The sequence below is a fragment of the Peromyscus maniculatus genome, chromosome 4, assembly GCF_049852395.1.
Source record: "Peromyscus maniculatus bairdii isolate BWxNUB_F1_BW_parent chromosome 4, HU_Pman_BW_mat_3.1, whole genome shotgun sequence".
NCBI lineage: Eukaryota > Metazoa > Chordata > Mammalia > Rodentia > Cricetidae > Peromyscus > Peromyscus maniculatus.
In genome coordinates, this window is record NC_134855.1 from 79,453,806 (window position 1) to 79,578,418 (window position 124,613).

Below are 124,613 nucleotides of genomic sequence, written 5' to 3' on the forward strand. Positions count from 1 at the left end.
GTACATTCTGGATTTTCCAGCTTGATGCAGTTTGGTTTTGCTTTGAAATGCTTTGTCCAAATGAGACTTTCCAAATAGAAAAGCAGCTGAGGTGGAAGCATGCTATTGATAATGAAGGGCAGCACAGAGACCTCGCATGCACATCGTCTCTTCACTCCACAGGGTGACCATGCAGTTAGAGACTGAAGGACCATGTCACCCATGTTCAGTCGGAAGCAATGTGTGTGATGGAAAGTGCAGGGGCTTTGAAACCCACACACCCTAGATTTAGATCTCACCTCCGCTTATGAAGTATGAGCTCTGAGGAGGAACGAAAGTGGGCTGTGATAGGAACTTGAGGAGGGAACAAATGCAATAGATTTGTATAGCTTCCAATAGTACGTGCCTCACAGAAGATTGAAACACACACACACACACACACACACACACACACACACACACGTTGTTAGATATTCAGTCTGAGGGTTCTTTGGTGATTTGTCCTTTTCATGGCATGAAGAAGTGACTATTTTAGTGTTACAATGAATAAGAAAAGTTTGTCTTTGGCATATAGTCCCAGAAACTGGAAGATACACAACCTTCCCATATTTCTGTGTGTCCAGAAATGCATGGTGCTGAATGGAAGAAGAAATGTGACGTAGGGGATGGAGAGATGGTTCAGTGAGTAAAGCACTTACTGCTCACGTGTGAGTCCAGATTGCCTGAACCCACATCAAGTCGGATGCAGTACTGTAGAACTGTCAATCCCAGAATTCCCACGGCAAGATGGAAGGCAGAGAAAGGGAGAATCTGCTGAGGTCCCTCTGCCTGCTAAGCCTGGTGTACACAGCAGTGAACAGTGAGAGACCCTGTCTCAAACAAGGAGGGAGGAGGACTGACTCCCAAGGTTGACCTCTGACCTACACACACACTGTAGCACATGCATAGCTGCACTTGCCCATATGAACATGAACACACACACACACACACACACACACACACACACACACACACACACGGTAGAAAAAAAATGTGGTTTAGTACCTACTTGGTGTCAAGTGCACATGACCCCACACACAGTCCTGAGCTCAAATACACACAGTCCTGAGCTCTTCCCAGTGTGAGCAGTCCTGACTCGGTTTTGATCACAGCAAAAATGAACCTACCAGCTTCTCAGAGGGCCAGGCTTTGCCTAAAGCCTTACACTCTGAATCTCCAAGACCTGGCTTGACCTTGGAATCATTATCAGTCTTTGCCTTGATAGTCTCAGTTCGTGCCCTAACAAGACTGGAGGAGAGCTCACCTGCTGTAGCATGAGTGCCCCACACCCTGAACCTAATCTCCAGGGAGAAATGTGAAGACAACAATAGAATGATTTTGAAGTGACACTTCTCCTCGGGGGCTCAGGTGGAAGCTTTCTTAGCTGGTGTGTCACAATGTGTAGATAAAATGGGCCCAATGGGGAAACAAATGTCCCGTGACTTCTCGATATGCAATAGGGCCAGGATTATCATCTCTGAAGGAAGAAAGGCCCAGTCATGGCTGCTACAGAAGGGCCAACCCTAGTCTAAGAACCCAGGGGCTAACCTCCTTGTGTCATCTGGCTGATGGCAGAATATAAGGAGAATGGACCTGGGAGGCATCACAACCAAGAATGCTCAAATAATATTCTCAAAGACCAAATATGCAAAGTAACAAATACTTAGTTTTCTAACAGTTCAGATATGTGAGAATTATTTATTGGAATGAGTCTTGCTCAGGGCCTCCCATAAAATTATACTCATTGTTAGCTAATGATACAACTATCCGACAAACTGGTTGAGGCTAGGCTATCCCAGTTCACTGACATAGCCATTATTGGGAGATCCCAGTTTCTCCCTTTGTGGAAACCATCATTAGGTTAATATGGCATGGCAGCAAGTCTCCCTCAGAGTATCTCATCTGAGGGAGGAAGAAGGGGAATATTTAAGGCGGAAGTCCTTCTAAGCCTAGCATCTATGTCCCACAATACCGCCTCATTATGCAGGTCCTACAGACAGAAGCTAGCACATTGCAGGAGGGAGCTGGGAGAAAGAGACTGCCATAAAGCAGGGACCACTGAGAGGTGCTCTTAGAGGCAGGACTGGAGGGAACACAATCTTCTGTCCTGAAACAGTGGCACCCACAGCAGCCCTTTCAACATAGATAGCTCAGAATTCGGAGACTTCACATTCTACCTTCTGAGGAGACAGCTCAGTCAAGTACTGGCCTGTCAAGCATGGGTTTGATACCCACGTTTAAAAAGAAAACAATCAACTGGACATGATAACACATACCTGTGTCTCAGTTCTGGGGAGGAAGAGGAAGGTGGTCCCTGGGGCTCACTTGCCAGCCAGCCTAGCCTACATGGTAAGTAGTAAGAGACCTTATCTAAAACAATATGCATTACATTCAAGGTTGTCCTCCGGCCTCCACATGCATGCACCACCTGTGCACACTTGAGTACACACATCCGCATGTACACACACACACACAAAGAAGAGGAAGCAGTCTGTTTTCCTTTTAAATGAAGTCTAGTGAAAGTCTGGATGTCACTTCCTGACTGGGTGCTCCCCTTACATCAGGTCATGTTTACATAGCATATCCCTTGGGCTCTAGGCATCTTGAGAGCAGCAGGTTCTGTTTACTGCTTCATTATCACAGTCCCAACACCTAGAACAGTGGATATAGGGACTCTGAAAATAGAGATTCTCCACAGACAGTCACTGATGAAACTTTCTAATCAAATCTTCAAAGTAATTGTGCAAAGTAAGTGCTGTCACCACTAAAGAGGAGGATCATGAGACTGCAGTGGCTTACCCAAATACATAGTGACAATGGGTGGGCTAGCCAGATTTGAGATGCAGCTCTCTGTAGTTTCAAAGCCTGTGCTGTTCTCGTCCTTCAGTATCCTAGCTGATGCAAAATACACAAGAGAAACTGAAGTTTTCTCCAAAGTCTAGCACTTCATAAATACATAAAAATATGCCATAGTCCTGTAACTTGTTTTTGGAGTATCTAAAAATGAGATAATAAAGACAATGATAATAATAAATAATATTAGAATAAATAGCTAAAGATGAGCAGCACAGCCAGGGAGAGAGGTCATATATCCCCAAGCACATGCAAGCACACATGCCCACACATATTTTCAGAATGCTTACTCTGCATGAGAGATTTATGTGGACAGATAACTTGGTTAATATTAAACAGTTTCAAGTTTTTCCCAGTCCTCTGCCTGCGAATGATTGCTTTGATTTGGGTCACTGAACTGTTTCTCAGGACTGATATTTGGAGAAGAATTCTTCCATCACCAGAGGAATCCAATGACAGAGATAAGAATCAAAAGAAATGAGAGTAAAAAAGGACAAGCAAAGGCTAGTGGGATGAATTTTAGGAGAGAAAGGAAGGTTGTAACAGTTTAAAAGCAACAGCCACAATTGTGAGGGAAATGCACAGAAAACCAAACTTTTTTAAGTTGCTGTGGATGCCGACCCTTTGAGGTGAGGCGTGAGAAACACAACTTGAAAACTTTTTGTGGAGTTGAGGAGGTTGGATGCTTGCTGTACAAGCCTGAGGACCCAAGTTTGAATCCTAAGCACCTACAGAAAAAGCAAGTCATGGCTGCAAGTTCTGTAAGCCCAGCACTGGGGTGAGTGGGGGTAATAGAGACAGAAGGATTCTGAGAGTTCAGGGGACCCCCATCCTAGCTGAAATGGCAGCTTCTTGTTCAGCGAGAGACCGTCTCAAGGGAGTAAGACAGATGCTGTGCGATATCTTTCCATACGGTGTGAATATGTGTTGCTCTGATTGGTTAATAAACAAAGCCCTTTGGCCTATGGCAAGTCAGGTTATAGCGAGGCAGAAAATCCAAGGAGAGACAGGAAAGAAAAAGGCGGAATCAGAAGAGGTGCCAGCCACCACCAAAGGAGCAGTGAGTTGCCAGCAGACTGGTAATGCCAGAGCCATGTGGCAACTTATAGATTAATAGAAATGGGTTAAGTTATAAGAGCTAGCCAGCAAGAAGCCTCCCATAGGCCATACAATTGATAATTAATATTATGCCTCTGAATGATTATTTTATAAGCAGCTGAGGAACCAGGGGGCTAGGGGGACCAGAGAAATGTGGGACCTTGGGGCAGGCCGAGACTGGAGAAACCTTCCAACTACATTTGTCTGCCCAACGTGTTGGCTCTACTTTCCACCTAAAACTTGAGAAAACTTAAAAAGAAATTCTAAAATTGAGCTAAGAACAACTTTCTACTTCATGTCTCATGCGGACCGAAATATAGAGACACCAAGGTACAGAGGTGGCCGTGGTGAGCGGACTCGAGCTCCAGTATGGCAGGTTCACAGCGTGTGGGCTCGAGTGCAGCATGGCGGATTCCTGCCACAGTACACAGAGGTGTCTCCAAGCCCTGCAGAACACCGCATGGTAGATTTAGCTTTTACTCATACAGACAAAAAAGGTTTATGGGCCAGCTGCACGCTCCCTAATGGCAGCGTGGACCCCAGAGCTGATGGGGTAAGTGTGACTCTCCTGGGTACCACTGCCATGTTGAAAAGCTGAGGTAGGCGGAATCAGAGCCAAGGCTGCTGGTCCTAGCTGTGCAGCTTAACAGTTTAAAATCTCTCCTGGTCAGGGAAGGATTATAGATTCACAATGAGACAGATTCAGATGGAATAAAACTCTGAACTGTTTACAATGTGTGTAAAAATGTACGTAGGCTTGGAAGAGAGAGAAAAAGAAATATAGACAGTTATATAAAGAAATACATAATTTTAAAAAATAAAGTCTTTAAAGAGATAGTAAAAATAATGTAAAAAAAATAAGCCACATAAAGATGGAAATCACACAGAGAATCTGGGTTATATTGTCTTTGGGATTTTTAACTACAGAAAGACATTTGACTGTAAAGGCTACTAAGTTAAATCAATATATACATATATACAATTTTTTAAAGGTATCTTGATTTCAAAATTTGTGTCTAAGGATATGTTGCTTTGGAAAAGAGGTTCTGCTTTTGTTTCCACAGAAGATGAGAAATTCTTAATTTTCTCAGGATCCCCATAAGATTGCCAATGCCCCCATCCAGCAAATAGTAATATGAAAAGCTACACCTAAATTCCCAAAATATTGTTTATTAATGTTTATTTTTATTTAAATCATGTTGATTATAAATACAATCTCTTTATAAAGAAAAAAGGGATGATATTATAGATATGGTAGGATAAAAGGATAGATTATTCAATCTATTTTTAAAGAACAACAATTTGTTTAAAATGTTTTACAATGTTATGGATTTTAGTTTATTGATACAAATTTAAAGTTAATTTTGCTATACTATATGTATATTTCTACTCTTGTTTAAGGTATGTTCACACAGCTCATTTAAAATTGTAATATATAATTAAAATACAGATTAATAATTAGTCATCTAGGATCATCAAACTTATAGTCATGTTAATTAAATTTTTTAGATATACAAAGATATATTTCAATTAGGTAGATAATCTTTAAACACTTCAAAGACCTACAGACTATGGCATTCAAAATGTTTTAAAAACTTAGACTTTCTGGACAATGAGACACGTCTGCTGCTGGCAGCACTGATTTACTTCAGAGAGAAGGATGGGCATCCAAGACATTCTGTATGGAGTTTATCTTCTTCTTGACAAAAATAGCCATTTGGGCAAGAGGCTGCTCTTGCCTGGACTGCTTGACAAACTGTTATATTGACTGGATATGCAGGACCCGTGAAAAAATGATGACTAAATTTGCCCAAAAAAGGCAAAATGGTTTTCAGGTTCCCACTTCAAAGAGGAGACTGCCACGACATAGGAAAAAGCAACTAAAAAACTCTAGACCTATTGGCTAAAGATGGATGCCCCAATGTTACAGAGAAATTTTAGATGACTGTCTAGGCAGGCAGCTGTCTCTGTCATTTCCAAAATTTTAAAAGTTGCTTACAATACATTTCCTTTTTACTTAGGTAATATTATATCCTTCTGGGGTCTTTAAAGGAGTTAAAGACTAAGTAATTATAATTATAATTTTCCTTCATTATGATAAAAGATAAATTAGATATAAAACTTTAGACTCACATAAGATAGATAAAAATATCTTCTTTAATTTTGCCAAATACAAATAGACTAGATATTATAACTCTAATTCTTGCTTGATAACTGTTCTATTATATGTAATTTTACTTTGTTAAAATTAAAACATTCCTTTTTGATTAGACAAAAAAGGGGAAGTGCTATGGGATGTCTTTCTGTACATTGTGAATATGTGTTGCTCCAATTGGTTGATAAATAAAGCCATTTGGCCTATGGCAAGTCACGTTATAGCTAGGCAGGGAATTGAAGAGAGAGATAGGAAGAAGAAAGGAGAGGGAAGAGAGACACCAGCAGCCACCAAGAGAAGATGTTAAAATACCAGTAAGCCACAGCCATGTGGCAACTTATAGATTAATAGAAATGGGTCAAGTTATAAGAGCGAGCTAGCAAGAAGCCTGCTATAGGCCATGCAATTGGTAATTCATATTTATCCTCTGAATGATTATTTTATAAGCAGCCATGGGACCATGGGGCCTGGGCAGGACCAGAGAAACCTTCTGACTACAGACACCATTTACTAAAAAGGCTTTCTTTCTGTCAATGTATATTTTTGATGCCTTTCTCAAAAGTCCATTGAGTGACATGTGAAATAGCTCCCTGTGAATTGCTGGTCAGGGAAGCCCCTGAAGCACCAAACAACACAAGCTATTGCCTTTGCTCTTGGTTGCCAACCATATCTAGATGGTGAGACTCTATTGCTGAAGACATTGTGGTGACAGGACATTGAGAAATCAAGCTGGAACTGACCTGAAATTTTCTTCCCTGCTAGCTAGACTTCATAGTGCCAGAAAGAGCTCTGTGGGCCCTGGGGAAGAAAAGGTATCAACAGTCTTACCCAGTAAAGAATCCTGAATGCTACAATACTGGACTGCAAGCAAGATGTGCAATAATGGCATGAAGGTTATGATGCAACCAACCACTTTCTGATTGCATTTGTAGCTCACTCCAGAGTAGAAAGCACATATCTGGTACTATAAACTTGGTCAAAAGCCCACAGCCAGGGGAGGGGGTGGGTAGGTGGTCATATGCCCAACTCCAGGGCCTAGAGGGAACTTACTACTATTGTTCTGCTAAACAGACATTTTGTCAGATTGCTTTCTAAATATTTGCAATTATACTCATAGGTTGGTGCTGCTGTTAGCTGTGGCTAGAGAAGCTTCTTAAGTGCTGGGCAGCAGTTAGGATAGCAATTCACAACTGTCAAAGTGCTGAGAATAAATGACTAAATGGGACAGCTATGTCAACACTACCCCTACCCCAGGTTCAGCGAATATCAAAGAGGGGATGAAAAGAACATAAGAGCTGGAATATATAGTTATGTGCACAAGATCAAACCAACAACATCAGTCAACATTTCAGCAGGCAGCACTAATTGAATCCAGTGATCTACCAAAAACAAAACAAACAACAACAAAAAAGAGAAGATAGCATTAAGGTGGGGAAGGGATGTATTGGGAGCAGGCATACCCAAGGGGAATAGGAAGGAGGAGTTAGGAGATGATGAGATCAAGGTGCATCATACACACGTATGAAAATATCAAAGAGTAAACAAGGCATTTTTAAATGATTGTAAATAAATGGATTTATTTCTGGGTTTTGTATTCTGTTCCATACATAATGCATATGGCAGTGCCATGCTACTGTTGTTTCTATAGGTTCACAGACAGTGCTGAAATGAAGGTAATGGGGTGCTCCCTGCTTTACCCTTCATCTTGAGTATCAGTTTGGCTATTTGGGGCCCTTCGTGGTTCTATATGGATCTTAAAATTGTTTTCCTTTGCAGACTATTATCAAAAATATTGAAAAGGGAGGAAATCTGTCAAACTCTTTCTTATCCTACTACTAAAACAGAAAAAAACAAACAACAAACAAACAAAAAAACAAACATCAGTTTCCCTCACAAACATATTTGGGAAACTTAACAAAATACAGTTAGTCGTGGTAGCTTATGCCTTTAATCCCAGGGCTCGAGAGGCAGAGATGGGTGGAGCTCGGTGAGTTCAAGGCCAGCCTGGTCCACATAGCAAATTTGAGGAAAGCCTTAAAAATCCAAAATAAACAAGTAAATAAAAAAAAAAACACAAAGTGAACCTAATCCAGCAACATATCAAAATGTTTATACACCATGATCAAGTGAGATTTATTCCTGATATTCAAGGATGGTTCAACATATGTAAGTCAAGAAACTTAATTTATTACATCAAAATAATACAGAACAAAAATTATATGCTCATCATAAGAGAGGAAAAAAAGTGCTCTGGTTTCTCTCCATATCATGTAAATATTTCACCTCTTTCCAATAGAAACAGAAAATGCTCTCCATAAGATTCAGCATTTGTTCATAATAAAACCTACAATTTAGATATGGAAGAACCACATTTTGCCACAATCAAGTCTACATATAGCATCCAGTAATCATTCTAAATCTAGAAAAGCTTAAAGCGTTTCCTCTAAGATCTCATACAGGAAAAATGCTCATTTGGCCACTTATTCAACGCAGAATTAGAAGTCCTAAACAGAGCAGTTAGACAAGAAAATAGATAAAAGGACTCCAAACACAACAAGAAGATGTAAAATTATCCCTGTGTGCAGATGGCATGATTTTATATACAGGAAATCTAAAGACTGCACAAAAAATGGTGAGAACTGATAAAGTCAATAGAATTATAGTGTACAAAATCAATGTGCAAAAATCGGTGACAGCATTTTATTTTTAAATAGCATGCCAATTATTAGGTTTCCTAATGGAGTTTTCAAACAAAATTGGGTTTTTGTGCTTCATGCACCCTTTTCTCCCCATTTCTCTGGCCCCTCTTGTACCATTCCTCTCTCTGTAGCCTCCTTTCTACTTTATGTCACGTGTTCCTGCTGCCTCTTCCCTTTCCTCAACACCTCTTCTCACCGTCTTTTGGCTTCCTTTCTAGTTTCTTGGCCAAGCTCCACACTCACATCCACTTATAGACATGCATAAAAGCATTTTCTATACCAATAATGAATTTAGTGGAAAAGACATCCAGAAAGCAATTCCATTCACAACCACTCCAAAAAAAATCTAGGAAGAAATTTAATAAATGGGATGGAAGATATCTACAATTTAAAAATATAAAACACTGATTTAAAATTTAGGAAGACACACCAAAAAATGGCATATATGTTTATGAATTGAAAGGACTAAATTATTAAAATATACATGAGGTCCAAAATGATCTATAGATTGAATGTAATCCCCATCAAAATATTAATGGCGTTCTTCACAGAAACAGAAAACTCCAAAATTTAAAAATACCCTGAGACAAAACGTTATTTAAAAGGTTATTTTTCTTCCTTTATGATGATCATTTTCTGAGGGGTTTGTCATCTGGAGTTCTGCTCTTAATGCTCTCAAACTTCTCTAGTTGTGTCAATAAGGGACATTGCATCATAACTGGGAGTGCAAATCTTAGTGTTGCTTAAAATCTAAGGAGTCTTGATTTCATAGGAACCCACAATTTATTTTATTTATTTTTATGAAAGGTAAGAATAGAAAGTACAACTAAAGAGTTTGATTTTCAGGTGATGGGAATCTTTTGAAGACCTCATTGCCCAGAGCTGTATGTTACAAAGCTTTTGTTGGCAGAATTGCCAGGCATGAAATAGATATGGGGATGGGGGGGATGACAGCAATTTTTTCCTTATCTCTTCTCTTTGTTTGAGATAGTACCCCACCCTCAGGTCCCTAGAAATAGAACCTCAGGAAAAAAAATCAGAAAAAAGTATTCCCCCTACAACTGTGTGTTTAAAGGCAGCTCCTCCTAAAAGAAGTGGTAATAGAAAGGCTTCAAAGACAGCTCGACCTTAGTGTGTTTCTTGTCCCAGACCCTTGACATTCATTGTATGAATTTGGTAAGGTAGGAGACCATAACTTTCCTGAACTTCTTATCATTTTTTCCTAGCATTTTCAAAATGAGCACACTCACACCATAGCCTTACACATGTCAAAAGTGATGTTATTACCATAGCTGAGCCCAAATTCAAACACAGACAATCTGGCCCCAGAGCCTAGTGTTTAAATATTGCAGTATATTTTGGACTCTGAGAATCAAGATGTTGGTGAAAGTCCCCAAATCAAACACATCACAAGAGATGACTAGAAGGCACCCCACACAGAGCACCCTGTGATCTTTTCCGTGTCATCCCACCATGCAATTGGCCCGTGGCTCCTCTCAGATAAGAGGCGGTGCACTGGACTCAGGATTGGCCGGGACTGGACTGGAACTGGACTCCCAGGAGGCTGCAGGAGAGAGGGATTTGTCCTACAGACAGACTACTGCAGTCAAAATTCTGACAAAAGCTGTCAATCACCTTCATTAATACGATGCCAGGTTTCTCTCACTTTGGATTCTGTCTCCATTTGACCTAGGATTGCACAGTACCCAGCGCTTTAAACTACCCTACCAGAGAATCAAATGAGCTCCATTCATTTTCCAGGACAATCCCTCTCCCCCACTCCCTGCTCTCCCCACAACCCCAGGCTCCTCGATACTTCTGCATACTCTTAGCTGCCAGCAAATGCTTCCAGTGATAGCCCATGATAGACTAGCCACTATCTCAATGTCCCATGCCTCTTTTACGTTGAGAAAACTATACTTTCAAAGATCAGACCACATGCCTTCAGCTTCTGGCCTCTGAAGTATGTTCCTATCATGTGCTTTAGAGACTATGTTTACCATAAGCCCCCGTCATCATCTACTTTTATGATAATGTTAACTAGTACTATTCATTTTGCAATCAACAGAGACCATCTAAAATAAAAATTAATAAATTGTATTAATTCCGTTCTAAAAGGGCAGCCTCCCCTGGAAGTAGTTACAGACACCCAGGGACCCGGCATTGGCAGCATTTGCTTTCAGTCCCCTCCCACCTCTACAAGCCACACCACCACGAGAGATAACTCAGTGGTCACTTCAGCTCCACAGTTCATTCTAGGGCAATGAACAAAAGCCATTGCCAAGCTGTTTGGCTGAATTATACACATTTAAATGAATATTGGACTGAAATCAAACTTTCACAAATTCTAGCAATTTTTTACTTGAGACAACTTCAGAGATGCTCAGGTCCAACCTGTCGATTGGCAGATGGAGAATTTCAGAAACTTCCTCATGTTAGCAGTAGAGCCGTGACAAGAACCCAGGACCAGTGTTCTGTCTCTCCACAGTTACCTATCACTGATCACAGTGTGGCTGCCGCCCCTCCCACCCACACACACACACAGTACTCACTACAACTCAGAACTTCTGCTCATTCGTGAGGAACCAGAGGTTGAATGACATAAAGTCATTTGTCCAGTCACCAAGATCACGACTGAAGATGAAAACCAGAGCTGGAATTCTTCCAACTCAAAGGCCTGTGTGTACTGAGCTGTGAGCCTGTTTTCCCAGCCTGCTCGTTGGCCATTATTCTCTTTCTTAAAGAAAAAATGGCCATCAATAGCAGCAGGGTGGTAGAGTAGCATTGATCTTGTTTTTAGTGCGTGGTGCACTGTGGCAGCCCCCAGCAGTAACTGGCTCAGGATTGTCAGCAATACCTAGATGGAAGTTGCTGAATGAGTGAGATGCTTTTTTTTCTTATACCATGAAGATGTGTTGTTCAGTTCTTCCTGATTTCCCTGCCCAAGAAACCTCAGTGAAGAGTCCTGAGTCCTGTAAATGCCCGCTCAGGTGAGCCGTGTCCTCAGATCCAGCTTGAGAGATCACCTCTGTTTTCACAGCTCCAGCAGGGATCACTGCCTCTATCTAGTGTGAATGCCCTGTTTGTTTTCCTTCTTCTCTTTCTGTTTGCTATTGGAAAAGTCCATTAGTGTTGAATGACATGACTAAACAGTAGAGTGGAGAACAGTTGATGTGCTAATAACCCTTAAGTAAATACCATGTGTTAGCGTCACCTCCGAGCCTTCCAGAGAGGTGGCACCATCCCTGGTCCTGGACCTACTCCTCTTTGGCTCTGTCTTTCATCAACCTGGAAAGGCAGGTTTGGAGAGAGAAACAATCTTGAAAGGATCCGTGAGCAAGAGGAAGGAAGAATATGGTAAAGAAACAGGGTCACCGAAAGAGTCGTTGCAGAGAGCAAGCGAGAGAAGGGCAGGGACGTGTGTGCCTGCTCACGTACACACAGAGTGGAGCAGAGAAGAAACAAGAGCTGGTGATTAAGGGGAGCATTCCCCAGGGTTCACCTCTGAGGCCTCTTCCTCAGAAGCACTGGAACTCTGCAGGCATTATGCCCTGGTGGCTCTAATGCGTACCTTCTGTCTCCACGTCTGCTCTGTTCACTATTTAAGATGTGTGACCCTCCTGACTCGAGGTGAGGTAGAGGAGAAGATGAGTTGGCTGTGACATAGGGAGGTTTTATGAAGTCAACATTAAAGTGGAGCATCCTTATGATGCTCTCTTTTGGGGATGGAAGGAATGTGACATGATCAAGAAGATTCACATTTGACTGGAGGATTTATGGCTAGTAAAAGAAAGGGCAGATGGGCTCCTCTCCTAGCTAACAGCAAAGACCAGACAGTCCTATCAAAATAAGGTCCTTCACTCACGTGTTCAACAGACACTGAAGTGTCTGGGGCATATCCTAGGTGCATATCTAGGTGCATATCTAGGTGCATATCCCAGGTGCATATCCTAGGTGCATATCCTAGGTGCATATCTAGGTGCATATCTAGGTGCATATCTTAGGTACATATCCTAGCTCTGGGAATGTGCTGGTGTCAGGTCTCTTCTCGCTAATGACTCATGACCTAGCAATTAAAGTAAATATTTTAAATATAAAATAATGAACTGAAAATAGACTGAGCAGGTTTTACTTATGTAATTAGAAACACACACACACACACACACACACACACACACACACGTATTCTATGGTTTCTATTTCTATTACAGATTCACAACGTACATCAACATAATGACTCTGAGCAGTTCTATAGTATACAGCTCTGGAAAACATTATTTAACTTAGAAATTCTAACATATTTAATAAAAGGGTCGTGTGTGTGTGTGTGTGTGTGTGTGTGTGTGTGTGTGTGTGTGTAACATTAGCATCTTGAGAAACTAGAGAAGCAGGGTAAGGGCTTGGACTTTGATAGCAAACAATGCCAGATTCATTACTAGCTCATGACGTTAAGAAAGTCAGTTAAGCATTCTCGCCATTTAATTAAGTTTCTTGCCAAAACTTATTAATATATCACCAGGTTGCATATATATATATATATATATATATATATATATATATATATATATATATATATATATATTTGAGGGAGGGAGAGCAAAGTGAGTGCATGGGAGAGGGTGGAGGGAGGGAAGGGATATGGGGGAAATAATTATAATTTTAAAAAGTAAAAATTATTATAAAAAAGAAAATGGAATGGCAAATATTATAGTTTCTGAAAACATAAAACATGGACAACCTAATGGAAGGTGATGTGGGGTAGGCAGGCAGCTGCAGCAGGCGTATCCGGAAAGGTGACTCTGCCGTGAGACCTCCAAGGAGCCAGTTACATCAAGGCTGACAGAAAAGAGCATTGCGGGTGGAAGGAACCGTGGACAGTGAGGCCTTCAGGCAAAACGGAGCTGGCTGTGACTTTCAGCAGAGCATTGCCACTGCCTTGATATGAACAGAGAGAACCGGCTGTGACCAGCACAGATGAGACTTACTTCTGAGAAGGGACGGAGCTAGATAGGCGGCTACAAGTCAGTGTTCTCTGAAGGAAGGAAGACAATGGCTTTGGTGCCATGTTTAGTGCACAGTGTGTGTGGCAGCCATTCACATTTGGGGACCTTTTATTCCTGTTCCTGGAACAACCATCTCCCCTCATTGTCAGCATTTAGAACCAGAAAGCCACAGATTCAAGCTATCCCTATTAATAACTGTAGGGTACTTGTGGGGTTTGTAAACAATGGAATCCTCCCACTCCATACCCCCACTGGCAGCATCAAACTTGTTTGTTCTTGAGGACACTGTCATCGTTCCAGCAAAAGCAAGGACGTTTAACCAGTCTCTACTTTGTTGTTCTCTACATTTCAAAGTCACCTCTGGTTCCTAAGGTTATTATGGGATCTTGTTTCTTGGTGGTTACCTTGGCTCGCTGCTCGTTCCATCTCAGATCTAACGTGGTAAATAGACCCTTCTCTGACGATGGCTGTGTCTACATCCTGTCTGGCCAATGCAGGAGCCACTAGCCATCTGTGGCCATTCAGCACATAAAAGGTGGACAATGTAAAAAACTAAATGCTTAAGTTATCGAATTTAGCTAGTGTAAATAGTTTTAGTTAATCCAGAGAGTTAAATGTTTTTGGTTTTGGTTTTTGGTTTCTGATTACTGAAAAAGTACTGAAACGCATTCACACAAATAAGCAATACGCAAGGCAGTTAGTGAGAAATTTCTTCTGAAAAGAATGGGACATTCTCAAAGTTGGCCAAATTGGCATGCAGAAATGTATCAGCATAGTTATTTGGCCAGATCATAAAAAGGCCACCTCATCCATATCTTGGAAGTCATCTCTAAAAATCATTATATCCTTAGATGTTCAAAAGCAAATGATGAGGTCTTCTTGGATGGAAATGCTCCATTCCAAATAAGCTTGGGAAATGGCCATGCTTTCTGTTTCTCTTGTAGATCCAGTATACATCAATATAACAAAAATTCCAAGAAGTCCTACCATATACAGCTCTGGAAAACACGATTCAACTTACAAATCCCAACATGCTAAAGAAAGGGTCCTGTGTGCACATGAGTGTGTGGTGTGTGTGTGTGTGTGTGTGTGTATGTGTGTGTGTGTGTGTGTGTGTGTGTGTGTGTGTGTGTTGTGTTGTGTTGTGTTTGCTCACAAAACCTTAGCATCTCTAGAAACTAGAGAAACAGGGTGAGGGCTTAAACTTTGATAGCAAACAATGCCAGACCTGTACTAGCTCATGACTTTAAGAAAGTCAGTTAACTTTCCTCACTATTTTGTTCAGTAAAACAAATTAATATATCACCAGCTTGCATGAGGATTAAATACAGTGAGTAAGAGCCTATCACAGTTCTTCACACCTTGTGAATTGTCCCCCAAGCAATTAGCTATTATTTTCATTACACCTGTGTGGGGTTAGGTGACTGAGTGACAGACAGTGGGTCCATGGAGAAAGGTACCATAACCAGAGCTCAGTTACTGAAAACATTTATGAGCATTGTATTAGAAACCAGAATGAGAAAGGGATCTGTGCTGGATCCCACTACTGTGAATGTACACTGGGCACCAAATGCTTTTCTACAGAAGTTCACTCTGGGCACAACCACCATTTGAGCCAGGAGTTGAAGCATGCTCTCCTTTGAATGCCCCACCCCCATGCAAAGCAAAGAGCAGACCCTCCCTGTGTGCCTGTGCTTTGCTCTGGTCTGCCCTGCCCATGCTTCTCTTTCATCATGGCCGACCACTGTAAGTCTGTTTCTGCAAACGGACTTCTTCGCTGTTCATTAGGTACAACAGTAACGCGGCCACCTCCGGGTCTTTGCATTTGGCGGCTGTTTGGCACAGCACACTCTGCCAGTTATTCGAGGCTCCTCCTCTTAGAACTGTCAGAACTTTACTGAGGTGCTTGCTTTCTCAGCTCTCCCTAAACCAGCGGCACCCCCTCACCTGCTCTCATCCCCTCCAGCCTTTCTCCTGGCTCCACACATGGGATGTGCTATGTTTGATTTTTCTTTGTCTGTTTCCACATGACAGAGCTACAGTAGAGCTGAGCAGCTTTGTCTCTATCATCCTCCACAACATCTGGCACAGGAGAGAGAAATGCCAACAGCTGGGAACTGGAAAGATGGCTCAGCACTTAAGAATGCTTGATGTGTCTGTAGAGTACCTGGGTTTGGTTCCCAGCACTCAAATCCAACTGCTCACAACCACCTGCAATTACAGTCCCATGAGACCTGACACCTTTTCACACACATGGTGTACAGACAAGCAGGTACACACACACATATGCACAAAATAAATAAGTCCTTTTTTAAAAAAAAAAAAAAAAAGGCACTGATGTAACCAGAAGCCATGTTCTGTTCCTGCATTTAGTTTGCAGGACAGCTTATCCCAAAGAAGGAAACACATCTCCAGCATGGCCTCTGTGGTTTTTATTAGTGTTTTCTGGGACCCATCAAACAAACAAATAAAAACATATTTCTGAAAAATAGAATTCTTTCATTGAACAGAAACCGTTTGGATTTAACAGTTTAAGGGGGAAAGGTTCTGATTTAAAAACAAAACAAAAACAAAAACCAGTGGCAGTAGGGTTGCTGTCCACCAATTACCAACCCAGAAGCCGATGGCAAGAATAAAATTTATAGCTACAGAACGATTAACCCCAATTCAACTAAACTTGGAAGCCCACATGTTTCAGAAAGTTTATGAGACACTGTTCCAAGAAATTGGGTTTTCTTAATGGTCTCCTTACGCTAGACTCTGCATCTTGAGCCTCACAGCTGAGGATCACTCACCTGTGACACGAAGATCGCCATGATGGCGGTTCATTCTCATAGTCCGTGTTCCTCCATAGGTCCAGATCATGTGCCTTGTACAACCTATATTCTCACATACACTCCTCACATATTTGATGCTCCACTACGCACAGGACACCTGCTAGGTGCTTTATTTAAACTACAGAAGAATAATGTAGTTGCTTCTCCCTCTCACTGCTCTCCCTTTTCTTACATTTTATACACTAAAAAAAGGACACACTTGCAAAACTAACATCTAACATGCATGGCTAACCTTTTCAAAATATCCCTCAGCATTTTTCAAGAAAGAAAAAATAAAAACCAACCCCTAAATACTAAAACTGAAAACGGTTTTATGCTTAAATATCAATTAACATCATATAAACACATTTATAATCTTCATTGATTAAATAGGTCAGGGGTTCATTGCTGGTATCTTGTAACCAGGTTAAGTCTCACAGTTCTGGGTAAGGCAATAGAATTCTCCTCCAGCAGACACTGATGTGTGGAACCAAGCAGCCTGTTTGAATTTCTTTTCAGCACAGGTAGAGGCAAAGGAGAGTTGTCACAGTAAAATGTTCATCAAAGAGGATATGTCCTTGAAGGTTCGGTTATTGTGCTCTGTTCTGGAGAAGTGATTCACATCCCAGTTATGAATATGACTGGTGTCTGTCCAGTCAGAGGAGTCTCCCAGAAGATAGTCATCATTCATTCAGTGAATAGTTATCCTGTTGCACCCCAGGTATGAGGATAACAAAAGGGATCAGACTTGGTCCCTGCCCTCAGAGAGCTTACAATCTAATCAGACAGGAATTTGAAGGAAGGCTCTGTGCATGAAACTCATGGCCTGGGTCTGCCTTGCTCAGGCAGCACACTGAAGAAGTTGTGGACCTATCCCTGGGATCCAGGGCCTTGCTTAATTTTATCAAGTCATATAGGAGCCTCAGATGATCTCAGACTTGTGAAGTATTAATGTTCCATTACTTGACTTAGGTTCCCATGGAAACCACTAATATGTCACTTTGGAATATTCAAGGAGACTGTTTTTGGTGAGCCATTAGCCGATTAATCACAGATGAACTTATCAATTAAGTGATGATTCCCTAGAGAAAGAGGGCTTCTCTGTAGGGTTTTCCTTTCGAACTGTGGTGGGACACGCTCTGCTACTCCCCAAGCTGGCATAGCTTCGTTACCTGGAGTTCTCCAAGTCATGAAAACAGCAAATTCAAGCCAAGAAAATAGATATGCAGAACACTTAATACTGCAGCCTATTGAAATAGGCACCAGGTGCCAAGAAACTGTCACTCTCAGAGAACAGCACAATCTATTTGTCCACAGAACTGTTCCCACCAGTCCTCTGTAGACTCTCCTACTCCTTGACAAGGATAGCTCTGTGACGGAGAAGCTGTAAAAAGAGCCAAAGCCAGTTACAGCAATCAGAGAAACTCACAGGCTTGAGGGAAGGGAACCCCCGAGAAAGACCTTGCCACCCTAGACCAAAGCCAGGGAAAGCCATGCAAAGAACAGCAGAGAGAAGACTGCCAAATGCCCCTAGTACCATCACACACACACACACACACACACACACACACACACACACACACACGCACGCACATACACAGATTCTTTCCTCAGTAGATCCTTCTGCAGTGTAAACTTCTCTCTGCATTCCCAGGGCAAACATTTCCTCCTGAATTTCCCGCTATGTCACTGCATTTATCTGACCTTGGCTTTCATGTGGCAGCCTGAAAAGAATGTCTTCCATCTATTGCATCCTGTTGTCACTGATATTAAAACACACACACACACACACACACATACACACACACACACACACACACACACACACACACACAAACTAAAAATACATTGACTTCGAGGTCTTGCTTTTTCTTTACTCTAGGGACTAAAAGATTCTACAAATCTCTTTGTTCTAAGACTGAATGGCTACCTTTATATTGACTAGTTCAATTGATGTTCTTACTCAAGGGTATTTTCGTCCCCCTAGAGACACTTGACAACTTCTACGAGCACTTCAGTTTGTGACAGGTACAAAGTACTGGTGGAGGTCATAGATATTGCTACACATTTTACAATGCACAGTACAACCCCCGCCACAAAGAATGAACCAACCCCAAATGTCAACTGTACCCAGCAAGAATCTTTAAAGTACAGATACAAGAGCATGCTCATCAGCCATCCCCATGCCACCACCTCCTTTTCCCACCTTTTTTTCAATAGTTGGGCTGAATTCTACATAGCTAGAAGTGACCACATGAAGCAAATGACATTTTTAACCATCCAAGTGTAAAGGGGGTACAGGAGAGTCATCCCTGAATGAGGGTAAGTCCTTCCCCCACCATCATTCTCATTTATTTAAACATTCCCAGTCATGTAATCATGCAGTGATTATAGGCCACTCTGGATTATGGAAGTTGCCATTCTCTATTCCCTATCTCCTAAGTCAAGTCAATTTTCCCAGCATCCTTTGGGTTGATCCCATCAATCTGAGACCCTGAACTTTTGTCCTACCAATGAATCCCATTTCTCTTGAGGAGGTCACATGGATGCTTATGTGCAGAGAACACATCGCCTTTTCTCTGAATCATCTTGTCTATGAAAATATTTAATGCCCTCTTATTTCTTTTCCCTTCCTCTTGACAAGAAGCGCAAGGCTACAGGCCCTGTTGTTCTCGGGGTAGGAAAAAAACAAAACAAAACATCACAACAGAGGCAACAGCACATCACAACCACATACAGCTTCATAGTTCACAGAAAACTGTGTACGTTTGCTCCCCACATAGGACATACTTCAAAGTAACAAAATAATTTTTTCATCAACTGTAGTGTTCATTCTTCCCATCAGAAGTAGATTTTTTTTTGTCCCTTCATAGTACATAAATATCACTGAAAAGTAGTCTTTGAAATATTTACGTCCAGTTCTTCATTGATCATAATCCATTTGCTGTGTGTTTTTGGTTTGTGTCCCAAGTGTTGGCAGCCTCAGTTCTCATTTTCTCTCCATCCACGAGCATTCTTCCCAAATTTATAGACCAGCCGTCGTCCGTCCACACGTTCCAGGATTTCCCGTTTGTAGTAATATCTGTAAGAAGGAGATGAGTAAGGTAGTCATTCAGTCTGAACACTGAGGGAGCACCTGCTCTGTGGCCTTGCCATTGGAAGAACATGAAGTTGCTCACCTCATGGCCCGGCTGAGCTTCTCATAGGTCATACTACTGTTGTTTTTCTTTTTCCCCCACAGCTGAGCCACAGCCTCTGACTTCAGGAACCTGAAGATGCCTTCTGAACGGTCTTCCCATTTGATCAGCCCTGGGTTCTTATCTGGACTCAGGAGAATGTCTCGAATGAACTCCCATAAGTGAGTCCCTCTTGGGTCTGATGAAAAGCAAGACACGATGACTTATTAACAGCTCAAATCAGAGAGCAGGAGGGAGAGACAATGTGGAGTTACAGCTTCTTCCTTGAGATACAGAATCACCAAATAGTCATTTTAGAATGAACAACTAGTATAGTCAAGGCATGGGAAATTTCAGTGGTTTAACCAATGTGGCACAACCAACCACTGGCAAAGCCAGGACTAAAGAATTGATGTTAACCATGTAATCCAGGCTGAGTTTCTCCTAGTTATTGTTCACAAATAGACTGGGCTTCATTTCAGACATCGATCCTCAGCCATTTATCTAATACCTCCCTTGGTTACCCCAACCCTACAGCTGTGCTTCAACCATGGCGACAGCAGAGCATAGAGTCTTAACACCAAGAGCATGTTGGGTAGAGGGAATTTTCAAAAAGGGATCAAGGGAACCAACTTAAAAGCTAGGCAGCTCCTGGAATTTGATTTTACTTCCAGGAGATGCATGTCAGAGCCCCTTCCCCATGGGACTTGGGGAACAGTATGAGTTTACCTTTATAGGATAAGCTGGTGGAGCAGAGTGAAGACACCCCAGGTTTCTGGCAATTCTTGATTGTACAATCTTGACAGTTCTCTGTGCCCCCTCTAGTCTATGTCTCTGATAGTCCATATTCGTTCATAAGGACTTTGTTTTTTGGTTTCTGGTTTTTTGGGGTTTTGTTGTTGTTGTTGTTTTGTTTTGTTTTTTGTTTTTTTTGTTGTTGTTGTTGTTTTGTTTTGTTTTTGAGACAGGGCTCTGGAACTCGCTCTGTAGACCAGGCTGGCCTCGAACTCACAGAGATACCATCTGCCTCTGCCTCCCAAATGCTGGGATTAAAGGCATGTGCCACCTCTGCCTGGCTGTTCATAAAGTTTTAGCCCTGGGGAAATCCAACTCCCAGAGAGCAAAGTTGAGTCTTCAGAACAAACAGTCATTTCTTGGGACAAGACCTCCCCCAAAGAAAAAGTGATGCATCTCAGACACTCTTTCCCATCTCTCTCCTTGCCCTACCCTGTTTTCTCCTAGACAAAGGGAAGTCTAACCTTCTGTCCACAAGTTCTTATCCACTCAGTGTCCTAGTTTTAGAGAAATTAAGATGAGGAAGAAATCCCCAGGAGGTCCCACTTTCAGAAACAGTCACATAAGGAGTCCCTTTGACAGAAAACAAGCCACCTATAGAAGCAAAGGAATGGAGACGGAGGAAATAGTGCCAGGCAACTTACTGTGCTTTTTGGTGTGGGACTTTACAGGGTGGTCTTGTTCCTTTTTCATATCAGGTGACTCGGCTAAGGAGAAAAGTGAGAGCACCTCAGTTCACACACCTCACGTAAGTATTGTTCTCGTCACACACTTCATCAGTGTTCACTGACCACCCACTGCATGTCAGTACTGTCTGGCTGTGCGGCAGTCATAAAACAGAGGATGCATGCCATGGAGAAAAATAATGCAGGGTAGAAATGGCGGTCGAAGTAGAGAAGTGGAACTCGTTTACAACTTAATACAGCAGAGTCACGGAAGAATTCTGCGACACAGGGACCCATGGGATGTGGGGGAGGTGGCCACTCAGAGACTCTGGGGACAAACGTTCTATAAATGAAGACAGTAAGTGCAAAGGGCCTCAGGTCACTGTGCATTAAATGTTTACACAGCACAGAAAGAAGCCAGTGCGGATGTAGACAAGGGGCAGAGAGATGGGCAGAGATCATTAATGCCTTACAGAAATTTTTGAAAGGACTTTGTTCTGCTTCATTCTGAGAGAGATGGTAAACCATGGGAAGATTTAGGTCATCCAAAGGATGTTTTTATAACATAATACAAAAATGTAAACACTCAAAACAAAGGAGGATAACGTTTAAGCTAGAGGAGTGCCGGTTTTTGGCATGCAAAGTTACATTTTAATCACCTTGACAAAGGGGCCATTGAGTGGCCTGAGCCTAGCACAGAGGGCCACAGTGGACTATGGAAACACAGATTAGTTTAACAAATGACTCTTTATGGTAACCCTTTCACTGTCTCCATAGAGGAGAAGACAGAGGCAGATCTATGATGTGATAATTCTCCTAAAAAAAAAAAAAAACCTAAAACACTGATGTTCTCAGGTATATATGACAGGTTGAAAAGTTTAATCCCAGCAAAACAACAAGCTGAACGATGAAGGCTAGGGATGAAGGGGGGATGAGAGGAACAGCGGGAGACTCAATGACATGCCACAAGCGCAGTTTCCCTGCAGGAACAAGGTCAATTGTCCACCAGGCAGTAGGATGAACACATAATGCCTGGTGATTTATTACATAGATTTACAAAGAACTAGAACCAAGAAGTCCCAAGGCTCCCAGCACTGAGACGATGAACACTGAAGAGGCGGGGATGCTAGCTAGCTACCAAGTCTGATTTGATTATCACATATTATATGCAAGTATCAAACTGTCACAGCATGGCTCATAAATGTATCATTATTACAGATTAATTTTTTTAAGATGAAGAAGGGATCGAAGCGATGGTTCAGCAGTTAAAAGCACATGTTGCTCTTGCGGAGGATTTGAATTGGTTCTCAGCACCTACATGGTTCACAACTATCTGTAGGTCTAGTACCAGGGGATCTGATGTCCTCTTCTGATTACCACGGTCACCAGGCAAGCCCATGGGACACATATATATGTACAGGCAAAACACTCATGTGCATCAATTAAAATAAATGCATCATTAAAAGAACTGTTAAAGGAAAGGAAAGTAACAACCTAGGGGCCCTCCCCCAGGTGTGTGGGTCTGTCTGTCTGTGTCTGTGTGTGTCTGTGTTTGTATATTTCCAAGGTTGCCTCAGGTATTGTGTGGACCATTGGCGATCTCATCCCAAGTCCCGTAATCAATAGCTAGCCAGTTTTGATTCAACATAGTCTCTAAACACAAGTCAATCCTTCAAAGAAATTAAGCAAAACATGTCCCTTCTTGTGACATTATAGAAGAACTTCCTAACCTAAGGATCCCTGTTAAGGCCTTTGAGAGCATTCTAGATTCATCAACACAGGGAGGGGGTCCAGGCAAGCATCTGATAGAGCAGGCCACTATTCAAAAGAGAGTTTATGAGCCACCAAAGTTAAAGTGACTAAACAGGCTGGGGACATGGGGGGACATGGCCCAGGGTTAGAGCACTCGTACAAAGAAGGCCCTAGGCTTGATCCCCAGCACCACCAAAGTAAAATGATAAGATAAAATAGTTAAGAAAAAATAACTCCTATTTATTAAGTTCTTGCCATGGACCAGACACAATACAAAACATTTTCCATATGTCATTCATAAAATAATGATATGAGGTAGATGCTATTATATAATTCATACAAAAACCCTGTAAGGTTGGGTCTGCTCCTATGGAGGATCCAAGAAAGAGCCTAAAAGTAGAGCCAGGCTGTAAATACCAGTAGTTGGATCTCAGAAGAAGCCTCCTAAGGGGGAGGGTCTTTGGTCACATAACACACTTCTCAAATGTCCTTCCAAGAGCCAATCCACTTCCATAGTGTCTACACACACACACACACACACACACACACACACACACACACACACACACACAATTCCTATGCACTGTTTTTATACTTCCCAGTGTGTGGGTATACCTATCCATCCATCCATCCATCCATCCATCCATCCATCCATCCATCCATCCCTGAGCTTCTCACGCTTCCACATTCCTAGCAGGTTTTCCAAAAGTCACTGAGATGAGAAGAGGGATTAAATAAAAGAGAAACTCCTCATTCTGAGTAAGAATTGCTCTCCTGGCATTGGTGCCAGCAGGGCCTGGCCTTATGTGGTTTTCTCTGAAATCCAAAAGGACCAATACACAGAACTGGAAAGGACGCCTCTCTCGGCCCCCTGCAGTTCACAGGCCAAGGTTGCAACACCCCACCAGGACATGATGACATTGAGACAGGTCTGGCACCCACCCCGGTTTCCCAGTGATACATCACCCTGACAGGGCCACGTTGTTCTGGAGACAAAGAATGGCATTTACCCAGTAGGCCATAAGCAAAGCTCATTTTCCAATGAGATCCAGGAGGGAACAGGGCCATGATTTCAGAGCCAGGGATGACTTCAGAAAAACACAAGAGTTTCTTGGCCCACTGGCCTTACTCAGTACACGGGGGCTCCAATCTGACGCAGAATTCATCACTTTGGGGTTATGGTATCTTTGAGAATTGGATGAACACCTAAATGTTCTCCACTAGAAAATGCAAGTGTGTCACACTAATGAAATTTCGTCAGTCATTTTGGGAATCCCTGGCTCACTTAGGGGGTTCATAGACTCTAGATTAAAAGACTGAATTGATTCTCTTTGAGATGTCAGCCCTTTCGTCAAGCTAGACCATACACACACACACACACACACACACACACACACACACACACACACACGAGGCCAGATGTCCCCATCCTCACATAGGAGAAAAAGTAATCCAAGACAAAAAGATGGATGTTTCTTCTAGACATTCTCCTCCTGCCAACATGCAGAGGAAGCCACAAAAACCCTACCAGCCTTAACTCTAAGGCCTTTTGATCTAGGAGCTCATTTAATACAACTGCCTCTCTCTGCCCCCTTGTACTCCCCACTGCCACAAAACAAAAGCCAGACTTTTGAAGTGGGCCATATGGTCAAGTGATTCATTTTCATAAAATAATGGCTAGCTCGACAGAGGTTGTCCAGCCTGGCTTTCTCTTGTTTCTCTCTCAGACACTTGGGGTCAAGGTGTCTGTGGGGTCCAGGCAGAAGCAGTCCCAAGCCCTGAGTTTACAGTCTAAGTGGGAGCCTATGCTTTTCAGCCTAGCTGCTTCTCAAGAAAGCAGAGATTAGATGTATTTGCATATGAGTCAGCTGTGAGCCATTTCTTTACGGGATATACAAATCTTAGTGTTCTAATAGACCGTGCCACCCTAGCTTGAGGCTCAACAAGTCAGTAGATAAACACATCAAGCCCGAGTTGGCAGGACTGGCTTCTGCTTCTATCGAGCAGATCAGAACACTGGTGGCAGCCATTTTATGGAATGGGCAGATGAAAAAAAAAAAATCAAAACAAAGCCGGCTTCCCCACCTGCACTATCGAGGAGACCATCAGTTGACACAGAGCCTCTCCTTAGCTCAGCTTGAACTTGCATGAAAACATAGATAGATGTTTAACTGCACCCTATTTTATAGGAACTTGACATAGCAAGACTAGGACAGATGGCAAAGGTCTTTGGGGGCATTCTGGCCCCATCCAGTAGAGACTAAACTATTCTGGAAGAAATTGACTCATATATGGTTGCTATTACTGTCCTACCAGACCTAAAATACAAAGAATTCACCAACTGCAGACACCATGGTGTTGTTTTACTTTGCCTTTTGTTTTTAAGATAGAAGGATTGAATTACTCATCTTGTTTTCCAGCTGTTCCAGCGTAAGGATGATAATGGAGAACAGGAGAATGGAGATGGGGTGGAGGTGAGGGGACAGATTCCTACAGCTCATTTTAAGGAAGGGCCATCTAAAACCACCACAAATAGGTGGATGCAGGGGACAGCAGCTCCTGCTGTTAGAGCATGCAGGTATAAGCTGCTGCCTTGACACCCTGCTGTTCTGAGATGCTAGAAGATCTAAGGCACAAGAGTGGAAGGCAGACAGACCAGGATGTGAGGTAACAGGGCTGTGACTTCCTGGGAGTTTGTGAGAAGCAGTTGGTTCCATTTTATCCTTAGCTGAAATCTTTTGCCGAATTAAAGACCTAACCGGAAAGTCGTGGCAGGTGACGCCACAGGAAGTTGGGGTGGAAACTAGTGGGTGACTTGGGTGCTTTATTCAGCCCTGAAGCTGGGAGTCTTCTCTAGGTGGCAACAATTGCCACGGAAAATTACTCAGATGGACTGATCCTCCATAGTGGCAATACACTACCTCCTTTCTGACATTGGCCTTGCTTCCTGATCACTTCACAAATCACTTCAAGGGACACGCACTAAAGGCTTGGGCGACAGGGCCGCCTTCAGATCTCAACTACAATTCCAAAAGTGCTTAAACTAGCTCCCAGCCCTCTCATTCAAGGGGCTTGACGGAAACAAAACTTCAAACTAAAAGCTCTCAATAGTTCAGTTCACACAACCATACATTCAACCAAAGCAAAAGAAGAGCAGGCAGTATTGTTCAAGCCCATGCTGTTGTTCACACAGACCCTGTTCATTTCCAGTTCTGTCACTGCCCCCAAGGTCAGTTCCTGAAGAACATTTCTCTTGCAGATGATGTCTCAGCTTCACAGACCCAGAAATAACCAGGTCAAGGAACAACACAAACTCTTTCTTTTAGCTAATTCTTATAGGACACATATAAATGTACCTGGTGTCTGAAAGCCCCTTCCCAGACCTAGCCCCCTATGTGCCAACATTGCTATAACCTTTGACAAAGCATTGTGGATAGTCCCAAGTTGTATCGAACCATGACCAATGCAACTGATGAGAACATCACTGACACAGGACAGAAGCTCTGATTGCAGAGTGCTGATGAGCCATCAAGGTTAGACCTCAAAATGGGCTGGGTTCAGGGGAGGGGGGCATTGGGGAGTAGGAATGTAAGTGCAGGGCTGCTGTTCAAACTTCCAAATCACTCTGTCTGTAGACCATGCCCTCCGGTCCACAGGTGTTTAGAGTTCATTGTTCTCTAAGGCCAAACATAGTTCAAAATGTATGTTTGGGATGCAACTGAAAATGAAATCTAGTCTTCTCTCCAATAAATACAAATGCTATTACCAAGTTTATTCCCAAAGCAAGTTTGTGTTAAAAACAGGGGGAAATGCAAGGAACTTTCATTGTCTTAAGAGAGTGACTAGTTACACAGAGTGGCGCAGAAGAATACTTGTGGAGGGATGTGCGCTGACAATCTTTGGTGTATACATACTGGCTGGGAAGTATAGCTACTCATCCAGATGACAATTCAGTTCATTCCCTAGCTTTTTAATGAGAAAGACTCCAGCCAGGTAGAAATGTAGGGTGGTGGTAGGTTTTATTGATCATTAGTAAGCACAGCCAAGAGGCAAACCCAGTCCATGTCTGGACAACTTACCAACTGGAAGGTGACTGGAGGTTGTCATGGAAATCTGGGCCCGGCAGAAAGTTTTGCTGTCCAAAAAATCTGCAGGGAGCAAAAACAAGAGAAAGGACATTGAGAGACCCTGCTGACAACACGACACTGGAGCAGAGCAAGCATGCGAAAGGGCCTTCAGAGTCAGGGAGTTAGTTACCTACTGTGCTACCATAGCTGGGGTCATAGAGATAGTTTTCTTCTTTCCATGTGTTCATAATGGAAGGATCTGCAAGGAACAGAGAATGGGGAACGTCAACAATTGTTATCTCTGGGCTGAAGATTTCCCATTCTAAGTGTCTGCTCATCCAAGAGCGTGAGGGAAGGAGGAGGCAGCCAAGCGGAGTAAGACTCCACTTCAGCACGGTGCGACTTTCTAACCATGTCAGCCCATCTTTCTCCCAACATCATATGAATCACTTTGCAATGCTTCTAACCTTGTGATATACACTCATTACATTTTCAGGATACACAATCCTGTCCTAGACCAACACTCCATTCTTCTAGAAATGCTCTAGCCTTGCTTGACCTCACTCCTGCCACATAATTACCAGGATAATTTTACTCTGAAGTGGAGGGAAAGCTTTGTTGGGGATGAATAAATGTATAATAAGGGGTTAAAGAGAATTCTTCTTTCTGGCGGTGGTAGGGAACTGATGGTGTTTCTTTCAGGAAAAAAAAAAAAAACTGGCCAGCTTTCTCACAATATCTTCATTGTTGAAATTCAAAGGGTAGCTAACCCTTAAGATGAGTGACAGCCACTGTTGTATAATTTTTCTCCAAGTAGCTTAAGAGGTGATATAAAATTCTCAAAACTCAGGAGAAGGGGAAAAAATGTTACCAAATCACCCAAAAAGCTTTTTATGAGTGGGCCTTTGCATCTCTGGGAGAAGCAGAAATGCCCCCCCCCCTTTTCTTATCGTGTATGCTATGTCTCAAGAGTTAGTTGGAGTGAGACACTCTTCAGATTGCAGATTAAGAGGAAACTCCCTTCCACCTGCCCCCAAGGAAGCCCAACTCCCACACGATCGCCAGATCCAGGCCAGCTTCCAACACAAGAATTCTCTCTGCAGGCTGGCCAAGAGCATGATGCTCTCACCTTGTCCCTGGCATCGAGCTCTTGGTCCCCAATCTGGGCTACACTGGCTTCGCCGATACCCAGGTTCCACATGTGAAGGTCAGGACGGCAAACCACTGGCTGAGCTGTTTTGTTTTTATAGCATAAATGGTATAAGGCCTGACTCACTGGTTAAATCCTTCTGTTTACAACATGGGGATTTAGCTGGTATTTGAACTCACAGCTACGTGTTTGGACACCCTAAGCCCAATCTCTTGGGGTTACACCCTTTGTCCTTGTTGGGTCACCTTGTACATCTGTTGTTGTCTCTAAAAACAATCTCCAAAGAGGTTTGGGGGTGGCCCCTCTGTGAGCCTCCTCTCCCCTCTTCCTAGGGTGGACCTTCTCCACCCTTGAGCTCAGCTTTTCTGAACCAGCAACACAAGAATGTCCGGATGGTCAAGGAGGATTATCATCTTCTTTGGAGCCTCTCCAATATCACCCTGGCCCTTGCAGTGGGGCTATATGTAAGGCCAAGGCCATTCTCTAAGCCAAATCCTGATCTGTCTACAGAGCTTGGGCAGGTCTACAAAACACAGACCATCCAAACTACAGGACAGGCCTAGGAAGGTTTAATTAACATGTTCAGCAGCTGGGTTTTTTTTTTTTTTCTTTAATAATGGTAGACCAGGGCCCTTATAAAAGATTAAATAACTGCATGGGCTAATTTTGGTGCCAAGTGACTCAAAAACCACCCCCAGGTCAAATTCTGTCCTTGGTGACTAGCACGCAACCCTCTGGGAGATCTCAGGCAAACGTTGTCAGCCCACATGGCCTATAATCTACCGGATGTGGACATACGGAGTGACTCAGGACCAGTGGCACCTGTGTCGTTTTTTGTGCCCATGAAGTTTGGGGGACAGAGGAGAGAGAACAAAAATGAATGTAGACATTATGAAACCACAGACTTTGTTCAGAGCCCGGGATAGGTTCTTTCAAGTGGAAATATCCTCGTGAGGATTGTGCTCCACAACCACCTTCAACATCCCCGTGGGTGCTCAGGAGGGCCCAGAGACTATGCCCCCTGCAGCATCAAGACAGCAGCTCCCTCCGTGTGAAGCTTACTCCCGCGGAAGGTGGAGAACAAAGACTTCTACCTTCCCCTTGCTTTTCTGAACCCAGCCTCACTCTTCCTGAGAAGAAAGCCCACCTTAGAGTCTGTATTTACCCAGCAACTGGCCTTGCATCTGGATGGTGCTGTGACCGGCGAAGGATGGCTCACCACCCATCTACACATTAGACACAATTGGTGGTCATTGGTGCCAAGAGCAAGGAAGAGGCTTATGGCAGGGTGGGGCTTGGAGACTGGGGAATGACCGCCATGGGTTCCCTGCCAGCTTTTCTCCCGTGGTCTTCTGTTCTCCCTCCTCTTTTTCTCCCCAGGGCTTGGCCTGGCCAATGTGGCTCCCTCTGCCTCTCCCCACGCACCTGTTTGCTCAGTCTTGACAATGACATTGTGTGTGGACTGGAAAAGGTCACTGCTGCACTGGCCTGTGAAGGACAGATGGAAAAGTCAGAGATCCTAGACGGAGTCAAAACCTGACATTTCAGTAAGAATACAGGCTCCGTTGAAGAGCATCTGCCATCCTGTTGTCTTTCCTGGTTGGCCGGCAGGAGTCTCCCTAGCCAGCCTCTGCAAACGCAAGTCTGGGACCATCTCTGGCCCCAGAGAACTAGTAGTCCAAGGCATCTGTACAAGTGGGATTAGTTGGTGTTAGAAGTAAGGAATGTAATAAACCAGAAGGCTACCTTCTCCAATACTAGGGGCTGCAAGACATTTGCTATTCTAGTCTTGGTCTCCTCCTGTGTAAATTCAGGGGACTAAACTGGATAGAGTTACTTACATGACTTCTATGATACCCTCTCACACTAAGATATCATATGAAATGGAAGTGAAAATGCACAGAAAGACATTTTAACTTCACTAGCACTTAAGGCTTTGATCTAAACTCTATCAACCCCACCTTTACTAGATTCATCTATGAGTCACATCTGGATAAAATACCATGAGCTTCCTATGCCTTCAGCACTCACACATGTAGTGTATCCCATATAGCCTCCTCTTAACTATAATGTATAAAAGCACACATGTGAATGAGTATACAGTGATTTTCCTCCCTGCAGAGATTATCAGTAGTTCATATTTCTGACCTTCAGTTTTCCCATCTTTAAAATGGGTACAATATTTTACCGTAAGTTTATTTGATAAATCAATTCACAGTATAAAATATTCATAACAAATGTAACCTAATAGAATATGTATAGAAATTGAAACAACAAGCCCACAGTGGAAACTCCTACCATGTGGCACTTTGAGGCAAGAATAGTAAGGCCAAACAATTCATGGAAGGTCAAAGATGGTTGCCATACCTCCCAAGCCTCCCTGCCTTAGGCATCAGTCAGAGCAAAGCTTTACAGGAGTGGACATAATTAGAGGTGGTATTTTTAATTCTTCAACTATAAGTCTCCTCTTTGCAAAGATTCCTGAGGGTTATTTAAATGATAGAGCCTTGTTTTGTTTGATTCTACTAAGAAAAAAATGAGTAACCACCGCCATGAGATGAGTGGAGGGAAGGGAATGCCAGGGTGCCAGATGAGGACATCCAAAATGACACCATGGCTGCCAGCATCATTGCCACACCCGCTGCTGATGGCAGCTGTCCACATGGCTCTAGAGCTCACATTTACTGTGTTTGACTTACTTGTCAAACACAGGCTTTGCTGAGATATAAATGCACTTTCTAATGGGTCAGTGCGCCTCTCTCTCTCTCTCTCTCTCTCTCTCTCTCTCTCTCTCTCTCTCTCTCTCTCTCTCGTAAACTCTCACCATGGACAGTTTGCAAGGTGGCCTCCTGTATGTGAGATGAGAGACCTGAGGGAAGAATCTTGAGGTTTTAGGAACTATTCCAGAAATCACTGTAGAAATAGCCCATATGTTTTCAGGCCATTCGTTCTGTTTTCAGAAGTATTTTAATTATTGATCTATTTTTAAATATCTATTTTTTTATTATTTTTAATTGTGTGTGCCCTCATGTGTGTGCCTCTATATGTAGGTATGTGCACGTGAGCACAGGTGTTGCATGGATTGTCATGGGTGTTGGATCCCCTATGTAACAGGGGTTACAGGGAGTTGTAAGTGCCTGATGTGGGTGCTAGGAACCAACACAAGCCCTCTGTAAGAGCAGTGCATGCTGAGCCACCTTCCCAGCCCTGGTTACATACTTTTCAGAAAAGTGAGAAGGGGGAGGGTTAGCCTTGTTCCCTCCAGACACATGGATGAGTTTCGCTTGCCTACTTAAATACACTGGACTCTCATTTTAAGGACTTGGGTCTGGTTGGGTGTACTGGTGCATTCCTGTAATCTTAGAACATGGATGGCTAAGTAAAGAGGATTTTGAGTTCAGGGTCAACCTCAGTGACCTAGAAGAGTTCAGGGCCAGCTATGTAACCACATAGTCCAACCTAATCTCAAGATAACCAGACCAAATTTTTAAAAATTAAAATTAAAAAATACTGCATCAGTAAGTTTTTTCTAAAAACTATTGATCTTTAACAAGCAAATTAATGACTAAGAATTAAGTTACTACATTGTTTAAAAAATGTAAAGGAGGGCTGGAGAGATGGCTCTGCACCTAAGGGCACTTACTACTTTTGCAGAGAACCCAGGTTCAGTCCCCAGCATCCACATGGTGGCTCATAACCATCCATAACTCCAGTTACAGAGGATTCAGCACCCTCTTCTGACCTCTCCATGGGCACCAGGCATGCATGTGGTACAGATACATACACACCCACAGGCAAAACACTCAAATAAATAATCAAATAAAATAAAAAACATAGGAATTTTTTTTTAATGTGAAGGAAAATCCTGTCTTATTATGACAAGTATTCTGTGACTATTTGGCCAGCTCTGTCTCTCTGGAAATTAAGGCAGCCACAAGAAGATTTCATCAATGTTTCTAAGGGATTAGACACATCATACCTTAGAATGTGCCTCTACCCTTTCCACTCTCTGCTACCTCCCTGTCCTGGGAAATGGTAGTCACAGCGTCATGTCTGACAGGGAACCTGGCCAGCTGTGGAGCCCCTCAGCCAGCTGTGGAGCCCCTCAGCCAGCTGTGGAGCCCCTCAGCCAGCTGTGGAGCCCCTCAGCCAGCTGTGGAGCCCCTCAGCCAGCTGTGGAGCCCCTCAGCCAGCTGTGGAGCCCCTCAGCCAGCTGTGGAGCCCCTCAGCCAGCTGTGGAGCCCCTCAGCCAGCTGTGGAGCCCCTCAGCCAGCTGTGGAGCCCCTGTACTTCCCGGCACCACTCACCGTTCCACTTAAGATGCTGTAAGTTGCTGTAGAGCAGCTGCCCAGCAGAGCCCGCCGCCCGCGTGAATTCCTGCAGAGTCATGCTACACAGGTGTTCTCCGCTGATGTCAAACTCCTGGAAAGGGATGCAGCTGGCATCCAGCTGGTTGGTGTCCAGGAGGTGCTGCAGCCATTCCCACACTTGATATTTGGTCCAGTACTGAGGGTGGATTTCATGCCACTGGCCTCCAAAAAAACCACTGGAAACTGCAAAAATAGGATATGGCCCTGTGAGTGGCCCCTGCGTATTCCTGGGCAGTCTCAGACACAAGAGGCATGGCTGTGGATAATATAATGGGGACCATAACCACAGTCCCCATCCTGTGAGCCTCACCATGGGGGCTGAATACAGAATGTGCTCCGGATAGCGGGCTCCTAGCTCATGGAGGGGTTTACCCAATAGTGGCAGGGCATTGTCATATTCTTCCTAACGTGATGCCCATCTCTGAATACTAGATAATATGTGATACCTGAAGTACTCTAAGTTCACTGCCACCCCACTCACAAAGAGGTACCAAAGTGAAAGAGTTGGCTATGGTTTCATCTATTTTCCAGCTGATTGTACATATGCAAATACATTCACCTTGCCAGAACACCTCATGAATACCAAAATCTTAACATCCCTTATATAATGTCATATTTGCATATAACCTACACATTTTCTCTATATTTTTAATTATCTCTAGATTAACTACAATCCCCACAACAATGTAAATGCTATGTAAATAGTTTATGCTAGGTTGTTTGGAAAATGATGACAAGAAAAAAAAATTTGTGTTTGCTCAGTACAGATGCGTGTGTGTGTGTGTGTGTGTGTGTGTGTGTGTGTGTGTGTGTGTGTACATGTTTATGTATATGCAAGTGCATGCACATGTGTGTTGAATGGGTGCATGAAGAACTAGGAGCCATTGTCTGGGGGTTAGTATAGCTCTCCATTCACTTTTGGAAACAAGCTCTCTTCACTGAACCAGGAGCTCACTGATTTGGCTAGACTGGTTAGCCAGAGAGATCCAGGGGTCCACCTGTCTTTGCCTTTCCACTGTAACTCCAGTGGAGTTACAGATGTGATCCACCACACCTGCCTGCCTCTCGCAAAGGTACTGGGGTGGGGGGTGGGGGTGGCAGGTCTGGACTCAGATCCTTTTGCTTGCCTAGCAAACGCGTTAGCCATGGACCCATCTCTCTAGCCCAAGATGCATTTTTTTAAATTAGGAGTTGGTTGAGTCTATAGGTGTGGAACCCTGGGATGCAGAGGGCTAACCATAATTCTTTTCTCTTATACACACAGAAAGACAGAGACAGAGACCGAGATTCAGAGACAAAAGCTGAGACTCGTCAAACACAGACCATTTTCAACCAAAAATGGGACCTTCAATTAAGCTTCCCTTTCTCTGACGGCTTTACTCTTCCCTGCAGTGACAAATCTCGCCCCTGACTGGTGATAACTGCTCCAACACACCTTCCCCCCTCAGTTCCCATCAAAAGCTTCCTACTGCTCACTGAAGTAAGACCTAAGGCTGCCGCACCAGGCCCTGAAGCGCTCTGCCAACTGCTTATGAAGTGGCTAGGGTCCCCCGCGTTTCTTCTGTGTGGTCCCCAGGTCCCTTCCTCTCTCACCCTTTCCTGCTGTTTAGCTCTCCTCCTTTTGAATTCAGAGTCACAGTTTCCCCCAACTTCTTTGAGAACTGAACTTCCAGGAATCATGCTCAATGGCACCTGTTACGTCCTGCTTATCTTTACAGGCTTCTAAGTTCTGGCTTATTGTTCTTTGCAAACTGTATGTTCAAGGTCACGGACCTTCTGTCTTACTCATCTTCGTGTATCCATAAAAACTCCTTCGGAGCCATAGTGGGAGCTCATTACCTAGTCAATATGATTCCATTTCAGCTGAATTCTCGACTAATGCAGGAATACAGTTGTACTATGAGATAATCTGGATGGAGATGTAAAGTACATACCAGTGGGTAAATTGCTGAACATGTTACATGTCAGTGGTCCATGTACATGACTGCCTTGTGCTCACTTAAGAGAACTTCACAGAATTGGCCCAAGAGCATGCGAGCTCCAGAAGGGAATACCAGCCTCTAGGGCTGTGTTTCAAGGCTGAGGCACCTCAAGGTCTTCTGAAAACACAGGTAAAGAGGAGGAGCCCTCTTCCAAGAAAGGTAAACAGCAAAGGCAAGAGGCAGACACCTTGTAGCCCAGCAAGCCCAAGCTGGGCAAATGTAACTGAACTTGAGACACACTCAAGATCTGGACCAACGCTGCATGGCTTTTCCTGGGGAGATGTAAACTAGTGTCTGCTCACCCAGGATAGGACCCCAACAACAGACAAAAGGATCAATACCAAAGTCTAGCTCGGTGAGCTGCTGAGTTTAATTTGGTGTTACTTATAGGCACATAAGTGAGAGGTTCCTTTAGGTGGCTCTAAACAGCTGTCCCTCCAAGGGGGTCTTCTCCAGCCTACCCATCAACTGTTAACTGCTTCCGTATCTTTAGAGAGGGATGGAGCCTTGCATACTGCATTAGTTTTCCCGCCACAAAGTAATGTTAGTGGATCCCATCGTATGTGGGTCTCCTGTGAGAGGTCACAGCGATGCCAATTTCTAGAAGCCACAATCGAGCCATGATCAGGGGACAGCATTTTATGAGGAAAATGCATTTACAAGGAAAATACTCCTAACAGTCCCTTCAAAATCATGCTGGCCAGGTACTTAAAACTTCAGTGCCACTGCTATCACCAGGGATTGCTGCCCAAATGCAGATCCCAGCCCAGGAGGTATGGGCTAAGGCCTGCATTTCTGCATTCCTCGCAAGCTTTGCCATACTTCTGCTGCTGGACTGTGGAATGACAGGGAGATTCAGGACTCTATTCCCACAACGTCTCGGGGCTAACCCTCTATCCTACCGGCAGAAGGGAAAGAAGGGGTGAGGCTCTTAAGCCATCTCACTTTTTCTCCCCCTTCTGAATCCAGCCTCTGCTTCCTGACCTCAAAAGCAATAAGAGCAAGAAGGCAAGATCAATCAGGACATCAAGGTGCCTGCGATCGATCGCTATCTGCTGCTCACAGGGTGAGCCTCTTCACTCCCACCTTAGAGGCAAACAAAGGCATTCCCCAGCCCCTCCCTCAGGGGCCAGCACCAGGGCAAGGCAAGGAGTCCAAAACTTGAGGTCTACAGAAATTCTCCCCCAATCCAAAGCCTATGACGGAGGTTTCTATGTCCTTATTACTATTTTTATTATCACGTAATAATATGACAAACATGACATTGTGGAAGGATGAGAACTAGGTTTTCATTGTTGATGATGATCCCCAGTCCTAAAATAATTTCATTTTCAATAACAAGTAAGCTGTGGGTTTGCCAACAAAAGAACAACTATCATGAGCTCGGTGGCGGGCCTGAGACTCTCTTCCCTGTGCACTCAATGGGAGCCTAGTTACAGGCAACTTCTGATACTCTGTTTAACGCTGGGAGACAAGAGCCAGAAACTTGCCTGAAGTTGACTGGGAGAGGAATTCTCAGGCAGAGAATCATCAGGGTCCATCATGTCAGGAAAACTGAAAACCCAGTGGGTTCTGTTCTCTGCCATGCAGCTGACCTCCCTCTCCCTTCGGTCTTGACACCCCCAGAGCTAAAGAAATAAAAGTGACATCTGAATTCTACTCCCCGATAAGTCCACCACACCACTGTTCTCCAAGTCAAACAGTAGTGATGGCGCCTAGGGCCTGCCAAGACTTCCTGCTCTCTTTGGAAGATTATCTTTCTCTAGGTCCCCACAGCAAGTTCAAGGTCTGCCACGGAATATGTAACTGTCCAGAAAGGGCAGCTGTTTTAGGAGACAAGTGACCTAAAACAGGAAGGCCACCTGTTCAAGCTTCCTGCCATGCTTGGCTGGGATTCCAAACTAAAAGAGGAGTGCCACGTGGACCTGCCACTCAGCAGAGAATGTCACCCGACCATGCCCTCACTCTTGCTTCTCAAACTTTTCTAACAGGATGCATCTGTGTGTCAAGGTAAACAAGAGCAGCAGCATGGGCGGGGGTAATTAACAACAGGTGGGGGTACACTGAGTCCCTAAGCCAGCACTGTGGGACACCTAGCAGCCTGGCTGTGCTGGATGCCTTCACAGTGAAGCACAGAGCCCCTGATTCAGCTTTCACTGGGAGCCACAGACTGGATCACCAAACATTACATACAAGGCTTGTCACGAGGTCCTCCTACTTTTGAGTCTGTATGTTCTAGAGCAAAGCACTGGAAGACAGCACCCGGTTCCCTGACAACTCTCTCTTCCTTAAGCTGGGAAGGGATGGTAAATAAGGTAGAAAGTTTCAAGTATTAAAATCCTTTCTTCTTTTGTGTGTGTGTGTGTGTGTGTGTGTGTGTGTGTGTGTGTGTTAAATACATGTGTGTACTCCTGTACACACTCACCCTCCATGATCCTATCTTGATATCCTAATGAAACACTATTAAAAACTTCAACAAGATGGCTCCCTTCCCATGGGACATCTCATCTACCACTTCTACTTCCAACCCGAATCATTGCATCTTGGAAGGAGGTGGTGGTCTCTCACAAATGGGCCTTAACAGAGAGTCCTGGAAGCCTACAGAGCAAACAGCGTTAAAAGTTTACTCATACAAGAAAGTATGGATCAGTGGTACAGTCTGTGATTAGCAAAACACTGAGTTCAATTTCCAGCAGAGAGGGAGGGAAGGAAGGAGAAAGGGAGGGGGGAGAGAGGGAGAGAGGGAGGGAGGGGAGGAGGGAGGGAGGGAGGGAGGGAGGGGAGGAGGGAGGGAGGGAGGGAGGGAGGGAGGGAAGAGAGACACAGACAGAGAGACAGACAGAGAGAGATTTTTCCCTAACCTCCATGTCATCACTGAATACAACCAGGCATCAAGTTGGAAAAGAAGTCAGACCAGGAGAGAAGGGGGCTTGGGCAGTGCCAGCGACAGCCGCAGGGCCCTTACCATTGCATGCAGGGTAGCTGTCTGTCCAGGCTGGCTGCTGGTGGAGGAGGTTGTTGGCTGGGTTGAGATTCATTACACCACTTCCTTCCAGAATCATGATCTGCAAGGGATCAAATGGTCACTCAATCAGCGCCTCTTATACGAATGTCACTGGAGAATGACGATCATGGAGTCCATTTAAGAAAGAAAGAAAGACAACAGGAGAGAAAGAGAGGAAGGAGCATGTCCTTCCACCCATTGCCACAGCCCGTTCAGTAAAAGCAAAACTCATGGCGATTAAAACTTTCCAGGTTCAATTTTCATATGCATGAGGCAAGTTTTTATAGCCACCCATTCATAAATGAATAATCTCTGATCAGAAACGAGGCCGGGAAGAAAACGCAATACCTGCTCACAGGGCAAACCTGGCCAGTATCCAAGTGCTTCACAAAAGTGAAAATACCAGAGAGATTTTATTTGAAGCGGAATTTTGATCAGTGAAATCTCAGACCCAGCCCCTGTGTGAGACAACATTGTGAGTCCCCACCTAAGTGTCCCCCACACTTGAGGACACAGGAAGGCTTCCTCCATGCAGAGTCCTCCTTGAGATGAACTGGTCGTCTGAGGCCCTCCATCATATCTTAGTAGAGGTTTTTTGTTTGTTTGTTTTGTTTGTTTGTTTGTTTGTTTTTAAGCCTTTCAGCTTTGGGCTAAGATTAGGAATTCTTTGATTTCTGTGACAGACACTTCATCTTTCTGGTACAGAAAACTAAGATTTTATGTTTTGCTAAAAAGTTCTGGGTGGCTTTTCTTCTGATGGAGACCTGGAACATTCAACAGGTTTTGAAGCCATCCTCAAAGTGACTTCCTCCGATTCTCGATTGTGGGACCCAGAAGAACAGTTTTCATTCATAACCCATCTGGAACGTTGGAGCAATGTAAAACCTCTACATCTCAGAGGCATTTATGATGTGCCTGCCCCAAACGGGACACCCTACACACTACAGGTTGGAGCCTGGGAGTGTGCATAATCATGAAAGGGAAGGCAGGCTTTTTTCTGGACCTCGTGAAGCTGTGAAAGTCTCTCATTCTTCACACTTGAGCTTAGCCAAAAGGCCGAGAAGTGATGCCCCTGTTCTTTATAAAATGTTGAAGTGTGGATAGCCACAAATCATGGCTTTTTTTTTTTTTTTTGTCCTATTTGGAGGAAATTTTGCATCCTCAGGTGTCACCCATGTCAACAGATTGGAATGGTCCCCTCAGAGTAATCACACACACACACACACACACACACACACACACACACACACACACCTAACTGAGCTTCAGCTCCTCTGGTTGGTTCTATGTAGAACCTCAGAGAAAAGATATATAACCTTGAGAAAGCCTATAATACATTCATACATTCATGTATTCAGCCAATATTTACTGCCCTGATGAAGAGCTAGGTACTATCTGCAGGTTCTGAGGACAGTGCTGGCTTAGGGGTTAAGCTGGGCTGCACACCACTTGTAATTGTTGACTTCATCATCATCGTCGCTTGGTGAGCATGTAGGCTCACACCCAGCGTAAGAGGAGAGTGAAGAAAGACAGGCAGCGTAGAAATGACAGACCATTCAGTTAGTGAAGGGAGGCTTGGGAGGGCACCCAGGAGAGCTTGGGCCTTCATTCTGGTACCTGTATGAGCGCTTCAAAGCCAGAAGAGCCGGGATTCCGGCAAGCTCTCCCACTCGCTAGTTAGAGTGAGTGCTAGCTCACCTCGGTTACTCAACATCTCTTCACCCTCAGTCCCCGCTGTGCGAAAACACAGATTGTCACATCTAGCCCCGGACACTGGTTATGGATCAAACACATTTCCATACTTGCAGAACTTAGCACAAAGTTTAACAATTCAATGAAACCACTGTGGGAAAAACGGCTACTTCTGTGGATAAGTTGGACTCAAAACAACCCCAGGCCGCCCATTTCTCGATCTAAAAAGGTAAAACTGATTCTTAAGCCCCCTTCAAGAAAACTTTTGTTCTCACCAGGTCAAACCTTCCTTTCACACAGTCATGGAGACATTTTCCCATCGGGCTTTTCAGAACAATCCACCTCAGCTAATTCATCCATCGGGGGACTTGGCGGCTGGGGAGGGACAGGGCCCAGCCCTGGCTCGTGTTTGCTCAAGGCTGGGTTTCTTCCTTGGCAGCGTTTGCTCACCCACAAGCAGTGGAAAGGTTACTGTTTAACCCCAAGAGGGCTGAAGCTCAGAGCCCAGCCCTGCTGGAGAGCAGCCCTGCAGGCTCAAAGAACAGGCAGAGATAGGCCTCCCACCACCACGTCCCAAGGACTTGCCTGCAGGGCTGCTTCAAAGTGGGTATGTTGGTGGGGACGAGACCTGCTGGATCCAGCGGGAGCCTCCCTTTTAGCCAGTTTAGGGCTTTGTTCTCCACTTCCTGAAAGAAGGGGGGTGGTATGGGGCAGGTGGTATGGGGCAGGTGGTATGGGGCAGGTGGTATGGGGTTGGTCCCACTCTTCTGAGTTGAGGAGGGAACTGAAACTCAAGTTCCTCTGCTCACTGTAGATGATGCTAAGTTCTGTATCTGTCTCACTCAAAACTTCCTGAGTCTCACTTTCTCCAACTGCAAAATGGGTATATCATTAAACTCAAAGCCTGAGAAGAATCACCTGACACTATCTATGCCAAGGTCTTAGACACTCATAATAAGAGCTGGGGCTAAAGAGGTGGCTCCATCAGGGAGAAGACTTGCTGCTTTTGCAAAGGACCCAGCACCCACATGGTAGATCGTAACCATCCCTAACTCCAGTTCCAGGGAGTCTGATATCCTCACCTCTTCAGGCACCAGGTACACACAAGCTGCACATACCTTCATGTAGGCAGAAGACTCATACACATAAAACAAACAAACATCTAAAACAGCAAGATTTTATAATAAAGAGGATAAGGACATTTAAAAAAGAATTTGGTAAGTGTCTCAGGCCAGTTCTCATGGGATCCTTTCCTTGAGGCAGACATCATTTCTCAACACAACCTTGTGGAAACTTCCGTAACTATTCCCAACTCACAGAGAAGCCTTTAGGACGTCAAGGTCTCAGCTGCTTTATCACCTCCCACTCTGTACCCTCTCCCAAGCCCTCCTCTCTGCCAGCACCCCCTTTCCAGGGGAAAGCAGGCAATGTGGTGAGGGGCCCTTTTTACAGGGCCTGTTAAATGGTTACCACTCATAAAAGAGTTTATGTGGCTTAACCCCTAGTGAGTCAGAGTTCATGGGAGCTCCCCTAGGCTTGTAAGTAGAGACGGTCCTGGACCCTGACAGCAGCCTCAGGAGCTGCAGGAGGCACCTTGGGTGGACTAGGCTGGCCAAGGCCTTTGGACAAGCCTACTCCCTTCCAGGCCCAGTTTTTCAAATATAAAATGTAGACATTTGTCCTCCAACAGACTCTCAGGACGGTTGAGGAGATCAAATGAGATAATGGATAATAAATGTGCCTTGAGAACTATAAAAAAGCCCTATTATGACCAACGTACCCACACCCCCGTATGCTAATATAGACTTTCCATGTTGTATGCTGATTGCTTTATGGGGTATAAAGAGCTACCCTTTTAATTAAAAGGAGGAGCAAGAAATATTTAGGACTTGTTTTCAGCTCCCTACTTAACCTTCAGCATGGCTTTCCTTAAAAAGCAAGTAGTAAGTCCCAGTCTAGCTAGAGTCTGTGGGACCCCAGTTAGGTTCCATGCTCCATTTTCTAGCTTTGTGATTTTGAATCTGTTCCTCATTCCAAGCCTGGGATGACGGGGATGAGAGGTGAGTTACTCTGATTTCACTAAGCATAAAAACGAGCTGTTCTAGAGGATAATGCAGTGGCTTTAGAAGTGTCCAGTCCAGTGTGTGGTGCGCATACACCCCAATTTAAAAGTAGCCTTTTCTTTCTTGTCTTTAAACAGCAGATGTCAAGGTATTGCTATAAGACATTTCACCTCTGCTGGGACTGGGTCTATCCATCAGAGGCTGAGAGAGGTGTTCTATGCTATGTGTAAGAAGCAAGCTGGAGAAAGGACTCACTTCTCTCCATCCTCAGCTTAAGGGATGCTGATGGTGCTGTTGGGGGGGGGCGGGTGGAAGTACAAAGGACCAGATCCTCATCATGCCAGACAGTGGCTAATCGCAATTTTTTAACATCTCCACAACCAAAATTGGGGACTAGGTAATTCTTTCTTGAAATTTCTAATTAATGCCTAATATGTATGCATATTTTGGAGGATACAGTATGGCAATTCATACGTGTATATAATATATAATTAGTATTTCCTCCTTTCCAACATGTCATTTGCTTGCATTTAGAATACTTCTGCCCCAGTGTTTTGAAGTATATGTTGAATGATTGTAGACTGTGATTACACTATTGCTCTGGAAAACACTAGAACTAATTCTTCCTCTAATTGCATTTTTGCTACTTATTAACCTTTTTTTCTGTACCCTCCTTTCTCCCCACCTTTCCAGCCTCTAATGTCCACTATTCTCTCTTCTTCTATGAGATAATTATTTAACCTGCCACCAAGGAGTAGGAGTAAACATGCAGTGTTTGTCTTTCTATGTCTGGCTTATCATTCACCGTGATACCCACTAGTTCCATGCCCATTGCCACAAATTACAAGATTTCCTTCACTTCATGGCTGAAGATTAGTCTATTGCATATATGTACCTCATTTTCTTTGCCCACTCATCTGTCAATGGACCATATCTTGGCCACTATCAATCCTGCTCTAAGAAACACGAGAATGTAGCTAAAGCTGGGAAATTCTTTCTTGTGGAAGTTGTCACACACAGGTAGCGGATCAAGAAGCACCCATGGCTTCTACCCACTAGATCTCACATGCCAACAGTGATAGATAGATAGATAGATAGATAGATAGATAGATAGATAGATAGATAGATAGATAGATAGAGATATATCCATCTATCCCTACTTGTCCCTTGGAGCAAAGTCACTCCTGGTTGAGAACTATGGTTCAAACTAAAGCCTGTGGAGACAACAGCTGGGGTTCTGCTCTCACTGGTATAGCAACCTTAGGCTGGACCTTGGCCTTTCTTTCTTTCTTTTTTTCCTTTCTTTCTTCTTTTTTTTTTTTTTTTGTTTTGTTTTGTTTTTGCTTTTGACTTCCAAGACAAGGTTTCTCTGTGTAGTTTTGGTGTCTGTCCTGGATCTCACTCTGTAGACCAGGCTGGCCTCGAACTCACAGAGATCCACCTAGCTCTGCCTCCCGAGTGCTGGGATTAAAGGCGTGCGCCACTGCACCGGGCCTGACCTTGGCCTTTCTAAATTGCTCTCTCCTCTCCGGAGAAGCAGATCATATCTGCCCTGGCTGCATGAGCTCGCTGAAGATCAAACACAAAAGGGACTGGTGAGCCTACCAAGCCATGCCTGGCGCACAAAGCCATTGATAATCAGTGGTTGAAGAGAAGTACCAGGTACCCTAGGCACATCCTGGTCCTAGATTGCACTTAACTGGAGATAAAATATGAATTATGACTTGGTCTATTAAAAACTATACTATAACAAAGCAAATTTTGTTTCATACCCAAAGAGCGAAATAAAATATAAATTATACAGGGAATTTTTAAATGTTCAGTCTCTTATCCCTTCTTCATGGGTAGGAATAATCAGAGAGAAAAGTATTTGGTTCTGTGTCCTTATTGATAATTTAGATTTCTCCATTTATCCAAAATGACACGCCTCTGTGCAGAAGTTCATAAGCATGATAATTTAGGGGACAAAAGTCATTACTTCATCTAAAGAAGAGGGGCCGGCCATGCTACCCAACAGAGCAAAACCCAGACAACCACCTCATGCTAGTTGGGATATGTTGGACAGTCAGCAACAAATTCCCTAAAGTAAGGGGCTGTCATGGGCCACTAAAGACTGACCAACCCAGAACTACATTCTACAGAGGTGAGGTACTATGGTGGATTGGGTCGTCATAGTCCTATCCTTGCAGGAGAGACTGACCTCTGTGTCCTTTGCTGTCTTAATGGGTGGTTTGAGGTAAACAATACTACACTCTAAAGTGCTAAGCACAGAGGTTGCTTCTGAGCTCCCATGATGCCCTGAGAGCACTCTTCTTCTAGGCCTTCATTAAAGGCTCCTTTCTCTTCCAGAGAAGGGACAGCTCAGCCACCATACACAGACTGAACCACTTGGGAGAAATGCGTAGAGGAAAAAATGGAACACTTGACCTGACTCTAAAATTTAGATTTTTGGGGCAGTCAGTGGTTCACATGGGAGAAGACAAAGCCTAGCCACAGAGACTGACTTACCCTAGAGCTGAGCTTGAAGAACATGTTCAAGAGTATCAGAAAATTCCAACTCAGCTCAATTTACCTGGTCTCCAGGATAGTCCTTAAATGCAAAGGATCATGGCATATACCACAAGGGTTGAGATTTTGGTGGCCACGTTGATTATGGGGAAGTACTCTCTTATTTACAGCCTCACTTTCCCCCTATGACAAAAGTAAATCAGAATATTTAGAAAGGACTCAAGCATTATATATATGGCCACTGTCCAATCCTCGTTAGCTCTTAAGACAGGATTGACCCACAATTCTCTCTTTAAGCTGGAAATTTGCAGGTTTGGAGGACATTCTTGGGGTATGGCTGGACTCCTCAGAAGCAAAAGAGTGTACGAGTCTGGGAGCCATTGGCTATGGTGTCCCCAGTGGCCACACTTGAAGTCTTGACTTTGCCCGATTATCACCAGGGCAAATTTATACAAGTATTTAACTTCTCCAGGCCTCAATTTCCTCATTTGTGATATGAGGATATTCTAAAAAGGATTTTTGAGTGAAAAAAAATGTAGTGACAATTAATACATACTTAGTTTTGGACACTTAATAAACACTTTATAAACATCACGTGACTTTTAACAATGATACTGTGAATAGCAATCATCATCCTCATCATTTTTGAACCTCCAAGGAAAAAACTGAGAGCCAAATTCATTTCAAGCAAAGCCTCAGATCTCTGTCATCTGTACAATTCTCCAATTCCAGCTGCTGGAGCGGCCAAGCCTTAAGTTTGTTCTCCAGGGTCCTGTGCTGTCTTGGACCTGGAGCTGCCCAGGGGATGCACCATTGCTCCACAGCTGAGCAGTCAACAGCTGGACTGTTCACAGAAGTCCTGTTATTCCCCTATGGACACTGTTCTTGTCTGGGGGACTGAAAACCATCACTCCCCCCCCACCCCCAGTTCCCGCCTCTTACCAACGACATTGTGCCTGAGGCTGCCAAGCCCAGTGGAAGGGCATCCATTCCCAAGCTCTGTGTGACCACAGGCTTTGCATTGCCCACAGCCCATGGCTGCTGTGCTGGGGCAGTAATAGATGGGAAGAGCAGCATGGCTTTAATAAAACATGGCCATAGGCTTCTCCGTCCTGTAGGATCCCTTAATACAGGAACACTCAATGGCTCCAAGGATTGGGCTCTGAAACTTGGGGCACAGGGACAGAAAAAGAAAAGAAGGAGACAACTTTGGGATTCTGACAGGGTAATGAAGCCCTGTATCATACAGGAAGTTCTGCTCAGGCTCAGGACTCCTGACAAGACCAAACACTGCTCCACTGGCCGCTCTCCTAGAACATGCAGAGAACCTCCCAGAGAAGACAAACAAGGCCATCATGGACTTGCTCAACTAGGTCTTCCTTTTGCTCAGTGGTAGGACTCCCAGCAAGGACCAAATGCTGTTAAATTCATCATTTTTATTATATTATAGTGACCAAAACTTTGAGAATATTTTAAATGGGACGGATATGTGCTAAAAGTCTTGTAAACATTATCTCAGTGGATGCTAATGCTTACCACAACTCCATGAGGCATTATATCATCTACCAGGTGGCCTACTGAGACACAGAGCAGTTCGGCAACTTGTTCAAGATTATGGGACTCAGCAAGATTGGAAGTAACTGAAAATTCAAAGTCAGTCTAACAACAACACTCAGCAGAGTCTAGAGCTCCCCTCAACTCATTTGCACCCACAGTCCCATTCCATATGTGGCCACAGCATCTCCCACACCACTGAACTGCCTCACAAAACATATGCACAATAAATAGCTACATATATACACATGCATACATACCTATATGCTATAACTGCCCCCCCCCCCCCCCGCATAATGCCATGGAATTATTTTCAACTTAGTGTTTAAGAAATAAGTTGGCCCAGAATTATTGGTGCTTTACTTGAATTAGATCCCAGGCCAAAGGGTACAATTTACTCCTATCACAGATGGAAAGTGTACTGAGAACAGTCAGCACTATGGAGCAGATTTTCATCAGGGTCTGTGTTTGTATTCCCTGTCCTCAGCCCCAGGAACTGCGAGTGAAGGTCACAATGTACCTCCTTCCCAGCTCCCGTCTTCTTCATTCAACCACACACTCTTCACATTGTCACAGAACTGGTTGCCATGGGACACATTTATTTCTCAAGCCAGGCAAGCAATTAAGCCTTTGAAATAATTACTTGTTCTGTGACAGCAACAGCCAGACCATTCTCCATCTTTACTCAAAATTGCCAGCAGGTGAATTCACAGCATTTGTACTAAAGATGTCGCAACAGCTTCCTGACTTCCTGTTTCAATTTGACTGTTCTTTCAAAGGACTACTCCCAAGCAGGAGAAAAGAAAATTCGTATTCCTGTGAAATGTAGTTGAATAGAATACAGGCCATAATTTGTGCTTTTACAAATGAATCAAAATGAGACTCAAGCTTGGAGAATGTATCTGACCCTCTTTGAGTTACATCATAGCCAACTCCATCTCTTCCCATTGTGTTTTGAGACGCATTTCTTGTTTCCAGGGGCAACATCTGAAGTCTATCTCTGGGATACTGAGTGTTTTCATGACCAATAATGCAATATGGGGAGGGTAAGGTTGGCTCTATGGTAGATACACCTTATTGGCTGTAGGCCACTGGGAAATAGACATATCGTGCTGATCTCTATCAGCCTCGGTGCCAGACCCAGACAAGATGGCACATACTGACAGTGGCAGGCACCAAAACTGATCAAAACAAGATTACCTAGAACAACCCACAGGGCCTCTGTCGATTTCATTCAGATATAATAAACTATATTGAATCTCAAAAGATCACAGAGCCTTTTGAGACCTCAATAGAAGTCATTGGTCTCTTCTTCTACCAAAAATGCGCATATGCTTCTGCTTTGACACTTCTGTCCTATGGGCCACAGTCCCTCTAAGGATCAGCTGTTGACACCGAAAGATCTGTTGACGTCGTTAAAGTTACCATGGATAACATTATAGTTAGTATAGAACATATAGTAAATCTCTGTGCTCATGTGGGATTAGAATTTTAAGAAAACTTTATGATAGACACAGGTTAGCAGAGCTACGTGTGGTGCAGTCTCTGAAAAAGGTTTTGCAAGATTTCAGTCCTGTTCTCTTCTTACCTGGCGTGGGTGCTGCCTTGGTGCCTCCCACAGAGACCAGGAAAGGCTCTACTGTCTCTCTCCAGTGGCACCTGAAGTAGGAACCATGTCACATCCTAGGTGGGTCATTTCTAAGAATTCACCATTTTCCTTACTATCTCTGAGCCTCAAAAATCTGTCTCCTTGCTATGGCCCCCTCTGGGTTTTAAAGCCCAATGGCCATCAGGTAAAGCATAGTAAAGACACAGCCTCGTTCCTACTGCAGCTATGGATGGACCCTGGCAGATGTGGAGACTGGAACATCCCAGATGACTCCTACAACAATCACCTTCCAAATTATCTTGAGAAACTGGATCTGACTCTCAAGTGTAGCAGATACACCATGGCATGCTGACCACTTAAGGAAGAATTGAACTTCAACCAGCATGGGATCCTACCCAAACCTCCGAACCAAAACCTGTATTTCTAAGCCCCTCTGTTCTAATCCTTGAGCACTCTTACAACTGAAAATATCTGGTCTGTAGACTCACTTAGCTGGCCTTACTTCCATTTCTCACCACCAGGTAATTAACTCCTAGAGACATCAGCCTTGATGGAAATTTCATAAACATGAAAACAGCCTTTGTAAAGCCAGAGAGACAAAAGATTCTATCAGGAGAATTTAAGGCCCAATCTTTCTGTGGAGAACCTACTGGTATATTGTTTGTCAAAACTACACAGGCCAGCCTCTGATGCTCAGGACCTCCAACCTGCCACATTCAACAGGGTCTAGTTACTTATAAGTAAAGACTAAACAGATACCCTGACCTCAGGACCCAGCACTTCCAGGTGGCCCTTATGATGTTTATTTGTCATTGTGTTGCTTCAAAAGAATCTTATGACTGGTTGGGTGACCCTTGACCTGACCTGGCCCCACCTCCACTTTTAAAAGATTATTTAACCACCAAGGTGTTAAGCCTTACGCCCTTCAAAACTGATGAATCAGCCTTCTGAGGAGAGAAACCATCTCTGAGAAATGCTTGTTCAACTATTACAAATATGTACTGGTCCCTTCCAATTAACATCTATACTAGATGCACTGCAACCTGCTAGGTGCTAGGGGAAAAAATAGTGAAAAAACACATATACTGCCCTGCACTAATACATTATCAGCCAAGACACACTTCCAAAACAGTAACAGATCTTTCCAAAGTCCTCTCAGCTCATTCATCTCCTTGGTAATGGAATGGGAGCAAGAGCAGAGAATGCCAGGCAACCCTCTCTGGTATTTGGGGAGAAGTAGCCACAGAAAGAATTTCAACAAATTTAAAAAGCAAGTCTGATCCTCTTCCCTCCAGCAACCCCATCCCCTTGCCCTCAGAGAAAACCCTCGCTAAGACATGGACTTGGCACAGGATAATGCCTCTGAGTTTCACAAAGCAGCCTCAGCCAAAACCAATCTCCACTTGGGGCAGGACAAAGCAGCTGGTTGTCTGCATGACTGAAACTCTCTTCCCAAGACAATGGTGTGCTTATGTGTCGGAGGGTTAGGAGTGGGTTGTTAACACAGAACCCACCAGCCACAGAGCTGTTAATTCAGTTGCTGGCAGGGGCTTCTGTTATCTTCTGAATACCTCCAGAGGGGATAAGCCCTACCTCCTCATTTGAGTTGGCAGCGGGATTATTTTTTTGCACCTGTTGCTCTACTCCGATAACATTGCAGTTAAGCATTGATTTGTTAGAAAATAAACAGAAAAAAAGCAAAGAAAGGCATCTGCCCAGACAGCCTGAGCTGGTTTGCCTCAGCTTTATGCCAATTTGTTTTTGCTAAAAAAAAAAAAAAAAAAAAAAAAAAAAAAAAAAAGAGAGAGAAAACCCTGTACCTTCAGTTTTGAGGCTATCCTCCCACTCCCTTGGAAGAAAAAAAGGTATCAAATAGGCCAGTGGGAGCTGGCAGGGCCCAAGAGCCAGAAGACTTTGTACTTTTCCATTGGCTGGTTTGCAAGGGCACTGAGGGGTGTCCAAGGTCTGCAGAATGATATGGCCAGCCTCCAGCCAGCCTGGGTTCCGATCAGAAATGAGATGAGCAAGGGTGGAGAAGGGACTATTGGGTGATGATCCAATCCCAAACTACACTCCTCAAATGGTTGACTTTTGCAAGTCAGGGTATTTGGGGAGGAGGTGGAGACTTATCATACACATCCCCAGTCCCAGTTTAGCCTCTCCCACAGATGCCCAACATCTAGTCTTGACGAAAAGCCCTAGTTCCTCCATTTCCCATCTCAGAAATGAGTCTAGCCATACCTATATAAAAAACCAGATTGGAAAAACTCACTCATCCTCTGCCAAAGGCTTTAAGGTCCCAGGAGGAAAAGGACCTGAGAAGTTGAAGGTGTGATTTCTCCTCTAATCCAAACAATAAGGTGCTCTCATTTCTCATTAGTTTGTCAATAACACATGATGAGCTAAGCCCCAAAAGGGCCACAAAGTACTAAAAACATCACTCAAACAAAGATGACGAACATCAATTAGCCAGTGGCTTCATGGCTTCATCACCCAGCTTTCAGTACAGTCAGAGGAAGCGTCTTCATATTTCTTTTCAAACATAATCATAGGCAATATACGATACTCCCCCACCCCCCAAAAAAGCACCTCTCCCCCAGCCTTCTCTGGACCATAGTCCTATTACCACCAGGGGCTCAAAGGGTCAGAGAGCAGTGGGGAGAGACTGTGGAACAGGCAGGGCTTGTGCCTTCTCTTCTGAGTGTTAAGGACAGGGTGATCCAGTAGGGGTGGGACATGGTTGGCTGAGCACTCCCAGGCATTCTTGTCATGAGCGGGGCAGGGAGTGGAGTTCCTCACATCAAATCAGGCAGCAGAAAAAGAAGAGGTTTAACAACACCCTTAGTTGACTGAAAAATAAATAAGACCAACTGCCCAGGAATGCGGGAAGGGTGGAGGGAGGTAAGGGGTGGGGACTGGAGGCAGGGAGGGGTTGGGATGGACTAGGACAATGGATTTGACCAATTCAAGAGTCAAGTTTCCTCCGAGGAAAACACCAAAATGTCAAGCCAACAGCCACCAATCTGAAATCTCACAAATTGTAGAATCACAAACCAACAAAACTAAGATGGGAAGGCAGTTCATATTTATCAAGTGTTTACTATGTAGTCCGAATGGAGCCAAATCATACATGGATTATCTCCTGGAATCCTCCTGAGAACTCTAAACATAGCTACTAATATCTCCATTTTACAAAAAAAAAAAAAAAAAAAAAAAAAAAAAAAAAAAAAAAAAAGGCACAGTGAAATTAAAAAAAAAAAACTTACCCACTGATCTGGTAAACAGATGGGGTATTATAAGTGTATTGGAAAGGGTTGGGGAAAGCAACATAGCAACATAGTTCTTTGAAAATGGGTCCTTCTGTCGCTAAGGAACAGAGAGACATCTCCTAGCATCTCAGCATGGGTCCTTGAATTTACCCACTAAATGTGAGGAGGAGATGTGCTGACCATCCTGTGCTCTAGAAGGAAGGGTATCCTTGAGCAAACAAGTCTAGATCATACAAGGGTGTTGACTCAGGGCCCCCAAAACATATTCATGAAAACTTAAATTTGGACGGAGGAGACGCTGATAAAGCACAGGGAGAGTCCTTTGGTTCAATCCCTAACACCGAACCCAACCAAAACCCTTCAGTCTGGGCTCTTGTTGAAAGGCCCAGATTGACTCAGGGGTTGAAGTGGCTGCCTGAAGCCACCTCAGACTTATTAGCCTTAATAAAAGAGCACTAATAATAGCAGGAAACATTGATGAAAATTACAGAGAATTTATAGCCTCTTTGCAGGTCACCAGAAGTCTGAGGGAGATCTACTAGTGCCAGGAACACCATAGCACCGAAAGAGACCTGGTGTGTCATTTGGGAGCCTAATTTCTACCAAAAGAGATCCAGCAAAGCTTCCCCCCGCTTCTTCTACCACTACAGAGCTATACCTGGTAGGTCTCCAAACTAAACCCAGAAACCCCAGAGAACCTTGGGAGACCCTATCATCGTCTTTACAGTTTCAGAAAAATAAAACATCTAGATTTCCTTGCAAATTTAAAGATGGCTTCTGAAGAAAATGTGGCTTTCTCTTTGTTCAGATAACCATTCAGTTAGAGGTAAGAAACTCAAGGTCCTTTGTAGATTCCTTCTACAAGAACCTGGCCCCTCAGCACTCTGGGTCTCATTTTCCCTCCAGAATATGTCTCTGCTGCTCCTAGTTCAATGGTCTATGCATGTAACAAGCTCTGTGGAAATTCAAGAGTGAAAACCCACTGTGAAGGCAAGCACCTCAATCCCACAAAGGCTTTCCTGAGAATTAAATCCTGCCACACTAATAACAACTTGGCCCGCCCCGTGGTTGTTCTGGAGGAAACTTTCAGTGTACAAACAAAACAAGAACTCACCTCCATCTTCCCCTTTTCTGACCCAAGCCTCAACTTTATCCCAGGGTTATTTTATAAATAAGATGAACATGTATAGACGTCCTCCAAAACAACTTCCCAGATGGTCGGGCTCCAAGAATTGTCACATATTTCAAAAACTTCACCATGATGAAAGGCAGCATAAGCTTCAGAGAGTAGGACTCAATGCACATGGAGAAAGCAGAGCCCTTGTTCAAATCTTGTTAAGAATGCTAAGCTAGGTGTGACGGCACATGTTCGTAATACTAGCACTTGACATACAGATACAAGAGGATAAGGAGTTTGAGCTAGCCTGGACTACATAGTGAATTCCAGGCCAGCCCTAGCTACATAGTAGAGAGAAGGTTGGGGGAGGGAGGGAGGGAGGGAAGGAGGGAGGGAGGGAGGGAGGGAGGGGGAGGGAGAGGGAGAGGGAGAGGGAGAGAGAGAGAGAGAGAGAGAGAGAGAGAGAGAGAGAGAGAGAGAGAGAGAGAGAGAGAGAGAGAGAATATGCAGGTCAATAGTATAGCAACAGGGCATTAAACCAGTCTTCCTAAGCGCAGATCCCATGTAACACGGATCCTACCTATCACCACGTAAGTCTCCTCTGATGCTGGCCCTCCCCAAGACATCAGACCCACCTTTGCCTTTACCCCATCAAGACTCTATCATCAATGAGGGTGGAGTGGTCTTTCCTGCCCCTGAATGCCCCCAAGATCTTACCTTCTCAGATGGATTAGAGAAAAAAAACAAAATATAACACTGAACATAGCTGGGAACACCCCCCCCCCATACATGCCCCGTCCAACAGCCTACACTCAGCAAACCACATTTACTGACAGCATTATTGTTACTGTCTTCACTATGCCTGAGGATAGCCACAACTCCAAGTCCATAAGCAGAAAAACATTCTCCTGTCATGGTGAAGAATGTGGACCAGCTGATCTACTCAGCAGTCATTTCCTGTGCGAGAGAATGTTGTACCCTAGTTCCTCACCCCCTTTCATTCTCCATGGACCCTTTGTGCAGTCTGTTGAAGCTTGTGAGCCTCTTCTCAGTTATGCTGAACTCGTGATATTAAAATGAGTGCTTCATTAATAGACTGAAGTAGAACATCTGTCACACATCTAATCACCTCTACGATATCAGATGTCAATACTTTGATACATTTGTAACAAGTACAATGTGATATAAAATATTAATGATTTTTGGGGGGAATAATTACAGTGGTAGCTAATACTAGTAAGGAGTTTTGCCCACATTCATATTGAGAGATATGTTAAATTATAATTGAAAGTTACTGAAAATAGTAATATCCTAGGTCCCCTGAATTCTCTCCTCTGGACACTAGGTTAGAATTCTGAATGTTTTACTAACAGCAAGGACTATTCAACTTCATCTTTAGAAATGACTTGCAATGATTTAGCAAGAGGCAGACCCACAAGATCTTAGCAAAATAAATAAGTACACACACACACACACACACACACACACACACACACACACACACACACCATAGCCTCTAGATGCTAAGGTCAATACTTTCTCCAGCAGTGATCAGTAGATTCTGGGGAAACTCTTAAGAACTGTAGGAGTGGGCACCCTTTCACACAGAGGTATTGTCTGGTGAACAACCTGTAGAGACCTTTCTTCCAGGGCCTCCTGCATGCCAGGCATCAAGGCATAGGGTAGAAATGTGCTGAAAGCCCACCCCGACGTATGCTATGTCCTGAAGCCAGCTAAATATGAGGCTCAATTTGGAAGTTTCCCATTAACGTGAACCATCCCATTTCCTGATACACTCCATCTCCAGTAAAAATTAATATTCTATTTCTTCCCCAGAGTCAGAGTTTAGAATCCAAGCTGGTTATTATAGGAAAAGAAATAATAATTTTAAAAAAACAGAATTTAATACTCATCTGCTCCAACTGAGTGGAGATGGAGAGAAAACGCCCAGACTGAATACTTCTCCTTGACTTCCAGCCTGCAAATTACTACTACACATTACTCACGAGCATTGTCTGGGTGCTTTCACATTCTTAATTTAAACCGCTTAATTTAGTCCTTATTAGCCCTGAATGGTAGATGCTATTACCCCATTTTCCAGGTGAAGAAACTTAGATGCTAAAGTTTACAGAATTCCCCCCAAAAGCACTCAACTACCCAGCAGTGGTGTCCAATTTAAAGCCAGGTGTTCTGATTCTACACCCAGTGTTCACCTTGCCACACCCCCCAAAACCCCTGCTCAGCCCTGAGCACTCAGTGCCGCCCACCCCGTCAGACACAGCACTCCAAAGCTGCTCCTTCTTCATGGTCTTCCACACAGCCTCTGGCCAGCGGAGGGAAGACGGCAGAATCACAACTAGCTGCTCTCTCATTTCTTAAAAAGAACAAAGTTAGGCATAGGCTAAATTTCAGGCCAAATCTACAGCCCACACAGAGCCCGGACAAGTCTGTTCAGCAGTCTCATGGAAGACAGAGCTGATAATAGCCCTCCCCTCATCTCTTCCTCAAGACTATACCACTAGCCCTGCTGTGGGAAGCTTGCTAAAGAGCTCCTAGGAGATTCTGGGGCAAACTCTGTACAACAGCCGGCCGTGTTCACCAGACTCTGTTCGTAACGAGAACCTCCTCATTATTCTGAGAGAGGCTCGTCAGAGTTAAGCTGGTAACAGGTGGGGGATGGGTTAACAGTGACTAAAGTTTCTCAGATCCATACCTAGCATACGGTCCCCACCCCCAAAGACTGTTTATCGTTGAGTCTGTGATACAAGGAGAGCAAGAAGCAGCAGAAAGGCCACCTTAACTTCACCGCGGTTACATCAAAGGAAGTGCGCATCTAGACAAGGTTATTTAAGATGAGTTTTCATAGTGAAAGAATAGGGTTAATGGGATGTTCCGTTCCCTTAACAGACACACAATTATCTGTTTGGCTCTTCGCCCCTTTTTATTTTAGGCGTGTCATCGGGAATCATGTTTTGGGTGCACCTATACACATCATAATTTAAATAAGCGCTCAAAAACCCTTAACAAGGTTTATAATGCTGAGAAATAAATGAGAGATGGGGAAAAGGGATACGAGTGAGGCCAGTGGCCAGGCGATAAGGAGCCCAGCCCCGCACGGCAAGCCAAAGACACACTGTGGTTAGGTGCTAGTGAAATCATTTTCAAAGGAGCCTTTTATGGGATGTCTCTTTTAAAACCAAGTCAATTAATACTCTAGGAGCCTCTTTAAGTGGGACACCGTGCTCGTCCCTGTCGGAAGCTCTGTCTGCCGCAGGTACAGAGCTGAGCCATCTGGAAACGGCACAGGCTCCGGCTTGGCCCAGCCAGCCCTGAGGCCCACATGATCACCATCAAGTCTTCCTCTCGTACAGGGTCCACATCTTTCTTATCTGCTTGCTCATCCACAGCTGCAATGCAGCTCAGACCGAGTGGATGCCAGTGTGTGAAGTCTCCCCTTCAGCTGGTCTGGAGGTAGCCATGATGCTTCCTCAAGTGCTATTCATGCATCCCCTACTCCCTATTATTCCAAGCCGCCCAGTTCTGCTATCTCACCGGCTCTGGACCTATGGATTAATATGGGATACGATGTGCGATTTGCTCCTGAGACCCCACCCCCTACCCCAATGAAGGCTGCCAGTTTCATCCCTCAACAGTCTATTCTTAGTCAAAGTTACAGAGACACTTAAGGGCCCCCAGTGGTCATCCTGCCCCGGGGGCATCTGTCACCCCTCTCTCTGTTCTCATAGACTCTAATCCTGCTGATCCTCGGCATAGTTGTCGCACCTACTCTTGGCCATCATAGCCAGCAGAATCTGTGAGTTCAAATACCTCTTAAAGATTTTTTTTTTTTTTTTTTTTTTTGGTTTTTCGAGACAGGGTTTCTCTGCGTAGCTTTGCGCCTTTCCTGGAGCTCACTTGGTAGCCCAGGCTGGCCTCGAACTCACGGAGATCCGCCTGGCTCTGCCTCCCGAGTGCTGGGATTAAAGGCGTGCGCCACCACCGCCCGGCTTAAAGATAATCAGAATGTATAAAGGAGGAAATTCAACCCCAGAGAGGTGCAGTGTACTGCTCTGGGCCACTCAGCTCTGCCGGGTCTCCTGACAGGCCGTGCTGAGAGCACTCACTGTCACACCAACGGCCTTCCCCGTACTGTGTTCTGATCACTCACTCCTGAAGACAGCGCCAGCCAGCCTTCAAGGACGACCCTTAAGAAATAATCTTTGTTCCCATCTGAAAGGCAGTAAAGTTTTCATTTACTAACTCCAAAGGACTGATAGAAATGTCTACTCCAGAGCATCCTGTCTTCCTCACCATGATGGCACTTGGCTAGAAAATATGTGCCTTCCTAAGATACACGGTCACGAGCAGCCATTTTCCCTACGGTATCGCTGATTTCCTACATATCTTCATACTCTGGTCCTTTAAAATTCTGACCGGTGTGAAAAAAAAATCACAAATTTTAATAAGAGCAAAACTGTCTGCTCCTTAGAAGAAATCTTATCACTTAAAATCACTTTATAAACAGGTATGAAAATGTCAAGTGAAGTGAATTACCCACCCTCCCTCATCAGCTGTTGGGAATCGAAAAGTTGGCAGCCTCCTGCCTCACTGCTCGGAGGAAGACCCCACTACAAATTTAGCTTACCCAAGCTGAAAGTCACTGCTCTATGCTCGATTAAACAGTGACAAAGGCAGAGTCAGGGTGTGTGGTCTTTAAACATCAAGCCAATGCTTCCAACCGGGGCCCCACCCACAACAGAAAAGTCTGTCGCTTTGCCTCCATGGAAGAGGAGAGCCAGCTGAACCAGAGAAAAGGTTTGAAACACCAGCGAAGTGGTGGCACCGAAATTTGGGTTTTGAGTCTATATTTGGTTCCTTCCAACCATAGCGCTGTATGTTGGCAGGCTCTGTTTCCGTGTTTTGGCACCCTCCCTGCCTCACCGCCCCCCAGAAGTCTTCAAAGGCCATATCTGTTTGAAAAGCCCTCGGGATGCCCCCATCCAAAGGGAGAGGAGACTGAGTGAGTTCTCGTGTAAGCCTCCACAACTGTGTGTGACAGCGCACTACAAAGTAAGATTCTCCTACTTAGGTTATAAAACGCAAACAGTCCAACAAACATAGGCCCAGTTTTCAAATCCCCAGAGAGTGGAGACAATAAGAAGGAAATAAAACTTAGTAAGATTCCAGAAAGTGCAATCCCACTTCCTTAGAGCAGAGTGCAGCCCGAAAGCGCTCACCTTCTGACCTGGTGATACCAGCTAGCTAACAGATTGCCACTGAGAACACAGCTGAACTCTTGGTCTCCATTTTTGTCTCAGGCCTACAAAGAAGCCAAAACAGTATTGAAAGATGATTGGGATAAAGCCAGTCAATGATTGGGAGACCCTTACGGTACCCACAAACATGCAATTATGAGTGTGACTGGAGCTTGTCACAGGTCTAGAAAGGCCCAAAACACTCCCATGAGAAATCGAGGTATAATGATATAATAAGAAAAACATCAGGAAGCTTGTGTGGATATAGGTAATATAATTTTTAGCACACACACCAAAAAAAAAAAAAAAATGTTATCAACTCTGAGACCTTTTGCATAAATGAGGCCTGGTCCAGCACACTTCCGTACCTACAACTACTATAAAAGGATGTCTTGAGTGGTAATATAACTTCCAACATAGTAGCTTCCTCAAGATTGCTCTCTTTCAGAATGTCTGCTGAACAGTCTGGAAACATGGAAGATAGTATTCATGATATTTGGTAGTGTTTAAATGTGGTTACAAACTTCCAAATAACTCTCAGATCTTCCATCACAGTTTTTAAATACCACGGGCCATGGCTCCATATTCTAATCACATTCTTGACCGTGAAATTCTTCTCATAACACGTCTGTATCTCTTCTGTTAGAACTTGTCTCTTCTCTGGACCTCAGGGGAAATAGCACACAGCCACTTATGATCCCTAACTTTCCCTATACATTGAATGATACTGTCATGATACATCCTCACACCAAGGCCCACAGAACCAACTGCAGCTTCCATCAGAAATCCCAGATTCCAAACTCCCCCATTCTCCCTGAGGTCAACATGGAGAGACATCTGAGGACTCAAACTCAAAGAATCTTACTCAAGAATCTCAAAAATGCATCACCCCCACAGTGGCATTCAGAGTACCCCAAAGTAGACATAAAAAAAATAGTGACTTTGCCACCTTAGTGTTCTTGTGAACCAACAAGATTAATTGCCCCACCTCCCTCTGCTCAATCCACACTGGGACCAACACTTGTACATGGTGCACAAACAAAATCAAAAGAGTCCCTATATCGAAGGCATTTGTTGGTGAGTCATGTCTGTCTGTCTGGTCACAGTATCCCATTGTGAAAAAACAAAGGATTGGTCTGTCCCCTTGTGATACGGTAAAATCATTTACCTAATTTGAATCTTCTTTTTGCACAGGATAGTTTTTAAGGGTACAGTCTGTCTACCTTGGCCACCTGACCCCTGTTCCCTTTGTGAATATAGATTATTTTGCCTATCTACACCCATTTTCCCAAACTGGAATATACTGAAGGTGAACTGGCTTTTCCTTATTGCTTGTAAGTCAGAAAAAAAAAAAAATATCAGCAAAGATACCTCTAGACCATGAGACCACGCGCTCTGATCCCTACCTCATCACTGAGCAACGTCCGAGTCACCTGTCTCCATCTGCTTTTTGTTCCAGAAAAATCTAACCCAGGGATATGGCTTTGTCATACTACATGGACAGAGAAACCGGGGGACTCAGACTCTTGCTGATTAGAAGCCCAAACAATGTAGGAACTTCACAGATAACACTCACAGTAGCCCAGCTGCTCTCACCCAAATAAACTCAAACAAGACTCAGTAGGTGAACCCAGGTAACACAAGCTTTACTTCCTGCCAGCTGCCTCCCGGAGCCTCTGGTTTATTTTCAGCTGTCTGAGTCAAGACAGGTTTCTCTTTCCACGAAGGTGTTTGAATTCCAAGTTCAAAAGAAGATTTAAAAGTGAGGACTTACCTCATTTACCTAAAGATTCTGGGTGGGCAATCCTATAGCTCTGTCGGAGAAGAAGGCAGATAGCTACCACACTAGCTCCTACCAGGATTGGGAGCCACGGCCTTATCACGTCTGAGCTCTCATCAGAGTGAAGATAAATGCATATGACAATAATTTAAAATCATTTTGTTGGATGTTAAGCAATAAGCCACCAACCGGGAATTCCCTAAGTCACTTCCCCCCTCCTCTGATTGGCTGCCCGGCCCTTTAAAAAAATAAAATAAAGGATTACAAACATTGGCTCATTTGCATTTGGCCAACTCACACGTTAGTGTTCAAACAAAACAGGTCTAACCAGGTTATGCCTGTGTCTCAAGAACAGAGACAACCTGTTAATGGATGAGGAATTGATTTGGTGGTGACTGTGCTTTGCAGCTTAGAGGCAGTTTCAGGTGAAAAGCACCTCACTTCCCAAAGACGGCCCAGGAAGGGGGGTGGGTATAAAAACCCAAGTCCCGGTGGGACAGAGGAAGGAAGAGGGCTGTGGAGGTGCTCTTGAACATCTGTCTCGTTTTCTAACCTGTACTTAGTCCTCTCTGCTTTGGCATGAAGACCTTTGCCCTGGCGGTGCAGGTACCAAGTGTAGAAGGAGCTTCTAGCCCATTCTGTCTCTGGGCACCATGACCGACCGGCTCTTTGTAGTGACACTTGACAATTTCAGAGGACGTTGAACAGGCTTTTCCCCCAGCCCCAGGTAAGCACCTCGGAGGAAGGTCAGAAGGGGATGGTCCTGGAAGGGTCCACTATGAGATATCTAAGGGCAACAATCATCCTCGACAAGGCAGGGGGCTGGTTAACAAGATCATCATCATGTCCCCTCGACTCGTTTCAGATGCTTTTTTTTTTTTTTTTTTTTTTTTTTTACTATTTATCAACCCTTCCTGTAGGATCCAAAAAAGAGAAAATCAAAATGCCAACAGACTATGAGCAAGACGCGGACTCCTGAAGAGATCTCTGGAGTTCACAGATCCCCATCCCCCTAAGCCAAGGGTGTGCAGGGAGTTTCCTGTTCTTGCTTCACTGGGTCCCAAATGTTTCTCCACCTGCACAGGTGAGCAAGTGCCCGGGCCAGGAAAAATACAATTCCCTAACCATTAACTTTCCCCCTTGGGTCTTGCTGGACACCAGCCTTCCGTGAGCAAAGCATCCAGGCAGGTTTCCTGAACTCTGGGAGCCTCCTCCCTCTTTGTTGGGAGACAGGAGGGAGTTTTTGGCAAAGATATAAAGATTTTGTGATCACAACCCAGAAGTTCCTTCTGTGGAAAAGAAAGGAACAGACACCAAATGGTTGTTGTACAGCTAAGGAGGATGCGGAGCCAGCCAGCTGCAGTATTCTCTTGTACGTTTGCTTGGTTTAAGCAACATGAATTCAGAGACTTTTCAAGCGCAAAAACAGTGGCCGGGCAGGGGCGGATTCAGAGGGGTCTTGGAAGAAGGTGCGTTTTTAAAGGAGGTATTGGGATACAGTTTGGGGTAGGTCTGTAAGACCCATCTGCTTCAACCTCCAGCAAAGAAACCCACCTCCCCTCCAGTTCAACCAAGTCTACCTGCCAAAGGCCCTATTAATATGCAAATGTATGCCCTGGGCCTGATAAAAAACAGTAAATGTCATCATTGCCCATTATCACATTAGCCCCAATTAGTTTATCAGCTCTAGATCTGAGAGAGAGGCCCCAGGGAACAACCGGCTGGAGTTTTGTTGGAGAGATGAATCAGGAGCGGCCCAAGCTGCTCTAACCCCACCCACCACAGGGTGTTTGCAGGGGGGAGAAGCTGGGGGGAGGGGAGGGCTCTTGGAAAAGCAACCTTAGCCTACTCCACACTTGGTCTGAGCAGTAAGGGGCAGGAGGTGTATAGTCCTGAGGTACGAACATCAAATGCAAGTGCCAAAAATGCTGTGGCTCCTAGCCCAGGACCAGCCATCTTTAGTTACAGGCCCTTTAACTTCAAGATGAGGCCATGTAGTTGTATCTCCGTTCTGGTTTTCACTTTTACTCTAACCAGCTAGATGGACACTCCTGAGAAGAGTCAGTCTGGGGCATTGGTGGAGGTGGGAGGAGACAAAAAGATGTCACCTTATAACCACAGCCACTGTGGAGGTTTATATATTTGAAGTACCTAAGGGAGTGTCTGATAACTAGCAGGTCCTATTAAGTATTGCTTGTTGTCTTTACTTGGGACTGAGCTGACCCTCCTAGAAGAAAAACAACAGACAAAACAGTACCCCCTCAGGAGAGGGAGAGAGAGAGAAAGAGAGAGAGAGAGAGAGAGAGAGAGAGAGAGAGAGAGAGAGAGAGAGAGAGAGAATTGATTCTTAGGCATGCATTTATGGAGAAATTCCTCCAAATGAGATCATTTGCTTGGTAGTCAACTTCAATAAGATAGTGTTGATAGGTAGGTAGATAGATAAATGATAGATGTTAGATAGAGGATAGATAGATAGATAGATAGATAGATAGATAGATAGATAGATAGATAGATAGATAGATAGATGGAGTAAACCCCATAATAAGTTTTCAATGGTAACTATGGAAACATCAGAGAAGATACTTTACAGATAGAGTATGTCCCTGAAAGGGAAGGAGAAAGAGTGTCATTAACATCAGACTTCTACCATTCATTCTGTTTCTAAGACTCTCCACGAGACAGGTAAGAAAGAAATAGAGTAATGAGGTGAGGTAAAAATCAAAATGATACCAGGACCTGGAATAAAGTCTAGAAACACAAATTCTCTGATTAGAAATCTGCCTTGTCTTCTGCATAGTCAAGGCTCTGTCCTGGCCTCAGGCTTGTGCAAAGACATGGACCCTCTGAGTCAAGTCCTGAGGGGATATGTCTCAATTAGTAATGGGCCCGCTGTACAAGCTTGAGAGCCTTTGTTTGGATCCCCAACATCCAGGGAGAAAGCCAGGCATGGCAGAATGCAGCTGCAACCTAGCAGTAGGGACGGGGTGATGAGACGTTCCCTGGGGCTTGCTGGTCAGCCAGTCTTGCCGAATCAGTGTAAGTCCCCGTCTCCAAACAAGGTGGAGAGTGACTGAAGAGAATATCAACCTCTGTCCTCTAGGTGCCCATGTGTACATGCACACAAGTGTATATACACAACCACACCAAACACACACAAATGGTGTGGGCAGAGCAGACAGGGCTATTGGCAGTGGTGTGGTGTGGAGTTCCTGAGTTAGTTGGTTTGTCTACTAAATGATCCATTTCACAAAATCAAGGAGGCAGAAGGACCTAACTGCTAAGCCAAGGGCAAGACAAAGAGCCTCTCTGAGATTATCAAGCCCTACGGGGTCCAAGTCCCAGACAAAGCCCTGATGTCATTACAGGCCAATGACAGTGATGTCCTTGCTTTGCACAAAGGCAGATGCTCACTTGCTTTACACACCAGTTCCTAACTAGAAGCCTGTATTTATCTTGTGTTTGTGTATATTTCTGTCTCTCGTTCTCTCCTGATGATATAGATCTACCCCAGGGCAGAATGGGACACATATGTAATAAGAGACACAACAAAAATATTAATACAAGCTGAACAGGAACAAGAAACTCTCTCTCTCTCTCTCTCTCTCTCTCTCTCTCTCTCTCTCTCTCTCTCTCTCTCTCTCTCTCTCTCTCTGTCTTTCTCTTTTTCTCTCTCTAGTCCTGTAAAACGCACAGGGGAGAGAAAGTCAGTCATTTATTAGCCTAGCTATAATTAAATAAGGAACTAGGGTTCATACATACCTTGCCTTTTACCATCCTTCTTAAATTTTGAATGTTAATGATTAGATTCCAGAGTATCTTCCTGTACTCTGAGATTGTTCATGGGCCCTGAAAGTGGCATTTCAGTTTCTTTGGGAGGTCACAGGTTGACAGTTGTCCTAATACTTGCATGGAGCACTCTGTGGCTATTGTCATCACATCTGGGCACCCACAGGCTGAGCAAACCCTCTGAACTGCCAAGGTAAGAAACAGCCTCAGTGTGGAGTAGAGGAAGAACCCAGTGGTTCTGAAAAAGGTTCAGTGTGGTGAGAGGGTGAAAGAGAGAGAGGGGGGAGATGGAGGGGACCTTCTCCATCATTTGAATATGTCCCCAACCATACTTAAGCACCAAAGAAAAACCACCACCCCCTAAAATATTACTCAGGCCCCCCTTTTGCCTAGCATCATGTGCCTGCCCCTGCCTCGTCTCTTCTCTAGCACAATATCTTGCTGTTCTCTCTCTGGCCTTATCTTTCCTCATGAAGAGTTTCACACACTGTCTCAACCTAGTGAAAACTTCACTGCTGGGACAGGCAGGTGGCTTTTGACTCAAACTACTTTGAGCCTCTCAGGTTCAATTCTCAGTCTCAGGAAAGGCCAGAAAAAGTTGGCCTCAGCCAGACAAATTTCTTGTGGCCAGTATTTTCTTTTCTGTACAGGGAAAAGCTTTTCATATTATAACAGGCTTTTCCCACCTGTGCTACTGTTTTTATGATTGACAAATTAAAATTATATAATGCATTATATAATATATATCTAAGCTTTACAACATGATGTTCTGATACATGTGTCTCTTGTGAGATGAATAAATCAAACTCATTAGCATATGCATTACTACACATACTTAGCATTTTTGGACAGTGAGAACACTTGTAATCTGTTCTCAGCAGTTTTCAAATACACAATACATTGTTTTTAAACTGCAGTCACCACGTTGTACAATTAGCAGTTGTTTTCACATGTTATGTTTTGCATAAGATCCATGAGATCGCCCTTCCAACTATCATGGAATCCTAAATATAAAACCAATTAAGGTATGGCCACAGCATATGGGCTGAATTCCAGCCCAGTCCAGGCTACAGAGTGAGACCTTGTCTCAAAATACTAACAATAAATGAATAAACAGAAGAGCAAAATGAAACTGGGAAGCCAAAATGAAAAAGCCTAAAATGTGAAGTCAGACCTGGATCTACCAGGCCAATCTTCGGCCCCTATAGTTCAATAGCAAATACTGAAAAAGCTAAATGTTCAGAATAAAAATTGAGGGGAAAACCCATTGCAAAAGTAGTGAGTTTTGTCTTGCCCGGGAAGACTTGAGAGTCTTTTGACACAAAGGTCACCCTGCTGGTCACCAGGCTTGGTGGCCCTGGACAGGCTAACTGCCAAGTGAGACTCCAGATCCAGGATTGAGGAACAGCGTGGGGGCCTGTGACGGGGAGAGCAGGAAAGACTGGGAACAGCGAGGAAGCCTCACGGGGAAAAGTGAGTCACTGTCCAGTGGCCATCATTCTTCACAAGTGCTTTAGGGCGTCTCAGAGTGACCACTCAGACAGCCATCCCTAAAAGTATCTTCTAGGTAAAGCTAGCACTGTCCATGCCCTTGAACCAGACACATCTCGAAACCTCCTGAAAGTGATGTCAGAGAGTAGGCACGCACAGCTTCAGGGACTATGCAAAATGCTCATTTGCATAAATAAGTTATCCATTCGGGCCATTCAAAACTTTTGCACCTGTGCTCTGGTAGGATGTCAGGAAAGAAGCCTCTGGAATTATTTCTGAATAACTTCATATTTGGGGGAAATCCAGATGAAATCTCCCTGCCGGTCTTGGGACCTGTCCGTGATTTTTCTCTCCACTCCCCACCCCAACTCTCAATAACCACATGTTAGTTCAGGGTTTGAAATTAGTCAGTCTCCTGCTCTGGACAGACTATATGCCAAATAGTCCTATTTTAAGAGTTAACTTCTTTCATGACATTGACCCAGGGAAGTTTGATGAGTCCTGATTTAAGGTTGGAGCAAATAGCTCTGAAATTCTGAAAACCAAATATATATACATACACATATTGTGTAGGTGGATGTACAGTAAAACCGAAATAAGGAACTTGGCTACAAACAGAACCAAATCTGCATAGTCAGTGCATTTGAAAACTTCTGTTGGGAACACAACCCTGCTTGCTGCAAGGGAGACCAGTCATGGTCTGCACAAATCTCCTCACAGTGAAAATCACAAAGGCCACTGAGCTCTGGTATTCTGAACAGAATGGCATAAGGTGGGCTGGAGAGATGGCCCAGTCAGTAACACACCTGTCCACAAGCATGAAGACATTGGTTCAGAGTCCCACTTCAAAGTCAGGCATGGTTGTATGTGCCTATAACCCTAGGTGATGTCCAGGTGCAGTGAGAGACTCTGTGTCAAATGATCAGGTGTAGAATCAGAGGAAAACACTTGAAATTGACCTCTGACCCCCACGTGAACTTTACGTGGACACATACACAGATTTAAAATTAATAAGGAGAAAAAGAATCATGGAGAAATGGAGAGGAAGGAGCCACTCAAACAAGGTGAGTGCTAGAGACAGGTGAGGTCCACTGGCTGTGGACTCTTATTCCATCAACAGTGAAATCCAATGTCAATGGACTTTTCCTATCAACACTAAAAGACTTCAAATTCTTTATGGCCCTCAGCCTCATCTGTGGCTCTTCAGAAGTTTCTAGAACCACCAGGGCAGAAAACCTTAGATCTCATGATTGTGTGGTCATGGTAAGGAAGGGTGCAGTCATGGTGAGGGAGGGGTGGGGTCATGGTGAGGGAGGGGTGTGGTCATGGTGAGAGAGAGGTGCAGTCATGGTGAGTGAGAGGTGCAGTCATGGTGAGAGAGGTGTGTGGTCATGGTGAGGGAGGGGTGCGGTCATGGTGAGGGACAGGTTCAGTCATGGTGAGAGAGGGGTGCCCTGACTTTCGATAATCCACTTTTTTCCAGCTTGCTAGGAGGAGGGATAAAGCTCTTTGAACCTGAGCCTTGGCTGGAGGTAGCATTCTTTTTAGAATCAAGTAAGATGAGCCTAGAAAGCCATGAAATCAAACCAGTGAAGGTATAACTGCCGTCATCCAGAGCTCTGCAGGTCACTATGGGGTCTGCAGTCTCACTCAAAGGAGACTTGCGCATTCCATTCACTCCATTTCCTGTCTTCCTCAGGGCTTCCACCACACACAGCGCAGAGGACAGACCTACGAGAAAAGATGGTGACCCAGGGAGAGAGGGGGCTAGAGAAGATGGTGACCCAGAGAGAGGAGGCTAGAGAAGATGGTGACCCCAGAGAGAGGGGGCTGGAGAAGATGGTGGCCCAGAGAGAGGGGGCTGGAGAAGATGGTGGCCCAGAGAGAGGGGGCTGGAGAAGATGGTGACCCAGAGAAAGGGGGCTGGAGAAGATGGTGGCCCAGAGAGAGGGGACTGGAGAAGATGGTGGCCCAGAAAGAGGGGAGCTTGGGGGCTTATAATTGACCCCAATGACTGCAGCATCAACTTGGTCACAGTTCTACCTGAATTTCTCTCTCTCTCTCTCTCTCTCTCTCTCTCTCTCTCTCTCTCTCTCTCTCTCTCTCTCTCTTTCTCTCTCTTCCCCCCCCCAGGCACATGTTCCTCAGAGGGAAGTACACCCATCTCAGGTGACATGTAGGATGATTTCAAGGGCAAATCATCATTCTTAAGTTACATGATTTTGATGTGAAAAAAATAAGTAAAAGTGACTCAACTGAGGAAAAATTCTTAAGATCTGTAATTCCAATGAGAGTGGAAAGAGCACAAACAGTAGAAAGGAGAGAAGAGTGGTTGAAAGGGGAGGGGGAAATGGCTTGAAGATGGGCACTCCAGTGTTCCCAGTACCATGACAGATAGCAAGCTCTCGGTACTGCGTCCTGCCAAGGGAAAGACACTTACTCTTCCGCGGTAGAGTCTACACCTAAATTCCTAGTTTGAAGTCTGTAAGTATCCAATCTCACCTCAGAGGGTACGTCCTGACACCAGTATGCGTCGTCTATAGAAGCACGCTGTGCCTCCCTGCTCCCCTTGCCCCACCGCCTGGACAGGACCGAGACGGGGAAAACAGCATTCCCAGGGCCATCTTCCCATTCAGCCCTGCCCGTCTACCTTCATTCAGAATTTGAATTTCCTGGGATCCTTTTTTTCTTGGGAAGAGTCAAAATTCAACAATTAACAAATGTTCTGGACCTCCTGCCTCATGCCTAGGATGTACCAGGCAGTGGTGCCTCAGTCACAGGAAAAAGATAAATATATATGTGACTACGGTGGCAGATACAGACAGTAATGAAGTGGCACTCTGTTTCTGATTCTGCCCCACAGGGCAGGCTGCTTTGGATTACTGCTTTTCTCTGCCAGCCTGGCCAATCCAGGCCGAGTCTTCTTTGGGGTCCTATCTCAGAAAACCCTGACATCATCCCAAGTCGCAGAGCATCCAAACCTACTTGTTGAATCAAATCAGATGGCACCAGCTCCAGGGTTGAAACCCCAGGCCTAGGATCATTAATGTCCACTGAAGATCCTATGCCTTGCCCATCATTTAGAAGCGGTTTCCTCTTTACATCTGTTAAATCCGCCCACAGTGTCCCTTCAGTGTATAACATAGACTCTGCTGAGTCTGGTGACTTCTGGGGGGTTCATACAGTTCTTAATCAGCAGGCAGAGGCTGAGGACAAGAGCTCTCTTCAAGCTGCAGACCGAGGGTCCTCCAGAAGATAACTCCACTCCCTATGGTGAGCCAAGCCCATGGAGGTGTTGAGCACCCTGCAGTGACTACAGGAAAGAGTGGGCACTGAGAACTTCAGGACTGGGGGAAGGCCAGAATCTTTGAAAAGACAGCGCAGGGCTGACCCTTCTGCCTTCACTCTACACCCACTTTTTTCTCTCTCTCCCCCACCCTCCTCCAGAACCCCTGTCAAGCTGAGCAGGGAGGAAGCATTAGGGTAGTCAACTCAGTTTAGATGTTTCCCCATTTTAACACTGAATGTCCAAGAAAACCCCAGTCAAACTAGAAGAGTTGGCCAACCCAGGCGCATGTCACACAGACATTCTCCAATCTGATCTTCTCTAACAGCCTGTATCCTTCCCTAAGCCTCTGTTTTCCCATCTGCATTTGGACTTAATAACACTCCTCACTCCCAGCACTGCTGCTGGGCACAGAGAGAGGGCAAGTGATGGGGCTCAGCATCCACCATGAATGCCCGCATCCCTGAGTACCTGTGGATGATATACTGAGAGCTGTATGGAAAGGAAGAGCTCCATGCTGAATCAAAAACCCTGTTTGCTGGTCAATACTGGCTAAGCAACCATCTCTCTTTGGGTGGCCAACATGTGGCAGGGAAGAAGAGCCATACTTTCAACTGGCCACCAAACCCTCACTTTACTCAGTTGTGTTATTTTGATCAAGTACTTACTATGTACTGGACTGGATACTGTTTTATTAACACGCAGCTTATCAGCAAATCCTCAAAAGGGCTCCAGAAAGTACCATCATAATCCCATGTTTTAAGAATGAGAACACTGAAGCTGAGAAAAGTTAGGTGACTTTCCCAAGGTCACTGCTGGGAAGGACAGATGGGAACCAGCTTAGGCTGATCTGGGGGGCAGGGAGGGGGGGGCTCTCCTAACCATGCGCAAGGAATGTGCTCTCCTCTAGCCTCAGTGGGAGCAGACAGCTAGCTGCTCTCTCCTCCAAACAGAAGGAAATTGGCATTTGCCTCCACACTGGGCAACCTGATCAGTCTTAGAAGGCCAGAGAATTAGCAGGCAAGCCTTTGCTTGCTGGGAGATGGCTTACCCTGAAGCCCTGCTGGTTTTCCCAGAACCCTGAGCTAATATTTACATAATCTTATTATGTCGCTTTCCAGCTTCATACTAAGGAGAAAACCCAAGAACCCACTTGGGTGATATTACCACTGTGGTAGAGACAGCTTGTTTGTTAGCCCACAACAAACACAGACTAATTACAGAGGGAGAGGCTCCTGCCTTGGAAAAGCTGGGGTTCTTATCTGACTCCACTATGTGATGTTACTTTGGACAACTGGAGACTCAATTCAACCATCTTTAAAGTGAATATAAGTTGTCCCCACCATATTGCTGTCATCACCACCTCTGCTACCACTTAAATGCACAAAATCCCTTTAATGCAGTGGTTATATTTTTCAGTGTGTGTGTGTGTGTGTGTGTGTGTGTGTGTGTGTACAGGCACATACATTCATGACACATGTAGAAGTCAGAGGACAATCTCTGGAGTTCATCCCCACATACCTCCCACCTATTAGTTTGAGACAGTGTCTCTTGCTGGCCCGGAACTCCACCATCATATGCAGGGAAAGCTGGCCATGAGCTTTCCAGAATCCTTCTGTCTCCATCTCCCATCTTCCAACACTGAAATTACAGGCATGTGCCATCATACTCAGATGTTTACAGTCTAGATGTTTACAGTTCCAGGGATTCGGACTCAGGTCCTCACACTTCTGAGGCAAGTACCATACTGACTGGGATGTCCCTGGCACACCCTGGCTACCTGATCTCTATTTTATACTTTAGAAAACCCAGACACAGACAAGTGGGAAATTGGGTCAAGGCTGTATGTGGTAAAGCAAGAGCTAGAACACAGATCATCTAACCTGAAAGCCTTGCCCATCACTGGTGTGTCCTCTCTCATAGACAAGGCTCTCAAGAAGGCTGCCCACATTGGCAAGCCTAGCCCCCATCCTCTGCTGCACAGTCCTCAAGCCCCTGCTTTTCAAGAGTATGTTAAAAGAGAGTGGGCTATCCTCAGGAGCACCCTCCCCGAGGCAGCCTCTCCTCCTTCCTGGCCCACACTGCCCTCCCAGGTGATGGCGAGTGAATCACCAGTCTGAATGTGCACACTGGAGCTTGAGAATGACTCAGGAACACAGAGGGACTAAAGAAGGAGTAACTAACTGCAGAACAAAGCCAGGCAGCCACTTGTGGCCAAGATAATTACAAGCTGGAGCAGCGACATGAAGGCCAAGGGAGGTCTACTTTACAAGGTCATAAATCACAACCTCAAAGACTTCTAGGAGGTCCAGAGTTTCCACCAGCTACTGTGGACCCAAGTAAAGTTCTAAAAACAAACAAATAACAGCCAAAAAAAGTCACTCTATCACCTTGCAAGGTCTCCTTGTTACTCTTCCAGAGTCACCCTGCTAAGTCCCTATAGTTGGCCCTCACTTGCCCATATTCTCCAAAGGGTGGGGAGGATGTGAGGTTAGTGGGGTGGTAGACTTGTCAAATGTGCACAAATCTACATCGCCAGGTAAGCCATGGAAGTCCTGACTTGTCCCACTGTCCTGTGATAGGTTGAAAATGGCTCTTTTTATTTTCCAATCAGGGCCAAAAAAGAAAAAAGAAAAAAAAAAAAAAGAAACACTTGCATTCTTGTGTATCCAGCCATTATGGCAGCAATCTCTATGTCCAGGCCAAACCCTGTCATGCTCTAGGCAGTGTTTTGGTTTAGAATCAGATAGGCATCTTTGTATTCTAGATTGATCATCTGTGACAGTGTGACATTGGCCAAATGACCTAATCAATAGATAGATGATAGATTTAGAGTTATGTTGTTATTTATACAAATAAATAACATTTGTGTCTAATAATTGGCACGTGTATATGAATGTATATATGTGCTTGTGTGTGCAGATGCTGATGGAGTCCAGAAGAAGAAATTAGATCCCCTGGAGCTGGAGTTATGGGCAGTTGTGAGCAGCCTGATGTGTGTGCTGGGAACCAAAGTGGCCCTCTGTAACAGTTGCAAGCACTCTGAGCCATCTCTCCACCCCTATAAAACTTTAAAGATTTATTTTATTTTAAATTATGTGTTCATGTTGGGGGTGGGGTGCATGTGTGAGTGCAGATAACCACAGAGTCCAGAAGAGGGAATCTGATCCCCTTGAACTAGTGTTCCAGTTGGATGTAAGCTACTCAGTGTGGGAGATGGGAAAGAAACTCGGGTCCTCTGCGAGAGCAGTACGTGTTTTTTTAACTGCCGAGCTACCACTCCAGTCCATCTTGAGAATTTTTTTTCAATGAAGCCAGTGAGATTTAGAAGCAACTCCCAAATGGGTCTTTAATTCTTAATCTAGAGAAGGGGTGGCAGCTGTACAGCTGTAGTGCCAATCACTGTAATACAGAACTGTTGTGGTTAGTGGGTGTTTTGTTTTGTTGTTTTGTATTATTATTTTTTTAACAACAAAGTCAGGGTCATATGAGAAGAGGGAACTTCAGCTGAGAAAAGACCTCCATCGTATTGACCTGTAGACATTTTCTTGATTAATGATTGATGTGGTAGAGCCTTTGTCCCTGAGCAAGTGGTCCTGGGTTGTACAAGAAAGCAGGCTGAGCAAGCCAGGAGGAGCAAGCCAGTAAGCAGCACTCCTGCATGGCCTCTGCATCAGCTCCTGCCTCCAGGTCTCTGCCTTGAGTTCCTGCCCTGATTCCCCTCCATGGTTGACTGTATGCAATAAGGTGAAATAAACCCTCTCCTCAGCAAGTTGTTTTTGATCAGTGTTTTATCACAGTAATAGAAACTCTAACCAAGGTGACAATTCTCGGACAGCGTCTTGAAGGTTCCAGCAGCTGCAGAGTCCCCTCCCTCCTCTCTCCATTCCAAGAGTTCACCCTCTCACCAGCACAGAGCTCTGGTCATGAGCTCTTTCCATGGAAATGCTATTTGGTTACCAGATTCTTTGCATCTAGCAACACAAAAGGTGTGTGACGCCTGGTCATGTGATCAGGATTTGAGCCTAGCCACAGTTTGACAGTGAGAGAGACACATTCTATCACCTCGACTTCCTCATGCCTTCTTCTAAGTGCTACCTTTCCAAACACAAACTCCCTATAATAACAAAATCAGAAAATATATTTAATGTTTAGGACACAATACTCTGTGCCTAAAGTTCATTGCCCCATTACTTCTAAACTGGAGCTTTGGAATTGTGAAGACTGTTTAATCCTCAAAGGCAAGTCTTCTCTACATCTCATGGCCCGATTCCCTCCATTTCACTGGGAAGCCATTCTTCAAATAGCCTAACCTCCTCACGTCATAAAGAACTAGCTACATAAGACAGAGAGCAGTGAAGTGTAGTTGGCCAGTGTCCCATGGCCACTCAAGGAAGGAACTGTTGAAATCCCTAACAAAACTAGTAGTATACGTGGTCAGTTCAGGCATAGGCAGATATTATTGTACAGTCTTCATGAAAAGAAATTTGGTAGCTTCTACTGCAATTTTAGATACTTGTATGCTTTAGCTCAGCAACTCCGGTTCTTAGAATTCCTCCAGTGGGTAAATGTACAAGGGGCTACACAAATGTGTGATAGGAAAACTGGAAGTAAGTTCAGTGTTCTCCAATGGGAGACTGCTTCAACAAACTATGAACCATTTAGGAAACAATGAAGCTATATTTAAAAGGTAGATCTGGGGCTGAGAATGAAGCTCACTGGTAGAATGCTTGCCTGACCTGCGTGCTGTGTTCTGAGTTCCATCTTCATACAGAAGGAGGAGGAGGAGAGGTGAGGGAGAATGTGGCAAGGGAGGAAGAGAAGGTGGTAATGTGGTGGTTCTAAATACCAAGACAATAAAAAATATCCATATAAACGGAAAAAGTGCTGAAGAATAAGACTCCTAATTACATTTAAAAATTACATATATATTCAGAAACACACATATTCCCTTTGGATATGTCTGGAAGGGTATATACCAGCTAGTTATTGTTTCTAGGGAGTAAAAAGGGGGAAGGCCATGTTCTTCTTTTTAATTTTGCCACAAACGAAAATTTGTTTTTATATAGAGATCAAAATATGCCAATACAAGAGATCTGTCCACTCCCATCCCAGCCATCTCTCTAGTTGAATCCTCCAGTAAAGCAATGTATAATCCCAAATGAACGTGTATTCAGAGCTCTGCAGTTGATGGAGCAATTTCACAAATGAAACCTCACTTAAGTACCACCCTTCTGCTCTTGTGAGATTATCTCCATAATATATCCCCATTCTAGAGACAAGGAAAGAGAATATCTGGGAGGAAAAAAAAGACGTTTTCCCACTGGCCAGTGGCTGGTAGCTGGTGGGGCCAGGTCTGGAAGCCCAGGCTGTCAATCTCCATCACCAGGCATCGTTCTAGCCCTCTCAGCAAATATCTGTGGTATTTCTTCTCTGATCAGAATCAGCACTTCTCCAGGATATGGGAAACCCAGAATACCAAAGTTTAGCTAGGAGAGCTGAGAAGGAAGAGGAGATCAGAGAGACCAGAAGTGAAGGACATGGTAGAGAAAGGATGATCAAAAGGGCTGAGAAAACAAGAAGCCTGACATCTCAACCTCTAATTAAATGTGGAAGCCATCAGCAAACCAGGAAAGCAAGACCCCAACAGATGCCTCCTTTCCTCCACCAACTGAGCACGGGTTATTTAATGTCACCCTGCTCTAAGCTCTTTGTGAGCTGAGCCTAAACTCCAGTATGGCAGCAGGATCACTCTTGCCATAGTAGGTCTTATGAATGTCTGCCCAGAGAACTTTAAGGAAGATGTACCCAGAGCACCAGGTAGAACTCGAGGGAAGCTTGGAGCTCTTCTTAAAATGTGAATCTGCTCCTTCAATACCCATCAGTGGTGTTCCTGGCCTCTTGGGATAAAAAACTAGCCTCTGTGGCACAATTCAGAGGGCCTTTGGCATCTAATTACTTTCTAGTCTTTTCTCCGAGTGTTTCTCACCTTGCATGGTGCCTCCTTTTAGTACCTGGGTACTAATAGGATAGACTCAGTTTGCCCTACCATACTCTCATAACACATATTACTTCTGTGATGAAATTCATGTGAGACTTTCTCCACATTCCAAGCAAGCAATGCCACAGAGGACGCAGGCTAGGTGTCCTCTAATCACCTAGAGACAGTATCAGACCTCACAGGTTAAGTATCTACTTCCACTAAACTTCTGTGAATTATAAGCTCCAGGACATTTGCTTTGGACAACTGTACTTTGGGGTTCCCAAACACCTGCTGCTTGAGTTATAGTTAATTTTCTGGAGCAGCTTACAGGCTTCAATTGGACACTTACACTTAAACCAGTTTATTATAATAGATATTTTAAATGATGCAGATGGACAGTGAGATGAAGATCTGTAGAGGGCAAGGTCTAGAAGGGTCTCCATCACACAGGCTTCCATTCCCCCATGGATTGGGGTACACCATCTGCAGCATACGGATATCTTCTTGTTCGTCTTCCTGGAAACCCACAGTTCAGATCTTGTTGGGTTTTTCTGGAAACCTCATTAGCTGAGCACGATTGACTAAATCATTATCCATTGTTGATTAACTCAACTTCCAGCCCCTGTCTCATCCTCAGAGGTACAGAATGGGGCTGAACTACAACTCTCTAACCACATGGGTGGATTTTTTTTCTTCCTTATTATGTTTGCTTGTTTGTAGGGAGGGTTGTGTGCATGCCTCTGTGTATGTGTATAAGTCAGAGGAAAACTTGCAGGAGTCAGTTCTCTCCTTCCATCATATGGGTCCCAGGGATCCAACTCAGGTCACCAGGCTTGACAGCAACCCCATTTACTCACTGAGCCATCTCACCAGCCCCTGGGTTTTCTATTGTCCCGGTGGTACCTTAAAGAAACCTAGAGATGGCCGTCATTAGTCAACTCGCTATCACAAATACCATTTCAGACTTTGGAGATTATAACATATAAAAAGTTGAATGCCAACAAACATGAAACCTAAATCTACATCTCACAATAACATAGTCCCATGAACGGACAGGCTGTTCTCCCCTAAACTATAGCATATACTTTTGCAAAGCCCAGAATATGTCCATTAGTCCTTCTTCTTCCTCATTCTCATGGCTACTCATCCTTTAGATCACAGCCCAAACACAGCTTCCTCTGGAGCCTTTCCCAATGGACTATTTCACCATCACTCAGCACACGCACACAAGCACTGGTTTGTTAAATTCTCCTTGACTCTTCCTCTCTTAACTTTTAGAGCTTTTCATTACAATGTCTTATTTATTTGCCTCTCTCTTGGGATGGAGAAGCAGAGTGGCTGGTGCATCCTAAGAACCTGTAAACAGGTACTTAATGATAAGGAATGGCATGGTATGTCACCTCCTCAGTAGATGACAGGTATCAAACTTCTGCAATGACAGCCTCAGCAGCTTGGTGTGTGACACATAAACCCTGCTACCTTCATCTTCATAAGCCAGTAAGTCACTTTATATCCTGGGAAATCTTGGAGGCTTGAATGACAGGCATGTTATGAAAGGCAGTGACCATTGGGAGGTGTACTGTGTGACATTTTTTAGCAAGTTCTAACCACATCTCCTTAAGGGTAGAAACAGAACACCCTCAGGTTTACAAGGTGGTAATAGAACCAGAGGGCTGAAATGAAGATCAAAAGGTCATTGAATCCATGCCTCTGCCTCCAGGCTCAACTGGTCCAGTCATAGACAAGTGGGAGTTTCCTTGCATTATTGGTAAGAACAATATTATTAGTAATATTAGTAGCAGTATAATAAAAAATAAACACAGGGAGGATGGCATCAACCTCATAGTTCACCCTTTCCAACACTCAGTAGGATACAGGAGCTAGTCAATGAGTTTGTTCAGTGAGAGAAGAGGAGAAATAGCTTCTCTACTAGAAGGCAAAGACAAAGAGGAGAGCCAGGCTTTGAAGGAGCTCTCCCACAGCAGTGGGAGCCACACATTGTCACTGAGTCACAGTCAGACATCTCCTCTGCCATTTTCAACCAGCTCAACTTTTTCCTGTGCAGAGGGTTCTCCATTTTTTAAATGCTTGCCCACTTGTGGTATCATTTGATTGCCACATCAACATAGTCACATGTTCATCCAAGAATTGGAAGAAGCCAAAGTTGATGTAGGCTAAAGGTCAGTGTCCCAGCATTCTCAGACCTAAGTGAATGGTTGAGCCATGATAAAGGAACCAAGATGTCTAGTGGCCAACTGAACACTCTCCCCCATGTAGATGCAGCTTTCTTGGTGTGGAGAGAAGGTAAGGGATGGAAAAATCAAGTTATATACCCCATAAACAATGTCTTATATGAAAGAACCTGATACAATCCAAGCACTGATCCAGGGTCACATTGGTGGATGAACTGATCATCAAGAGAGTAACCACAGCCACCTCCTGAAGCTGATGCTCTCTCTAATGCTGTAGCACTTCATAGTCACCAGAAATAGCATGGTTTTAGATTACCTAGAGGCCTGGATTTACAGTTAATCACAGAGAAAGTGCACCTCTTCTGATCCTTTTTCATTCTTTACACACTTCAAAGGAAGTCTCCATGTGCAGGGATCTCGTATCCACAGAAAGAGCTGGAGTTCCAGGGTCCAGGGAGAAGTCAATTCCCTTGCTGGGTTTTAGCATATGTAATTTTTGTTTCTATAAAAGCTGCTGCTGCTTATTTTCTGTTATTGATAGAGATATGATTGCTCCATAAATGCATGACATTCTTTTTTTCACTGAAATATGTAGTTGTGCATATTCTTGGGGTGTGGGGTAATGTCTGATAGCTGCATACAGTGACTGATGGTCATCAAATCAGAGGGTGAGCTTTTCCATCTCCTTCAACATTTATCACTTCTTTGCTTGGAGCCTCTGATGGGCTCTTCTGGGTCTTCATAAAATATAAAATAGAGCATTGTGAGCCATAGTCACCATGGAGTGCTATAGAAAGATCAGAACTTCTTCTGTAGCAAGTGACTTGTTTTAAAGGAAGACCTAAGAGGTTAATCAAGCAGGTGGTAAATGTACCAAATAAACAAAAGGATTTTGGGGGACTTCAACAGGGGGGTACCATAACACTGGGAGGTGCCAAGAGCAAGTTTACATCTGCAGACCCACATATACTAAAAGTCACCTCTTCTCGGGCTTTAAGAACCCCGGGGCCTGGGGAGATGGCTCAGTGGGTGACATGTTTTGCCATGTAAGCATGAGATTTTGACTTCAGATCCCAGGACCCATGTAAATATCAGGGCATGGCCATTTGTGCCTATGATCTCAGTGTTAGAGAGGCAGACACAGACAGATCCTTCAATTTTGCTGGCCTGATCTAGCCAATCAGTGAGCTCTGGGTTCAATAAGAGACCTGTCTCAAAATAATAATAATAATAATAATAATAATAATAATAACAATAATAATAATAAGATGAAGAGAAATAGAAGAAGAAACCTAATATCAGTTTCTGGCCTCCACACATGTAGGTATGTATGTACCTGCATACTTAGGAACACGTTCACAAACACACATATTAATTAAGAACCAGAATGAGACAGCCCACAGACTTGCTGCCTAATGTTTTAATTATTAATAACCTTTAGCAGGCCGTCTTCAGCGCTCCGCCCACTCCCCAGTCACCCTGAGCTCAGATCTCCGGGAGGAAAGTTCCAGGGCTAAGCCCTGAAGCCTGACCTCCCGCGGCAAACTGGCATCCTTATCTCAGTCACCACACTGTCTCAGAGGGCAAAGGCTGCCTGCAAGGAGCTCCCTCAAACTGAATGACCCTGCATGCCCAGAAGTGAGCAGCCCGCTCTGCATGAAGAAAAAGCAGAGAGGCCAGCTTCACAGAGCTCAGCGGCTCCCAGGGCGATGAAACCTACGGAGGTTCTAAAATACCCGGGAACTTGACCAAACGCAGTCGCCTTGTTGAGACCACCAGAGACAGCCTCCTAAAGGGAGGGCCTGGGTGGGAAGCTGTGCTCTGTCCTCCATTGGGAGAAAATGGTTATTTTGCTTACTGCAACGGGAGAGCCGATGATCTTGGCTAGAAACACCATGTCAACAGGCCGACTGTTTGAACCAAGTTACAACCCACAGTTGTAAGGTAGTTAAGTAAAGTCGTTTAGTACATGGGCTTTGGAACTGAATGAGTCTGGATACAGAGCCTGCTCACTATCAGGAGGAAATGGCTGAGCAGCCTCAGGGAAGCTGCTTCCCAGCTCTGTGGCTCAGTTGTCCCAGCTATAAAAATGGGGATAATAACAGTATCTACACATCATCAAGGTGTCTGAGGGATTCCACAGTGGGATACATCGAAAGTGCACAGTGCGTGACTGACTTGGATAAGCAAAAGAAACTGGTTAAGGTGGGCTTAAGGTGGGCTTTGTCTGACCTTGGCATCTAAGGAAGACTCAAAGAAGTTTGCAGACAAGAGGAACGAGGGGAGAGACCAGGGAGAGGCTGGGAAAAACGATTTTGGATCTCTAGCTCTCACTTACCTCCTTCCCTTTAACACATGAGGCTCCCAGATCAGAGACCAAGATGCAGATCATTCCTCACCACTCACCCGCCCTGGAGATCCTGCCAGTTTGCTGAGTGACCACGGCTGTGCAACAGCTTCTCGTCAATAAAACAAGCCAGGGAGCTAGATGTAGGAGGAAGTTTGAAAGAGACGATCTAGGCCACTCTCATGATAAGGGGGTGTCAGAAGACCCTTCATTTCTCTGACAGAGCGGTATTCCCTCTTGTCTCCCCACCCTAGCCTACTGCTCTCCTCATCTGGAGGTGGGGGTGGGGGTGGGGGGTGTCTCCTCATAGAAGATGACCGGGCAGATCACTAATTTTTGGTTTCCTTTTCTTCAGCAGATCCCCTGAGAGCCTGCCAGACGCCTGTCCTGTGATCATGAAATACACTGTGTGCTGGGTACGCGGTGGCTTACCTGCTGGGCTCCGCAGATGAGAACCCAGGACTCAGGAAGAGCCGGTGACTCAGCCAGTGAGTGGCATTGCCAGGGTTTGGATCCAAGTTTCCTGATTCTCACCACCTGGCCCCAATCTCCACACTCTCCTATAGAGGACCGAGTCAAAAGTTCCTGTAAGGATGTCTGTGCCTTGACCTACACCCGTTGTCTGGCCCGATGTCCATAGCGGGTCATTGTTTCTCCAATTGGTTGAGTACAATAGTTTAGGAACCCACCAGAAAGAGAGTCGGGTTGTGCAAGAAGGGTGGTGCCTCTCAATTGCAAAGTGCTCGCCAGGCTCCTGGGGATCTTGTTAAAGACGCAGATTGAAGGAAGTTGGGGGATGGCTGAGGATCCTACTTTTGATCAGGCTCTTACAGTACACACAAGATGCCGGTCCTAGAGCATTGTCTGAACAGCGCAAAGCTCTCTGAGGAGTCAGTGTATATGAACTCAACAACTAACTCTTCTTTCCGGTCACGTAGGCTGGAGCCCATTGCTTAAACTTGGGTGTGCAAGGTTATGGGAAGGTTTAAATAAGTTCCCACATATTAAGGACTTTACCTAGTCCCATTTGCCACATAGTGAGCACCCAGAAATGCTGCCACCTTCCAACAGAACGTGAGATCAAAATGGCTCTGACCATGGTCAGCAAAGCACGGGGGGGGGGGGGGGGAGGCACTTTGTAGCAACTGCTGGGGAAGGAGCAGAGGAGGGCACCCCCAGGCCATGCCAGCTTACTTTGCCTTTCATTCTGTGAACTTCCAGCTGGCAGTCATTTGGGTACTTTTCCCCTAAAATCCCTTCTGAGCTTTGCGGAGTGGGGGGGGGAGGGGCGGGCGGTGGCAGGTTTAATCTACAATATTCTGAAAAGACAGAAGGTAATAAAAATTGATGAATTAACTGTACTGAACCCAGCTGATAGCATCAGCAAGAAGGTAGAGACACTTATCAGTGAGTTCACAGAGATAAATGAAAAGCCCCCGAGGCCATCAGGTTGGTAAAATGTTACGGGAAAGCCCAGGCAGGAGCAGGAGGTGTGCTGGGATCCTTTTCTCTGAGGGAACTTGCCTCTGTGCTTTCAGCACCCTCTCAATTCTCCTTGTCACTCAACGACATCCCTTGCGTGGCTATCATTCATAGCAAGGCATGAATGGCTGTCGGCACTTGGATAGAAGTCTGGGATCTTGTTTTCTCCAGAATGCATGTCTCTGACTGAAAGCAAAACACTCCTGTGCGAGCCCTTTGGACACTGGCCATGGGAAGGGGGCAGCTGAAGGGACAGTTCTGTGGTTTTGAGGTCAGGGGGACCTAAGCTGGGAGTCCAGCTCTGGGATTCAGCAGCAAGGTGACCTGAAACAAGCCACTGAATTCTCCAGTTGTAAAGTGAGGTTAATCCCTTGAACACAGGTCAGTTACCAAGATGGGGATAATAGAAAGGAAGCTCCCAGGCTTGCCTGATACTGGCAAACCCTCCATTAAGAACCAGGATTATGAGCTGTGGAGCCCCTTCTCCTGGCCTCTTAGGGGGGACTGGCCCCGCCCTTCAACTTCAGTCTGTCTTCCTACCATGTGGGCCCATTACACACAGGTGTTCAGTCTGACTTTCTCTTCAGCACGAGCGTAGTAAGGGCAGGCAGCTGGCTGATCTATCCAGGGTTTCCACAAGCCCTGAACAGAGCAGCATAAATAACTGGCCCTGTTTGTTCCTTGGGGTTGAGTCTTAGCTGAAGGCAAGGGGTCCTAGCAGAAGAAGGTCATTGACTGCCAGGGTTCTGCAGCCCCCAGGAACTGGCATGCCTTCTCCCCAGTGAACCACCTCAGTTTGATCGTGGGGCTTTTCCTGGCATGCCAGGTCCTGGCGTGTGTAGGCAGGGACTCACTAAGCTCTGGGTTGGGCATTTTCTCAATTGTTTCATTCTCTTTTTCTTATCTTCAGCTAGTTAGTGATTAACTGCTCTCTGAAAGTTTCCCAGCCTCCCCGGAGCTCCCCAGGAGCACAGGTGGCCACTGGGTTAGAGAACCTGACTCAGGCCGGGTTCTCTCGGCAAGACCAGGAGGAGGATGTGGGGATCCCAGCCCCTGAGGGCAGGGTGAGGCCCAGAAGGTTTGCACAGTGCTGAATGGCAGGGGTTACTGGGAAGGAGGCAAAGGATGTGGGTCTGCAAGTACTGGTTCCTCATGTGTTGGGGGAAGGGGGGCTGGGGGACAATGACCAGGATGTGGAAGAGACAATCCACCCTCTGAGAGATTTGTACACAAGCCCTGCCCTTGGGTAGTGCCCATTAGGTTGTCAATCCTTTGGCAGGTGGCTCCTGAAGGGGGGGGGGGGAGGCGGGCGCTTTGCAGCAAGGCCCATCTCAGTGAGCCACAAAAGAGAGCCAGGGAAGCTCCTGTCCTCAAAGCCTGGTTTGCTTTCTTCCTGTTTGTTCTCTTGCTTCCAGTAAAGAACACAGAGCCTGATCAGGACACAGGAGACCCTCTGGTGCCCTCTCCTTCAGCCTGGGCCTGGGTCACAGGGCCCTTGACCACGGGGCTCCTTTTCTGCCCAGGATCTTCCCCCTTGCTGTCCTCTCTACTCCATTTGTCCCGAGGCCACCCTCTCATGTTCCAGGCACCCATGCTCCCTTGGGTCACCCTCAAGCAGACCTTCCCTGACTTCCCAGGCCAGATGGGCAGCACCTGCTCCCCCCCACCCCACTTCCCTGTAGTGCCTGTCAGAGCACTAAGAATAAAGGACTCCTGTTGCTTGGAAATGTAACATATAAAGTTGGAATCTCTGAGGACAAGGCTTTGTGACAGTCACAGCTGCAGCTATGGTGACTGCCAGAAGCCGAGGAGCCCAGGAAAACTAAAAATGTCTGTAGGATGAGTGAATGAATGAGTGTTCAACCTTCCTGGCGTGCTCAAAGGGGTTCACTGCAATAAGAACTATAGTTCGAAATCAGAGATCCACAAACTATAGCCCTTTGCCCAAATATAGACTGCTGTCTATTTTCTGCAGCTGTTGAGCTAAGAATATATTTTACATTTTAAGTGACCGGAAAAAAATTGAAAGAATAATATTAGTAAATGTGAAAAATCATCCACAGTTCAAATTCCAGCGTCCACACCTGAAGTTATGCGGACTCAAAAGCAGTGTGGGATGGTATGTTCTCTGTGGGTGTTTTACAGAGAGTTCAGAAGAGATACTGTCCAGTCTGGGAAGTCGAGAATATTTCCCTCGGCCCTTTCCAGCAAATGTTTACCAGGCCATGCTCTAAATAATGCCAACAAAGGAGGCAGAAATGGAAGCCACTTAGATACAAGTTTGGATGAGGACAGGAAAAGAGAAGAAACAGGTCGAATAAAAAGGGATAGTTTATATAGCCAGTGTTTAACCTCGTTTCTCGTCTCTGGATAAAACTTTAAGCAGATACAAAATCTTTAGTCTGGAACTTTCCATCGGTAAACTTGGTGCTTCGTCTGGGCAGTCGCTGCCTGTGGACAATCTGGTTCTCCTTAAACGACTGTTCTTCCAACGCCAGCATAGCCTGTTCCGTGCACGTCTGTGTACAGGGAACAAAGTTTACTTGTTTATCTTATTCCTTTAAAACCCTGATACGTGACAGTAGGAAAGAACAGACCTTTCTCTGTGTCGCTCTTACCCCCACCCACGGGACCCAGCACAGAATCCGGCACTTAAGAGGACCTCAATAAATACTTGTGACGACTGACTTAGACCCTCAGCCACAAAGGACCTTGGCTCGGTGAAATCATTTCTTATGATCTTATGCCCCAGCGGTGGAGAAAAGGTTGAAGGGGTGGGAAGAGGCAGTGAGATGGAGCAGAGGAGGGAATTAGAGGAGAGGGTTAGCTAAAACTGTAATGAAAAGCCGTAAGGAAGCCTGATGCCTGATCAGCTGATTTTAAGCAATCTAGAGAGGGGCACAGCAGCGAAGAGCGCTTGCTGCTCTTGTAGAGGGGCCTGAGCTTGCTTTCTAGCACTCACACCAGGCATCTCACAGCTACTTGTAACTGCAGTTCCATGGAATCCAGCACCTTCATTTGGCTCCACAAGTATACACACACACACACACACACACACACACACACACACACACACACACACACACACGCAAGCACAAGAAATATTTCAAATGACATTTTTTAAAGAACGTATTTGAATAGAGGTACTCTATGTAAGTGAATAAAGATGCTCCCAGAAGTCATGGATTATTTAATGAAAGTCCAGAGCCAGGAGTGGGCTACCTCCCTGTGATGACTAATCTTCACTGTCACCTTGACACACCTGAAGAGAGGGACTCTGGGTTGAAGAACTGTTTCCATCAGATAGGCCTGTGGACATGCCTGTGGGGCACTTTCTGGACCGCTAATAGATGTCGGAGGCCCAGCTCACTGTGGGTGGTGTCACCCCTAAGCAGGTGAGCCTGGCCTGTGTATGGAAGCTACCTGAACATGAGTCTGGGAGCAAGCCTGGGAGCAGTGTCCCCCCATGGCCTCTGCTTCAGTTCCTGCCTCCAGGCTCATGCCACGACTTCCTGTTCTGTCTTCCCTCGATGACAGAGTATAACCTAGAAGCTGAAATAAACCCTCCTCCCTAAACTGCTTTTGATCATGGTGTTCATCACAGCAGCCTGCTGTTCAGAGCTCCCCAGAACAACACTGGCTGTGGCCAGTGTTCTCCGTTGTTCACCAGAACCACGGGATAAGATGGTTGCTGAAAATACCCCCACTGTTCGGTTGCAGGATCTAGAAATATCAAGCTGCCACTGAGCTTGTTGCATGCTGGCTAGGCTAGTCCTCATAGTGAAAAAAAGGTGATGTGCAGGCTGCTGGAGAAAAAAAAGTTATCAACAATTGTACTTATCTACGATCCCTGTGTGCTGCTGACCCGACAGGCAGGATGTGCCTCCTGCTGCAATAGTTGCCAGTCTATGGTACTTTCTGCTTGGATTTGAAGCCTGCCCCACAGGAAGCTATCTAAGTCTGGTTACTGCGAACCCAGTGAAAACCCTGTGGCTGGAGAGGTTATAGACCCCATTGGGGAAGCTACTCTTGTCATTTTGCTCCATGAACATCATGTGCCTACCAGACTGCCTTCTAAGTAACTGTGTTCATGCCCACAGGTCAGTGCTCCTGCCAGCTCTGATCAGAGGCTCCTGTTGGCAGCAGGAGTGGTCGCTACAGAGACTCATACTGGTCAGAGTGGCAAGAACAAGAGTAAGCTACTGCTGAATACTCAGCCATAGTGAAGCATCTGTCTGACCCTTTCCAAAGCCTGGAGAACGCCGTGGGAGGTGTGGAAAGGAGAGAAGAGCCCCAGGGAGGGGAGGGTGTTGAGGAGTGCTGTCTTCTGATCATGACATAGCCATTGGACTCCTGAACTCAGTGCCTGTGATCAGCTGCCCAAGACTGGGCCTCTCACATTCTGTCATGGAGTGGGGAGGGGCTCACAAAGTCTGAAGATTTACAGACAGTTAATGGTAGCTCAGAGGAGGGACTCTCAACCCTTCCCCAAGATCTCTAGGTGGGATATGGTTGCTTGGGAAGGGAGACATCTTTTCTTCAGTCATGTAACCACTGGTAAAATGTCCATATGTAATTCCTCATCTGTACACCTGTAAACAACTCTAATGAGTCTCACACACACACACACACACACACACACACACACACAATGACATTGACGTGAATGTATAAGGGCATTTGGGGATCAAGAGAAGTGGATGGGATACAAGAGAGGGTAATGGAGGATGAATTTATGCAAAATACATATATACATGTATGGAAATGTCATAATGAAACACATCGTGTATAATTAATATATGCTAATCAAAAATATTTTTAAAGACCCAGTAGTGTGAGTGGGTTTCTGTAGGGTAAATGATTAGCCACAGACTAGCTCTTAGCACTGAACTCTATCTTCTTGTCCAATGCCTGTCCTGTGAAGCAGAAACCCACTCACTCCCCTTTCCAGAAGCCTTTGGTCTCTGCAGCTTGTCTTATCACTGTTCTAGGCTCTTCTCTCTCCACCACTGGCTTTTCCACCACTATTCTAGACTCAAGGGAAAGCCAGTCATGGAATACTGGTGGGTGAGAATGGACAAGAAGCAGGGAAAGGAGAACTGCATTTGAAAACTGCACTGCCCCTAAGACCATCAAGACCAGATAAGGAAAAAAAAAAAAAAAAACCCACTTCTATCAACAGCCGACCTGGGACTGGTATACTGAGAGGTAGGTATACCCTCAGAATACATTACCATACAGGAGGCCCTGCCTTCTATCCCCAGTGGGGGAGGGGAAGTGAAGAATAGAAAGAACCAACAGGAAAGAGAAAAAATGAAAAATAGAAAGAGAGAGCAAGAAGAAACTTGGCCTGGTGTTTCCTTTAACGTGTAGTGTGACTCTGAGCTGGTTGGAGAAAAAAGACAAGTCGTGTTGTATAGGGAAGATAAACATATGAGAACGATATCAGAAAATTGAGAGACAAGATTGGGGGGGGCGGTGATTCGCTTAAGAAGTGTGGTCCATGTTCTTGATTTGTGAAGTCCTTAAATGAAGAGGATAGTAAAAATATTCAAGATCAGCAGGGCGGTCCTGGTGGTGGTGGTGGTGGTGGTGGTGGTGGTGGTGGTGGTGGTGGTGGTGGTGCACGCCTTTAATCCCAGCACTCGGGAGGCAGAGGCAGGCAGATCTCTGTGAGTTCAAGGCCAGCCTGGTCTCCAAAGCGAGTTCCAGGAAAGGTGCAAAGCTACACAGAGAAACCCTGTCTCGAAAAACCAAAAAGAAAAAAGAAAAAAAATTCAAGATCAAGTTAACTCTGACCTGGAGGTGGCGTCTGTCTTATTTAAAGCTGAGTGCAATATCCATACATCTCCTTCTCCTGGAATTGTCTACACCCCCTCTACAAGACATTTCCCATCCATAAAACAGTCAAATATCCTCACCAACAAGCACAGGGGAAATGAAGTCTCTACCACACCTCTGTTAGCAAATTCCTTGTCTGTTCACCAGTTGGCAGCTCAGGGAGAAATGCTCTACTCGGCTACCCAACAAGAAAATTGAACAAGAAAATGTTATCAATGACACGGATGAAGAAGGATTTACTCCCCTGATGTGGACTGCGGCACACAGACAAATAGCTGTGGTACAGTTCCTACTTCAGAATGGTGCAGATCCCCAGCTTTTAGGAAAAGGTCGAGAAAGTGCCCTGTCATCGGCCTGCAGTCAAGGCTACACGGATACTGTCAAAATGCTGCTTGACTGTGGAGTTGGTGTAAATGAGTATGACTGGAACGCGGGGACAACCTTTGCTTTCTGCTGTCCATGGGAATCATGTGAAGTGTGTAAAGATGCTGTTAGAAAATGGAGCTGACCCAACAACTGAAAGAGACCCTGGATACAGCTCTATGGATTCAGCTGTAGCTTTGGGCTGCAGAAGTGTTCAACAGATCATTGAGTCACATCTGCTGAAGCCACTTCAAAACATCAAGGAGTGATGCAACGCTTGGAAAATGCCATTTCCCCTTCTCTTCTCTCCTTGGTCCTTATAAATGATAGTTTTGTTTACACGTAAATGTTTACCTCAGTTGCAATATTTACTGGTTTTTAGTGAGTTTTAATAATTATTCCTCTGAATAATTCACTGGTTTATAATGAAATCAATCCTGATTTTTTTAATGAATGTGTTTTACTATATATTTAAAGTTATAAATTAATGTTTTATGGCATGTACACTTTCACGGTACAGGTGGCTATGTCTCTTTGTAGCAATTTGACACTTTGAGAAGTTCTGCCTTGTTTATCTTCATTCTTGTATTAACTCTTTTGACTTTTCACAGAGCTCACTGTAAGTCTGTGGGGAGAGGGAATAATGTTCTTGTTGAATTCAAAAGTACACAGTATGATGGTTTACAAAATCATGTTTAAATAAAATACTCTTTCTGTCAAAAAAAAAAAAAAAAAGAAGAAGTGTGATCAATCCTTTAGTGAAGGCAGCCTGGGGAGAATGGGAAGGCTTTGCCCAGCTCCCCCATTTCATTTGTCTTTGTCTACTGGCTTTGCATCTCTCTGTGCCTTCCCCCACATTTGTGTTTCTAATGGCAGATACCAATCGCTCCCGGGAGAGCTCAAGGCTGGAGGTTGGGCAAAGATTCTGGTCACAGACCTGGGAAAGGAAGACTCATGGCAGCTATGTAGAAGAAGCAAGCCAACCAATCTTCAGAGTCCACAATAGGAAAAACAATTAGATTGGATGAATGACCCTGACGTCTAGATGTAATCAGCCATGTCCAGGGGGCAAGCAGGCCTTTTCTAAGGACTTGCCACCTGCATGTCTGGCTTCCAGAGTACCCTGTGCCTGCCAAGGCTGAGCGGCCATTTTGGGGATAGCCAAATGCATAAAGCACAAACTTTCAACAACTTTCCCCTTTTTTTTTCATTCAAACGAAACTTGCTTTATTGAGATGAGCTCCATGTAAAAAGAAAAATACATTCTTACAATGTGGAAGCATTGCTTCAAAGTGCATTTTTAAAGATAATTTAACAATGAGCACCATAAACCAGGCATGATGGTACACATCTGCAATCCCAGCACTCAGGAGGTAGAGACAGGAGGATCATAAGTGTAAGATCATTTCTACCTGCATATCAAGCTTAAGGCTAGCCTGGGGTAGATGAGACCATATCTCAGGGAAAAAAAAAAAAAGAATGAGCATCATTAAACAGCTTTAAAAAGATACTTAACCTCACTGATAATGAGTAGCACAAAATAATCCAACAGAGGCTACGTGTGTCCTTTCAACTGACAAAATTATAAAATCTGATGATAATGGACACCAGCCAGGATGTGTTGAAGAAGACATTCTACCTCTCCAATGGTTCCGAAGAGCAGATTTTTATGAACAATTTGGAGAGTCATTTGTTGATATCTAGTAATGGGGAGGATACATATGCCCATGACCCAGAGAAATCTGCCAACAGATACAAGTCCTGGGAAACTTCATCACAGGCTCACAGTGTGGCAGTACAGAAGTGGTCATCACTTCACAGTTCAGAAAGGGAAAAACTGGGAGCAAATTAAACAGACCTCCACAAGAGAATACAATGACACTTGTTTTCACTCATTTCTCCATTAATAAGTTTCCCCAGACTATATTTATGGGAAAACAGAAAGCAGAGTTCCTGAACGCACCTTGAGGGAGTTTGAATCTTGAGTCTGAGAAGGTGTCCAAGGAACACAGCCCTTTCGTGAGCACACAAGGCCAGATGCCAGAGCCTGTGGTCTTTGAGTCACACACTCTGTAATCATCCATCCTGACCTCAGATTGCAGGCTGGATTATGAAACTAGGCAAGTCTCATATGCTCCCTGGTTACTCACCACTTACTAGATAAAGAGCCCTGAACTGCAAGCTCAGACATCAAACCCAGAGGGAGAGAGCCGAACCCCATTAGCCATGCTCATTTTGGAAGTGATAGACAAGAATAACTCTTGAGTCTCTGACAATGATGTCTTGGGGGTGTTCAAGGAAAAGGATGCTCCATGGAGAGAAAGGGTAGGAGTCCAAATCACACCTGATCCTCTTCCTAGATGCATGCCAGCTCCTAGACTTTGTTTATGGATTTTTGGCTTAAACCTAACAAAGATATTAGTTACTTTTCTTGCTGGTGTGATTAAAATATCCTGTTGAAAGCAATTTGAAGGAGAAAGCCTTTTATTTTTGGCTCACAATTCAGAGTGAAGTCCATTACGGCATGGAAGGCATCACGTGAGGCAGTCGGTCATACTGCAGGGACAGTCAGGAAACAGAGGACAGTGAACACTGGGCTCATCTAGCCTTCTCCTTTTTATGCAGTCTGGGACATCAGCCCACGGAATAGCACCAGTTACATTCAAGGTGAGTCTTCCCACCCTCACAGATCTCCCTATAGGTTAACCTAATGTGGACAACTGCTCACAGGTCAGCCTAGAGCTTGTCCCCAGGTGATTCTAGATACTGTGGTGTTGACAATATCAACCACCACAGATGCCACACTCAGTCCTATACCTCATCAACACTTAATAATGAGTCCAAAAATCAAACAAACAGAAAGTCTTAGGGCTAGATTGCACAGGTTTGGGTCTCTGTCTCCACAATGACCACAATTCCTGAGAAAAGAAATGGCATCAAATCAAGGTTTTATCTATACTATTTTTCTTTGTCTGCAGAGGCAAAGGAGTGTTTGTAGGGAAATTAGCCAAGTTTTGCCTGAGCCTCACCTGGACAAATAGCAGCTAAATAATTAATAATATTCTGGGCTTCATAGCTAAGATTTCTACCCTGTATGTATTGACTGACTCATGACATCAGAATTCCATTATCTCTCTTCATTTGGGAAATGGTCTCTAAGCATAACAGTCCACAGGACAGCATAGGACCTGAAGGAGCCAGTCAGTACAGCTCTGGATAAGGCCGTGCTGTACAGGGAGGGAGTAGAGCGGGCTCAGGATATCCCTGCAGGGAAGTGAGAATGGGACCAGCCTTGGCTTGACAACCATGTTATTTATCTATGAGGAGACAGTGTCCTCCAGACGTGAAATGCTCGCAGGAGGCACCAGCTGGAGCCTCAGTACGAAACTGGATGGAGGAAGTAAAAACCACGGGACTGCTCTGCACTTGCTCTGCCCTGAGCACACCTCCAGCAGCCATGATTTTCCCTCCAAGGCTCCAGCTCCCTCCACAACTGCCCATCAGGAACACTGGTTCACATTCACTGCTGCTATCTTTTTCTTACCAGCCTGCAAAGTCTGTTGACTTTCTACTGTTGCTAACCTTTGAGATATCTCATCACCAATTTAGCTTCTGAAGGCCCTTCCGTGTCAGTGGGACTCATTCCTCACATTAAATTCCCTGTTGAAAACACTTGAATTCTCTCTTTCCTGCTTCCCTGGCTGGGTTCCAACTGGTGTAGGACGTGGCTGCCCTTTACTATTTAGTCCTCTCGATAGCTATCAGTCTCTGCTGTCCATCTTTGTCATCAAGAAGTGTGCCCCTTTTGGAAGACTGTTTCTTTCGTGTAAGCATGGTGGCCCTGAGACATGAACAAAGCAAGGCATTTTATAGGAAAAAAAATATCTAGAAATTCAAAATGACATTCCACAGTGTGGCTATGGAACAGAAGCCAAATGCCAGGTGTCTTGTGGCCAACATGAATTTCCCTATGGTACCCTGGCTCTTCTCTTCTACCACCAGAAGATATTCTTTCTGGGTCACAGTAAAAATTCATTTGGGTCTCATTTGCCCTTGATGAAAAGGTGCTATAACTATGCAAATTGCACACCCAAAGGAGGCTGAGGAGTGTGCATTTCTATTTTTGATCTTTATAAGAATATTTTGCATTTGAGTCAAGCAGGCATTGTGAGCGGTCTGCACATCCTAGAGCAGAGTTTCTATAAGTCAGAATTGCCTGAGTGGGGGAAGGGGGTGTACTGTGCATCATCATCCATCTGAGCTTCTATAAGGAGCCATTGTAGATAGGGCTTATAAAATGGAAATGGATTGCTCATGGATCTGGAAGCCATGAAGTAAGATGCAGTGCTACCAAATTTGGTGGTTGGAGAAGGCCCACTCTTCATTCATAGATGGATGCCATCTTTTCTCTGGGTCTTCACACAGTGAGAAAAGAGAGGGCCCACTTTCATTCACAGATGGACGCCATCTTTTCTCTGGGTCTTCACACAGTGACAAGGGAGAGGGCCCACTCTTCATTCACAGATGGATGCCATCTTTTCTCTGTGTCTTCACACAGTGAGGGAACTCTATGGGAATTGGTGTATAAGGACACTAATCACATTCACAAAGGTTCTACCCTCATGATCTAATTACGCCCCAAAGGCCCCATCTCCTAATATCATCATCACATTGGGAGTTAGGATCGCAATATATGGATATGGACACAATGTTCAACAACAAGGATATTCTCGGGGGGAACCCACAAGTTTCTGGGCTTTACCACCACCTTCTAAAATTGAAAGTCATGGAAATAAGACTTGGAAAGATTTTGTTTGTTTGTTTGTTTTGTTTTGATTTCAAGACCCGGTTTCTCTGTGTAGCCCTGGCTGTCCTAGAACTTGCTCTATAGACCAGGCTGGCCTCAAACTCACAGAGATCTGCCTGCCTCTGCCTCCCAAATGCTAGGATTAAAGTAGTGTGCCACCACCGCTGGGCAGAAAGTTGTGTTTTTAATGCACAATCTGGGTGGTTCTTATAAGAACAAATTTTGAGGTCTCCTTTCCCATAAGACAGAAAACAGTTCTTCATGTTCATAGAAAAGATGAACAAGGAAAGGGAACACACATGGTTTGTGGCCTGTCACATAGAGTGTGGCTTCTTAAACATGTTCTCCTCATGGTGCAGTTTTATAATCGGTATACAGGGAGATAAAATAGATATACAAAACAAAAGTTACTGATAAGAAATCACAAAGAAATGTATTTTTTAAAAAACCTTGGGTGTACATGTAACTACCGTTGCTAAATTAATACAAATGTGCATGCTAATGAGATGCCCATGCTTGTTTTTTAACTGTTTAAATTAAACTGCAGCTGAATAATTGATACTGCAGGATGTAAAGCATCTTTAGCATTTTTTGAGGCTTGATCAGTGTTTTTTATCTTATAATCATCAATTCCAAAAATGCTTTTTCACATAAATACATACTACAAAATGACAGAAGCATGTTCTGGGCCACATCAGAAACTTAGGGAAATTCTCTTATTCTTGAGCCAAAATTCACTTCATGGTTTTTGTTTTTTTGTTTTTTTTTTTTTAAATGAAATGGAAGAAAGCATCTCAAACAGGAAATTTTAAGATCAATACTCTTATACAGTACAATCCAAAGACAAGCTAATTTGATATGTACACGAGGAAGGATGACCAGGAAAAGATCTAAAGCTTTATTTCACAATTAAAATCATTACATTTCTATAAAGCCTTCTATGTACAGTAAGAACACTACAGTTTGTAACAGAGAATGGTCTTTGCATCGGAACTGTGGGATGTCATACAGCATTAGTAGCCATGGCCTGCGATTCTGATCAGCTCAAAATGCTCACTTTGGGTTTGCGACCGAGACTACAGTGGAGTCACAAGATGCCTCGTGGGTGGGCGCTGCCAGGAACAGCTCAGATTGGTTACACATTGAAGGGTGAATTGAGTTTTGGCCACTGTGTATTCATAAACCTTTTACTGTTGCAAGTTTTACATGACCTTCGCATTCAATTACACAACTTTATATGGGTGCCACGACCCACAGAGTGAGAAGCTGTGGCAAAAGGCAAGGACCATCTGGTCTCCACACCCGGGAAGAAGTATTACTGACCGGCTAACATCCTGTGCTGTGCCTGCTTTTGTCCTGCTGGTGTGTGGCTACACATTGTCTTCACAGCCATGCTGTGAAATACTTGGTAGTTAGCATTTGACACAGGAGAATTCTGAGACCAATTAAACAACTATCATTGGGTCATTCAGCTATGATCCAACTTTTCACCAAGGTCCCACACTCTACTTCACCCCAAAGTCAGGCTCCTCTCTGTTCATCACATCCAGAAGGAAGTCTTCTTCGTCACCAAATGATCACAAGGGCATGAGCTAGCTGTGTGGAGGGGGTCCTGACTCTGCTCCCCAGAGGGTCTCTGTTTTCCTCCTGCTTGTTCTTAAATGAAGCATCCTTAAAGCTTCAAAGAAGGTCGGGAAATAGCATGCTAGCCCCTTCCCCCAAAGACCTCTTGATTGCGCCCAGTCTTTCCCAGGTGCTCTTGGGAGCTCTTTGGTTCCTGTACTTGGTTCAGAAGCTTCTGCCTTTGCCCAGAGCAATAGAAGCCTGTCAGAAAACCTAAAGCAGCAGATGCCTTATCAATTCTCATAGAGGCCCCAAGGGAAGCCGTCCATCTGTTTGGCTTATCAGAAATGTTTAAAAACCGAATAACATGAATGGGCGGGCATGCAGGCACACAGTGCCCGACATCTGTGAGGTCTTGCGTCACTTGAGAGCTGCCTCCTCTGTTTGCCTTCTGCATTGCTTCACATATCTGGTCACCATTCTGCTGACACTGCTGTTTGGATCCACCAAGCTAACCCAAGCCCAGAAACAGACCTGAGTCGGGAGCCAGGTGAGGACTCTCAGAGCTGACTTAGCAAGGGCCTTCAAAGAGCGGGGCAGGCTGGAGGAAGGCGCCTGGCCCACAGCTTCATAGTTCCCCTTTCTATCCCAAAGGTGTTGGACACCCCAACCTGCCTCTCCTAATTCATACGCACGTTCCAGTAGGCACTTGCCATGTACACAAGGGCAGCCTGGACGGCCGCAGAAGCGTAAGAGCTGAGTTCAAACCTGCCTCAATCGTTTATGTATTGCCTTGGGCATGTGAAATAATCTGAGCCTCAGTTACCTCATGAAGACAACAGTCTATTAAAGTTGCTCAGTGTCTGAAGGAAAAGGTCATTTTATATAAAGCAACTATCGTAGAATCTGGTTGAGTAGATCTTTCTTGGATGACTGCTGGACTGTAGGAACTGATGAAAGCGTGAGGGACTTTCTGGTGAAAAGAACTCGGGATACCTGCCCTGGGTGAGGAGATTCTGAACTAGCAGTGAAGACAGGTGATAACCAAATGGAAACACTGACAATACACTGTCCTTTAGTTGTAGTGCGTAGCCATTCCAGCTTTGATCTGGAAGTTCCAATCCCCATTGAGGCTTCAGTAACTGTCATGCCTACAAGGCGGGGCCAAGAGAGGATGCTGAAGACTCGAGATCTGGATTTGCTGGCTCTCTTGGTTCCTGGACCCTGGACGCTGGAGGTAGACCAAGCAGAGTCCAGAGAACACCTTTTCCCAGACCCTGTTACCTATCCCTTCACTTGTGAGTTACCCCACAAAATAAACCTCCCTTTTAACTACATGGAGTGGCCTTAATAATTTCACCAGTATTTAGTGGTGAGATGGCAGGGAGCGGCAGAGGGGAAGGGGCCGTTGCTGTTATACAGCAGTCAGAGGATGGAAGAAGAGATGGGAGGTGAAAGCAGCTGGGCAGCTGTGTTGGGAAGGGCATTCCAGACAGGAGAGACTGCAAGGGCCAAGCCCCTGAGGCGAGCTGTGTTCCATTTTAGGAAAACAGTATGGGAGCCTGGATGGCTTGAACTCAGAAGACAAAAAGTAAGTGAGGCAGTGTGGTGATGGCATGCCTTTAATCCCAGCAGAGCCACGCAGATCTCTGTGAGTGGAGAACCAGCCCGGGCTACATAGAGAGTTCCGGGCCAATCAGGCTACATGGTGAAATGCTGTCTCAGAAAAAAAATAAAAGATGGCGGCAGCGGTGGGGAGGGGGGGCGCTCAGTAAGTAGAACTAAAATCCATCATTTATATTTCATATGCTAGGTAGAACTTCCACAAATACAAAGATGGACCAGACAGAGAATTTGTCTTTTTGATGAACCTGAACTGCTAGTCTAGCAAAGAAGAAAAATATCTAAGGAAGAAAATAACCAATGTCATAAAAGAAATGTGAATAAGTACTACAAAAGTCATACTGCCCCTCATAGCATTTATGAGACCAGACTCTTACAAAGTTCAAGAAAGTGGTGAGTCATGAGAGGAAATGACTGTAAATTAAAGGAGCCAGACAGAAGTTCCAGATCCAGAGCAGGGGACTCAGCTCCAGAGCATGGGCCCAGCGTGTGGGAGGCCCCAGCACAAAACAATAGTAATAATAATTCTAGAATTCTATTGTATTTAAAGTCCCAATAGCCAAAGTGAAATACTCAACAGGTAGGTTCAACAACAAATTCAAAACAGGTAGAAAGAGAATTAGGGAATCAAACCACCTAGAACGGAGCAGAGAGATCGAGTGACAGAAATACAAAGATGAGAGGGATATGATGCATAGACAGCATTTTTATAGTTCCAGAAGAGTTTAGAAAAATAACGGCAAAAGTGGCTTATCTGAATATGGACTAAACTCAAAAAAAGAGGAAAAAATGCTGTACAGGACTGTCCTCCAAGGCAAACTGCCACCACCTTCGTGAACTCAGCTCTATCTGTTTGCAAATGCTTGTTGACTATGGATGTTCCTTCACAGAGGGAGGGTGGGAAGGGTCATGGGGCCCTCACCCAAGTGTCCAGCCACTCCTCTCAACCAGCTGTATGCAATCCTGCCCTAAGTGCACGTGGCCTCAGGGAGGGGCTAGAATTCTATAGTCTAGGAAGGACTTATTGAGGTGTGGCACTCCAACTACACAGCCATGGTGTGTGCGTGTGGGGGTCATTGTCCATTCTGGATGCAGACCTTCCAGTGGCTGCAGGAAGGCCACTCATGCTCCTGCCTGTATGTACCACTTCACCCATGCTCTGTAAGGAAGCCTAATGAACTCATTGGTTCCCCAGGATGAACTGTGATAGAAGTCTACCTCAGTCAGTAACTGGGACCTTCAGAGGAGGAATTTTTTTTTTTAATTTTATTTTACAATACAATTCAGTTCTACATATCAGCCACGGTTTCCCTTGTTCTCCCCCCTCCTGACCCCCTCCCCTTCCCCCCAGCCCACCCCCCATTTCCACCTCCTCCAGGGCAAAGCCTCCCCGGAGGTCTGAGATCAACCTGATAGACTCAGTCCAGGCAGGTCCAATCCTCTCCTCCCAGGCCAAGCCAAGCGTCCCTGCATAAGCCCCAGGTTTCAAACAGCCAACTCATGCAATGAGCACAGGACCCAGTCCCATTGCCTGGATGCCTCCCAAACAGATCAAGCCAATCAGCTGTCTCACTTATCCAGAGGGCCTGATCCAGTTGGGGGCCCCTCAGCCATTGGCTCATAGTTCAAGTGTTTCCATTCGTTTGGCTATTTGTCCCTGTGCTTTATCCAACCTTGGTCTCAACAATTCTCGCTCATATAAACCCTCCTCTTTCTCACTAATTGGACTCCCAGTGCTCCACCTGGGGCCTAGCCGTGGATCTCTGCATCTAGATGGGATGGACATTATTAGGTCTTTCCTAGGGAAAGAATTTTAGCAACAATACTGAAAGGAAAAAGCTAATAGGATTTTAAAGTCAAAATTTAGTTCTTTAAAATAACTGAAAGGGGCCCCTGAGATGGCTGGGGGGGGGGTGTCAGATCATTTGCTGCCAACTCTCGCTACCTCAGTTCAACCCCCTGGGCTTGCGTGGTAGAAGGAGAGAACCAAATCCTGCAAGCTGTGCTCTGACCTCCACATATGTGCCTGGTGTGCCCCTCATAAATAAATAAATAAGCAAGCAAACAAACAAACAAACCTAATAACCAATAAAACTATAAGTCGTTTGAGTCAGAGCAAGACCGAATAAGGGAAAGATTCAGACATTACTATCAGCAGTGGGAGAGCGACAACATTCCATTTGTTGGAGACATAGGGTAGCAGAAAAGACTTTGCCAATAAATTTCAAAATGTAGATGAAAATAAACCCTTAAGGAAATGCTATTTACCAAGATTAGCACAAGAAAAATTGGAAAAATCTGAAATTCAATATAAAATAAACTTGTCACCCAATTCTAAGCTCAAGCAGTTATTATTAAATGTTTAAAGATTTAATGTCCAGTCTTGTGAAAAATCTTCCAGAAAATAGAAAAAAATGGGTACACTCCCTACTTTATTTTGTGAAACTAGAGTAATATTAATGCTAAAATCCTGTAAAGAATAGGATGAGGAAAAAAATCACAGTTCAATTTTACATGTGAACATAGGTATAAACAGCTAAGCAAAGTATATAAGCCAACCCCAGCAATTTGTAAAGGAAAAATCCACAAAGTGCAATTTGACTCATTCCAGGGTGCTAGGATGAGTGGTATATACACGTCCTGTTATTGGGAATCAGTGTCAGTTTCCACTTTACAGATCCACAGCAACAAAACATCCATCACTGAACTCCTGGTTCTTCAACTTTTTGATGGTGTGAAAGTGATACATACTTAGCAGAAACTATACTTCTGATTTTGAATTTTGACTTTCCTGGGTTAGTGGTATGGAGTAAAACACTGGAAAGTCTGGAGCAGCCATGAGTCTCAGTTCCCAGTCACCTCTGGCTCACCAGAAACAGCTGACAACCCTCAGGATACTATGCTGTTGAGCCACAACACGCAGCGGGTTCAGTGTATCAAACACATTTTGGATTTGCGTTATTTCCCACTTACAAGGGGTTTATCAGGACATAACCCATCATGAGCCTAGGAGCATAAGCAGTCAGCTCAATATATGTAGAAATAAAAAAAACATTTGCTAAAATTCAACATCCTTTTGTTATGCAAAAATCTTGGAAATTAAGAAAAGGAAGATACATTAATAATCTGCTAACAGTATCCACAGCAAAATCCATAACGATGAATTCAAAGGAGAAACTTCGAAAATGTTCCCCCTGAGATTGTGAACAGAACAAGGTCTACTCAGCGGGGTACACGGGATTAGACAAGAAAAAGCAACAAAGACATAAGGGGGGGCGGGTGGGGGCTGCGGGGGAGACAGCTCAGTGGGAAGGAGTGCTTGCTTACAAACATCAGGACCTGAGTTTGAATCCCCATCTCCCATGTAAAAAAGAAAAAGAGCAGGACACAGCCAAAGGCACCTGTAACTCCACAGTGTAAGGAAGGGAGACAGGAAGATCGCTGGGCTAGCTGGCCACCAGAATAGCTCAGGTTCACTGGGAGACCATGTCTCACGGACTAAGATGGGGGCTGACAGAACAAGACATCCGATGTCTTCCTTTGCTCTCCAAATGTGCACGTGTTTGCACGTGTACACACGTGTGTGTATACACCACACCCATACTCCACACATACATACACACTACATGAAAGAAGAAATATGTGAGAATTGTTTTTGTTTGTGGATTATATTTTTTCTCGATAATTTTAAAGTATTTTAAAAGTAGAATTGTATCACTTCCCTATGCCCTTTGCTCCTTCCAGCTACTCTTCCTGCCCCTCCAACCCTCCCCTTCTCCCCCTACTACTCCCTCTCCAGTTCATCACCTCTTTTGCTTTGATCATTATTATTATGACACATATATACACATAAATATAACTGCTGAGTTGATTTAGTCCTGTTTGTATGCATATGGTTTCAGAGCTGACCACTTGGTATTGAACAACCATAACAGGGGCTCATCCCGGGCATAGACTAACCCTCCCTCTACCGGCAGTTGTTAGTTATCTATAGCTCTTCATTAGGGGTGTAGCCCCCTGAGATTTCCCCCTTCCACGTTAGCATACCTATTCGTGTTATCATTGTTTGTGTCTTGCTCAGGCAGCCATATTGTTGAGGTATCGTGGGTGAAGCTTTGCTGTCATTTTTAAGAGAGAGAATCTCACAGCAGACTTCCTGGTCCTCTGGCTCTTACAGTCTTTCTGCCCCATTTCCCACGATGTTTCCTGAGCCTTGGGTGTGAGAGTTATGTTGTAGGTGGATCCATTGGGACTGAGCACTTGTTTTCTGCATTTTGACCACAGACAACCAACTATGGTTTTCTGTGCTGGCTTCTGTATGCTGAAGAAGGAGTTTCTGTGGTGAGTGGCAGGAGCTACACTTACCAGGCAAAGAGGCTTCCTATCAAATCCAAGTCTTGGCCCATGGGTCTGGAGCTAAGCCTGTGGGTGTGGAGATATCCGTGGATGGAGGGGTTGTAGTCTTGTCCAAATCAGAATCCATGGAAAGCCATAGATAATTTTTATAATCTGAAGACGTTTCACAAGGGCAGGCAGGATGGCTAGGCAAGTAAAGGGATTTGCTGTCAAGCCTGATGGACTGACTTTAGTCACCAGAACCCACATGGTATAGAGAGAACCAATTCTTACAAGTTGTTCTTTGACCTCCAGACATGTGTGTGTGTGTGCATTTTTACATACATATACTATATATATATATATACATACACATACATATATATATATATAATATATATATAGTGTGTGTGTAAAATAGTTTGCACAATGTTTCTAGATGCAAAGTCAATAAAGAAAAATGAACTGAATGTCTGTATCCAACCACAAACGTTATGAAGTAGAAAAACATGTAAGAATAACATTTGCTGTAGTATTTTTTCAATATTAAAAAAAGAAAGGAATTTTTAACATGATGTATACAAGACTCCTGTACAAAACATGGAGCATTCTTGAAAGGAAGTAAAAAAGACCAGATCAAAAGATGAAAATTCCCAGGACAGCCAAGGCTACACAGAGAAAACAGGACTCAAAAAAAAAAAAAAAGAAGAAGAAGTAAAAAGGAAAGTTCATGCTGGTGGATTAGAGCACTCCCTATTTTAAGTATTAATTCTCTCTCAGTGGAGCTACGGATCCAATAAAAGCTCCAACAAGATAATATGGCACAAGTGTGGAAGATGTATGTATATGAGTGTGGAGGCCACAGGTTAATGCTGGGTATCTTCATTGATCACTTTCTATCTTACTATAATTATTTTTTTACTTTTTTATTTTTTGAAATTATAGTATAATTACGTCATTTCTCCCTCCCCTTTCCTCTCCAAACTCGCCCATATACTCCTACTTGCATTCTTTCAAATTTTTTTCCTTAATTGTTGCTATATGTGTGTGTATTCCTAAATATTTAAAAACAACCCACACATTCTGCATAATGTTACTGATATGTATGTATTCTTTTGAGACATTCTCCCACTGAACCTGGAAAACTCACCAACTAGCAAGACTTGCTGGCCAGTAAGCCACCAGGATCTCCCTGTCTCTGCCTCCGTGGTGCTGAGAAGGCCATCATGCCCAGATTTTTACATGGGTGCTGAAACTCAGCTCCTGAATGCTTATATGGCAAGCACTTGACTGACTGAGACTGATCTATGTCTAATAAGACACTGAAAGAACTGTGTTACATTCATGCGGAATTACCGAGATTCAAGACAAGCCAGGACCTTCTCTAAGGAGAAGCAGAGCTGGAGGACTTGCTCTACCAGCTGTGGAGTCTTGCTATTAACCTGGAGTGATTAAGACTGTCATTTTCATTCAAGGATAGATAAATGGAGGCAGACGTCACTCGTGTTTTCCAATAGCTGGGCATCCTCCCCTTCCAGGCACAGGGCAGACTGCACATCACTACTACCCTTTGCAGATGGGTGGAGCTACCTGACTGGTTGTGACAAATGAACTGTAAGCGGAAGGGAATGATGGATAATGCTTTCCCGATGAGTCAACGAAGCCCGTGGACCATTTCCAGTCTTCAGTCTGGATGGAGAGCTTTCCCAACAGTGCTGATGCCACCTTGGAAAGGACATGTGACGTGATGCATCTTTTGGGACTTGCCAAGGGGAAAGAGTAACTAGTTTATCCATGAAATGTTGAGGTTCTTTGTTGCCTCCCCAGAAAAGCATAGTCTCTTCGCCTACAGACAATATCCAGGCAGACCACTGGGTCACAGCAGCAACAATAAGAGATCACCCACTGTGATCTCTTATTGTGAGAGGGACTGCAGTTTGCTTCCAAATGAATACACTTAGAAGAAAACTGCTGGAATGAGATACATCTTTCCAGCGGCAGCTATGGTTGTGAACAAAAATAGTCTTTGTTTTCAAGTGGTACGTTAAAGTAGGTCCCCTTACAAAGATGTGCTGAGAAATGGTGAGGTTTTTACCTTACAACCTACGTGTGGACAAACTGAGGAACGGTAAAGAGAACATGGTAAAGAGAACCATCTATTTGAAAGAGAAACAGAACCTGTCCCTTCTATACGCCATACGCAGAAATCAGCTCTGAGGCAAATTATTAATGTACACATTTTTAAAGAGAATATGGGCAAATACTTCATGGGTCCGAAAAAGATTCTCTAGGTGAGAAACAAAAATCATTCTCCATAAAGGAAAAAGAGCATGATACATAATATTTCATTCCCCAATAGAAAACCATTTTGACCAAAGGAAATGGAAAACGGAGAAGACCAACGTTTTAATGACAATTATATGTAGATGGTGGGGTTACAGGCTCAGTTTCTCTTCCTAATCTGGCTTGGCCTGTGTTTTCCTAATCTTCTGCAACGACTGAGTCCCTTTTGTAATAATACCAAGAAAGAAAATGAGTTGTCAGCTTTTATTTGTGTTTATTACGTAGAACAGCAACCCAGGGTTAAGGATGGGGAGTAAGACTGTCCCAGACCCTCCTTACCTGGCTGTCAGCCCAGAGGAAAGAACCCCCAACCTCTTGCTGGAACTCCAGGCTGTGTGGCAGGTGCATGGGGGGTGGGGGAGGATTGAGTTGTCACTATGATCTTTCCCATGGCTTTTTTCCATTCTGGTACCAGCATATCGTCAAGGAAGCTGGACTTGACTTTTCAAATCTATCGTAGAGTCATAGTTTTTCTTCTTAGAAGGAGGTGTCCTTAGGGACTTTCCTCCTCTTATTCTCTTCATTTCGGGTCCCTTTAAAAAACTAGTGTGTGTGTGTGTGTGTGTGTGTGTGTGTGTGTGTGTGTGTGTGTACATATGCACGCTTGCACATGCACACATGATAGAGTAAGGGTATATATGCCATGAGATAAGTGTGGAGGTCCGAGGACATTTTTGGTGGACATTCTTCTACCTTTACATGGGATTAAATTCAGGTTGTCCAGCTTGTATACCAAGTGTTCAAGGGTGGGCCTGTATAGCAACCGTCTTCATCATCACCATGCTGTTTAGTGAACACTGTATCCCAGAAAGTGTGGCCAAGCAGGTACTCCGTTGACATCATCTATTTAATGCTCTCAGCAACCTTGGGGCAGATGTTGTATTTTCCCTTTTTTAAATATGAGGAAATTGAGACCCAGTAGAAACTAGACAGTTTTCCCAAGGGTCACGCATTAAGAGAAGGTGATGTGGGTCTGGGAATCCAGGCCGTCAGACTGGAAATCTTTGTTGCTGCTTCTGTGCCAGTAACTGTGGCACTGGGACCTGATGACTACTCATCTGTAGCTGAAGACACTTCCATTTCAATTTCATAGCCCTTTGTGGTAAAACAGGAACCTGGATTTTCGAAGCCTGTTTTTAATCTGGCTTCTGTGTTCCTTACTTCTGTTTTTGTTTTCAGTGACAAGGGACCCCAGGTCTTCGCCCATGCTAAACAAGAACTCTTCCACTGAACTACGTCCCTAGCCCACGGCATTTGAGACACTGTCTCCTGCAAGATGAGAATGGAGTAATCGGCACTTGCGGCCACATGGTAAGTCCCTTTGTAGCAAGAAGACACGGAAAATGTCACCCTCAGAGCCCAGCATGGAGAGGCCCTTCGTACACTGTCTGCCATCTTCATGTTATTGCCCATTGGTCCCCAGAGATATCTGTTCCTCCCAAGCTTGCCCCCAGGAAGGCACAGATCCAGCAGTGTCTTGTGTGCTGGTGCTGGCCTTTATCTGAAGGAACCTCTCTCATCCCACACATCCTGAGTGCTCTGTAGGTATGACCTGAATGCCACCAAGACTCCAGGCTCTGAGCCTGCTCACCAACCCTGCGCCACCATGTCACAACAGGAGAATGATAAGACGCTGACTAGCGCTCTAGCCCGAAACTCTGACAAGTTCCTACGTCAGTCAGAGTCTACAGATGGGAGAAAGTGTTAGGAGAACCTTCATATCCGGCGTGCTCACAATCTGCTCCAAAGCTAGGCAAAGCAGGGTGTGATGTTGGCTCTGTGCCTTACTGCTGTGTGACCTCAGGGGAGTTATTTACCTTCTCTGATTTACCCTCTCCACTGTATCTGCAAAGCCGATACAGTAATAATTGAAACGGATGTGTCAACACACACAAAAGGGAGGCAGGAGGGATTTCCCTGTGTCCCAGGCCAGTCTAGGCTACATAGACAGTTCCTGTCTCAAAAAAAAAAAAAAAAAAAAAAAAAAGGCAGCAATACCTATTTCACAGTGTTGCTGGGATTACATGACAAAATGATGTTCATTGATTAAAATAGAGGCTGGTCCATAGGAAGTGCTAAGTAAGTGCTTATTATTGTTATCACTGTTAACCCCAAAACACCTTCTGTGAGATTTGTTTGGCAAGTTTAATAAGCGATTACCTTAAATGACTTTTCTCCTCTGCTGGCTGCGTCGGGTGGCTTTGAACAAATTCATCTGCAGACGGAGCTTCATCCCAGTGCAGCGTGCCCTAGTATGCATAGACGCCAGGGCCTGGCAAGCCGGAGCCAGGAGGCTTAAGAAGGTGTGCTAGCTTAGGCCATAGCGTCAGACGTTGGAAGAGGGCACTTAGAGCCGTTTGAACTGTGTGCATGCAAAGAAACTCGGCAAGAAGACAGACTCCAGAGAGCTACCTTGCTCTTACCTCAGTTTCCCCATCTACAAGAGAAGACTCCTGCCACTTTCTGCATCCTTGGCCTGCAAGGCAGGTGCTTGATTCTGCCAGGACAATCTAACAGCCAGCCCTGGGCATGCATCTGCAAGGCCTACTTCTGCAGGCCAGGAAGCACTTGGCATGGTGTGGGGTTTAGCAGGGTTCATGCAAGTTTTGCTACTAGGGCATGACTCCATTACCCTGCAGCTCCCATATCTCCTTGTCGCCATTGTGTGCAGCCATTGAGGAAGGACATAATCCCAATGTGGAGACCCCAGTCTGCTACAGGCAAAGCCAGTGACTCCTTCAAGCAGGTGCCCCGTCTAGCTGTCTGCATCACTAACTTATACAGAATGAAACTCCTTTGTTTCCCCCACCATTTTGGACATTCTTTTGCTCTGTGTGTGTGTGTGTGTGTGTGTGTGTGTGTGTGTGTGTGTGTGTGTGTGTGTGTGTGTGTGTGTGTGTGTGTGTGTGTGTGAAAACTTGGCATTTCTCCAAAGCAAAAAACTTGCTGTAGGGCTAGGGAGACATCGCCATCTAGTGGCTGTATGTAGAAACAACCAGACTGCAGTCTAAGCAAAGTTACAGATTTCCCAAGGGTCCCTAAAGCTGGAATCCAATTCACTGGCTTTACTGGCAGCAGAGATGGCTCTGGACTGTCAAGACTGGAACAGGCAGGCTTACTGAGCCTGTCTTGCTTCAGCTGGGCCCTCTGCAGCTCTTCCCACCCCCAGCAAGGGCACCCCATTCTCTACTCTAGCCTAAAACGCTCCATTGACTGAGGCTGGCAGGACCAGGATCGCTTTCATCCTGTGCGCTCCCTCCTGCTCTTTATCAGCTTCACGGGAGGCAGAAGAGAAAGATCAGAGATCTCACCTGGCAACCAGCTAAAGGCTTTCCCGAGATAAGCAGGAGGCAGATAAGGAACCAGAGGGAGAGGGCAATCATTGATTGGGGAAGTGAAATTTCTTTTTCATGTTCCCAGCCCAAGGATGCTGGCTTGTGCTTTACTTCTCAAATAATGGAAGACATTTTCTGTCTGTGAGGGGTTTTTTCTAAAATATTGATTTTATCTTTTTTTCCCTTAGCCTAATTTATTGTACAGAATAATGGGTTTCATTATGACATTTTCATACTTGTATGTATTCTGCTTTGATCAAATGTCCCCCTCCCAACCCTAGTTTTTCTCCCAATGTTTAGGACTAGGGAATGTCAAAGAAGTGTGTTCAGGAAAGAAAACCCCAACATTTATGCAAAGTGTGACAACCCATTCTTGTGTAAATGGAGCCAGGGATTACCAGCACTGTCGGGTCCACCTTTTGTATTTGCATATCACTTTGCAGTTCACTACACGCTTTAATGTGTTTAAAATTCTTTAATCTTTACAAACACCCCATGGTCGGAATCATTACTCACTAGTGATGGGGAAATAGAGGCTGGGAGAAGTTGAGCAATTTTCCTAAAGTCACACAGCTATCGGTGTCAGCACTGGATTCTCTTGTGGTTCAGATGATGTGCCAAGTGCTTCTAAGGAAACTCCATGGCTGCTTCCCTAGGGGAGCAGCCAGAAAGTCACTCACCCCTACTTATTCCTGCCTGGCACCTATAGCATCCCCAGCCTCCCTGAAGTCACCCCATCCCACGGCTATTTTCCTGACCGCATAGTACGTCAGAAAGCCCTGTGATTCTGGTCGTCATTTACAATTGGCTGAAGGACATTTCTCAAATATTACCATCCCCTTTTTGAGACAGTGTCAAAGCAGGGCTCCGCGGCATACAGAGGCCACCAGCCCAGCTCCATTAGACTGTGGAGAGGGCTTTTTGTGGACTTGTTCTCTCAACCCCTTCCAGGCAGAGCTTTGGTAAATGATAAGGAGGATTCTTGTGTTCTATTGTGTTTTATAAACACTGCTCTCCTCTTCGGAATCCTCCTCCCTCTGAACATCATGACCTGAATGAAACCTGTGCTCATACGGCTCATATGCTACTCTTTGAATCCCCTTCCCTCTGTGAAGGGATAATTCCACCTTGGGCCTCTAAGTACCACCTCTAGATGGACGATTCCCAAACGGAGACCTGAGCCTACCTCTCCTGCGGGACACCACACTCAGAGGCACCATCTACTCAACGCTTCTGCATCATGGCAGCCAGCATGTCCACATCCAAACTCATGGCTGCCAGCTGTTTCTATTCCCCTCCTTCTGTAGCCCAAACCTTGGTATTCAACCCTGGCATCTTCCCTCCTATCACCAAGGCCAGCCTGGCTGAGAAGTTCACCAGCCTCCACGGCAGATTTAGAATGTGCTTCTTCTAGCTCCCCTCCTGTGGACTATTACAGTGGCCTCTGACCTGGTCCCAGTGTGGCAGCCAGAGTCATCCTTTGGAGATGTAAGTCGGAGCAAAACATGTCCTTGTTCAAACCCTTCAGGGGTTCCCATGCGGCTCTGTGATCTGGCCCCCATTATGTTACCCTACTATCCCCATTGGCTCCTTCAGACCCCCTCACTAGAAATGCCCAGGATTAAGAACATGGATTCTGTTCATTCCATGTGATAACCTCGTGGTTAGTCAAGTCCTGGAGCCCAGGAGGCACATGGGGGATCTTCACGACACCTTTTGCCTCAGCCTGGCTCATTCATCGTCAGCACCTGTTCAGAGCCTAGCCCAAGTGCCTCCTTCTGCCTTTTCAATCAAATCTCCTTACTCTGCTCCATGACACAGACATCCTGTGAGCCCAGGGCCTTCTCTCCACCTCTCTCCACTCCCCAACTCCAGCGCAGGCCTAGCTAGAGGTGTGCCCACCAGCCTCGCCTCCCCCCCCCCCCCCCCCCGGCCAACATGCAATTTCCCAATGACCGGGACATCTTCACGTCGCCTGTTCTGCCCTTCCCCACCCTCCGTGGTGCCAGGCAGCAGAGCCAACCAGGAACCCGGAACCCCTGGGCCTGAGGAGACACCGGGCGTGCTCAGGTACCAGGCAAGGCCACCGGTGTCAGGAGCTGGCGGTTCTAGATCGGTACAAACAGCCGGGGAAGTCTTGGCCTCCCTCTCCCCACCTCAGCCAGCAAGCACAGAGCTCTAAGTGGAGAGGAGGGAGAAACTTAAGCAAAGGGGGGGGGGGGCGGAGTTTGCAGGAGAAATGAGGACCATCCATTACAAAGGAGGGCCGGGTTCACCTTGGAGACACCTTGGAGGGGGAGACTAAGGATTCTAAAGACAACACTCCCCTCACACCGGCTATGTTTTGGGTATTCAGTCAGACTAGCCCCTTTAGGTAGGTGAGAATTCCTTACGAACACACAAGCTGGCCGAGGTTGGCAAATCTTTCCAACAAGGGTTGGGCACTGTTTGGGGGTTTGTGCCTGGATGGTGTGCTCTTTCTGTCCTGCCCACTCAGTTCTGCCATGGTTAACACAAAAGCAGGCCTTGTTCACATGCAGAACAGACGGACATGATCCTGATAAAATACTTACAAAAGCAGGTGTTGGGAGGATCAGATCTGGCCCCCAGACTACAGCTTACTTATCTTGGATCTAGAATTTTATTTATTTACTTATTTGTTTGTTTGTTTGTTCATTTATTGATTTTGCTTTTCAAGACAGGGTTTCTCTGTTTAACAGTACTGGCTGTCCTGGAACTCCTTCTGTAGGCTCGAACTCACAGAGATCCACCTGCCTTTGCCTCCCGAGTGCTGGGGTTAAAAGCGTGCGCCACCACCTGCCAGCTAGATTTTTTTTTAAGCGATGGAAAAATGTGACTACTGCTGGCTAAATTCCAAAATGTATTTGTAGCTAATCCACCAAAAACTGGGGAAATATTCCCCCAGTCTTCAAAAACTTACCCTTAAGTCGGACAAGATCTTCCCACTCACTAACAGAAAGGAAGATACCGGCCCACACTCTTAACGGGAAAAAAACCCATTCCCAATCTACAATAACACTGGCTACTTACGGATAGAAAGATCCCAACGGGGCAAAGTCAACCAAAGCACCCAGGGTCAGTCAGCTTTAAAGGAGTACGGTGAAGAGGGCTGTGTATTTCACTGTCATCTATAAATTGTCTTACACCTTCCGTACATCAGTCAACAGCTAGCAACACACCTCTGAAGAGTGCTTTCTTCGCATAGTTCTGACCACACTGAGACCCCAGGGCCAGGTAACGGGGTTCAAGTCTTTAAGAGCAACTACTACTGTACCCCAGCAATACCCTACTCTTCTGTCACCCTTCAGTCCTTGTCCTGTCCACTTGACAATTTGGGAGAGGCCCCAAAGGCACACAGCTGGGTTCCCCAGGGTATCCTCAAGGAGCTTCCTAGTCAAGAGGCCATGAACGAGATCCACAGGTCTTGCACTTTCTTTTCAACCCGGGAAAGTGGAGACCCCACTTCAAGTCCCTACCCACTGCTTCGGAGAGACAAGTCCTTTTTCCAATCACATTCGGACAAACGTGGCACAGGAAATCCAGGCATGTGGCTGTGTTCTGACGTCATGAAAGCTGTTAAACATTGACCAGTAAATCCATGAAGTTAAATTATTTGGCACAATATCCAAACTTAAAAAATAAACCCACTTTCAAATGTCAAAGCGAGTTTCACTTGTTCCTGGAGAATACAATCTCTGGCAGGAACAGAGAATCAGGCCAATCTGAAAGTGGCTTTGTCTCTAGAAAAACACACCCTAGTTTGGGAACCATCAAAGATCTTGGACTTTTAGTCTATCCAGTCAACAACAGGCCTGCAGCTATGACGGTGAGCCGTGTGTAAGACTCGAGAACTTCCTCTTGCTTAGTTCTGTTTGGGGACCCTGCCCGTTCTGCCGCCGAGATTGTTAGACTATGTGCTATTAAAGGCAGCAGCTGCGTTTGGGTCTTACTCACTCCTCACTCAGTGAGTAACACGCTGCCCAAAATAATATGGGGACTCTCCTATTGCACAGGAAAGGGGCATGTTCCTCGCGGCTGTTTGGGTACAACGCAGCATCCCCAAACAACACATAGGGAGAGATACGGCAAGTGCCTGGTCGGGTCCATTCTGGGTCAGAGAAAGAAGCATGTTATGGTTTGAATATGAAAAGCACCCCTCAGTTACATGTTTTGAATGTTTCAGAAAGTTTAGGAGGTGGTCCCTAGCAGGAAGTAGGTCACTGGATACAGGTTCGTATGTGTGTGTGTGTGTGTGTGTGTGTGTGTCTGTCTGTCTGTCTGTCTTCTTCCTGTCTGCCATGAAGAAGATCCTCTGTCACCCATTCCCTCTGCCATAGCACTCTGCCTAAGCACATGGGGCCAAGTGACCGTGGACTAACAACAAGCCTTTCAGTTCATTAAGTTGTCTCTCGAGCATTGTGGTCACAATGGTGAAGATGTTACTAACATAAAGCAGGAAGAGCAGTATCCCCGTCTCAAGTATGTCAAGAGCTATGTTCAGATCCTGGCTCTGATCTGCACGGCCTCGAGCCTACCTCTTGGTTAATGCCTCCTGAATCCCTCCTCTCCCCTGCTCTCCGCTTGCACCCATGTTTCACAGTTATCGCCTCTGATGGTGGTTTGGGAAGCCATCTTCTCTGGGCTCTTCCAATGGCCTCCCCTCCAGCAGAGTCCAAACAACAAAGAGTTCTTGCAAAATGGATCTCACCACACCCCTTCATTGTGCAAACCCTTCAGCTCCCCGACCAAGACGACCTGCAGGTTCATTCAGAGAGCACACAAAACTTCACAAGCTGCTCCCTAGCTGGTCTCTGGACAGCCCTGGGTCTGCCTTTTGTTAGGGCCACACTGGCCTTTCATCTCCTCCCTTCTACAAATCCCCTCCCTACCTCTAAGCCTTTGCTTATGTTTGGCCTTCCATCTGTCCCTTCCTTCCACTTCATTTCAACTGGCTAAGGATCCCTTATTTGACAGACAGAATGTAGTGCCTCCAGAAAACTGCCTCTGATTCTCCAGTCCAGGACCAGTGGCCTCCTTGTCACATCCTTACAGTCTATTAGACTTCTTAGTGACAGTAATCTCAAATATACTTAACAAATCATGTGTGGAATTGTTTGCTCAATATTTGTCATCCTGAGGTAAACTGGAAGATCCAAGAGGCCAGGGCACATGCCTGTGCATGCTACATTGCCTTCACCTAGCAGCTGGTACATGTGCATACGTGCATTGAGTGAATGCTGCAGTGAAGCTTGGACAGTTTCCTCATTTACAAAGGTCAAGAACTCCCACTTCACAAGACTGCTGTGAGGACTGAACAGATAACCTTCGTGAAAGCCCTTGAATTGTGTCTTGCCTACAGTAGACAATAAATGTTTGCTGAATGACTATAAGCAAGGCAGCTTCTAAGATGCCACCTTTTGAAATGGGCCTAGCATGAGGGCTGGGTCAGTAATTAGCACTTGTGAAGATTTCTTTATTAGGTGATTAATGCAACTTAAACCTCGGGTGTTGAGGCTAAGGTATTATTAAGGCGAGTGTTGATTGGCATCTGCTGGATATAGACAGGTGCCTCATGCCAGACCAGGACACACAGAATTGTTGTCCTGGGGGATGGGTTCACTGTGATCTTGAGAGGCAGATAAAATGGAACTATCTGGAAAATGCAAGGGCATCCAGATGTGTCTCCAGGATGCTGTTGAAGTCTGTTGAATTGGCCCAGGTCTCCACAGCTTGACCTTTTTTGTTAAGTTTGTTTTACTCTTTCTTTAAAATGCCTTAGAAAATAAACCCAAGTTGGGAAGCGGGCTCAGTCAGTAACAGTGCCTGCTGCACAAGTGTGAAAACCTGAGTTTGGATCCCCAGCATCCATGTGAAAGGCTGGACAGGACAGCACACCTGCCTGGTGACTCTAGTATCCTGTGGGAAGTAGAGATAGAGGATTGCTGGGACTTGCTGGCTACCAGCCTCGCTTGAAGTTCAGTGAGAGAATAATGCAGAGTAACACCAGACATTCTTCTCTGACCTCCATGGGCACATGGTATTGTACCCACATACATCTTCAATGTGGTATGTGATGTATCACATACACACAAAAGAAATATATAATATGCTCAGTCAAAATTCAGGAATAAACAAAAAGACAAGGAGACATAGTTGATCCAGTATAGGAAATGAAAGTCCTGGGATGTTAGGATGGGGAAACTTGAGTAGACAATTCAGCATCCACCCAGGGTAGCCACCAACCAGGATGGAGGACCTGGGAAAATATATTAATGGGAGAAAAAAACAGAGAAAAGTTGGAGAAAAGGCTAGAGAAATAATGGTGATGGGTATGTAGGAAACCAAGCAAAAAAGAAGTGAGGTCATTGTGAATTTCATGATGAGGTTGGGGGCAGGAAGTTGAGGAGGTCAAGGAAGAGTAGAGGACATAAAATGTAATCCTAGTGCATTCTGTAAACAGGACTCACAGTAGCTATCAGTCCTGACTTTGGACATCATTCAAGGAGTCATATCACTTGATGGAGGAGGAGCAGGTGGGCCTGAGGTAAGGAAATCCTGAGTGAGCACACCCTTATTTCTAATGGCAATAGACTCAAGACATAGTGGATAATAAATACAAAATGCTGGAGAAATCATGTTAATGGAGAAGTATAGAGATGGCCACAAGAACAGCTGGAGGAATTAGAACTAAGACCTGGGAAGAAGCATGTCACAGAATATAGTGCTATTGAAGGTTTAAACTACCCATATGTGTTTATTTGATTAAAATATACCAAGATGGGGGCTGGGGATATAGCTCAGCCAGTAAATGCTTGACTGGAAAGTGAGAGGACCTGATCCCATGCCCAGAACCCACGTTAAAAATCCAGGTATAGAGGCACGCTCTGTGTGTAATCCTAATTCCAGCCCTGGAGAAGTGGAGACAGACAGATCCCTGATGCTCACTGGCCAGCCAGCCAGCCTAGCTATTTGGTGAGGACCAGGCCAGTGAAAGATCCTGTCAAAAACAGAAAAGGGAGAAAGAAGAGAAAGGGGACGCCACCTGAGGAATGACACGAGGTTGTCCTCTGACCTCTACATGCACACACATGTACACCTGCACACATATGAACATACATACATGCACACATACATACATAAATACACATGCACGAAAACAGACCATCATAAAATAAATTTAAAATAAACCAAGGCAAAGGCATGATGATGTTTGAGCAATGTATTGTTTTTTTCTACTTCACAATTTAAAAAAAAAAACAAACTTGTCTTTATTTTTTCACTTGAGAGAAAATGCAATTAGCTTTTCATAACCCGAAAAGGAGCAGTGTAGCTATGAACTACGAGCAGGAAGACAGTATGTTGTGAAGTATGTTCCAGAAAGAACACGCGGAAGGGAAGGGAGCTTTCCCTGGTGGTGGATTGGGTACAGATGATGAACCATCTTCTGGAATGTCACATGGTGGTAGCCCAGGAAAATGTCCCACTTTCCTCTGCACCCTTGCCGGCAGCCCTCCACTGTCCCAAGTCACCTGAGCCTCCATTACTACAGGGTCCCAGTGTTTTCTGCACCATCCCCTGTTGTGGGGTATTTTGATCGCATTCTGATGCTCCTGAGACTGGCAATAAAATTTGTTTTGAAGCAGAGGGTGAAGCTAGCTGCTAGCTGATCAAAATTAACCGTAGAGGTTTTAGAGCACCGAGGACAGATAGACACAGGAAGTAGTAGGGCCGGGCTTGGAGAGAGTCTTGGCCTTTTTGGACCCAGGAACAAGAGAAAGAGAGAGACAGAGAGACAGAGAGAGAGAGAGAGAGAGAGAGAGAGAGAGAGAGAGAGAGAGAGAGAGAGAGAGACAGAGAGAGAGACAGAGAGAGAGACAGAGAGAGACAGAGACAGAGAGAGACAGAGAGACAGACAGAGACAGAGACAGAGACAGAGACAGAGAGAGGTTTACTGGTTGGCTCTCTGATCATTCGGGTTCACACATAACCTGTAATAAGTGTCCAGTGTTCTTAAATGCAGTCATGTTGTTGTGCAGCATTGCCAGCATCCACCCCCAGGACCTTCTCATCCTACTACATTGAACCACTGAGCCTATTGAACGGCAGCTCTCTGGTGTTCTTCCCCTCAACCCCATGACCATTGTCTCACTTTCTGTCTCTATGTTGTTGACTCCTCTAAGTGCCTCATGGAAGTATTTTGCCTTTCTACTTTGTACTGTTTCATTTTGTTTTATTACATTATATAATGCGATGTCTTCAAGTGTAGCATGTGTCAAAGGTCCCTCCTTTGCGATAACAGCCCTCTTATCCTATATATCGCAATCCATCTGTAGACGCTCTGTTTTAGCTATTGAGAATAATGATGTCGTGAAGACAGGTGCACAAGCATCCTTCAAGACCCTAGTTTCCATAGGGGGTGGGGTGGTGAGAGCGCATACTCAGGAGCAGAATTTCTGGTTACACAGCAGCCCGTTTCTGACATAATGGGGAACTCCCGTTCTGCTTCCCGCGGTGGCCATTCGGTTTCCCTTCCTGCTACAGTACACAGGCACTCTCACGATCCCCATCCTGGCCAACACTTTCTGTTCTCTGGGGTAGGCGGTTTGACAATCATCCCCACTGTTTTGAGGTGGTATCTCGTTGTACTTTCGATTTGCATTTCCCTGATGATTAGTGGCGGGAGGCCTCATTTCCCCGGGCTCACCCACTTTCACTTTGACGTGTTGGTGTCCACAGGCATCAGGGCACACACTACAGCACTCCACCTGTGTAATCTTCCTTTCTAGCACCCAAGCACTGGTATGAACAGTAAGATGCTGCAAAGGCTCTGGAAGAGGCAGAGGGGAGGGAGAAAGACTTCACGGGGAAGCGTGCGGGTTTGGGAGTCTCTGGTGGAGAGAGGAGTTGACTCCTGTTCTCCCCTCCAGGTTGCTTGTGGAGAGAGGAGTTGACTCCTGTTCTCCCCTCCAGGTTGCTTCCCCCCCCCCCTTTTTTTTTTTTTTTTTTTTTTTTTTTTTTTTGAAATGCTGCAGGGCTGTTTTAAGGGTCAGCCAGACAAAGCAGAGTGGCACATCTTAAATGCCCAGAAAACGCCAGCTGTTCTACTATTCAAGTTACTTTGGGATATGAATATAAGGGGACCACCTTTGCCAATCAGTCTTTGGATGTGTATTATTGATTAAGACACTCTAAAGACTTTTCATGCCGGGCGGTGGTGGCGCACGCCTTTAATCCCAGCACGCGGGAGGCAGAGCCAGGTGGATCTCTGTGAGTTCGAGGCCAGCCTGGGCTACCAAGTGAGTCCCAGGAAAGGCGCAAAGCTACACAGAGAAACCCTGTCTCGAAAAACCAAAAAAAAAAAAAAAAAAAAAAAAAAAAAAAAAAAAAAAAAAAAAAAAAAAAGACTTTTCATTTTTAACTAATATTTACTTTTCTGTCGAAAACATAGTTAATGGTACTGAGATTTGCCAAAAACACCCTCAAAAAAAAAATTGGCAACTCCCCATCGCCTCATGATCACATCCCAGATCTGCTTCCGGAGGTCAGCACCTCCACCTCTTCTAGTTTGCCTTCTGATATTTGTGTCCACATTTTAAAATGGTGGTCTTTGCACACATCAGCAGAAATAGAGGTCTGACCACCCCACCCCACTCCGATCCTGCCCTCCAATCCTCACAGCTTTGGTTTAATGTGCTGATCAGCCCTTGCGTTTCCAGGACTATGTGCGGCTTCCTCTTTCATCCAGCAGTCAATTATCCAGCACAACTGTCTTTCCTGTCCCGAAGGCTGGCATTTGTCTTCCCAAGAGTCAGCCACTTCCTTGACTACTGTCGTACTCCTATCTTCTCTGTGACCTTTATGGTTTTGCTTTTGTTTTTAGAAATGTTAACTATTTATGTGTTATTCTACTGCTTTCCAAATACGTCTGCCAATCGTATTTCCTTTCATTTCTTTCTCTTCTGCTGTTTCTTCTGGGACTGTCTATCTCTCGTCTCCCTGGATGCATCTCTTGGTGTCCCTCTGGCTGTGTTCTTATATTGTATGTTGTCTGTATTTACCAATCCCCATTTCTTCTACTTTCTTGATTTATGTCCTGGTTCTATTGAAATGTGTTTTCCAATAATTCCTGGGGTTTGGTACACAAGAAATAAAAATTTTAGTCTTTATATGTCTAGCAATATTTTAATTCTCATTTCACTGCTGGGTTTCAAATGAGCTGGCTATGGAATTTCAGTCAACTGTTTTTCTCTAGAAAAGTTCAAGACCTGATGGTTTTGTGTGTGTGTGTGTGTGTGTGTGTGTGTTGTTGTTGTTGTTGTTGTTGTTGTTGTTGTTGTTGTTTTTAAGATTTATTTATTACGTATACAATGTTTGCCTGCAGGCCAGAAGAGGGCGCCAGATCTCATTACAGATGGTTGTGAGCCACCATGTAGTTGCTGGGAATTGAACTCAGGACCTCTGGAAGAGTAGCCAGTGCTCTTAACCTCTGAGCCATCTCTCCAACCCCACCTGATGGGTTTTTTGTTTGTTGGTTATGGCTTGGTTTTAATTTTTTTATTCTTTAGCATCCAATGTTACACAGAGAAGCCTAACACTGTTCTGAGATCAAGACGTTTTCATGTGGTATTTTTCCTTTTGAAAGCTTTGGGACATCCTAGTTCTAAAGGTTCACAAGGATGGTTCTGTGAGTGTGTGTATGTGTGTATGCATGTGTGTGTGTGTGTCTGTCTGTCTGTCTGTCTCCCTATGTGTGTTTGGTGTTTGCCTCCCTGTCTCTCTCTGTCTCCCCATTACCCCATCTCCCCCTCCCCCCGTGTGTGTGTGTGTGTGTGTGTGTGTGTGTGTGTGTGTGTGTGTGTGTGTTACTTTCTAGTAGTCGTATCATGAGGTTTTTGACCTGGAAACCAGTTAACGGCCTTTCCTTCAGAAAGTTTCACTTAGATTTTGCGTTTGCTCCTTCTTGTGTTTCTTGAGATTCTTCCGGCCATCTCTACCTCCTGGGTTGATTCTCGGTTGTCTCTGGTACCTAAAGTTTTATTGTTTCAGTAGTCTTCTGACTTTCTGTTCAGTTTTGATTTGGTGCTTTGAATCTCCAGTTCTTTCCTCTTACCTGATGAAACAATTTCTGTGGCAACTCACATTTTTTAGACATGCAATATCTTTATCTCCCAGAAAGGTTATAATTACATGAGTATTTCTGAATTTTAACTTAACTTTCATTTCCCTTCCATTTTCCTGCTTTCTATATTCTAAGTTTCTTCTTTCTCTTTGTTTGGTTCTCCTTGATGGTGGGAATTTCGTCTAAAGAGGTCCTATGTTTTGGTCACTGAGACTGAGACATTAATCAATGTGCAGAAGCTCTGGGCTGTGGTGAAGCCCTCACTGGAAGCCTGTGGGTGGTAAATCTCTCCCCCAGGGGATCCCACTAATGAGGTGCCAGCTATTTTCTCTAGGAGAGGTCAGTTTATCCAGGCTTCTGCCTGAGGCGGGATATAGGGGCTGATGCAAACTCTCTGCCAGCATTCCAGGAAGAGAGCTGGAGTTGTCCACAGCCCTGCCCGTCTTCACTTTCTGGATTCCATCTCTCTCCACACCCTGCTGCATCTCTATCTCCTCCCCACAGGACAACTGAGTGTCCTGGCTACTGCAGATGGGAAAAGGACCCTTGGCATCCAAGGTATACGTGCTGAATTTGAACGAATCCCCATCTCTTGCTGCCTGACAGATGCCCTCGCCATCTCCTTGCCTTGGCCTTCCTGTGTTTCTTCAGTGAACTGACTTGACTTCCACTGGTACCAACTCTACCCTAACCTCTACCCCCAGTTTCATAGTTACTGATTCCTCCACTCAAGATTGTTCTGGTCTTCCAAAATTTATTGAAATTCATTACCGATGATGTTCCCTTTCCCCTTTCTCTTATTTTTTAACTGAAATAAAATTCACATAGAATGCACCATAGTAATGATTTTTAATGTAAATTCTGTAGCAAATGAGTCCATTCCCAATACTATCCAACTTTCACTTCCATCTAGCTCCAAAATCTCTCATTGCTATCAAAAGGAAACCTTATACTTATTAAGAAACACACACACACACACACACACACACACACACACACACACACACACCCATCTACCTTCAGTCTTCCCTTCAATACTTGGAAAGAACCAGGCTGCTCTCTGTCTCTGGGTATTTGCCTTTTGGGGAATTCCCAATAAAACAATTTAGGGACATTTTACATATGTTCTTTCATTTAACACAATGTTTTTAACACTATCAAGTTATAGTGTTTATCAATATTTCCTTCTTTACTATAGCTGAAAAACAATTAATTAAATCACACAGTTTACTTCTATCATCTATTCATCAAGGTTGATATGTCTCTGATCCTTTATTTGATCCTATCATGAGGGCTTGGATCTGGGAGGGGGAAGTAATCAATAATGTAGGCCATCAGTCTGATATGTTCAGCCAAAATAGTGCTTCTGAGTATTGGTTAAAACTCCACTGTACCAACTAGACAGAAACCTGAGTTTTGTTTTCACTCCCACTCAAGAAACCAGCTGTGCCAACTGTTCATCAGTCACCAACAAAAGGACGGAGCCCTTCCCTGGCCTGGAACTCCCAACCAATTGAAGGAACTTTTAAATTTTAAAAAAAGTGTTTAGAAATCAGTCCCAAGTTGTTTGAATGGCATGCATGTATCTTCATGTTAGATAAGTATGTTTTAATTCCAGGAATATTTATAATGAAGTATGAGCTCCCAAACCTCAAATCCATAAACCATGTTTTCTATTACAGAATAAATCACGAACAGTACGCTAACACCACAGGACTCCGTTCATAAAATCTCATACTTCACACTCTAAAATGGGATTTTTTCCCCTAAGACAGGATGTCACTCACTATGTAGATCTGGGTAGCCCAGAACTCACTGTGTAGACCAGGCTGTTCTCAAGCTCAAACAAAAGTGATCTATTTGGCTGCCTCTCTGCCTCCTGAGCACTGGGATTAAAGGTGTGCTTTACCCAGCCACTTGGAGACATGAGCAAGGTCCTATGTGAGGAACTAGTGTGAAGACATAAATGCATGATCATGTGTGTTCGTGCTTATTCTCATAATAATGTGGATGCATTGTGATCCACACAGAAATACATTAATGGTTAGGAGATGCTATTGGGTTAAAATCACTAAAGAGATTAATTTCCCAAGTTGATTTTGCCTAGAATATAAGTGTCTGTCTCAGACTACAGAATTGATTTAAACGTTAAATTTGAACCAGACCTGGAGACAGCGGAACACAGTTCCGTGAAGTCCAGCCAACAGGATTATTGGAAAGTCAATGGAACAGGTAGGCCCCAGATCCAGCTTTAGGCACATTTGCATTTTAATTCAGCCACACCTTTCAGCACCCTTGGGCACACTGCTAACTCCCTTTGTCCTGATCTTGGAAAAGGGAAAGTCTTTCCTCTTCAGCTTTCTTGGGATCACAGGCCTGTGGAAAGTCTGGATTTCCTCATAGCCAGAGAAGGTGAGTGTGTACAGGCCAGTAGCCCAGCCCCATGGACCAGGACGGATAACCAGACAAATTTGTTGCCCTCTCTCAAGACAACATGAGCCCCCCAGTGAATAAAGCCACAAAAGGCTGCACTCCAGGTTTCTTGCTTGTGCTCTCATGGCCTGAGAGGAGAGCTCCTTGGCACATGTTGTCACATACTCCTGGCAGATGAGTGGTCCCTCATTGACCGGGCTTGTAGTCCATCTCTAGGGCCTGCTTATAGGCAAGCACCACACCTGGCTTGACAGAAAGATGAACAAAAGGCCACACCAACAGACAGAGGCCAAGGAGGGAGGCAGGGTACAACAAGTTAGTCAGCATACTTGTCGGATGGCTGAGGGAAGGGTTCTCAGTAAAGACAAGTGTTGACAATGTGGCTCAAACAGGAACTGTAAAAGCCTTCCATGTCTTGTCATAGTCATCATCCCCAATGTGATCATCCCTACAACCGTCGTCATACCGTAACCATCATCATCAATTAAAATGAACTGAGTGACATGCTATTCATCACGCCCAACATGACTATTCCTGTAACTACCGCACACCCTCACTATCATTATGATCCTGAGTTCAGGCAATACCCGAGGAAATGCCAATATGTGCATTTCACCGTGTTCCTCTGTGAAGGGAGAGAAAAAACTCTGACTACAGCCAGCCTGCTAGAGATGCTTTTCATCAGCCTTATTATCACCTAAACTATATTAATAAATGCTTATTGAGTACCAGCTACTGCTCACAGATTGAACCTAACCATATTGGTATGTTTTTAACATCCTTATATTACAAATGAAAATGAAAGATTTGAAGAAGAAGAAGGAGAAGGAGGAGGAGGAGGAGGGGAGGAGGAGGAGGAGGAGGAGGAGGAGGAGAAGGAGAAGGAGAAGGAGAAGGAGGAAGAAGAAGAAGAAGAAGAAGAAGAAGAAGAAGAAGAAGAAGAAGAAGAAGAAGAAGAAGAAGAAGAAGAAGAAGAGTGAGACCTCAGAGCTAAGGAGTAGTAGACCTGGCATCTAAACCTGAGTCTTCTGGCTTTGTGAGCCACCACTGTCCTGTGTTGTGTCCTACCTAGACAGTCATCCCCAGGTCTCTGCACCAGGGGACATATGCAACAGGATCTATAGAGGGCAAGAAGATAATGTCAAAACTGCTATGTGCTGCTCATCTCATGTTTCATTTCTAGTTTACATGTATTTTAGAACGTATTTACCTACATGACGGAGCACTATATTAGTTTATTAGTGTGTCATTCATGGACACAGCTCACTTGTTTTCCTGATAGAAGTGCATAGTCAAAGGGCTAGAAGACCACACTGCCCTTAACAAAACTGACTAATGACACAGCTAGGCAAATGGAAAGTTGCACAAACTGGACCTGGGGAATACATTCAACGGGCAGCATCCTGAGTCATGATATTATGTTCCAAAGAGTCTTGACCAGTGGGTGGTCAGAAATCATGATTTATCTTTTGTTAGACTCCTCTTTAATGTGGTCTAGCAAAATGAGTTCAGCAGCCTCTGTATGATAGGGAGATTCTTTTGCTGTTCAGAACAAGATGACCCATATCAGAAATGATAAGGATATGTTAGTTGTCTATTTTTAACTAAGGTGGTGTAATGTTGCTCTTTCCTTTGATCTCTATGAAAATTTCCCTAATTTCTTCCTTTAAAAAGTATATTCCTGGCTGAAGAAATAATGCAGTTGATATGGTGCTTGCTGTATACACATGAGGACCTGATTTTGGATCCTCAACATACAGTAAAAAGTCAGAGATGATGGCATATGCTTGAAACGCCAGTGGGGACAAGAGGATTTGCTGGTGCTCATTGGCCAGGCCATCTAAGCAATTAGTGAGCTCCAGGTTCAGTGAGAGACCCTTCTCAAAAAGTAAGGTGATTATGAGTGATTGAGGAAGATATCCTATGTTGACCTCTGGCCTCCATACATTCTAGTGCATACATATGAACACACATGCACATATACCACACATCAAAACAGATATGCTAGTTTTTTGTCAACTTGACACAAGCTGGCATCACTGGAGAGGAGGGAGTCTCAACTGAGAAAATACTTCAATAACATCAGGATATAGGCAGTTCTGTAGCACATTTTCTTAATTAGTGATTGATGTCCTATAAGAAGACAGGCTGAGCAAGCTATGGGGAGCAAGCCAGTAAGCAGAACTCCTCCAGGGCCTCTGCATCAGCTCCTGTCTCCAGGTTCCTGCCCAGTTCTGACTTCCTTCAGAGATGGACTACATTGTGGAAGTGTAAGCCAAATAAATACTTTCCTCTCCAAGTTGCTTTTGGTCATGGTGTTTCATTACAGCAATAGGAACTCCAACTAAGATACACACAGTGTCAAATTAAAAAGTGGGGGGGGGCTTGTCTTTTGGAGATACACAGTGCAATACTGCAATGACTTGATGTCAGGGAGTGGAATGGGACACAAGAAGCAGAACCAGCCCAAAGTGAAACTTAAGGATGGATATTTACGGCACATGACATTCCAAACCCTGTCTATATGTTAAGTACTATAATAATTTAAAAATGAAAATATAGTTTTTATTTTTGAGATCATAGTATAATTACATTTCTCTTTTCCCATTCCTCCCTCCAGACATTTCCATCTACCCCTTCTTGTTCTCTTTCAAATTCATGGTCTCTTTTTTCATCAGTTCTTATAGTTCTTATTGAGTGAATATATGTATATGTGTATACATATCTATTCCTGAATTAAACCTGCTCAGTCTGCATGATGATACTATTAAGTGTGTTTTCAAGGCTGACCATTTGATATTGGATAACCAGTTGGGGTGCTCTTCCCTGGGGAAGACTATCCTCCCCACCTCCCACCGCCATATTCATTAATTGTGATAAATTCCCTGTGTAGGATTGGGCTTTTCCTTACCCACATTAGCATATCTATTGTTGTAGACCTTGTTGAGCTCATGTTTAGGCAGTCATGTTGGCGAACTTTACAGGTGCATCGTCTAACATTACTAGGAGACACAATCTCACAGCAAACACCATGACCTTCTGGCTCTTACAGTCTTTCTGCGCTCTCTTCCACAATGTTCCCTGAGCCTTAGATGCTGGAGTGTTTTGTAAACAAAACAGAAGAAGCAATGTTATAATTTCAAGTTTTTCCTGATGAGCACTTCAAAACTTTAATCTCATTGAGAAAGAAGGAACTAATGTGGGTTTACAGAAGTTCTTGTGTATCTTTTCACATCTACAGGAGCTGTATATCTAAATAAACATGCTCACGCTGTTTGCTATCATGTTAGAATTAACCTTGATCTACAAATACAATTGAGAAGGGGAAATGGGAAAAGGAAGAAATACAGGTGTGTAGGAATGACAGGACCTTCAAAGACAACTGTTTATAATCTCTCCCTCTACTGTGATAGAGACTGGTGACTGCAAATTCATCTGGAATCCAACTGTCATCACTCAAGAAGTCAAGAATCCATTGGCGGGACCTGGAGCACATCTCAAGGACAAGAGACCAGAGTTCCCACGGGGCCAAGCAAAACCACTCCATCATAACTGCTCAGCCTTCATTGTTAGACCCTGGCGTAATTCATCCGTGGGCTGCTGGAATAAAGCAGAGATGGCAGGTAAGAGCAGTTACAATGGCCCATAGCTACTGAAAATCAGGAACTTGCTCGGCAAAGGAACACCCACCTGTTGGCCATAGCACCGCTCCAAGAAACCGGAGCCACCTAGCCAAGAAGCCTCAGGGAAGAGCCCTTCCTGGGTGCAGCCTCTGAGCTCCCTCCAACCTTTTGTGCTCTGAGTAAGAATTTCCACACCCAGAACCCATTTCCAGTTACACCCCAAGATAGCATCAAAATGATAGGTAAATATAGGCCCAGCTTTCTGGCTAGGCAGCCAAAGAACACAGTCCTGTGGGGGAGAAAATGGGCCGATTCAGATCTCCACTGACCATGACGTCTTCTTGAAGGGGAGCTGCAGGTAGCTGGGAGCAGTGCTAGGCACCCATCAGATTATGCTACCAAGAAGGAGCTGGGAGAAGCCCAGAGCTGCTCATTGTGACACAATCTTTCCCTGGAAAGGAGAGAACGGGACACCCTCTCCATGACGTTTGAGATGAGCCCAGCTGATGTGAAAAACCCAGGGCCCCTGGGGTCTCCACAATGAAAGATCGATTCTAGAGTTGCAAAAAGTCAGAGATGGGCAAGGTTTAACTAGTGCCACCCCCTCCCAAGTAAAGGCGACATGAGAAGTTTGGGGCAAGGGACAGATCCTATGATCTCCATAGTCAAACCTCCAAGTTGGCCCCAAATAAACATGTAATCTCAAAGAAAAGATGGAGTTTGAGTAGCACTCATTTGAATCGAACCTAATGAAGGTTGAATTTAGCATCCTGATTTCTTTTCTTCACTTTTGGACATCAGAAGCATCCTTCTGTGTGTGTTCTCTCCATAAACATTTAATGGAGAAAACTTTAAATGGCTGAACATCACCAAACTGAGTGCCGTATTGCTTACAGTATTCTTCCCCCAGTTTTTTAGATGTGTTTTAGGCTGGGGAGAGAGTTCATTTGGCCAAGTGCTTGTCTTATAGCAAAGACCTGAATTCCATTCCCCGAACACACATAAGAAAGCCAGGTATGATGTGCTTGTGAAGGCCAGAGGAAAACCTCAGATATTATTTCTCAGGGGCCATCTACCTTTTATCTGAGACAATGTCTCTCACTGTGACTGGGAACTCAACAAGTAAGCCAGGCTGGCTAGCCAGTGAGCCCCAGAAACCCACCTGTCTCCATCTCCTGAGAGCTGGGATTACAAGCACACACCATCATGCCTAGTTTTTTTGTTTTGTTTTGTTTTTTGTTTTGTTTTGTTTTTTTGGTTTTTTTTTTTTTTTTTGGAGTTGAGGATTGAACCCAGGGCCTTGCTCTTGCTAGGCAAGCACTCTACCACTGAGCTAAATCCCCAACCTGCCTAGCTTTTTTATACAGGTTTGAGGGGGTGGAATTCAGGTCTCTGCTACAAGGCAGGCATCTCACCAGCCCACAATACCTTTTGACACTGTAAGCATTTAAAACCATTGAGAAAAGAATAATATAAATGATATAATCACTCAATCTGATCATTTCAATCCTTTAAAAGTATGTTCATGGAGAAAATGCATACAAAAGGATGCTTTTGATGTCCAAAGGTGAGGAAAAGAAACCAGAATGCTAAACTCAACCTTCATTAGGCTCAATTCAAATTTCCTTTAAAATTTTCTTATTAGAAGATTTAAATTTATTTGAACCAATGAAAAATAAAAGGTATCAAATCAAAGTACAAATGTGGAAGTCATCCCACACAGAATAGATACCTAGACGGCCAAGTGGGTACAGGCATTTGCCACCAAGCCTGATGGCCTGAGTTCCATCACCAGAACCCACGTGGTGGGCAGAGAGAACTAATTTCTACAAATGGTCTTCTGTCTTGTACTTAAACACCATGGCATGTACACACAAACACAAATAGATAAATTAAAATGTAATTAAGAAAAAACAGACACCTGGAAAGGTCATAATCGTAAAGTGAAATAAAGATTACTAGGGATGGAGGGGGTGGGAAATGGGGCAAGGTTGTTTAATGGGTACAGAGTTTTAGTTTGGGATGTTGGAACTGTCTAGACATGGTCAGCGGTACTAACTACACAACCATGTAAATATAGTGATGCCACTAACATACAACTCAAAAATGGCTAAAATACTGTATTATGTATGTTTTACCACAAAAAAGATACACCACAAATTAGAAGGAAATAACAAACTCCAAAGTTAAGGCTACTGTGTATGGAGAACACTCTCTCTCTCTCTCTCTCTCTCTCTCTCTCTCTGTGTGTGTGTGTGTGTGTGTGTGTGTGTGTGTGTGTGTGTGTGTGTGTGTGTTAGTATCAGTGTGTCTGTGTCTGTGTATGTGTGTGGTGTTGTTATTTATTTGTTTTGGATACCAGGGCTTACTATGCAGCCCAGGCTGGTCTGTTGGTCTCAACTCACCATCCTCCTGTCTCAGCCTTTTGAGTGTTGTGATGACAGACATGTGCTTCCATGCCCAGCCTGTGTGATCTTTAGTTTTCTGTATATTCTAGAATGTATACAATAAGTATAATCAGTTGATCATAAAAATTCAATAAACTATAATGCCTTCCTAAATGTTTCTCAGCACATTACTAATACATTTCCTCACTTAAATATTTTGCCTGGCCTCATTGCTCTCCCCACTTGTCAGAAGAGAAAGGTGAGGCTCACAGATGAAAGCCTTCTTCCCAGACCACAGTATGTTGTCTGGGATAGCTTTGATAGTGACAACTATGGAAACCACAGACCATTTTTGCTGAACTTGGCCAGCACAGACCACCAAGGCCATGCATTCGTTTTCCTGACAGACACAGTTCTCTCCAAGATATAACATGCTCATCCACTAGCTGAAATTGCAGCTAGCCTCTACCTTCCCATAATATTTTTGGCATTCATAAGAAAGAAACAATTGATTTTTTTAATTTTAAATTAAATATGTCAAAACATCTCTCAGGACTAGGGAGATGTCTCAGTTTGGATCCTCAGCACCCACCCAAGCAGATCCCTGGTGCTGACTGGCCAGCCAGTCTAGCCAATTAGTGGGCTCTGTGTTTAGTAAAGAGACCTTGTCTCAAAAAAATAAAAAAATAAGGTGGAGATCAATAAAGGACATTTGACATAAACCTCTGAAGTCTATATGTACCCCCCCCACACACACACATGCACCCACACAAACACATATACACTCACATGTACACAAAATTCCCAAAGGCTCCTACAGCCAGCCACCAAGCTTCCACCACTTTCTGCCTGTCAATATTAGGACACTGGGACCCTGAAACTCTGAAGCAAGAACTTGCTTGGACCCAGGAGATGAGATGCCCTGAGGTAGCAAAGCTAGACTGTTCTATTTTGTAAATGTTCTTAAGCAAGGACTATTTTTGATCAAATAATACCTCTGTTCATTTTCATCATTTACATTACTAAACTACCTAAAGTACCTATTTCTCCCACACTCTGGTTGTTCTTTACTTTGAATGAGATAATAGAGCATGCAGAGGACCATGTGGGACTGCTGAAGAGACAGTCAGACTCTGAATACAATGAAGAATTCCCATCTGGGGTATTATATGCATCCTTCCAGTCTTCCCCCATCCCAATACCCAGCTCACTTGAACTTGCCCCGATTATCAGCTTAGTGACCTTTATACTTCCGAAGAATGGAAGAATCCTGCAGTGAATGTCATCCTCAAGAAATCTTCATAAGCCCTTTGCTAAGTCCTCTGAAACAAAGGAAAGCCCTTCTGGTATCCAGTACCTCATAATTAAGGAACAACGCCTCATTAGTAATAAAGAGGATGTGGAGCCCCGTGAGGGCTCGGCTGCGCTCTGGCTGAGACCAGAGAACCAGCTTGGTCAGTGGAGGAGACAAATAGATACCATGAGTCAGTCCAGTCTAGTGTACCCTGAAAGCTGTCGGATCCAGAGTGCCTTCAGAGACGCCACACAGCTGCCATCCAGGCTTGCTCTGTGGACGTCTCACCCCCGTAGGGCTCCTTAGAAAGAAGCAACTTCAGGGCTGGTGAGATAAGTCAGAGGATAAAACGCTTTCCATGCAAGCATGAGAACCTGAGTTCAGTCCCCATGTAAAGAGCCAGGTTCGGTGGCAGGCACTCCAGAGCTCAGTGGCCAGTCTGCCTAGCTTACTTGGCAAGATCCAGGCCAGTGAGAGACCCTAACTCAGAAAATAAAATAGATAATACT

At 44.6% G+C, this 124,613-nt stretch overlaps 1 protein-coding gene, 1 long non-coding RNA gene and 1 pseudogene across 5 annotated transcripts; 2 read left to right on the forward strand and 1 right to left on the reverse strand.

Moving 5' to 3' along the window:
• Window positions 1-16,236: 16,236 nt before the first annotated feature.
• Window positions 16,237-58,604, reverse strand: Ehf (ETS homologous factor). Of its 3 annotated transcripts, XM_076570174.1 has the most exons (10): window positions 58,445-58,600; window positions 56,653-56,735; window positions 37,565-37,664; window positions 32,555-32,800; window positions 29,673-29,735; window positions 27,288-27,356; window positions 27,110-27,178; window positions 21,258-21,320; window positions 19,822-20,017; window positions 16,237-19,724 (listed from the first exon to the last, which is right to left on the reverse strand). In XM_076570174.1, exons 3-10 carry the CDS (start codon window positions 37,659-37,661, stop codon window positions 19,625-19,627), a joined length of 903 nt encoding a protein of 300 aa, XP_076426289.1. In that variant the 5' UTR covers window positions 37,662-37,664; window positions 56,653-56,735; window positions 58,445-58,600; the 3' UTR covers window positions 16,237-19,624. The 3 variants fall into 3 exon arrangements, with proteins under 3 accessions (XP_076426289.1, XP_015857683.1, XP_076426288.1); XM_016002197.3 differs by lacking the exon at window positions 56,653-56,735 and having other exon boundaries at window positions 58,445-58,604; XM_076570173.1 differs by lacking the exons at window positions 56,653-56,735; window positions 58,445-58,600 and adding an exon at window positions 39,571-39,729.
• A 141-nt stretch (window positions 58,605-58,745) lies between these two features.
• On the forward strand, window positions 58,746-71,701 carry LOC143272937 (uncharacterized). 2 transcript variants are annotated; one of them, XR_013050620.1, is made up of 3 exons: window positions 58,746-59,177; window positions 59,371-59,534; window positions 69,936-71,701. It is a non-coding gene; the product is annotated as an uncharacterized LOC143272937 (long non-coding RNA). The 2 variants fall into 2 exon arrangements; XR_013050619.1 differs by lacking the exon at window positions 69,936-71,701 and having other exon boundaries at window positions 59,371-62,500.
• A 10,666-nt stretch (window positions 71,702-82,367) lies between these two features.
• On the forward strand, window positions 82,368-85,938 carry LOC102911109 (ankyrin repeat family A protein 2 pseudogene; annotated as a pseudogene).
• The last annotated feature ends 38,675 nt before the right edge of the window (window positions 85,939-124,613 follow it).

Coding starts and splice junctions, on each gene's coding strand:
- Ehf (XM_076570173.1), bottom strand. CDS start 39,615: ATGGGAAAATGTCTCCATGACTGTGTGAAAGGAAGGTTTGACCTG. Junction 37,665..39,570: donor TGAAAGGAAGGTTTGACCTG/GTGAGAACAAAA, acceptor GATCCCTTGCAG/ATCATGATTCTGGAAGGAAG. Junction 29,736..32,554: donor ACAGCATCTTAAGTGGAACG/GTGAGTGGTGCC, acceptor TGTCCTTCACAG/GCCAGTGCAGCAGTGACCTT.